The 124,879-nt window shown below is 48.7% G+C and overlaps 2 protein-coding genes across 6 annotated transcripts in view; one reads left to right on the top strand and one right to left on the bottom strand.

Moving 5' to 3' along the window:
- AFTPH (aftiphilin) overlaps positions 1-9,164 on the top strand; it is a 47,047-nt gene extending 37,883 nt beyond the window's left edge. For 2 of the 3 annotated variants that reach the window (XM_082755518.1, XM_082755517.1), the window contains 2 exons: positions 2,385-2,508; positions 7,965-9,164. In XM_082755518.1, coding sequence (XP_082611644.1) covers positions 2,385-2,508; positions 7,965-8,109 — 269 coding nt within the window. In that variant the 3' untranslated portion in view covers positions 8,110-9,164. The remainder of the gene's footprint in view (positions 1-2,384; positions 2,509-7,964) is intronic. The other variant, XR_014317072.1, reaches the window with a different exon arrangement.
- Positions 9,165-26,778: 17,614 nt separating this feature from the next.
- On the bottom strand, positions 26,779-104,179 carry SERTAD2 (SERTA domain containing 2). Of its 3 annotated transcripts, none has more exons than XM_082756534.1 (2): positions 103,839-104,179; positions 26,779-30,888 (listed from the first exon to the last, which is right to left on the bottom strand). In XM_082756534.1, exon 2 carries the CDS (start codon positions 30,882-30,884, stop codon positions 29,934-29,936), a length of 951 nt encoding a protein of 316 aa, XP_082612660.1. In that variant the 5' UTR covers positions 30,885-30,888; positions 103,839-104,179; the 3' UTR covers positions 26,779-29,933. The 3 variants fall into 3 exon arrangements, with proteins under 3 accessions (XP_082612660.1, XP_082612661.1, XP_082612659.1); XM_082756535.1 differs by lacking the exon at positions 103,839-104,179 and adding an exon at positions 80,497-80,701; XM_082756533.1 differs by lacking the exon at positions 103,839-104,179 and adding an exon at positions 45,831-46,094.
- Between the last annotated feature and the right edge of the window lie 20,700 nt (positions 104,180-124,879).

Genomic DNA, 124,879 nt, shown 5'->3' with positions numbered 1-124,879 from the left:
ATTTGAATAAAATGGAGAATATGCAACTCTTACTTAAAATGGAAAAGGGGAAAAAAATAAAAAAAAAGACCAATTGTTAAATCTTTTGGCTTAAAAATAAACCTTTTTATCAGTAGTAGAAGTTTGTTCTTTCCCTGAAGACCTTAGCTTTACTTACTGTAGGTCTATGGTTTATTCTTTTCAGTCTGATCTAATCAGTTGCCAAAATAACTTAAAAAAATTTACCCTCTATGTCATGAACAGGGAGTTACTCATTTCCAGTATGTTCCCACAGATTTGCTCTGTTTTATTTTTCACGTTGGTAGCTTAACATAAACGTAGCTGAGTAAAAGGTGTCTAACGGAACAGTAAACTGAGCAGTGACATCACGTTACAGTGAAAACGAATTCAGGACCATAAATGTGAATATCTGAACGATGTAATTCACAAGGTTGCATTTAATGCCTGCTGCAGAGTTGCACGTCAAAGAACTCCTCGTTTCATTCAGTCTTACAATTTGTACCTTAATGGGATTTCGCGGGCTTCTGCAAGTCAAAGTGTATTTCTTCGAGTCTTCTTCTCCCTGTTTGAAAGTGGATATTTTATGGACTAGTTGGGCGTTTTCCTGTTTCCAAGTTCTGTAAACATCTGACAGTACTTAAAGTCATGGTATACTGGTCTCAGTGCAGCACATGTTTTGATGTTTTGCATGAAACTGGATGAAATTTGTTTTGAAAATCCAGACTAAAACATGTAGGTTGAAAGGAGAGCTGATTAATTTCTAATAAACTCCATATTAAATGGAGCAAATCCTCCCCTCTGCCCCCACAGCTTAACCAGATTATTTTCTTAATTTTGCTTTTTGGTTGGCTTAGCTTCCTAACAATGAAGGAGTATTTAACTCTTGCAGAAATAACAAGTGGTCAAGACACTACTTGGGAAGAGCTCAAGCAAAGCAGTCACGAGGATTATTAGCCTCACCTCTTAGTGCACACAGTACTACAATTACTGGTTGGAAAAGGAAGGACAGTAGGCACAGCAATTTTTCTAATTTAGTTACCACTTGGTATTTCAGGAGTACTTCTAAAAATGCCTTGAATCCAAGCAAGTAGACTGAGTACAATCATCAACATACAAGGCTACAAATACAGTTTTTATGCTAGGTAGCTACAGGGGACTGTTGTGTCCAAGTGTTTGCAGAGGCTGTTCTGCAGTGGTGTACAAAATGTTTCTGTGTTGTCCAAACCAGCTGACATCAGCGTTATGCTTTTTTAGAATGCAGATGTCTAAAAAAACCAAGATGTTTCTGCCCAAATTCTACACTATTTTTGAAAGTTAGTTATGACTGTGGATGATGCATATACGTGCACTTCATTTTCAAACCGTGAGGCATGAAATAGCTGAAAACATACCTGAAGGAATATCACCAATTTAAAATGCTTCTGAGCACCAAAATGTGCTATGTTAGTCCTGATAGATTTTAATAATTCTGATTTCTAGGCTCTTCTTAAAAAGAAAGTGTTTGCTATCTGGAAGTTTTAGAGCCAGTATCCTTACTGAGATATGTATCCCTACTGAGATACGATGCTCGATATTAAAGAGTTAGAATTTCGCCTCTATCTAGGGAGGGCAGGGGTCAGGCAAGTTTCCATTGTTTTCAGAATGACCTCTGCTGATAAAACTTGAGATCGATTTGCAACACATGTAATGTCAGAATTCAGTATCTAACCTATGGCATCTGAAGCTTTGAAATCAAGGCTGAAACCTCCAGATACTAGATGCTTTGTAGATAAAGGAGATAGAAGAGGAAGCACAGACTGAGGATTTTGGTAGCATCATAACTGTGATTGTCTAACTTTTTTTTTTTAAAGTTATTCCACTTGTATGCACTGGAAAAGCTGTTTTTCCTCACTCCAAAATATAAATAAATAAAATAAATAATGGAACCTCTTGTGAAAAGCAAGATACTAAACTGGCTATAATGCATGCCAATGTCGTGTATAATCTCAGAGTTGGCTGCTGCCAACCATCAGCACTCTTTTAATAGAAACAGTCGAGCTGAAGCGATTGAAACAATCCACTGTAACCAAACTGACCTTTTTACAGGTATTTTGCTCTAAAAGGTAAAATCAAATTGTTTGTTTACTCTTAGACTGAGACCTTGTATGCCAGACTTGATCCAAGGTGTGTGCGCTTTGTAATGCAGCTAAAAAGCTACTGAAAAGGGTGGGGAGAGAGGACGCTGTTTTAGAAACACGGACATGTTCCGTCACGTTCTTTTCATGTATCTTGAAACTTTAAATGATTCAGATGTTTACAGAAAACAGTCTCTAGCAAGTTGGTCTGTGGCTAATTATGGCTGTGCTTGTCTCCAACCATCACTGATTATCATTTTATACTATAAGGTGTGGATCCTGAGTTGTATGAATTGACAACCTCAAAACTGGAAACTTCCAATGCAAGCAACAGAGTGACCGATGCATTTGCAAGACTCATGTCCACGGTGGAGAAGGCAAGCACGTCCACGAGGTAAATAAAGTTCATTGTGCTTTTACCCCCCTCCCTGAAAAAGGCGAGGCAAAACGAGAGGAGTGAGTGTGTGTGACATTTCAGGTCAGAAGTTCTTGAATGAGCAAAAGGTTTACATTTAAGATGCAACTGAAAGTTGCATGTTACAAGTATGAAATTCTTACCACCGTAGTTCATATTTTGAATTATCACAAAACTCTAAGGTAAGATGGGAAACGTTTTTTCAGCTGACAGAAAAAAAGTCACTTTAAAAGCAGGAACCAAATATTTGATTGAAAGATAAGACTTTCTGAAGAACAGAACTGATTTCTAAGAATGGAAGGGTGAGCTGAACCTCATAATTCAAACTGTTAGGACTTTGACAGAAGGCACTGGTAGGTCCTCTACATAATTCATAGATGTGGATATAGTTCTAACATCCATCAAAACTTCAGTGACCAAACATCAGATTCATTTTGCTATTGCAAGTTAATTTTTAAGGAGGTAAAATGTAGCTTGTTTAGGATGTCCTTTCTGCCTCATGGATCTCATGCAAGGTTCTTCTGCGTTTTTTTTCTGTAGGGACTCTATATACAGGCTTTAGTTGTCAAATGTCTTCCTTGAAATCAGACCTGTTGAATTGGGTACAGAATATTCTTTCCCTGTTTACGCTTTTATTCTTTGTGTTTATTTTCTGAACATTCATCTTAACAGTAGGATTCTGGACTGTCTTAACATGTAATTAGTGGCTGTGCCCATTAAAGAATTGCTGAGTGATTCTCACAGGGTGAAATGCTCCTATCGTTGAGGAAGTACATGCTTTGTAGATATTTATAAATGTAGTTACTTCACAGCTAATAAACAGTAAGATGTCCTCACTCTGAATGAGCTTCAGGGTTTATTTATTACTCTATAGCTAAATAAATGGATTTCCACGCATCATAGCACTTAAAACGTGCACACACACAAAAATTGCATCATATGTAGGAATTCTTAGTGTTTGAAGGTAACAGGCTTCCTTAAAATAAGTAAAAAGAGCTCTTTTAGACCATGTTCTTTCATTATGATTGTGTTAGTTTTCTTGCAGTGAAAATGTTAAAAGTGAACACAGCTTTTTAAAAAAGCTCAACACTCCATGAAATTTCAAGAGAGAACCAGTAGAGGGAACTCCACTCCTCGGTGCTGATTTTTTCTCTCTGCTTTTGGATTGCCTGTTTTTCTATCCATGGAGGATGTATACTTATGAAGATAAGCAACTGAGAAGGGAAAAAAAAAAGTTAGTTTTACTAGCTAAATAGAAAACTTAGCAACAGTTGAAATAACTTTGTCATATATTCCAAGTCTAGTTTAAAAGTAACCGCAAATTTGCAGCAGGGCATCCAAACTCCAAATGTATATTTATTATTTTCTTTATCTCCCTTTTAGATTCCTGCCTCCTTGCTTGCCAGACCTTTAAGATGTCTTAGCTTGCTTTTTCTTTACAAATGAGCAGGGTAGTCTGCTTTGCTTAAATGAATGTTGACCTTCATTTTCTGTATTGTTTTCTTGATGTGTGGGTGGGGATTTTTTTAGTTTTTTTTTTTTTTTTTTTTTTTTAAATGCTTCCACAGCACACTTGAAACTTTTATTTGCTATGTTGGAGCTGTTTAGATGTCAAAGTTCTTCGCCAGTTCTGGAGAGTATTTCTTAGTGATATGAAGAGATTCTGGATCTGTGCTATAGGAATATAGCTGCCTATAGGGAAAGGCTGGAGACCTCAGGCTTACCAGTTAAGTTCAGACATGCACACAGATCAGCTTTTTTCAGTATTAAACACATTTTGTATGCTCTTCATCAACTCTGATTTTTTTATATTAAATTTTTCATCTATTCTTATTTTGTGCTCTGTGAACTAAAAGCAGTCTGCTTTTCAGTTTTTCAAGGCAGAACCCTTCAAAGAGATAAGGTCTTGTCTCAACAGTATACTAAATACGTTCCCGTGTCTTAGCTTTTTCCTAATGAAATTGTCTTTCTTTTGCAATTTTTATTTGTCATGAACTGAAATCTTTAAAATAGGAGTGGCTGAGTACAGACAGCTCAGCAAAGACGATCTGCGTGCTGTAGCTTGGAAACAGACTTAACCATTCCTGACAAATAGGCAGGAGAAGATGTGGCCAGTGGCTTAACACCACTTTGATGGCTACTTCAGTTGTGCTAAAACTACCCCATGTCTGTCTGTAACTTGTCTGAACTCAAGAGCTTTGAGGTTAGGGTTTAGAGGGAAAGTACCATTATTCAACTGTAGGACAGCCGTGTGAACAGTCATCTCGGTTTGAAATACCTCCATCTTTTGCTTGCAGAGGAGAGGAAACTTCCCAGCTTGAATCTGAGATCTTGAAGGTAGCAGTATGGAAAGTCAGTGCTCCAGTTCAGCATTCCACTGACACTCTGCAGCCTTGCCCAATTCTGTAGAATTGGCAGAGATAAAAAGTTTATCTGCTGTCTTTCTGAAGAAAAGCAGAGCACTGATACTGTTCCAAGAACTGGCTGAAACCCTCATTTAAACTGGAAATACTCCTTGTGGGCAGCGTTGGATGGAGCAGGCTAACTCTTAATTACAGAGTCATTTTTAAAGCCCGTTTCTCTAATCACTGTTTCTATTAGAGCCTGGCCTTTTTGGTGTTATCCTCAAAAACTGTTGCAAACTTAAGAGGTCACTGAAGTCCTGAAAGGCTGAATGCTTCAGGAAGGGATTGAAATGTAAACCAGACCCCTAAGGTGTGAGCGACACATCTACAAAGCATTCCCTATTTCTTGCTAAATCTTCTTCCAGCGTCTTTCCTGCTTGTCAGTTTGGCTAAGTTCTTGCAGCTTGGTGTTAATGTGCCTTTAAAATGAAACATCGTGCCAACAGGTAGAAGGACTGGCGTAATTGCTTGGGGAAAGGTATTCCCTCTGTTCTCTGTCTTGGGAGGAAATGTAACCTAGTGTAAGAGAAGAGGTGGATGGGGGTAAAGTGTTTTGCAGAAGGTTGTTTTAAAACCTGAATGAATTTGATGCAAAACCAGTCTGCAGTGATGATGATACTTTGTCTTTTAAGTTTATAGAGAGCTAATGAGTAGTTGGTCAGAGTTACCCTGGTGATGTTTGCTACTGAAGGTGTCGATTGCTCTGTTATCCAGAAGGGGTACTGGAAATGTCTGGTTTTATTACTTTTTGGATAAGTCTACCCCTTTCTGTTGAGGAGTGGAGACATAGCCAATCTCCTCCCCTCTCTGCACTGAGATGATTTAAAGAAAAAAAAAAAAAAGTTTTGAGCTTTGGCAAGTGGTTGGATCCATAGCTGTGACTTGGTCATAGTTAAGTAACGTTTGGTATGTAAGTGTGTTGGCCTGTCCTTCATTGGTACTTTTTGCAGAGCATATGAAGCAGATAAATTACTGCAAAGGGCATCCAACCAGGAGGGGAGCATTCAGGAATCGAGCAAGATTCACATCTGACTGCGCTCGCTGGCATGCATATTCTGCAGCGATGTTGCAGACACTGGTTAGGACAGCAAGAGCGTCGCCCTGTGATAAAGGTCCTCCATATCAACACCAAATAAAGTGCAGCGCTGCCTCTGGGACCCAGCAGTGCCGTTTCTCCGCGTGACACAGTTGAGCAGAGGAGGAAGAGGCATATAAATAGCAAGGAGTGTGTGAGCTCCATCTCGGTGCCTGATTACAATTGCAGGAACTCCTTTTAATGCAGATCTCTGAGTCAGCCCTCTTCCTTTGGCTTCCTCTGTCAAATACTCCTTTGTTAGCTGTAAGTCCTTGATCACCAGGAGTTTGTACCGTAAGAGGCTTGTGGTAAGTGATTACTAATAGTGCACCAGATACTGATAACACAGTGGTGGGTGACAACCACATTTCAACAGCTCAGAGATAGTCCTTCAAGTGCACACAGTGGTGACTGTGAAGCTGTTAGAGAAGGAGGCACATATTGGCTCTCTGCTTCTTCCTTCAGCAAATCCAGCACACAGCTTTGTTTATCCTCCAGAATTTGGTAATCTGCCTAGTCAGTGGCTCATGAAATTCCACTGCAGCAGAGAAAAGAAAATATTGCTATTCTAGCAAGGGAAAGTCAGATTTAGTATCTATACTGCCTCATCTAGAGATCTTTCATCAAGTGGAGATTTCAAGTAGCAAACAAAACTGATAGCTCAGTGTCAACACAATGATCACTGATGGCAAGGATGAGTTTAACTCGAGCGTTTTTTTTTGTCCCCCTTAGCCAAGAAATTCTGAGACTGCTGCTGAAGCAACCATGTGGCTCCTTGCTTTCTCCTGGTCTCTCATTAGCTCAGGGAACAATCCTGATGTGTGCTGACAAAAAAGACGTATACTTATATGCTGCTTCGTGACTGAAGTGGTGATTGCCCTCTCATGGGTACGGTTTAAAGTTTTATAGCTAAGATAAGGTGTGGAAAGAAAATTTCTGAAATGGTGTATGGAAAAGCTGTTTGTTTCTAGCCTTTTGTCTCAGCTTTTTGCCCCATAATGGGAGAGCTTATTTAGCTAGGATTTCTGCTGTTATTGCAGGGAGTAGCAGGTGCCTTTTTGGACCTGGAATAACATTTGATGGAGTATTCGTTTCTCTAGTAATAGCCAGGACTCTTCAAGATAAAGCACCGAGGAGGCAGGAGAGGGGAACTTCTGTAGCAGTCTGAGCCAGCCTTCATTTTGCTTAGGAAATGTGAGTTTCTTGCATAACAGTGAGAACCAAGCAACGTGGGATTCAGACCTCTGTATTCATTTGTGCTCAGTAATTCTTGTGAATAATGCAAAAGGCGAAGTAAATACCCGTGGTTCCCAAACTGCTGTGTGCATCATTATGGCTACACAACCTCGTTCACTTCAAAGCGAGTTAGCTGCCAGCAGTGAACTACCTTCTGATGATGATGAGACCTTGGAGGGGAGAAAGGGGCTTGTGGATCATGATGTAGAGCAGTATGGTATATAATCCGAGTGTAGTTGTGTTGGAAATGCAGCATTAGTACCTGTATTTATTTATTAAAGGAGTAAGTTAGGAACTTCTTCACATCCTTTCAAAATATTTCCATTTTATATCGAAAGATTATACAGAACTTAGGTAGCTTAAAAAAAAAAATGTTCCTATTGTCTTAACCCTAAAATATGAGTCTGGTTGTTTCTTCAAGTGAATAGTCCCAGAATGGCACGCTGGAACTTGCTCCCCCCCATGGTAAATTAGCATCTGAATAGATTTTTTTTGCCTTATTGCAACAATATTCAGGAACGTTTTGCTGACTTCCCGTGTTAACATTTTGTTGTTAGGCAGGTAGGTATTATAACATTAGACTAGCTTCAAATAGCTTACAGAAGTGCTTGTCAGTGGGAGACGAAGTGACAGAACACTGCTTCAATCAGTGATTCTTTCAGTGATCCAAGGGATATCAGGTACTGGATTAATGCACTTTTTTCTTTTCTTCTCAACAGGAAGCCTAAAAAGGAAGAACATCTTAGTGAAGAGGCTGCCAAGGTGATTTCTAGCCTTCCTGACTTAACTTTCATGCATGCCAAGGTGTTGATGTTCCCAGCCACATTAACACCTTCGACAAGCTGCCAAGAAAAGGTAGACTAAAGTGATGTGAATTGGACGTTTTCTATTGATTTTTTTTTCCTTCCCTCTGGGGGTCATAAAAAGCAATCTTGCTTTAATTAAAAAAAAAAAAAATCAAGTTCAGATGATTTGTTGGTAAGCAGCACTAGAAAGGTATACATAGTTATGTATATTTATTTACATACTGGAGTCCTAAATTTATATTAGAGAAAAATGTAAATAATTGGGGGTAAATCTTTTTGAAGATCTATTCTTTTTGTTGTGCTGGGGTGTATACATTTATGTCTTTGTGAAATACACTGGTGGTGTCCTTCTTACAAAACTTTAAAAAGTTTAAAAAAAAAAAAAAAAAAGAATCATAGAAACACATAATGAAGACGTCAATTTTCACAATATGTGAAGTCCCCTTCAAAGGTTTTCAGATTGCATTGAGCGTCTTTTTCTTTCCTGCATATATGAAAATACTTTTTGCTGGAAAAAAAAAAAAAGTTACATTGTGGGTTTTCAGTTATTGTTTTTTAAAACCCAATAATTTTTTTTCTGTTTTAACAAGCTTAAGATGTGTTTTTTCTTTCCTTCTCCCCTCCTCCTGGTTGATTGGTTGGCTGATCAATTTTTATGTTCTTAAACTTAAATAGTATGGCTCTGTCACTATATAGCCTTTTGAAAGGTATGCTGTCAGTAACTTCTTGTTCCAGTTATGGATCACTGTCTAAACACTTGATTTTTGGGTCATTAGAAGGTCATCTGCTTTTAATCGGTTTGATTTGGAAAAGAAGGACCAAAACTATATGAATGTCTTTACAATGAAATTTATCTGTTTAAAAATTTTTATGTTTTGTTGTACCACTATTCTTATGTTTGATTTTGCACAGTGTAAAATGACATAATCATAGATTGCTATGGTTTTAGGCTGTATATACAGTAAAAACTATGGGTTGTAAATGTTTGGGGAAATTCCTATGGAAAAAAGAGAGCTATGTAGAAGAACCTCTAAAAAGGTCAATGTGCATGCCCAAGGTCTTTTGAGATTTAAGTGTGTAAATTTCCTTTTAGCTTACACAAAATAAAATAATTTAAAAGATATATATGTATATAGTCTGCCATCTTTTTATACGGGATGTATAAATTATTCATATTTCTCTTGACAGCAAAATTGATGCACTGCATTAACAGTAGCACCTCCTAATCTGTGCTGCGTATTCTCACAAGACACACCTCTCAGGGTCCTGCAGAAGGAGAAGCAGACTCCTCTTTATTGTCCCGTCTCCTTGAATCTGTTACGGTGCAGTCTTCTTGTTTGGCCTCCCATTTACAGGGCGCTGTGGCTCAAGACACGTTGATGTTTTGGTTTAGAGACTTCTTCAAAGTAACAGGCAATACTGAAGCGTAAGAAACACGAAGTCAGGTGAGGTACGAAGGGCCAGTTGGTTTTACGTATTTCTTAGCTAGAATTAAAAAATGTAAACATAGCAAGTTTCCTAACGTGTTAGCTTGCCCTGTAGCTCTTTCAGCAACTTCTCGTCAGAGGATATCCTGGACTATTCAGAGTAGAAGGTCTGCAGGTAAGGTATGCTCTGGGTGCTGATGCTCCTTGAGGGCACCTTGTGTGGGTATAGACTCTATGGAAGTAGCTAAGCCTCTGTACATACTCAGTTCTTGAAGTGTTCCCTGGTCACCACCAGTTCCTCAGTTGACATCTAGTTCTGAGAAATCTCCACTGCATTTCTCACCTTTTTTTTTTTGAATTCTTCATTGTCTGACAGCCCTTGGGGCAGAAAAGTTAATCTGAGTTTGATGATAGTGGCTGAAAAGCTGAAAACTTTGTAAGGAACAAAGTCCTTGCAAACTTTTTCCTCAGGGGGAGCCCTGTCCAAATGTCCTCAAGAGGTTAGTGCAGGATGGAGTGCCACCTGTGTGAAGGCTGGAGGAGTCTCAGTGAGTGGCGGCCACTCAGAGCTGAGAGAGCAGCTCCTCTGCCTGTGATAAAGTTAATTTGTAAAGGCTAAACCAGCTCCTTTGCCCTCCAATTAGCGATGCTGTGTACAATGCACTTGTATAAAATACACCCTTTTATAGTTGAAAAGATTTATGCAAAAGCCAGCTGCTTTACCTCATATCTTCCCCCCCCCCAAAAAAAAAAAAAAAAAAAAAAAAAACTCGCATTTGCTTCAGCAAATTTTTATTACAGCGCTGACTTCATGCTTGTTTCACCTCAAAATTTGCTTTGCTAATCTCCTGGGTTTTTAGCATCGTATTCTCTGGTGCATGCTTATTATATCGCTCAGTCCTGGTGCTCGTAGGTTAAAATCAGCCCTTTTGTTTGCGGAGCTGCCCTGCGTCCCTCGGAGCCGGAGCGGTGGTGTAGCTGCAGCACTCCGGAGCTCGAGCCATTGTTTCCAGGAGAATATGGTTAGGAGCTGACTCATGATCCCTGTCTGGCAGGGAGTGGACTGAAGTATTAAGGAGAGGTGGGGGTGGAAGTGCCAGCTGCAAGTTGATCTTTAGTCTCCTCACAATTGCCTCTAGAGGCAGCTGCCCATTTGTCTTCCCAGTCCCCGAGTGCCGTACTGGTGGCCTGCCGTAACTGGGGGAGGGGGGAAGAGGCGATCTTGGGTGTGACTGATGGACCGATCTGACGCTGCGTGAAGCCTGGCGCTGCCTAGAGTGTGTTTATGGGGGTTTTATGTTGTTTTCTGCCAAAAAAAAAATGAAAAATAAAAAGCTCCGTCCCACAGACCTTCCCCCTGCTGAGAGACATCGATCTTCCATCTCGATTCAGCCGTCCGAGATGGATGCCGCTTGCCTGAAAGAAGGTAGTGTTGATTTTTGTCTCCTAAATCCCCTTCCTTCCTTGTCAATTACGGGATGGACGGGCAGACACTTCTACCTCTCCTGTCTCGTAAAGGCAGCTTTGTTCTTACGCAGAAAGCTTCGTCTAGCGGATCCAGCGGCACGGGGGTGCCCTTTGGTGCTGCTCCCACTGAGGCACCGTGCCTTATCGGGTTGAATCTCGCCAGCACGCTTATGGGCAGGGTGGTAATTGGTCCTTCCTGCAGCTACACGGTGCTGTGCCTTGTCATCGGAGGTGTCGATGGGCACCTCATTCGCTTGAGAAACGACGGCATCGGAGAGCGAGGCGCTTCTGCGCTCGGCCGACGGCAGCAGCGAAGGACGCTTGGTTAGGATGCAACCGCCAGGGCTGGAAGGTGGCCATAAAGCAAAGTCCAAAGCTCCCACTGTGAAGCGAGCCGCGGGAGCCTGAATGACTGCTAAGAAGAGCTGAGCTCTGCTTGTCTTAGCCAAAAGACTGCGCTCTGACACTCGCCGGTTCGCCGCTGACTTATCGGGAGCGCTACCACCTGCTGCAGGTGCTAGCAGAGCCGCGCTGCCCGCAGCACTTGAAATGTTAAGCCCTCCTCAGAATACCATTAGCCTGACAGCTTCGTTTCGAGAGCCCCAGAATAAAGCTGCCAAGAAACGAACAGAGCTGCCCTCCATCGCAATTAGCGCGTGCGGACGTTAACCCTTCGTCACGTCGGGTCGTTGGGCGTGATGTTACGTGGGGGTGAGATCCCCGTGTGACTGCTGTTGTGTCGTTGTCTGCAGGACCGCTGCGGGTCGGCTGAACATCCAGTGATTTTGGCAGGATGCGAGGGAGACTTTGCTGTGTGTATAACAGGTGAATCGGCCTCGGCCCGACCGCTTCCCTCCAGGTGCAGCTCTTCTGCTCCAGTTCTGCCCCTCTGTATGTATTTCAGCAATCTTCAAACAGGATGGTTGCAAAATACTCGTGAATATAATTTATGGTAGTGTATGGCATCTAGGAATTGTGTAGCAGTTTCTAGGAGTGTCTGCTCGAAAAGCAGAGGTGTTTTTCATAATCTGGCTTCTGTGCTGAAGAGCACAGATGTTAAAGGCAGCGAGCAGCCTGGTGTGCTCCCTTAGGTGAACCAGGAGCGTGAAAGGGAAGGGGGAGAAGCGCCTCATTCAAATTCAGAGGGCTGGAGGCAGGTTGAGGAGGAGCTGGAAGAAAATATAAGGCTCGAGAGAATCACCGAGAAGGGGAAATCAGAAGGTGAAGCTCGATGCAGGCAGCTGAGACAGCTATAGGAAGAGCAGGTGGTGGAGAAAGCTGGATGCAAGCATGAGGAGCGGGGCATTTGGAGAGGAGAGAAAGCCTGGGATGGATTACAGGCACACACTGTGCCCACTGGCTGCTTTTCTCCAGAATCTGGAACTGAGCCTCGGAGGCCCAAGTCTCTGTATTACTGCTACACTGCGGAGCAAATGTGTCAAACCCACTGGGTGAGTGTGTGTTACATGCGCTGCAACAGCCTGCTGCTGCCATTAACTATTTTTTGTCGAGAGCTGGCCTGCAGACACGAGGGTTTAAATGCAGCTGCTTATGCGTGTTTTAACACTGATATAAGTCCAGATGTTAGAAGTCCTTCTTTTAGAAATTCCTCTTAAATAAGGGTGTACATTATAAATCCACACTCTAGGTATAAAAACCTCATCCTCCCAAAACTGCAGCTCGGCTGCTGTGATTTGGAGCTGCAGCCTCTGTCCTGTCACGCACCTGCAACGTGACCGTCGCTGCTGGCTTGTTGCACTGTCCTTACTGGGTCCCTGCCTCGTGCCCTGCACAGATTTATTTTCTGAATCAGCGTAGTGAAACTCTCCTCTGCAGGGCCCCTGCTTCGTGTAGCTTCAGAGGAAGGATGGCGTTGTGTGGAAACTATGGAGCAGGCACGGTGGAGTGGCGATGCTCTGGCTTGAAGAGGCTGCCCATGCCGGCTGGCTTTTGCAGGAGGTTTTTTTTTTCTTTTTCTTTTTTTTTTTTTTTCTTTCACTTGAACATTTCTGTCATTTGGTGCCCAGCATGAGTTGCCTGATTGGGCTGTGCAGAAATGCTAATTGCTCCTGGAGGCAGCTGAAGCAGTTAGCTCTGCTCGTTTTATATACATTAAGGGCTCTGCCACGTCAGGAGTTAGGTGCATGTGCTAAGTACCTGAAACCGCTGGAGCTCTTGTTTTAATCTCGTCGTCCTGTTCCCAAACTTGTCAGATGTGTTATCCCTGCTTTACAGCAGGGCTGTAGAGATCAGCTCTGTTTGATATGCCACGCTCATCTTTGTAGCTTGCCAGGGATGTCTGGGAAGCACTTGGCTGATGAAGGTGTCAGGAGTACCTCAAAGGCTCGTTGTCTGGCAGCAGGATTTGCTGTATGGTCACCAAAGAGAGGTATTTTCCTAGGTTAGGGGCTCTGAATCTTCCTCTGCAGATCCATTGATGTTGTGGGGACCCCGCTCACCTGATGTTAAGGCAAGTACCCCTAGAGGTTCCTAATACTGTACTACATGTAGGATTTGGGTTGTGTGCCTTAAATAAGGCTTGGGACTACTTGTAGAATGTGAAGGGGACAAAAAAAAAATACTTCTCTTTCAAATGGCAGCGGTGTCTGAGCCTTACTTACCTTCGAGGTCTGGACCAGCAGGGGTTTGTGAGTACACATGCGCACAGCCCCATGCTGCAAGCTTTTTGCTTGGTTTGCTCCAGGTCTAGCAAGCAAATCCCCTCAGAATACACGCAGCCTTCTTACCAGGATTGTTGTCATCGCGTGAGCCTTGCCTCCTGAACTGAAAGCACTGAAGTTATCAAATGGGGAAGGAGGAGAGCAGGGGGGGCAGTTTCAGCCCTGCTCAGCCGCCCTGCCTTTGTCTCAGCTTTTCCAGGGAAATGTGTCTCCATTGTTTCTAAATCTTTAAGCGATAAAACACTCACTGTTTGTTTCCTTCAGAGAGTGGAGAACTGCAGCGAGTGCAGCTCCTGAAGCCAGGTGTGGTTTTCAAGACAGCCTTACCCTTATAAATGGCAGGAAACGTCTCATCTGAGCTGGTCTTCAGACCGGCCTTACACGAGGGGAAAAAAGCAAGTGCTTTGGATCAGACCTTAATCTGCTGACTGGCCTTCAGGAGGATGCCTTGTAGGAGCAGGACTTGTCCAGCCTAGCTCAGGTAGCTGTGGTGCAAACCCCAAAGACCACTGTGGTGTTCAGCTCCATCCTAAAGAACTGCACCATCAGAGCTGGCTTAGCTCTGCGGAGGGGTAAGCTTTGTGGACTCGTATCTTGGTGAGAGCAGGACCCTCCACACCTCAAACACTCTTGGTGGCATTGTTGCAGCGCCTTCTTTGAGGGATTTATGTGTAACAGAGGCCAGCTCTAGTGGTAAAGAGGCAAATTGGCTTCTCCAGCACTAGTCCCAGTGATGTTTCTAATTGGTAACTGTGGTCTGTTTGTATAAATCTCAAAAAAAAAACATGTTAGGATCTGCCCTACTATTGCTCGGGGTAGCAATATCTCTTGGCCATGGTGATCTGGGGACAAGGAAGGCAGTCCTGCTGCACCAGCCACCCAAATTCATTCCAGCTTGCCTTTCCAAAGCCAGTGGGCAGAGGAGCAGGTTGATGGACAGTGGGACCTATGAAAGGCACATGCCTGGGCACTGCAGAGTTGTTCTGCCTAGAGTCTGTTCTAGTTTCTCCTCTGGCCATCACTCCGGTCTGCGGAGCTTTGATACTGCCTGAATTGTAAGTTTTGCTGTGGTTGGAGCTGGTTTTTCAGGTCCCTTTTAGCTGGAGAAAAGAAGGGTGTGAGGAGACTGCCCTGGAAAGAGCAAGTGAACGCAGACACTCCCCAGGTAGCTGGGCTGACACTTCTCTTACTCATGTATGTGCATCAGGCCAAGGAGTTGACAGAAAAGGAGTCAACAAGTTTTGCTGGATCTCTTCCGAAGGCCTTCCAGCTCTTCAGAGCAGTCTTGGAGAAGAGTGCTGGGAGATCACACGGGAGTTGAGCGGAGTGGAAGGTATCTAACAGACTCCTTCAAAACACGTAAAGGTTGGCTCAGGGGTCCGTAAGGCATTTTCTGGTTGTGTTTGGTTCTTAAACCCAACAAATATAAAAGCTTGTCTGTTTTGGAGATAGGTTGAAAGACCTATCAAACTCTCCCTCTCATCACCCTCCCCAGCCCCAAATCTCATCAAACGTTTTGTCCAAATCTCAGCAACTTGGCCTTGAAACCTGTTTGCACAAGAATTCTAGCAAGAAGGGCTTTTTTTTTTTTTTATGGCTGCGTTGCTTTACTGAGTGCTGAGACTGCGTTTTCATTAGGAGCACTAAAGCCTTTTGTCACTTCGTTAATGCCGAAGCGAGTTAAAAATCACCATGCAGCTGGCAGCGGGTGTTCTGCAGCTGTTAGGACTATTGCAGGTTACTCCGCTTGCTCTTGGACAAAGCTGCCTTGCTCTGACAATGGCAAAGTGAGCAGTTGTATGGATGCTTTGTGCTTTTAAGGGTACAATTTTCCCTCCTTTTCTGCTGTGGGTTGTTTTATGCGTGTGTTTTTTTTTGTGTGTGTGTTTTTTTTTTTTACCCTCTCTGTTGCCTTGTCCACCTATATGAAGCCTGTTCTGGCAACTTTCCTCCTCTTTTGGCCAGGGAGGAGGAAGCAGGGTGGAAAGGGAGGAACAAACAGCTGTCCTTTAGGTTTCAAATCAATGCAGCTCCTTAGCAGGCTGGCAGGGTGAGCTCAGTCATTAGGAAAGCTGCTCTTTCATTCAGGAGGCAGCCGGAGCCAATTCTCCCCGGTCCAGGACCGAAGAGGTAGGGAGTTCAGGCCTTTCCAGCTTGTAGGACCACTGCAGCTGGCACGGGCTCCTTCTCCTAGTGTTTCATTCACGCTGCCCACGGGAGGACCCTGCTGGCTCGGGAGGTTATCCTCTCGCAGGAAACCAGTGACGTTTTGCAGTGGGTATACTAGAATTCCCTCCTCTTCATGAAAGCCACCTCCACCTAAGATGGGAGTGGATGCAGGAAGGAGATCTGGATTTTCCAATGTAACCCTTCTCAGGTTAAATTTCAGAGCTGATCAGGTTCTAGGAAGACGAGCAGGATGGGTGCTAAACATCTCCTCGTGTGCTGTTGGGACCACGGCTGCCTTGAGCTGCATGGGCAGTGCTGCATGGCTCTGGTCCTGCACTGAGGGACCAATAGTTTTTTACTGTAATTTTCGTGTGGACATTGGCTTTGTTAAGCTACCGTGTCTCCCCACAGATAAAACAGATCAGAACTGGACTGAGGCATGCTTAAACTGGATCTCTCTATCACCAGGTACTACTGGGTGCCATTTAGTGTGGCTCACGCCAGCCTAATGGCACTTCCAGCACCAGGGGAAAGGGTTCAGGACTCGCTGTCAAGCTGTTTCAGAGCGGTCTGATCTCTGAAATGTGTTTCCATCTCAAAGACGTGAGTGGGGAGCATTGCAGCTGAAATCTCATTAGCAAATAATAGGCCTTGCGTGCAGAAATCTGCCTCTCTGGCATCTTATTCTGCTGCTTCTGATCAGAAAAGGTTAAAAATTTATTCTTGTTTTGCCAGTGTGAACACGATGTCGCTGCCCGGGTTTACAAGTGGCAGTGAAAGAGCAGCGGCATGCAGTGGCAAGGAGGATCCGAGCATGTCTGCAGGAGGAATTGTGCACATTTCCCAGTGTTGCTGCCAGAGGATCTCATTTTTTTGAGGGATACAGCAAGTATTGTCTGCAGCCATGGGATGTGAAGGATAAATATGTTGCTGGCAAGGCAGCAGATCTCATTTAGCTGCAGAAAGGTTGGTGAGTAGAAAAGTACTTCTCTCAGGTGTTCTGTTGTTTTCTAGTGAATTTGGGTGTCCAGTACTCATCTGTAACCAGGCACACTGGCAAGTGGTCCCTAAATCAGTGTCAGTGCTCGAATCTGAGAGCTTGCAGGGTGATGCCATCACCAGTGGCGATAGGTGAAGGCTGAAGTAACATTGTGCTCTCCTGTGCCACCCCAAATTAAATATCTCCACCTTCAAAATTCTCTGAATTTCAAAGAAATCTCTCAAAGTGCTGCTGTGCTGCAGGCAGGGATGTATTTACAGGGTGTAGGAACAGCATCAGGCTCGTGAGGAACCCAAAACAGTTCCTTAGCTCCTGTGCCCCCACTGTAAAGCAGGGGGGAAGCTGCACGGGTGAGTTGTGCCGATGCTGAGATGAGCAGGGCAGTTCTGATTGCAAGGAACTCCCAATTTCCAGCTTTCCAGAAGGTTTTTTTCTTTAAAATAAAAAAGAAAACCTGTTCTTTCTCTGCTGATTTGGTTCTGCAATTGTCACTGCAGAACGTCGTGCACGAAGATGCACCAAGAGGTTTCTCTCTCTGTTTCCTTACAGCGAGCCTAGCAGTGACTTTGGGAGCAGAAGCATTAGGGTAAAGCTGAAGTGTTGGGGGCCAGGGGGCGAAGAGGACTTTGATTTATGTACGAGTAGGGTCTGCTCAGCCTTTGGTCTGCCTCCTTCCCTAATTTTCTGTCTGCACTGCGTATTTTTGCCTCCCCGGGTACTTCTCCCGGCGCTTCTTAGCTCGTTTGCGTTTAATCTTCCCGATTTGTCTACAGCCCCGGCTGCTCTCATCTCTGCAGGTCACCGTGCAGCTTGCATGTTTGTTACTCCTTGGCTCTTTGCTGTGATCAGCATATTTGATCATGGTTGAATTTACATCAAAGAAGCACCTGACAAAGAAGCAGGCCTGATAATAGGCTCTGGTTTCTTCTCAGCAACCCAAACAGGTAGAGGCGGACAAGGGAACTCTGGCAGGATCACAAGGGAGTTCGTGCTCTACTTTCAATGCAGCGTGCTTTGCTCTCCTGCCTGACAGAGCCCCGAAGACCCCGCTGCTGCTGTAGGCTCCCCAAAACACAGCTGCCGTTGGAAGAGAGGAAAGCGAGGCAGAGGTAGGCCTTTTCTCCTGTCAAACAAACTCACATGTGGGAAATCCTGATTAACTAGAGAGTGGGGAGGAAAAGACACTGCTCTTGCTGCTGTTGTAGCTGCAAGAAGTGCAGCTCGCAGACTACAGCTGCCTTTTCCCTGCGAGGAAGGGGGTCTGAAATGCCACGGTCAAGAAAGAAACGCTGCAGCCACCGTGGGATTGTTTCCTGCTTCTTCAGGGCAGCGCCAAGAAGAGGCTGATAAATTCAAGACTGGCTTTTCTAGCTAAGCACTTCAACCTCAGTGTCTAAGTGGGGCTTTTGCATTTGCTTCTGTTGGTATAATTTATGCTTCCCAGACCCTTTTCCCTGTCTAGAGTTTGCGAGGAGCTGATTTTTTTTTTTTTTTTATAATGATCATATATAGTTATATACGATTATAGGCAGACACAAATGATAGGTACAGAGAGTGGTATCTATGATTAGCACTGCTGGGGCTCTGCGAGGTTCCAGGTGCTCGTAGCTTGGTGTCAGAGTCTGGTACGAAGGCATCTCGCATGTGCCCTGCTCAGGGTTTTGCAGCACGTGGGAGATGGGCATCTCCTGTGCTGAGACGTGCTTTGGGGCACCCGCAGAACCTCACGCCTTTGTCCTCCACCAGGAGGAAAACCAGTGCCACCACGTCACGTTTCCTGTAGGTTTCACCTCTCAGGGTTCAACAGTTGTTATTCCCAAGGCCTGGAGCTCTCCAAGAAATAACTGAGCTTTTCTTAAAGTAAAAAAGCTCCTCCATCCGAGGGGCAGGCTGCTGGTAGCTGTGGCTACCCAGACCTGGAGCTTCCCCTCAGAGCTCCCTGGGTTTCCACCCTGGATGCTCAGAGTTACAGGCTGCCACCGAGGGATTTCCAGCTCCTTTCACGCAGAGCAGCAGCAGCCTTAGACTCAGAGGCGTGGTTGGAGACAGCTCCTCTCTCCCTGGCAGCCCTGCAAGCCTCACCTGCTGGAAGCTCCTCGTTTTCCCCAACAGGCCAGAGGTGCCCTGCAGCCCCGCCACCTGCCTCTCGCCCTGCTGTGCCTCTGGAGGCTGGTAGCCAACTGCTTGGGGATGAAAGGTGCTATTTAAAAATAATAATAGAAAAAGAATTGCTAGCAGTGTTGTTTAGGGACTCCAGTATTCAGACGAACACATTCTCTCATGAAAAATGAAGGAACTGGCTCCTTAAATATTACTTTGGAGGGGATGGTTTCACAGTACAGCAGTGATTTGAGATATTCCAAGTTCCGCTGTGGTGGTGGTTTTTTTCTTCCAAGGATTTCTCTCCTCCTCTCCCATTTTATTTCCCTCAGGCTGAGGCCATGGCATCATTTTTCCTTAGCGGTCTTCGCTGTTGTCTACCTGGGGTATTTCATCTACAGAGGCCGCAGCCAGCAGGACAGCACCACACCACACGTGCAAGCTAAGTGCCAGGCACACCCCTGGGTTCAGAGCGGCAGCGAGCTGTTAAAATGATTCCCAGCAAACTGCTGCTGCCCATCCTTGTGTGTTTGTAAAATAGGGGAAAAAAACAAAACAAAACAAAACAAAACAAAACACTTATTTTTTTTTCTTACTGTTTTCAAACCTGGATTGGGTTTGCTGGTTGACATACCTGCTCTCTGCTTTCTGCCCTGTCTCCTGAGGAGTTTGGTGGGACGCCGGGGAGCGGCGAGTTAGGCAGGCTGTGCTGAAGCCTGGGTTCATTTACAAGTACAGCGGCTCGAACAACACGTGGCCTTGCTCTCCCTTCTTCCCTGGTGTGCAGAGCGATCGTATTTTGAATGAAAACACGGGGCGAGAACAAAGCTGTGGGTAAATCCAATCTATTTCCCTGGGCCCAAACGAAGAGCGCCGCTCCCCGTCCCAGCCTGTGTCCCCACTGAAGGGCTCAGAGCATCCAGCAGCCTGCGTTAAACATCCCAACAGCAGCCCAGGCAAGGCTGCAGGGGGGTGAAGCTTTCTGGAAGTGCGTGGGGATGCCTTTTCTTTGCATCCTCAGAGCCCGGGGCTTAACTCCTCACTGCCCTGCCTCTCGCACACGCCTGCCGCAGCGACTGCAATGCACCGAGTGACAAATGAGCAGGGGCTCAGAACGAAACAAATCGGGGAAACAACATGAAAATCACACCGTGGCCTAGCATTGCACCCGTGAAAGGCATCCAGAGATGAAAACCAGCACCTCTTTCACAAGGACAGTGAGAATGCGCGCGAATTGTTGGTTTACACGAGAAAAGCAGAAACACGCTGAAAAATTGGCTCACAAAGGCAGTTGCTGTATCATAATCTCCTGCTTCCCTTCGTGCCTTGCTAATAAGAAATAAGACTAATTTAACTTTTACAACGTCCCAAATCTGTGGCTATACGATTCAGAGACTTAATAAGATTCCCCTGCCAAGCCAAGAAAAGCTTAGCGGTTTCTAGCTTGCTTTCTTCTTCTGGGTTTCAGTTTCGGGACATTTGTGCAGTGGCTGTGACATTTTATTTTATTTTTATTTTTTGAAGCCGGCCTTTCATCAGAATTACTGATGTCTCTGTTTAAGTTATTATAGGTGTAAATTGGTTGGACTGGAGCTGGGTAAAATCTTTGTCTGGCGTTTTTCTAGTAAAAAAAAAAAGGCAAATTTTGGCAAAACTAAAACATTTTATGAATTGTTTTGATTTGCCAAGCTTTTCTTCTGGAGAGAAGAGACAAAAAATAGATTTTCTTTCAGCATTTTCAAAACGAGAGGCTTTGAGCTTTTTCCCTTTGAAGCAATTCTTCATTCTGAGTGATCTGAGCAAACTTTTTGTCAAGGGCTGAAGTCAAAGCGAACCATTTGTTTCAGCCAACCCTAAATGAATTATTTTTTTTTTTTTCCCCCTAACTTTTTTTCAGAATCGCCAGCGAACCGAAAAATCAGTTATTCGCCCAGCTTTCTATACCATGTACCAACAGCAACCTCGGAGCACCCCGGTGACTGTTTACGTAGCGCAGCTGCAGCTGAGGCCCCCCTTTGGATGTGGGGGAATTATTGAGCTCCTCAGGGTTGCGTGAGGTGGGAAGCCCTCAGCGAGCGCCTGGTTTTTCTCCCGTGGGTGAAGGAGGAGGCAGCGCTTTAGGAAACGTGTTTCTAACTTTCTCTTCTCGTTGCGTGGCAGGTGTTAGCTCTGCTGGCTGCCCTGCAGGACCCGTGTTTGCAGAAGGCACACGAGAAGCTCTTTGGGGACGCCGGTGCGCTAGGAAAAGGCGGCGCGTCAGGAGCTGCGTGGACGGAGCGGGTCGCAGCTCAGCTGTGTTTCGAAAGATTGGCATAACAATCAGGAATAGATAAAGTCCTCGATTTCGGGGTTAACCACAGTCAGAAACCACACTTGAAAATGTGCTTTTCCTATGGTTACTCCGGGCGATAAATTGTATATAACGTGAAGCTATTTAAACAGATTGTTTTAACCCTTTTCAGCAGGGCACATTTTCCTTGTGCAGAAAGATGCCTGCAGGGCGTTCTGGAACGACCAGGCCAGATGAACTGCTTTTACTGAAGCTGATGGGGGGAAAAAGCACAACCTTAGAGCAGTTCCTGCACAACAGAGACACCCAGTAACCAAAATTGTGCCTGGTACGGTCTGCGAGTCCTGGAGAGGAGGGAGTTGCACCAAAAGGTTGGTTGCTGCTGTTCGTCAGCTTCAGTCTTTCTGCACCTCAGGGGAAGGCCTTCAGCGTTTAGAGCAGCACAACAAGCCCCACAAAACGAGCTCAGGGTGCTAAATGCTCCTGAGGCTTTCCCTCCATACCGCTGTCCCACCTGGCGCATACCGGGGTGTGTTTCCGTGCCCAGCTGCAATGACAGAGCCTTTGCTGCATGCGAGCAGCAACCAGGATATCTCTGGGCTCACCCTGGCTGCAGAGGGACATTTCTCCTTACTGTTAGTATTTTTTTTATCCCTGCCTTTGGAGCACTGACCCTGGCTTAGGTCAAGGTGTGTAGAGTCAGAGCCACGCAGGCTCGCTACCCCCGTGGAGCAGCCCGCAGGCTGTAGACAGGTCGGTTTTTCCTCTCCAAGGACACATCAGTTCAGCAAGTCCTGCTCCCCTTGAGCTCTCCTCCTCCCCTGCCCTCTCCCTTCACCCCCGGTGCCTCCACGCCCTGCAGGGACCTGTTTTTGAGGCTCCCTCGGGTCCGTGGGTGCCAGCTCCTGCCTGGAGGCAGCAGCTGCCGGGCGGCCGTGCCGGCAGGGAGGTCGCAGCGGGAGCACGGGGTGTGGGAGGGGAGGCAGGAACAAGATCCTGGCAGCGAGCTGGGACTTGCTGCCTCTCCGAGCTCATCCCCAGGGCCACGCCAGAGAGCCGTCCCTCCTGCCTGGCACGTTTCTCTCCCTTTCTCCCCCACCCCTGCGCCTGGGATTACACAGTCCTGGGGTGGCTCTGCTCTTGGGTGTGGGACTTGAAACTGGTCGAACCAACCCCCAGCAGGTGATTCACTGGACGTGCTCTGGCCCCTGCTTTGTTCCCGCAGCGTCTGTCAGCAGCTGGTGATTTTTTTCACAGATGTGTGAGTCGTTCTGCATCGCCGCTGCCCCAGGAGCCCCCGCGAGGCCGCAGGCACTGCCCAGTCCTTTCCGCCAGTGACTGGGTGTCCTGGTGACCCCCGAGCCATCGAGTTGAGGCTTTTCACTAACCAGTTTGAGTGGCACAGGTGAATTTATTTAATTTTTTTTTTGGTTGCTTTAGTTGCAGTGTCTGGGGAGTCACCTGCAGCGCTGGCTGGGCGGAGGTGGTGTGCTGAGCCCTGCTCACGGCCTCGCAGGAGGTGGGGGCTCAGCGGAACAGGGACGGCCTCGCAGCCAGCGTTGCTCCTGCCAGAGCTGTTGCTCGCATCTGGGATGTCCAAAAGAGCAGACTGCAAACCCTGCTCATCCCTTGCCTCCCTGCCCTGGTGCTTCCCTTTTTCTTTGCAAGGTGCGGTGACGCTGTACCACGGGCTTCATCTTCGCATGGTTTGAAAGCCTCGGGGTGCAGGAGAGCAGCTCCTGGTTGTGGAGGTAACCCCAGAAGGGGTTTGAGGTCCTGGAGCAGGGGTGCTAACACCCACAACTCCCAGGATGGAAGCTCTGTGGTTGGTACCAAGCCTTGCTGCCAGAGCTGGGTTATCTCGGGGCTGCTGTGTGTTTGCTGCGAATTGCTGCTTCCATCTGTGTGCATCTTTGGGTCCAAACCCTGCTCTTGCTTTCACCCTGTGAAGGCTGAGGCCTGGCAGCTCAGCTCCCCTGACCTCCCCCAAGCCCTGGCACAGCCCCAAGCCGTGTCCTTGCAGCCTCCTTCACAGCAGTTCATGCCCTGCTTTGCCCGGGGGAAAGGAAGATGTCCTGCTGCGTGCACAGCAGAAGCAGCCTCCTCGTGTGGGCCGATGCCACCGCCCTCCCCAGCGAGCCCTGGCAGCCTCCAGCAGCCTCCTCCTGCCTCGCTCCCAGCCCCGCCGAGGGCTGTGCTTAAAAACGGCCGCCTGGGAACGGGCATTGTCCTCCAGCGAACTTCCAGGGTGTCGTGGCATTGATTATTTTTCCTCCTCTGATAAATGCAGGGCTTGGCTCCGGCACAAAATCCATCTCATCCCAGCTCACGCCGGGAAGGGAGAGGTGAAGGCAGCGGCGGCTGACGGCCAAGCTGCCGAGCGGAGAGAAGCGAGGGGAGGAGCACGGGGACGGGAGGCAGCCCGGGGAGTGTGGGGGGAGAGGAAACACCAGGGGGGAAATGGTCAGGGGAGAGCAGCCTGAGGTGGACAGAGCAGGACCGTGGTGGCAGGGGAGAATGGAAGGAAAACCTCGCAGAAAGGGGCGATCTGGAAGCTGTTCTTTCTGCCGCAATTCGTGATGCGCCTTCCCCTGGCAGCTGCTGCAGACTGGAGGTGTCTGGGGAGGAATTGGCGGGGTTTTGGGGACGTGTGAGTGCTGGGGCGAGGGAAGAAATCCTCGCTGCCTGTGCCCCTGAGCACCCGGCGTACCCCAGTGCCAGTCCCTGAGGACGGGGTTTGGAAGTGGCCGCTGTGCCCAGCCCGCTGTGGCCACAGCCTGGAGGTCGCACCGGTCTTTCCCCCTCTCCAGCCACACGGTTATTTGGAGCAGGGGGGAAAACCCGTGTTCCTGCCGGCCTGCTGCCAGTTGTCAAGGCAGTTTCTTCAAAAAGGGAGAGGAGCAGGGAAGGAGGGAGCTGCCTGGAGAGCAGGCAGATGATGTGCATGAGGACGAGGTGGCGAGGAGCCCGCAACCAGCAGCGATGGAGGCAGAGGAGCTCTCCGAAGCGCTGCCCATGGCTGAGGGTTTTTTCCCCGGTGCCTTTTCCCATCTGTGGTTTCTCTGGTGAGTACGAGCTGCGCGTGGTCCAGGCTGTGCCGCGGGGCAGCACGCGCTTCCCTCCAGGCCCGGGGTTAGAGGCAGGAGCGGTATCCCTCCTGGTGCAACCCCCAGGAGCCTGCAGGGACACGGGGACCTCCTGGTGCCGTGCTGCTGAAGGTGTTTCTGCCCCCTGTGGTGCCTACTTGGGCGAGGCTCGTGGGAGCCTGGCTACAGCTCTCCGATCTTCCAGTTATTTGGGCCCAGAGAGGGGCTCATTGCTGCCAGCAGGGATCTGCGTGGGCTCGGGGAGTTACCGAGCAGCTCCAGGCCATCGCTTTTGGAGGTTCAAACACAGCACAGGCCTATGAGGAGCCGCCGTGGTGGGTCCTCACCTGGAAACCCTGCTCCTGAGGCACAGGCACGTGGGTGAAGGGACACGAACGTGGCCAGCAGACACCGCGTGTCCCCGTGCCAAACCCCAGTCCTGCTTTCTCCTGCGGGGAGTTCTGTAGGGCAAGTGGGAAACCACTCGGTAAGGAAGGGGCAAGGGGGGCTGCACACAGCCCTGGTGTTTTGTGCCGGAGGCATCTCCTCGCTCTGCCTCGGGTGTGTTTCACCCCTTCGAGCGCGGTGCTTGCTGAGCAGGCAGAAATTCAATCCCCGGGCTGGCTTTAATTCCTACACTTCTCCTTTCTGTGCGCTTCACGTGCCCCGCGTCCCCGCAGCCATTTGTCCCCGAGCAGCAGCTGGTGCGCAGCGCGGTGGCTGCGTGCGCCCCGTGCTGCTGCTGCTGGCGGCCGCCCCGGTATCGCGAGCCAGCTCGCTGCAGCGGAGCCGCTACGCGCGGCACGTCGGGCCGGGGGAAACTCGGCTGCTTTTCTGTCTGGTTTTGGTTCTCTGTGCCGTCCAAAATGGAGCAGCGACGTTTCCCGTGGGTGGTGGAGGCCACGCGGTGCGTGCAGCGGGGCCGGCGGGGGGTGACTCACTCGCTGCGCCCTGGGGCCAGCCCCAACCCTGCTCCTGGGCTGCGCTCGCTGCCTCCTCGCCTCAAAACGCCTGAGCCAAAGCCAGGGCCAGGCCTCCCCGCCGCTGCTGCTGCTGCCCCTGGAACCAAACACCAGCACCTGCGGGGGGAAGAGGGCACCGCTGGCCAAGAAGCACTGGGTGAAGGTATTGGACGCTTCCTGCTGGGGTTTAATGCTCTGAACAAAAGTGCATTATGTGCAGTAAAAGTGTCACAACCCTGCTCCCTCGCTGCACGCTGGCACACACGGTGACTTTTGTCCAGTCCTGAAAGAGGGCACAGTGCCGGTCCCTCCTGCATCCCCATCACCTCCCCTGTCCCCCACGCCCTGCCCCGTCCGCGGAGGGAAAGAAAGAAGCCGGAACTTATTTTAATCGTTTATTGTATAATATAAAACTACAAAAGTAAGACTGCTCATTTCCATGTACATTTGTCCAATTGGTTTTGATTACAGCCCATACCTACATGTGAATACAGTAATCTGGTTTCAGATGTATATGTCTGTAATATTGCATAGAAAAGGCACAGCTCTAAGGTCTGTGGGAGGGGGAAGGGGAAATACAGCCTTTTTTCTTTTTTTTTTCTTTTTTTTTTTTCTTTTTTTGACAATAACAAGCCCTGTTCAAACAACCATGCACTGAACATGTCACACTATTTACACCTTTTCCGGAATCTTGGCCTTTACAGGCGCTAGTATGGATTACGCTCAGAACTAGATCGGAGTTGAGGTTGGGATTTTTGTCTGCAATTTGTATTTTTAAAGAGGTTCCAGAACTTGCATTAGGCTTATTTTCAGGAAAAGAAAAAGTGCTTAAAAAGAACTAATTTCTTGAAAAATGTTCAGTCTCGTTAATTAATAGAAGCACTGAAAGCAACTTGCACAGAAGCAGGATATTGAAACCTGAGGGGTGGGGAAAAAAACAAAACAACCAAATAAACCCTGTAACAACAACGCAAAGTTCACAATACGCCGGAGTCGATTAAACCGTTTGTCAGACAGGACCCATTACAATTTACTCAATTTAATTGTGATAAAAGTGTAAACTTTGGATTCATAACATTGGTTTGAAACAATCCAGGCTATAACCACGCAGCAGTGAGGGGAGGGAAAAAAAACAAAACCCACACGTTACCTCTCGCAAAGTCCAAATTTATTCTTACAGTGATTGCTTCAGCCAGTGGCTTCACGGTCTTGCTTCTCTCGGTGGCTGCAAGGAAGGTGCCGGGTTGATGCTTTTACGCTGCTCGGCCGCGGTTTCTTGCCCCGTCCCACGGGGGCTGGCTGAACTGGGACCAGTCCGCCAGGACGGGCTGGCTGGGGCGCAGCACTGCGGGCAGCTGGGCTCGGCCGCCTGCCTTCGCTGTCCTTACCTCAAGGCAAGAGGCTCGGCTGCGTCTCCTGGGGCTGGAGGGAAGGTCCCGCAGCCGCCGTCACCCAGCGGGGAGGTGCTGAACCCCTGCGAATGTCTCCGGACCAGCAGGCTGGAGGTGACTGCGCTCGCTGCTGGCTCCCCTCGCAGACCGAGAGGCTGACAGGGTAGGAGGCTGGACGAGACTCGTTTTGAACGTAAAACTGTCCCCCACCCCGACCCCTTTTGCATATTTCAAACAACCAGACCCATATTAGAAAAAGAGCGGTGGTGGGGGGAAAAAAAATGTCATGTGAACCATGCATATCCTGACTGGAACGCAATTCATTTTCTCTGAATCTGGCTCCCATACCCTTTTTCATACAGATTTACATTCCTACAAGAGAATACATTCCTACCATACATTCTGTACATGTTACAATCCAGATGTTGTTAGCTTCACAATAAAATAAATATATTTACAGAAGGAAAAAAAAAAAAAAGAATAAATAATTTATGAAAAACAAAAAAAAAAATCACTTCAAATCCAAAGCTCTTTTATTCTGCTCCCATCTTGTCACTTCATTGCACATTAATGTCGAAATCCATCCCTGGTGTAGGTCTCGGAGAAGCCCCGTGCGTGGCTGCGGTGAGGACCCCGGGGCGAGCGGCACCGCTGAGCCCTCCCCTCCGTCCCTCTGTGGCTTGCCGTGGCTGCCAACAGGACCAGAGCCTCTCCCTAGCCCCGTGTCAGCTGCTGGTGTCCCAGCAGATCGCCACCAGGCCCCTGCGGCAGGGCCTGTGCTTCAGCACCAAGGGCACACAGACATCTTCTGAGTGGAAAATGGACTCAGAGCTCACCTCGTCCCTCCTGCGGCTACACCACCTGCACCCAGCCACCTCTGTTGAAGCGTGGCTCCAGAAATGGCATTTACGTGGACTTTTGCCTAACATGCGGTAGTTGTTTGACTGCATAAATAACCCTCCCCTCCAAAAAAATAAAAAAATGAAAAGGGCAGCTCCAGCTATCGGTGTCTAACAATGGCAATGCAAGCGCTGACCAAGTTACCGTGTGAAAGCGCCTGCGGGTTTGTGCAAGCAGACCCCGCGCCGCACGGCCGATGCTTTCCCAGTTTCTCCAGTTAGAAGCGGTGCGGAGCCCGGCGGGGCTGCTTCCCTACAGGCCACCACGTGCGGGGTGGGAGGGGATCCCCAGCCCTGGGCCCTGAGCTGTGCTCAGTCTGAGGGGTTTCTGTTGGAAGGGATAACTTATTTTTTAGCCCGTGTAAGGAAATGACTGCAGCGCCATCAGCATCGCTGAGTTCGGCTTGGAAAAGAAAGCAAACCCACCCCCAGCCCTGCTGTCCCCCAGCCCCACGCTCACCCTGGCGGAGGAGCCGGGCTCCAGAAGCGTTTCATAATTGTACGCGGCGCGTTTCGTTTCAATTCGGAGTTCCTTCATTGCAAAATGCGTTTGCCTTTATACTCTGTCTGTGTGCATATCTATGTCATATCTATCTATCTATACACTAATAAATATATATGGCCTGTTTTAAAGTGCCAATTTATAAAAAGCTGCCTCCTTACAAGGCAGACAAGACCCAATTTCATCCATGACAAGAAGGGAGCAGAATTGACTGAATATTGCCAAATGACGTAAAACATAATTTAAAATTTCTTAAATAAATATAAAAGTTATTCCTAAAGAAGCCATAGGCATGTCAACAATATAGGTTGTAACCGGCGCTCAACAGCTAAAGTACCATTGAAAAACTAAAATGCCATAGCAACTTCAGCAATAGGCATGATACATTGCAAACATTTTGTTTTTAAATTAAATGTACACCACAATGAACTTAAAAAATGCTATTGGTGCAGTAATGAGAAGACTTCTCGGGTGTTATGGGGAAGGGGACCATGCATAGAAAGCTGTGTCTGTATATTCGTTGTAAAACAGGTCTATAAAGTGTAAAGCAGGTAACGCAGTTGATACAAGAAACCAACCCTATACGAGATGCCAAGTGATGTAACGCGACTGGCTCCAGTTTCGACAGCAATGGATATTAAAGCAAGTCCATCCAGTGCAGGTAAGAGATGAGCTTCACTGCAGTAATACTGAAGTTGCCTTTTTCAGCACTTAGCACAGTGAGGTGGGGCGAGGGGAGGAGAAATGCTCCAAGAAAGGGCGCGGGGACGCGGCGACGCCGGTCTTCTGCCCGCCGGTCAGGACGGTGGCCGCGGGAGGGCTGCTCCTGGCGAGCAGTGGGCGTGGGCCCCCTCGAAATTGCTCCCGGGGCTGCCACCGCGTTCGGCTCCTCCGGGCTGGAGTTCCACAACTGCTTCCTGCCGGCTGCTTCGCGTACGTGTTGGAGAAGGACATGGCTCTGAGTTTCGGGAATCACAGTAGTGCGCAGTGGGTACAGCAGGGAGCAAACACTTGTGAAACTCCCACAGGAGCAGCTCCCAGCCCTTTCTTAAAGCACTTTTTTTTTTTTGTTTTTGTTTGCTTGTTTGTTTGTTTGTTTGCATTCAGGGAAACCAACTGCAGGCTTATTTGATCCAATTTTCTCTTTGCACCATACACATATAAAACATTACAACTCTGTATAAAAGTACAAGTGGTTCTTGTACATCTGAATTATGCAGGAACTATGTGAGCAAATCCTATCAAAATAGCTATTTTTTGTGTGTATAAACAGCATTTGTTTTTAGAAAAAACAATATCATAAACTGCAGAATCTGTACAAAAATATAAAATAAATTTGGGCAGCAGTTTCTAAACAGCCATGTAAATGCAACACTTAAAGAGGAGCAGGTTAATGCCTCCAAAAGGCTGAATTGCTAAGTCAACCTATACAGGGCTAAAATGGTATTGAGATTATCTAAATAATAAATTTTTTTACCTCTTGCAATAAAACTTATAGAAAAAATAGACAAATATGCACATGCAATTTACAGCTTTCCCAAACATAATCCTTGTGCTTAGCTTTTACAATTTTTTTTTTTTGTAATAACATAACATTGTCTACAATACATATTCTTTCGTATACCAGGATATTCGGTCTTCCTTGAGGAACCACTTTAAAAAAAATACATTAGAAGTGGTCATACATGGATGAAGGCACTCCAACTCTGCTTGAAGCAAAAACTAGTGTGATCCTTTTCTTTTCAAAAAAGGCAAGCAAGGACGCATGCACAGTGCTGTGAATCGGGGGCGGGAGGGACTATGGAAATACTACCAAGTGTATATACTGGTACTTAAAATTAAAATTAAAAAAAAAAAAAAAAGAAGAAGAAGAAGAAGAGAGAGAGAGAGTTGCTATATTTCTATATTTTAAGACCCAACAAGCACCTCCATGATGTGATCCAGTTCTGTGAGGTCCATTTTGAAAGGCTGATTTGGAGTTACTGGTTGACTGCTGTATGGCGCGAGCGTTTTTAGGAGCTCATCTGCTGAGACGGGAGCCATTTTGGAGGCAGCCCCCGTGGCAGACGTGCAGGGGTCAAAATCATACATGGACGTGTCAATGTCAGCGAACAGAATGTCATCCAGGGTCAAGTCTGTGAGGAAACCTGTGGAAGTCGTGATCTCGAAGTTGCCGGGCAGCGAGTCCATGAGTTTGGATTCGGCCGCTCTGCTCTCCGCGACGCCCTCGGGCTTTTGCGCGCTGGACTCGCTGGGGTGGGCTTTGGAGTCGGCGGCGGCTGCGTCGGCTGCTACTGCTACTGCCTCTGCGGAGGTAGGTGCGGGACAAAGCTCCTCGATTTCGTCCAAGGCTGAGGAGAAGCTGTCCTTGACTGGTTGGAGAGCAGGAGGTGGTAGTTTCGTCGGACCATCGTGCTGGACAGCCGGGGAAGTGCAAAAAGTGTCGTCCTCGAGCAACGAGGCCGGGGTGAGGCAAGACTCCAGGGGCGTAGTGCTTACGAAGTCAGTGGGGAGCAGGGGCTGGGAGGCGAGATGGCTGAACGCTGGCTGGGCCTCGCGGAAGTTGTCGCTGAGAGGGTCGGTGGGCTGCGAAGCCGTCACAAACACAGGCCTCAAGCTGCCTTCTTGTTTGAGTTCTTCCTGGATTCGCCTCAACATGTTGTTAATTAAAACTGTCTTTTGCAAGCTCGGCTCGGTTAATGGCCTGTGGTTATAAAGTTTCATAAGGGAAATGTTGAAGATAGTCTGACGCTGTAAGGTGTAAGACACCTTAGAGGGACCGTCAGTAGGAGACACCACTTTGCCTTCCAACCCATCTTCATGCTCGTCAAACTTCCGCTTTCCTCCTTTCCCCAACATATATCTGCAAGGAAGCAGAAGGGACCGATGAGGCCAGCAAAGCCCAAAAACTGCTCTTTGTTCCCCCAGCCCCCTCCCTGGCCGCCCCGTCCCCTCCTCGCTTACCCCACAGCACATTTCCCTCGGGCACGTGCTGAGCGTACGGCCCCTCCTATCCGCACCGATGGACAAGCTCCAGATCCTGCGTTAAACTCCCAAATTCTGAGCTTCCTGGCCAATGCAGTGCCGTGGCTGGGAATACAAACCTAACACGCCGAGGTTCTTACAACTAATTTCCCTTTTTTATTTGAAAGCACAGGGGAAGGGGGGTGAGGCTCAGCAATCCTGTACCGACAGAAACCTTCACGGCAAAGCCTGGAGTGTCAGCGCTTCGGATGCGCGCGGCCCTGACCTGGTGGGTTTATTTAAATGATTGCATATGGACTAAACTACTGGAGCAGGAAATGCAGTTATTACACTCGTCTCATCGCAGAATTAGATGAATTACAGACAAAGAAGCCCCGCCAGGTCATTTAGCCTGATCGCCAAGATTATTCTCCGCACGACATTCTGCTGCCGCAGCGGGGGGGCTCGACTCCCGCTAGCGACGGGCCCTGGCTTTGGGGACGCTTTTGGGGACAGGGCCACCAGAGAGCCCTAAAGGCTGTCCCCAGGCGGGCACCACCTGCCTGCGGCGCCAGCAGCCTCTGCCACCTCCAGCGAGGCTTTTGGCGTGCGAGGCAGCTCCCTCGCCGCGCACAGAGGAGCTCCTGCAGCAGAGCTCTGGAGGACCCATTCGTCCCTGCTTCCCCCAAATCAGGGCGTGTTCCTCGCCCAGGACTACCTCCATGTCGAGTTTCCTTTGAGGCTCGCTGAGAACAAAAGAACGCCGCAGGGCTTTTTAAGAGCACAAAAATCAGCATAAGTGCATGTGCTTGTCTCCTGGTCAGAGAGCAGATTTTGAAAGTAACTCAGGCAATTTTACCAAATCTCCCCAGCATTGCAAGTCATCGCTGAGCTAGCAGTAAGTAGGGCACTTCAATCCTCGCTGATGTCTCTTCCAGGATGTTTCAGAGCGCTGAGAAAAGCCTGCAAAGGCTCCTCTACACAGCCCAGCCCCAGCCTCGTTTTGTCCCCGTTATTTTTGTCACCTAAAGCTCCCCCCAGACGCAAAGGAACAAAGGCTCCGCCGTGCTGCCACGGGCACGACACCTCACATTGTGCCTTGAGCAGGGCGGGCTGGAGGGCCAGAAGCCCTCTGCCCTGTGCCCCCACCTATCTTCGGGGAGCAGCCAGGGCTGGGTTTGCCAAAATACCAGTGGCTGCAGGGTCAGCAAGCGTGGTGCCCACGCCAGCACCTCCCTGGGGGCTCACAGGACAGCAGGTTCCCTCCAGCTCTCTCCCTCACGACCTGCATGGAATGAAGTTGCAAGAAATGTAAGTAGAAACCCATTTTTAACCCCAAACGTGACTTCTCCCGTATGCAGCTGGCTCCTGGCTGTCATGCAGGAGGCAAAACTCGCCTTCCTTATTTGAGTACAGCTCCTCGCACGGGATCCCCGCCTGCAAAAGGACCGCGCCAGGCAGGTCCCAGACAATCTGATGGCTGGACGCCGGTCGCAGACAGACTAAGGGCGTGCAAACGCCCTTCAGAAGCAAAGAGCCCTCGCGACGTCGTCGGGGTTTTGTAAAAGAAAAAAAGAAAAAAGAAAGAAAAAAAAAAAAAGAGTGAGGTTCAGAAGGCATTTGCTGGATGTTAAATCCCAAATCAGATTGGGTGAAGTGAGCCTTTTCTGGTTAAAAATAAGTCCCAAATCCAGATCATTTTCTAGCATATTATGCAATTAAAAAAAGAAAGGCGGGGGGGGGAGGGAGGGAGCTAAGAGGAGCCGAGGAACGGGCAGGCTGCGATCCAAGCGCCTTGGCCAGCTCCCAGCGATCCCCGCGCCTGGAATCTCGGGTGAGCAAAACCTCTGAAATTTCGCACTGCCGCTGAGGTCTGGTTTTTCTCTGCTCCCTGGTGTCGCTTCCATGGGCTACTCCAGAGCCGCGCACGTGGGTTCGGGGTGCTGGTGGGGCTTTGCTGGCTAAATGTTGACGACCGACAGGCATTTCCTTCGACTTCGAGCACCGACAGCGAGAAGGGGAGCTCGAGGCCAGCAGGAATCGAAAATCCTACCTGAGTTCAGCGCATGCTAAAGAAGCTGTGGGTTAGGAGGAGAGCGAGCAGCTTTCCGCCCCTTCCGACTCTCTCCTCCCCCTGAAAAAAGACAGACTCTGTCCTAAAGACATACCAGCGCTCCTTCCGCAGTGCTCTATTTAAAGGAGAAATTTTTAAATGGCTCGGGGACTAGGAGAGTTTTGAAGTTTGTCAGGCTCTGCGAGGAACGTAGAAAAATATTGGCCGCACAAAGCCAACCTTTCTCCCCGTGATAAAGGCAACACCGCTGGGGTGGCTGTGCTCAGCTCCCCACGCTTCGTTATTAATTATTATTGTCAGGGGATGTCGGCACGCGTTTCTAATGAACCCGATTGAGCTGGTTCCTCTCATCTGCATCCGAGATCAAGGTGCTGGTAGCTGGACATTTTCTAAGCTGGGCAGTAAGAGCTATGGGATCATCGTTAGTGAGCACAACGATAAGCTGGCTGCGTCGTTTTCCAGGAAGCACAGAAATGATTCAAGGTTTCCTGTAGGTATGACTGTCAAGCTTTCACATCTCACTCGATCTTCACGCAGCTCGGTTCAGAGCCGGGCCTTTTAAAGGACAAAACAGATCAGGAAACTCATCACAATTTCTCCTCTGAGCTTTTCAGCGCAGCTTTCAGTTTTCTTTTCCCCAGAAATGCTCGCTGAAAGCATTTAACTGTTAAAGCCACAAAGCAGGGCTGCAGCCTAAGCTGCTCCCCAAACAGGGAGCTGGAATGAACACCGCAAGACTCCCAGCTTTGCGGAGTTTTATTTTATCCCCTTCTCCTCTGACGTGCAAACGGGAACTGTAAAACCATTTTCCTCCAGTTTCCATAAATCACCTCACTCGTTCTAAGCCAGGAGGGCGGCATCTTTTAGGACCAGCTGATACAGAGGGTAAAAGCACACGTGCCTGCAGGCCTTCCTCGGCATCTCCCTAAACCAAACGTGTCGTTTCTGACCGCCACGGCTGAAGACAACGCTGCCTGCCTGTTCTGTACCCTTCACACCATCTCCCCCAAGCAGCAGCTTCACGCCTACATTAGCGAGATCAGCTTTGCACGTCTCAAGGTAGCGAACAGCACGAGGCCAAACTGCAAGCTCGAACATCTCAAAGAAGGAGGCGCCAAACTTCCAGATCTGCTGGGGCAAAGCTGAGCAGGGGATGGGATCTGCTCGCACCCTCCGAAACGGATGGGAAGCAGCCCGAGGGGTCGTGCCCACGGCGGGGTTTTCGTGTGTCTGTTTTAGCCAAGAGGTGATCCCGGCCAGACGAGGCTCTGCCGCGCTTCCAGCGGGCTGCCAGCAGCTGTCATTCTGCGTCCAAGCGCTGCAGTCGGGACGGGATGTCGCTTTGTTGTTGTTTTAATAAGGGGTGCTGCAGGGGCTTGGTATGCAAGTTAGTTTTCAGCGTTACTTAGGTATGTGGGATTAGAGAGTGGAAGAAAGGCCGTGGAAAAACTGAATTTATCCGGGCAAAGGGGGGGGTGGGGAGTTACGCAGAGATTTTCCCCGCTATTCCCCACCCGTTGGCTCCAAAGCTGGAAGACCCGGACCCAAAAGCTGAAGCATTGTTGTTGAGAAGGCTTCAGCTTGCTTTTTTGCCCATTTAGGGTGATTGCACGCGCCTCAGCGCCAGAGAAATGCTAGCATTGTTTGGGAGTTGGCTTCTCTTAATTGAAAAACAAAAGTAATATATATTTTTTTCATTTGCATGTCATTTAGCCTCCTTTTATTGGTGCTGCATGCTCTTCAGCCGGAGCTGGGGAAAAAAAAAATAAATGCAGTTGGGGCTGAGCAGAAGAGATAATCAGCCCGGAGCGGGTGGTGCTCTGGAGTCAACCATAATCGATTACACACAAAAAGCTTGTGCAATGCCTGGCTGGGTCGGAGCCTACTCAGCGACGAGTCCTTCGCTCTGCAGAGGGGAGGGAGAGGCATGTGCCTAGCGTGAGAGTGCTGCACGCATCAATTGCGCGCACGGTGCTGCACCTCGTCACTGCCGGGCTGTTTCAGGGACACAAAAGTCCCTGAAACTGGGCAGAAAGTTGAGAAGGTGCAGACTCGACTCCCAAATCCAAGTTTCCCAAATCTCAGGTACAGATGAACCTCACCGGGGCTTCTCGGAGGCTCTCCCCAGCACCTCACGCAAGCGCCGTCTCCCTGCTGGAACACGAAACGTTATTTTCCTCTCCTCCATCCCTCCTCGCTCCTCATCCTGGAGGGCTGCGTTGGCTGTATCCCGGCCCAACGGTAGTCAATGAGTGTTTTGTTACTGACTTCAGCAGGATGGGGAGTTGGCACCGATAGCTGCAGGACCAAAATAAAAAGGTCTTTTGTGCCAACTGGGTTCAGCTGGCAAGGCGAGGGCCAGGTCCTCCGAGCTACAAGATGCACGCGCCGCCGGGTCCAGCCCGAGGGACCACCTGAGCTGACAACCAGAGCAGGGGCATCCTCCTCCCGGCGCCTTTTCAGAGCTGGAAAGGAAGGGAAAGAGCGGAGGGGGACGCCAGTGGAAGGCTGGCAGCCTCTCCCAGCCTCGCTAAAGCCAGCGGAGCAAGCCCGGGTGTTGAGGTTTAAGGGCAGGGCTGGAGCGAGCCCTCGGAGAGGTGAGGGCCATGAGAAGCAGCCCTCCTCGGAGCGTTCATCTGTTGACCCCGGGGTCTTCAAATCCTGGCACGGCAGCATCCCTGGGAGGCAGAGCAGCTCGTACCACGCAGTAACGCACGGCTACGTTCAATGCGCTGCAGCTGGCTCGCAATTCGTACGCTGACAGGGCTGGGGGTTTCTTTTTTTTTCTTTTTTTTTTTGCAAGGCTGCTTCTCGGGATCTGCTGCAGATTTTACTCGTTCAAGTTTAATGCGTCCATGCTGCCTGGCAAGAGGGAGGGCTCCTGACAAGCGCTGCTGGGTAAGAATTTGGTTTTAATGGCAGAGGGCAGCAAAAAACAAAAAGCCCGATACCAGACGTGGGGCCGGGGAGCAGAACTGTGCTGGGCTTTCTGTCCTCTCCAGAACCATGCCCTCCTATTTACAAGGTTTGTTTTCCCTGACATTTGCACTTCACCTTAATGCTGGCTGCTTTTTTTTTAAAAAAAAAAAGGAGAAGGAAAAAAAAAAAGCGAGGTTTAATAAGCACTTACAAAACCCTCCTTTAGAGCTCTATCAAAAAATTGGCCTCCTGGGTAGCTCTGTGCTTCCAGAGAGCACAGGGAATTGTGTTTTTTTTTTTTTTTTTTCTGTTTACAAGCCTTCACTGCGAGGCTGTCGTCACCAGCAGCAACCGTAAGCGGCAGGTATTTCGCACGCACGTTTTTAGGGGCTGACTCTTCTCACCTCCTGCAGCGGATGGGTGCACCTCGGCTGCCGTGGAAGCTGCGGAGAGGCAGGCAGAGCTGCTCAGTGCTCAGGCTGGAAGCACCCCATGGGCAAATTCGGCGAGCGAGGCAGCTCCTGCTGTCGGCACCCACTGCTGAAGGCTGTGGCAGGTAGTACAGGGAGTGAGAGTGGTCTTTTCCAGCTCGGGCTAGCGACAAAATAAGAAGGGAAGCCACAGGGGGTGACTTTCAGAGGCTGATCTAAGGATTTAGCTCGGGTCGGTGCGAGGAAACCTCCTGGCAGAGGGGCGAGGAGAAGCTCTGGTGGGGTTTGGTGTTGGTGCCCGCAGCCTGCAGCCCCCCGTCCCTGCGGGCACGTCCGTGCGGAGCAGCAAGTAAGGTGAAGCCTCCCCTAGCAAATCAGCAAGGCAATTATAAAGGCAGTCAATAGCCTAACGCCAGCCAACGTGTTCCAGCGATATTTTGAAACTGTAATCTGATCCTACTGTTTCCATCCTCGTGCCTTGCCTGCTCTCCCTTGTTGCATACTGTACTATTTGAGGCCCAGAGGGCAAAGCAAGCTCTTGCTGTTTGTTAATGATCAGAAACTGCGTTTCGAGCGAGAGCTCTCCGCGCGCCGCCCACACGACTTTCTTGATAGTTTCTTCAACTCGCAGCCCGCCGAAGCCCCATTAGAAGGCTCTGCGAAAAACAAAAGGCAGCAAAAACAACCAGAAACACCACTTCGGCACTCCGCTTCTGTCTCCGGTTTCCAGCTCCTTTTCTACCAGGCTAAAAAAAGGCAAAGCCGCAGTCTAAGGCAATCTCCGACTCTGCAGTGTGTTAAGTCTTGCAGGAAACATATGCTGCTATTAAATTGGAAACAGTTTCTAATGCTGTCAGTTTGCTAAATGTAAGGCGCTCCCTTGGAAGAAGCGGAGCAGTTTTAATGTTTTTGACTAACTGCACACACCAAACAGAGTACGTCTGATAAAGCCGGAATGGGCTCCAATAAATATAGCTTGGGATAAATTACTGCCTCATTAAGTAATTGTTTGGGAAAAGGAGAGCAGGTTTTCTAGATTATAGCCGTGTTATTAAGGGTGTTTATAATATTAGGAATTCTATCGGGGTAGCAGACCTTAATACACGTTTAAATCAGACGAGCACTTGTTAGCTCGTTAAGCCATTAAAAACTACCCTGGCAGAACGAGGAGGTGAACGAGGCTGCACAGGTTGGGCGCGGGGAGAGCTCGCTGCGAAGGAAGGGGGCGGCCAGGCAAGAGCCCCGAGTACCAGCAGCTCCTGTCAGCGCAGAGGAGGAGAGGGCATAGCTGGAGAGCGCGCCGAGGCCAGAAAACGTTGAGTCAAACCGGGCTTTATTCGCGTACAGGAAGGCAGCCGCGTTTACTGGAACAAGAGCAGGTTTGGATTGCCCGGCAGCAGCAATTTCTCTCTGAAAAGGTCTCCGAGTGGCAATTCTCACGTGTTCGGCCTCCCCTCAGCATCCTCACGGCGGCGCCCACCCGGTGCCACAAAGACCCCAGCCTGCCCTTTTTTGGTCTCGTCCCAAACTGGAAACTTCACCAAACGCCCTCCCCACGGCTGCTAACACCATCTCACCACCAACACAGGCTTCGACGCAGACCTCGGTGGGTGACTGCTGCTAGTGGCTGCAACACTCGGGGCGGTCACGGGGCGAAGCCGCCTTCTCCTCGCGCCATATCCACGCAGACCCCTCTTTATATCCTCCCCCAGCACGGCTGCACGCACCATCTACTTAAACCAGTGCCCGTGCCACTGTGCAGGGACACCGAGGAGCCTCCTCGCCGGGCACGGGCTGTGCCGAGGCTCCCCCCGTGCTTCGAAGAGCCACCCCGATGAGCCGGGCCAAGGTTATTCTCCAATTCAGCCTCCACGTGGCGGCGTGAAGGAAGCTGCCAGGCCTGCCAAGCGTGAATCAAATTATACCGCGCTGCGTGCACGCGGCCCGGGACGGCTCTGCTGCCAGTAGCCAGAGCTCAAGGCGCAGGATCTGCGTTACGCACCTGGGCATCGGCAGCAGGAAACCGGAGCCGCAGTAAATAAAACCGGGCGCTGCGCTAGGCCAGCTCCTCGGACTTTACTACGCGATTAGCTGATGATTCAGGAGGCTCTGCTTGTTGTCACCTGAAAAACACGCGAGGGCTTCTACGCACAAGTCTCCCCGGGAGCAGCCAGGCTGCTCTGCCTGCTCTGCGCTGCTGTTTCTTTGCTGGCACCCGGGGCCTCCTCGCCCGGCAGCCGCCAGCCCTGCCAGCGGGAGCGGGGCACGAGGAGGGCTCCGCACGGGGAGGAGCAGGGCCAGCATCTCTTCCAGCAGTGGAGCAGCAGCAATTAAAGTGGCCGTGTAGCGCTTCGGGGCCCAATTGGGCCGAGAGCCGACCGCCTGCCTTTTCTTCCCACTTCAGAGCCCGCAGGCACCGGCAGAGCGAAAGCGCCGGCTGAGAGGAGGCTCCTTGCTTGGAAATTGCGTTCGAGCCGATCTGCAAGGGGCTGGTGCAGCCACAAGAAAGTGCCTGCTAAAATGCCACGCCTGCAACGCCAAGATGCTACTGGTCAGTCTCTACGGGAGGGTGACGAAACAGCAGGGCCGGCCGTACATCCTTCCTCCCCTGCGACGCCGCTCCCAACAATAGATCGGGGCAGCGCCGCGTCTCAGCGCGCAAGGCGTCTTGACAGGCACGTGCATGTCACGATCTGGCTGATATTTTTAGTGTATGCAGGGACCGAGCTCTACGGGATGTTGTGTGACTCCTATAAAGGTTAATGAGAGCGGTGTGTGCACCCAAGAGGGACCAGACCCCTTCGTGGGTAATAAGGGGGAGTTTTTCCTCGCGTCTTTATAATTACTTGGTTAGAGTCCTTGCTTGTGAGCGGATTGCAGTGCCTTTTCCCCAAAGATAGCTTGTTTTTCCCCCTCCTTGCAGACCCTTAATAAACACTTGGGGGAAAAAAAAAATACCCACACTGCTGTGGAAAGAACTGAATGGTTTGCCAAAAAGTAGGTTATTGCTCTGAAAACAGTGCTGAATAAATTATCACAGTCAAACTGAAAAGCAGCAAACTGAGGGGGGGGGAAGGGAGGGGAAGAGAAAAAACTCCAAAGAAACGTATACAGCAAAATGCAAAACACATCCCAGCAATGACAAGTCATTTTAGTTTCTGGCCTGCAGGTTTTATTTGTTAACCAGTTTCTTGCTATTGAAAGTTAAAAGAGGAGAAAAACAAAGATTGTAACAGAAGGCATTTCCCTGGCACTTTTTAAAGGAGTTACGCTGCACATGGGTTGTTTTCAACATCTTCACTTAAATAAAATGAACACAGCCCTGCAAACAAGAAAAGCCTGCGAGAAAAGCACCCGCCCGCCCTCGGGTTTCTTTTAGGGACGAGGAAAAGCTGCGGGGCATTTCTCCACCAGTGAGAACCCCCCCTAAAAAAAAAAAAGGTAGTTAAAGTTTGACATGAGAGTTTGCTGAGACGGTGTTAAGTGATGTTAGGCAACACGATGACTGCTGGCCTCTCAGCCCGCTGCACTGCAGCTCTCACATCTGTAGAAACACAGCGTGTGCTGCCCCGTCCAGCGAAGGAGCCTTCGGAGAGCTGATAAAGGGAACTTTGGCCAGCCTTGAGCTACTCTCAGCCATTACCAGCCACGAGTCGGAGAGGAAAGAGATTTAGTTTTTCCCAGCACCTGTTTGATTGCACAATAAAACTACTCCAGCGAAGCAGCCCCCTTTGAAATAGTCACCGTACGGTCCACGTAAATTTTATGTGTAGTGTTTTAAACGTTCTCAAATAAACCACTTTGACTTCTACGGGGACACCCCTTTAACAGCATATTTTAACAATTCAATACGTACTCTGAAGCATGCTCACTGCAGGTCAATTATCGTGGAACAAAAACCCGATCAGAAAGTAAGTCCCTGGGAATTAGGAGGGGAAAATACAGACGGAGAAGAGACCGGGAAACTGAAACTAAACCTCCTAAACCTCATTTTGTTTTCGGTCAGACACAAGCCATTCACCTCACCCAGGACGTTGTTACGCTAGTTTTCCCCACAATTAAACAAAAAGCAAAAACAAACAAAAAGAAAAGGGGAGGGAAAAAAAAAAAAAAAAAAAGAGCCAGCAAGCCTTCTGACAGCACATATGTACAATGTACGTTCTGCTGACAGCCCCAAGAAGCACGGCAGCAACAGGAAGCTTCCTGCTGTATGCTACATGCATACAGAAAATATGATCTCACTTCTCACTCGCGAGGCGTTTGTGTAATACTTCAGTTAGGGGAGGAAAGGGGAAGGGTTGCTTCGGTGGCCGGCTTTGCCAAACAGATGGAGAGGGAGGGGAGGAGAGCCTAGGCCGTGTGCTCCGTCACCGGAGGGTAACCTAAGCGAGTCACGGCCCCCCTGGGACAGCTGGCACCGAAGTCACCCCGGTCAAAACCCCTCCGACGGCAGCACGGCGCAATAAAGTGTAAGTCACTCCTCCTGCACGGGGCCGGGCGGCAACAAATCATGCTCCCAGAAAAGGCACAAACGGAGAGGGCTCCCTCACGGGCTCGCGTACAGAGATAAGGAAGCAGAAGGTTACCACTATGCTGTAAAAACGCCGTGGTTTGCGCACGAACGCCGGGCTCCTATCTTGATGAAGCGTGTATTTTAAAAATATGCAAATCCTATGCGTGCACGTGTACCTGCTAACCACTTCTTCCAAGGGTGAAAGGCTGCCTGTAAAAACACATGAAAAGGAAAGGGTTTGTGGAGGCACCGGAAGATGACGGCGTATTTCTGAATTAGGTTTTCAAACTTCGTTTTTGCAGCTACCTGAAGTTAAGACAAAGCTGCCTGTAGGCATCTGAAACTAGTCAGACCTGCTGTAGCAGTTGCACACAGTCTGCTTCAAATATGCCCTCCACGCTCCTTCCAACCTCCACCCCAACATATATCCGCATAGTTTGCCTCCGACCATGGGTGGTTCTTTCTATAGCGCAGCTCGCTCAGCCTCGCTGCCTGCCTGGCACGCCAGGAGCTTGTCAGAGGCTGAGGGTGCAGGCCTCGGTACCAAAAAGCTTGGAAACAGCAAAGGGAGGAGTTGGCAATTGTCACGTTTCCACCGAAGGCTCAAACAGCACGAGGGGTTCTGGGGAGGTCGAAGATCTGGGATCAAGAGAAGTGTTTTGTTTTTCATTAGAGATCATCTGAGCAAGTTTTCGGGCAAGTTTAGATCTTTCCACCAAGTCAGGGTTCCTTTGAAAAAGGAACTTCTTTCTTCTGCTACTTCCATATACCGCCCAGTTTTAAAAATAACATTAAAGAAAACAACCCACTTTTGCACTTTTCTCTTTTGTAACACACCAGAACACAACTTTATTCAAACTTGCCTGGGAGCAGAAGCTGCGAGATGAAATCAAATACGTCTTACTGGTGCGAAAGCAAGGGAAACAAGCTTTGGCTCCCAGTAATTACTCGGACTGAGATTCGTGTCATTCAATGCCACTTAAAACTCAATTCCGATGTGTTATTAATGAGAAGTTCCTCGTTAAGCCCACTGCTCATCAAAACACTGACCAGGTCATACAGACTGGGAACTTGGGGCGTTGTAGGGAAACCCTACAGTTATGTGCCGTGCAGGGCAGAGGACTGAACCCGGCCCCGTGTTTGGGCAAGTGATGGCTCAAACTTGCACACACAGGACACTGAGCATGGCTGTGACCCACAGCAACACCTTGGCCCCTCTGATGTGGCGGTGGCCACTGTCTCGCTTGCCCCAGCTGAGGCCTGGTCCCAGCGAAGCGAGGTGTGAAAGGCTCAAACTTGCTTTTTGGTGGCTTTTGGGCTCTGTAAGTCTTTTCCAGCTACCTTGCTCCTCACTATGACTTCACACCTTTCCTGAACCCTGCCTGCGCCGTACCCTCACGCTGCGCTGTGTCCCCAGAGACGGTCCCGGCTCTCCCTCAGGAACCCCTCGAAGCAACTCTTCCCCAGCCAGGAATTCCCCTCCGAGCTGGAGGAATCTCCCAACTGGTCGAGCACGGAGCCTTCACGGCTCCTCCCGGTCGCTCTGCGATGACACAGAGCATCTGACACGCTCGGCCAGGCCCACGGCGCCGCACGGTTTCTGTTCTGCACGGTGACACATCGCCTGGTCCCCGCCTGGGTAGCAGCGAGGGCACGGAGCCCGCTGCGCTCGGTGCGGCACCAAGGCGGGACGGGACGAGCAGCCTTATTTCTTCCACGCAGCCGCTGCACTCTCCCAGCCACATGTTTGCTTTGAACTTTGTTTTTGCTCGACTTCAGCGCACCCAACGGCAAAGTTAGCGCCGCGTTTACAGGGCTGCCTTTCCCCGCTTGCGTTGAACAGTCAGCATTGTTGTTTTATTTTTTTTTTTTTTTTGAGTGTTTGCACTGGTAATGCTGAACAAACCGAAAAACCTGCAGCCTCCGCTACAGCAAACACAAAAATTGACTTTGTTTATAGAAGAATTAAAGAACTAACACGTGTTGGAGGGTCCCTTTCCACTTATAGAAAGCAGGCACTTCTTCATGACAGCACAGCGTTTCTGACTGGCAGAAGCTTGGACACGAAACAAGCGGCAGAAAACGTGCAACACTGGGCCCCCGGAGAAAGTCGGCGCTGCTCTGGGATTGGCAAATTCGACTTCCTTCAAACCATTAATTAGCAAGAGCCTCATCCACGCTCCAGGCCCGTGCGCACTGCCAACCTGCTTCCATTTAAACTGGACCTTGCTCCCTCCTTGGGCACACTCGTGATCTTTGGACTCGGTAGCCGAGCGCTGCCGTTTCTGGCACTGATTTGTGCGTGTGCGCCTGCTCCGGCACTGCTGCAACTGGAGCTGCCTCCTCCTGCGCCGCTCGCACGTAGGGAGCTGGCTTGGAAGAAGGTGTATCCCTGCAATCCAGACCTTATAAAAAGTAGATTACCAGAAAACTACTTACACTTTCAGAGCGCTGCCTTCTCCCCGCCTGACAGATTACACTTTAAGATGTTACATAAAAGCAAAAATAGTCACAAGTATTTTGGATCACCTGTCTGGCGTTAGCGCTCTCGGAGATGAACTGTGCCAGGAGTATTTTACATCAGCGTGAAAAAAGTCAGAGTTCTTGAAAGGATTTTTTTTTTTTCCCCTATGAATTATTTATTGGAAAAATAAAAGCAGCTTGTGTAAATGATGGCAAAATCCTTCAAACTAGATACCGCATAAGATCTGCTGTACTTCACGGAAGCTAAAAAAAAAAAAAAAATTTGGAATATGAAATTTGAGGGTTTCCTTGATAGTAGAACATTATCTCAAACTCCTCGGTGCCTCTCAGGCAGACAGTTCAAGTGCCTGGGTTATTTATATCATTATTTCTACCAAAACACTGAGAGAAACAGTGGCATTACTTCATCTTTCCCATTAAAAAAAAAAATAGCAGGTGTACAAAGGAATACAATTACATTTCTTAATAAATCAGCACCTACAGATGTATTTAATGTTCTTAAAGACTGCTTCATCTACAGACAAAACCTGAAGTACCTACGGCTAGCAAGTTTCTTTTTGTTTGTTTTTAATCAGCTTCAGAGAGAAAGAAATCAGCTCGGCACAAAAAATCAAAGCGCTGCTTTAACATGCACAAAGTCTAGCTTCGTTCGTTAGCAGTCCAATCCAGTTCCTGCCCAAAAGGAGTGGGCGGTTTTTGCCACCAACTTAAATGGAAGTAGGATCAGTCACGGAAGGAGGAAAGCCTACAGCTGTGCTGTTAGGTGCTGCAGTGTGTGCCTGGACAATGAAGTGTCCCCTAGGACCGGCTCTCGTATACCTGCCTGGCAGCACGAAGTGACAGCATCCTGCTATCTCCACCACCACCGCTGGCCTGCTGTTAAATCACACCCCAAAGATACCACCTTAAAAAAAAAAAAAAAAAGCGTGCGTTTTAACTTCAGGCAGGAAAGGCTACTTCAGGCTCACCCTGCCTAATGCACTGCTCCATTTCTAAGGCATTTCTAAGTGTATAAAGCTACAGCAACTTCACAGCTCGTCTCCACAGTTTGCTTTACCAAGTGACAGCTTCCTGTGCGCTTCAGCAGGAACCGAGGAGCCTTCAAAAATACTCAGTACCCCGTGAGAAGCCCGCGGGACTTAGCACCGACACATCTGGATGGAGCATTTTGCGCAGGTGAATCCTTACAAACCTGCCTAAAAAGGCAGGAGCTGCCTCTTCGACTCAAACCGTGAGCCGCGCTTCAGACACACAGGCATACAAGCGATGTTAGGGGGCAGCCAAGCCCTCTCCCACCATTGTTTGAGCAATAACACGCTCCACGGCGGCCAAATCCAGCACCCACTGACGGCAGCGAGAGCCACCCTGCTGACTTCACCGGGCACCGGCTGAAAAAGCCTGCACTTCCCTGAGCCCCAGAGCTCTGGGCTGGCCTGAACGCAGGCGACAGCTCTGATGTGCCGCGCTGCCGGCCGGCGAAGGGGCGAGCGGCCCCCTGAGAGGGGGCAAAATGGGCAGATTTGGTTAATTTTACGCACGCGGCTGACCAGCAACTGCGAGTTTGCCACCGACGGTCCCCGAGGGACGGCACACGAACCTCTCTGCTGATTTCCAGCTAAAGCGTCCCAGCGTTTTCCAGCTGTGCTTGACTTAGTGCAAGCCATGACAGCGGGTAACCGCACGCCGATTTTCGTGCTCAAAGCAAGCTCCTCTCCCCAGATCCTGACACATCCTGCCGGCTCCCCACGCACCGAGGCGAGCGAGGCAGCGCACGCCCTGCACGGGGAGAGGGGGGCACTGCGAAAGAAGATTTGCTTCCCGGGGCTGGAGTCCCGCTCGAGGCGCAGCGTCTCCACCACCGCTTCCCGAAGACGAACAACCCCTGCCCGCTGAAGTTCCCCCCCCCACAGCCCCCGTTTCTCCTCCCTGGCTCAAGGAGAAGCCCCGCTAATCCCCAGCCAGCCCCGGGAGGGGTCCAGGCAGCGGGCTGGCCGTGCCCAGCCATATGTCAGCCCTGCTCCTGGGCACCCCAAATCCCCCCCAGGCCCTCGGGCTCGCCTTGCCACCACAGAAGCAACTTCAGGGGAACCCCAAAACCCTTCTCTCTTCTCAGGAAACCGGAGGGCGGCTGGGTCCTGAGGGCTCGAACGGCTCCCCCAGTGCTTGCAGTGGGGTTTCCTCCACTGGGGGGACTTTTGGGGGGCCAGTCCCGACCCAAAGCAAGCCCACCACCAGCACCTGCTCGTGCTGGGGGCACCGCGCATCGCCCAGGGGAAAGAGGAAGGGGGGAGGCAGCTTTTAAGGACAACTCCAGCCCTTTGGGGCTCACCTGCCCCCCCTCTTTCAGGCCGTGGGGCCCCCCAGCAGGGGGAATAGGGCGATTTGAGCAGCCCCCCCACCCCCCCCCCGGCCCCACTCACCACATGCAGCTCCCCCTGGGAACTCAAGCCTGGGGGGGTCGGCACCTCTCGCCCTCAGAGCAGCTCCATCTGTCGCTCCCGCGCCGGCTGGGAGGAGGAGGAGGAGGAGGAGGAGGAGGAGGAGGAGGAGGAGGAGGCAGTGTGAGGATTTAAGCCTCCGCTCCGGCCCGGCGGCTGCGCTCACGCAGCATTATACAATGGAGGAGGAGGAGGAGGAGGCGGGAGCAGCCCCGGCTCCAGCACCCGCCGCCAGCACTGACGCCAGGGGCGGCTCTGGCGAGCTCCTCGCCCTCCGGCAAAGCCCCGCCTCGGCCCGGCCTTCCTCCCCTTGCCTCCTCCTCCTCCTCCTCCTCCTCCTCCTCCTCCTCCTCCTCTCCCGGCTCGGCGGCCCCGGGCGGCAGCGGGCCCCGCTCCGGCACAAAGGCGGTCGCCAAGCGCCGACCGCAAAAATCCCAAATATCCCGGGCAGCCCCGGGGGGGGGCTGCTGCCTGTGTCCCCCCCTCCCCGTCCCCCCCTTTGCCTCAGCCGGGGGCTTTACCTGAGGGGACAGCGGTGTTCCCCCCCTCCCCGGTGTCCCCCCTGTCCCCTGAGGGAAAGCTGGGCCCTCAGTGGGGTTGCTTCCCTCAAATGTGGGTGGGTTCCCTCAAATTTGGGTGAGTTTCCCCAAATTGGAGTAGGTTTCCCCCAAATGTGTGTGGATTCCCTCAAATTTAGGTGGGTTCCCTCAAATTTGGGTGGGTTCCCTCAGATTTAGGTGGGACCCCCACACCCGTGTGGGCTGCAGCGCCTCAGGGTCCTGGCGCCATCCGGGGCGGTCGCGTCCCGGTGCGGCGCCTGTACTCGGGGCCAATAAAGCTTTAAGAGCAGCCATAAAGGTGATTATTAGTCATTAAGAGCACGACGTGTGTAGGTATTACGCTCGGAACGGCCTGTAATGATTTGTGATCCATCACGCTGACGGGCTGCTTGGAAATCCAAGTTCCCTCTCCAACCTGAAAACCAAAAAGAAGAATGGTACCTGGAAACCCTACGTCGAAAACCCACAGAGGACAGGGAAAAAAAAATAAAAATGGAGTGAACCCGCCAAAAGAGAAGGGCGATTTTACGGATTCTTGAAATTAGAACTGAAAAGCCACCCATCTAATTGGGGCTTCAAACAAAAAGACTGGAGACACCTTTCCTCCTCCGTCTGAGGAAATCCTCTGACTGCCGGGCAGAGGTGGCCCTGAGGCAGGTTTGTGAAGCCATCCCGAGCCCTTTACTGAATTTTGTCCCTGATAAGTGACTTTTGAACGGATCGCAAGGCGGCAGAAATTAAAACCTGGATCTCCCCTGGCTGGATGCTTCCTTGCAGACGGAAAATTTGGTGCTCGGGCTCAGGAAAACAAGGCTCTTCTTGGTTTAACAGCCGTCATAATAAAAATCACTCAATGAAAGGAAAAGCTTCATTTGCTTTAGGGCCTGACTGGTACCTGTCTGGTGAGCTTCAGTCCTCTCAAAAGCCAGCCAGAATATTTGGACATTTTCGACTTTGTTGGCTTTTAAAAGCCAAATCCACCAAATTTCAGAGCCCTCCTTTACACTGGTGCAGAAGGGGGACAACCCCAGTGACGTCTCTGAGTCTCCCCCAGCATATTCAAGAGCAGAATAAAGCCTTCTGTAGCCACAGCACCGCGAATCCCAACCCCTTTGCTTCCTAATTGAAGCACAGATTTTTTCTTCTCCACCCTCACATTCAAGAAGGCCACGACGCGTGTCGCCAGCAGGTCACACAACAGCTGCTGTCACCCCTCCAGCACCCAGTGGGCAACTCCTTTCATGCAGGCGCAGCAAGTTCAGAAACAGGCTGCATATTTTTATCTATTTACATTATTTTAGAGCGGTTCTGGCAGCCCAATTTCCTAGCTCCACCAGTGAAAACCTTTGCATCAGGGGGGTTGGTCCGGACTCGCAGCACGGCAGGATCTGGCCCCGTGTAATCGCGCCGGGGATGCATCCAGCCAAGCAGTGCCTGGCTTCTGGAGCTCAAAGTCCACGGCAGGCTTACAGTCCCTGCTCCTGGGTGTGTGCACGCTATCGCCAGGAGTATGGGCATAACCACAAACATTCACTAAATAAGATCTGGGCTCCACTCTGTTATCAAAGGCCCCAGTCTTGCCTTTTTATACTCGGCAGCAAAAGGCCTGAGCCTCTAGTGTATGAGTTTTGACCGCTCCTGACTTTGTTAGGTTGCTCCAATTTTACACTAGCATAAGAGAAAACTCACTGCCCCTCCTGTTTCCTACTGTAACTCCCCTGGGCCTTTCTTGGCAGGAGTTTATAGTCACGCTGTAACTCAGATTGTTCCTCTGAACACAACGAGCACAGCCTGCATCCACGCTCAGAAACACTCTCAGATGAGCACAGGTCATGACACAAATCGATACGAGCGGAGTTCCTGCCCACACTTTGCAGTGCTCAGGCCCCGCCGTGCCAGGACGAGGTTAGGCGACACAGAGCGAACGATCCCGCTGCCGATCGCGTCTCACGTTGCCTGGAGTGTGATTTAATGAGGCCCTGCAGGCCAGGCAGCTCGGCCCCACAGCCCCGGAGTGATCTGACCAGGAGGTGTCTGCGAGGCCCCAGCGCAGTTTGCCCAAACATGTTGGTAAGTGCAGGAACAGCCTGCGACCGAGCCACGAATGCTGGGCAGGGAAGGGAGTTGGCAGAGGCTTCCAGAATCCACAGGAGCAGGGGGAAAAGTCCCTGTGCTCCTGAGGAGCAGGCCATCGAGCTGCTCGCACAAGAGGATGACACGCTAAAAGAGAAGGAATTGTGTTTTTCGATAGTTACTGACCTGAAGTGGGCCACAGGCACAGCCTAAACACAGCCCTGTCTGTGTGCAAGGATGGACAAAGTTTGCCTGAGTGAGGCCAGGTCTTCCTTAGATCATTCAAAAACCCTCCTGTATCAAAAAGAAATCCATTAACAAACAGAAATCAAAGACTGGGAGGGGGGAACAGACACCAGGCTTCTCAGGGCGATTCATTAGAAATATTGCAGACTGCCAGGTAAGCTCTGGCTATCGACATCTGAGCCAGTTGGGAAACAGTGGCAACCTTTGGTGTGCTGGAACATCAGCACCCCTCAAATTTTGCCAAAAAAACACACAGTGAATTGTTTCCTCTGTTCCTAAGCACATCCTTGGCCCTTTTAGTTGCTATATGTGTTAATGCTGAGACTTCACCAGGTAAATGTAAGAACAAAACACCTTCTTCATTCTCTCCCTGGATGTCTTTGCATTAGCGCACACCGGAGCTGACAGCCAAACACGTAATGTTGCCCTGAGAGCAGACAACTTTTTGCAATGTCAGACCCTGCCAGCACCAATAACCTGGGAAAAGCTAACCCAAGGGCCTGCCTGTAGCCAAGGATGCTCATCCTACCAGAGCAGCGCTCCCCACCAAGCGACGCAGGTCTCACGGGTAAGAAGCAAGCATGCCACAAGCAAAGGCACGAATTAAATGTGATTAAATGCCACTAAGCCTCGAGACATCTCCCTTCAGGCAGCTCAGGGGTCAATACTGGCCTTCTGGAGGGGGCTGTGGGCAGGTGACGACAACAGCAGCAGCCTCGGAGCAGCAGGGAGCGACGCTCAGCAGCAGCCCCTCGACCAAAGCACTGCCGGTTTCTTCAGGCAAGGTTCAGATACAAATAAAAGCAAGCACCTCAAAATAATAAAAAAAAGAAACCAACAAACCCACAAAATTTGGGGTGCTGCATTACTGCAGCCTGCATCTGTGCATTACCAGGGAGCCGCACCTGTGAAAAGCTAGGCTGCCCTGCTTTAGATTTCATTTGGCTTTCATTTTTTCCTGCTGGTGCAACTCATCCGCTGTGACGAGGCTGCCGTGCACGTCCCAAGGCACAGAGGAATCAGCTGAAACAGAAGGAAGGAACGCTCCCCCTTCTCACTCCCATTTTAGCTTTTCTTTTCTTTTCTTTTTTTTATTTTTCTGCTTTAGTTCATGTTTTTCATCTCTAATGTTTCTGTGGCAGTAGGAGAAACGTCGTTCCCTAGAATGCATAATATGCTTAATTATCATTCTCCGTTAGTTCTCTAGGAAAAAAAAAAACTACCGGGGAAATCAGTTTAATTAATGAGTATGACCAAACGCAGCCTCAGTTCTAATGCAGTATCATATATTATATGTCCAATTGGGCAGTTGGTCTTACTTAGGTAAAATGAGCAGAGATGCAAAAACCACGGAGCTCGTGAATCAATATTCTGAGCGCAGCTAACCTCCTTCGTCTACTTATTCTGAGCCTTTCTGCAGACTTCGATGCCAACGTCTGTTCCCAAACACGCCTTTTGGCTTCGAGTGCTGCAGGATCGGGCCCACAGAATCCAGTAACGTACAGCTGTTGCTTGGCAGTGCCAAGGGTTGTGCCACACGGTAAATTTGTTAAGCAATAATTAAAAAAAAAAACCTTAACTGAGGTAGTCATACCTGGTAGAAATCCCCTGTGTGTGTCAAGGACAAAGGTGGCAAGGTTTCGTCTGAAAGTGAGACTTGGTGATCGAGATGCTTTTCAGAAGGGCTACTCTTCACATACGAAGTTATTAAGGAAATATTACGGAACAGGATTATCAGGAAAGAAAAAAAAAAAAAAAAAAAAAAACGCAGCGTGCATTAGCTGGCTTAGTCAGAGGAGGTTTTGCTGCATTCCTCATGCACTGAGATGACTCCCTCCCTCTGTAATTCCCTGTGCACTCCCAGTGCTCTGGAGACTGCTGGTGTGCATCATCCTCGCTCCGGCTGAAACACGCTGTCCTCTGACGGAAGTTCGCGCTGCCTACCGCTGCTGGGTCCACGCACAGCTTTCTGCTTTTCATAAACATCCTCGTTCCTTCCCAAATCCCATTCAGGCTGCATCACCTGCGAGATGTGCTTCGTTTCCGACCCAGGCCAGACTGTTCGCACCAAAGCTGGCTGTGCTGCACAAAGGCTCCTAACGGGGGCTCGGCTTTTCACTCATTCTTCTCAAGACACAGTGGTCTGTGCTTCACATCGAGTTAAGTTTTAAACAATCCAGGGCTGTGAAATGCTGCATTTACTTTTCTTTCCCTTTTAGTGCTCGCTCCGCAGCCTCTATCAAAAGCACAAGCCATTCTTTTCTGGAACACTTGGTTATGTTTTTTTTTTTTGAAGAGAGGCTACGCTGATATTCTGATGCTCCTCTAGTACCGGGGCCAGTGTGGTAAGAGAAAAAAATCTGCCGAGAGAACTGAAGGCTGTGTTTTACAACCGAAGAGGGAATACTTTAAATAAAGGAAAAAAAGAAAAGCAGAAACAGTGGGGAAGAATACAGAGAGATGGCCAGTCCTCAGGCCTAATTAACCACTGGTGTAAACAGATGTCACTGCAATCAAGCCAGAAGTCTCAGGCCACCCACTAGTCCCGAGCACAATCCCGACCTGATCCTGAAAACCTTAACGAGCTGCGGCTGTCGAACATGGGAGCCACACGGGCGCTTCAGAACAAAGGTTGCCACCGTCTCGCTTCCGCTGACGGACAACCTGCTCCGTCGGCAGCTCCTGCATAGGCGCGTTGGAATATGTTTAGCACTGCTCGAGCCTGCTGAAATGCCGAAGGCTTGGTAGACCACACGGGGCCACCAGCAGGGCGATGAGCGGCTCGGAGACGTTGGAGGTTCCTGCTCAGATGCGTGGCGTGAAGGAATCGTACGGCAGTATCGGGGTGTTTGAGGCTGGGGTGGCACACACAAAATGGTGTCGTGGCTACGGTGTTGGTGTAGGATTGCAATGTTATGTAGTATTTAAAACTATGTCACCGTAATATGATGTGTTCATGCTCAGATGCATTACCGGGGGGAAATAAAACTATTTCAGCCCTTATTTACATGAAAACATGAGTTAGTACGCTGACATCCAAATGAACGCGCCCACCTCTAGCTGCTTCTGCTGGCACGAGTACAACCTGTGCAGCATATGAAGCTCCTACACCATTCAGGGGGCTTGGGCGGTTCGTTTCAGACTCGTTTCTGCAGCTCCCTACAGCCACTAGATTCAGGCAGTACCTACCAAGTGAGACGAAGGGATTCTTGAGGTAATCCAAACTTGCAACAGTAAATCCTTCCTCCAGCTATCCCAGGTGCAAAACTCTCTACAGATGATGTTAATCTGAAGTCCCTTCAGGCAGACTGTTTGCTGGGGGGCTAATTTTAGGCAAGCAGCGAGTGACCTGCACAACTTCTTTAAGAAAAAAACCCCAAGCCCCAATAAAACAGAAGTTGAATCTGCAGGGCCAAATTTAGAAGAGAAAGAGAGGAGCTGACAAAAAAACCTAGCACAAGAACATCAAATGTAGCATAAACTCCCACTGCCGTTCTGTTCCACTACAAATAAACGAAGATCATATAGAACTGAACTCATTGAGGCTGTGCACTGAACGTACAAGTCTTTCCGTTTTAACCCTTCACAAAATGTGTGAATTCGTTAATTATGTGCAAAGGAAGGATTTTAAAAAAAGAGTGAATGAGCATATCGGATGCTTTTACTGCTGACGACTGCGGTAATGATTCATTTTCCCTCTCTACATTCCCTCGTGCTAAGAGTCAGCAGAAGCCCGTACTGTATGTGCAGGTAAACAGACCATGGGTGAAGCACTCATTGCTCAGCCTTACCCTAAAACCACCCCTATAACGGTGAGAGCTGTATTTTGGCTTACCGAAGAAAAAGGGAACTGTACACGTTCATTTACATTCTCCCCTAAGCTTTTTTATGCTCTCGCTTTGAAGGAAGCTGGTCGTTTACAGCGGCCATTAGACAAAGGCTAAGAGGGGCTTACACCTAATTAGTATTCCCAAACAAAGCTACATTAAAGCCTTGCAAACCCACCCAGCATTTAGGATCTACCACCAGGACAAAGCAAGAAGCTGAGGAGCCACAGTTTATCACCACGGGCCACCTTGCCCACCCTTTCACACCTCTCTCTCCCTCCCACGGTGACTTTGGGGAGGCAACGTCCTTACAATCTGCCTCTGGTTTTTGGGGGATGAGGCAGCTCTCCCGCCTGGTCACCCCCATCTGGGGGTGAGGAATATCGCCGAGGCTCTCCCTGCTTCTTCTCCCAAGCAGGGCCTTTCCCAGCACACAGGGATGGGCAGCAGGCTCCCAAACCTCTCTCCTTTACAGAGCGATTCCCTGCAGGCCCCCAGCTTTACCCCCCAGGCTCTAGCAGTTTTGTGTGCAGGAGGAAAGCTGTGCAGTGCCGTCAGGGCGCAGGCCAGCCATCGCTCCTGTCCCACAGCCTGCCCACAAGAGCGGGCGGCGGGCAGGCACTTCGCGGAAAGGGGCCAGCCTCCTTGTGAGAGCTGAGCAGAAATCGCCACCCTGGGTGAGAGACTTTGTGAGCAGCCAGCTCCAGGAGGGATGGATGTCCATCTGCTCTCATGCCCCGGGGCGTTTGCTAATCACCCACACCCAGGGGACATTCCTAGCCTGATTCCTGCTAAGACAAAGTCAGTAACCTCAGCTCCTTTCTTGCCTACCTACACTTATAATCCAGTGTTGGTAACCTTCAGGTTAAGTCTTCTCTTTGTTTTTTTTAGCCTCTTCTGCTAACTTTCCTCAGCTGGCTGTTCGGCCCATGCCACAAGAGCAAGAGAAGTTAAGCACATGTCGAAGCGCTGATAATTTGACTCAACACACGTCCACAAATACTGTTCCCATGCAGGTCAGCAGCCAGAAACCTCTTTTTGCTGGCAGCACTCTTCAAAGGAAACCCTTCCTCAGCTGAGCAGCTGGGAAAGTGCAAGTGCTGCACTCCTACCTCAGTTGTGGGGTCCAACAAAAAGAGTGGCCCCCCCCAAAAATGCATTACTCTTACCTGGGAGAAAGGAGACCGGGCATTTGCTGGGTTTGTTTGGGTTTTAAAACCAGGAGAACCTAAAACAAGGCAGGTTTGTTAACAAAACATCGTCTTCCATGAGATGTTCAGGTGAAAGACCTCAGACTCCCAGCATATTTTTGCTCGCTGTCACGGCTGATGTGGGCGAAATAAGGAGGAGAAAATGCATCGGTGGCTTTGAACCTCCTCTTTTATTTAGCAAAGACTCACCTTAAATTAATGGAAGCGGGGAGATCTTGAAATAAGCCTTAGCAAGTTTTAATCACACTTTTTCTTTTCGCGAGCTAGCCGTCATTCAGTAGCTAGGTGGTTCTAAATAAAGAACTCTAGTCAACAACAGGAAATAACTCCCACAGAAAAAAAAAAAAAAAAAAAGGGCAGAATACAAACTCTCAGCAACTCTTGTACATAGCTCACAACGGCCTTTTGTTCCTCGCACATTAAGTCTAAAATCTTTACTTTTCAGAACATGTTCTTGCTCTAAGTAATTAAAAGCTTGCTCTTGTTGCAAGTATGGATCCCTTCCTTGCCTTTCTCCCAGAAGGGTCACGTCTAAGAGTCAGAAAATCACAAGCTATTCCCGTTTCATTTAGGAAGGACGTTCTAGGAAAGCCACGCGATGACCAGGATTTTCAAAAGTTACTGATGGTGGTTTTTTCTTTTTTTCTTCTATTTTTCTTTTTATTTTTTTGGTGCAGGGGGAGGTGCAGTGCTGTGTCCTCAGCTGGAGACAGTTCACATGCCTCTTAACGTTCAGAAACCACTTTGTGTTCAGAAACTGCAGAGCACCTGGTCTGTGGGGAGGGGGATAAAGAAGAAGCCACGCAGCTCTAGCCGCTCTTTTAAAACTCAAGCCAGCGTCTAGAACCATCAGCTTTCAAATTACACAAGATGTCATGGACCAGTGCCTGCAGACACTACTGGCAGCGACCACCTGCCTCCTCCTGCACGCAGCCTTCCCAAATTCAGCAGAAGAGCCTGGCACCAGGGGCTGAGCCTGCTGTAAAACCAGAGCCACAGGCGGCAGCACGCAGGAAGCACAGGCTGAGCTTTGTGGAGGAAGCATTTTCAAGCACGACCCCAGGATTTCTGGAGTTTCTACGCTTCGGATTAACCCGCCTGGGCTTACAGCTGCCTTCACTGCACGCGTTAGGACAACAGCTTTCCCTCTGAAACCTATCCAGGATGGGTTCAGGCAGAAGGGTGACTAGGACGAAAAGCTTTTAGGAGATATTGGAAGCAGGCTGGGGACAAAAGCCTGGAAGAGAGCATAAACCTCCAGTCACCAAGAGACTGAGCCATGCCAGCACTGGATGGATGAGAAACTAAGGGAACATACACAGGAAGGGAAAAAGAAGTAAAACAACACAAGTTTGTTCTGGTTCAACTTCAGGCTCTGGAGTAGGATCTCCAGCTGCTCTCAGAGGAGCCCGCCCAGCTTGCAGTGCCCACGATGCCTACACACGCAGCTCTGTTTTCTTGTGACGCAGTACGCAGGGAAACCAGCTTTAACAATCTGTTGCTTGATGGTTTGTTTTTATAATTCCTTAAAAGTTTTCATTTGTGGTCTGGTGCTGTCAACAGCCAAGCTCTTCCATCAGGTGTCATTCGGGAACACATCGTGCTCCTCCCATGGCTTCCAGGGTACACTGAGCAAAGACGATCTCAGGCTTCACGAAGGGGGATACATTCCCACATTCCCCTCTCCATCCTCCAAATGGTTCTTGGAGAGGTGAGACTGTCCCCCTGGCAGAGGAGCACAGCTCCACGTCATGCATAGTGCTGACTGCAGGCCGGGGCCGGATCCTGCCACCTGTGTGAGTGCTCAGCAGACACACTTCAAAACCGGAAGAAACGGGAGGAGGCTGTCCACACAGACCTGGCAATATCAGACCCAAGACAGAAGCACCTGGCAACCTGATCTGTAGCCCTTTTGCTTCCTGGAGAATTAAGAGGGCTAGTGGAAGCAGGCTGCAGGGCTAAGCACAACGTACAGAAACGCACACATGAAATGTGGGAAAGAATACACCGCTTTACTGCACCTGGCTTTAAAAAAATTGTGGTATTTGGGTGGCAGGCTGGGGGATTTTAAGATGGTTGCTGTTCACTAGCTGGCATGGACAGGCTCCTGCTGAAGGTGGAAGAGCTTCTTGAGGAACATTGCTATCATTTGTGGTGTCTTCTGGAGTACGAACACATACATACCGGATTTTGGAGGCCAGTTTATTCCAGCAACTCTCCATCAAACCACCTGCCATGGCTGTGTCCCGTCAGAACCTGACTGCAAAACCAATTCCCAGGTTAGAGACGGGCCCTGTTCACATTACACAGCTGCAAGCACCGAGGTTACAGCTCCAGGCTGGCTTTTTGTAGCTGGAATGTAAGAAACGAGCTTGGTGTGCACATGGGTGTGCCACTGCGTTCGTGTGAGCGTGCACCAAAAGGCTACAGGAAGAGCAAATCAAATTTGCTTCCTAATGCAAAATGAATACACAGGCTGAAGCGACTCCACATTCAAATCTCACCCAAAATAAGTCTTGGTGGTTGCATTATAAACTCCTCGAAAGTGGGTTCAAACCTGAACTTGCAATTACAGCCTTGTCTGGTTTAGAAAAGACTTCAGATGTCACTGCTGAGAGGGCCAGCCTCCTCTTGAACCTTCAGAAAGGAAGAAAAACCGACGTGGCAAAGTATCCTACAGAAGCTGCCCCCTTCTTTCCCCGCTCTCACCCATTAGATTAAATACTACAACTGCTTCAGTGGGACCAGCACGCTTTAAAAGATGCAGTCTCTTTCTCTCTGTCTTTTTCCCTCTCTCACTGAATGATATTTCTGCCCACATGCACTGACACATACAGTGTCTAACAAGGCTGTGATTCATTTTCAGTTCTAGTCATGCTCACAAGTGATGTAGCACACTCGCTGTGCCTTCGGGATCTGCGTAATTTAGCTTCATTTTCTCTGCCCCCACCCTGCATTAAGTGAAGTTCCAACAAAGCCAAGTCATCTCCCACCAACTCGCCCTCCCACCTGCTTGGGGGATGCATGCAGCAGGAACCTGAACAATAATAATAATAATAATTAAAATAAAACAAAAAGAGAGAAGGGGATGAGAGCTGGAGAGATACCATGAATTGTTAGAAAGCTTTCTAACACCAGCAAGGAGTGAATAACAGCCACCACGGGCTGCATACTACCTGACCACCCAAGGAGCTGGATCAGTCCTGAATCATCTCACCCAACCTGTTGAAAGCAGCCGTGCGTCTTGCATCGTGAGCATCACGCACGCTCATGCTGCAGGAATGATTGCCGTGCTAAATTGCAGCCGGCGATTCGTAAAGGCCAACGCCACCACAGCAGCCTCGTGGTGACCACTCGCTCACCCCGTGTCCTGCAGCAGAAGCGTTGGGGGCGTCCCTGCCACGTCCCAGCTCCGAAGCTCTCGCGTCCAGCGGCCGCCGTCCCTCAGAGCTGCACGCGGTGGGTTGGGGCTACAACCGACAAGCTGCTTCCCAGCTAAACTCCACGTATGTGAGGCACGAGGCCAAACGTGAACAAAGTGAAAGACGGGCTTGTTGTTTGATAGATCTCAGTATCTCACTGGCGTTCCAAATTCATCTCAGATGCCGCAGTGCATTACACGAGCAGTTCTCTGGTTACTTCCCAGAGCCAAGATGCTTTAACGTGCGAGTTAGAAAGCGCTCACACCCCCATCACGCTGACTTTTCTAGCTCTCCCCCACCTTCAACCTGGAAGTCTGTTTTGATGGAACAGAAATCTTGATTTTCGAGCGAAAAACAAGTCAACTGAGTTTCTTCAGCAGAAGTCCCCAGACAGAAGTGAGTCACTGCAGACTCCTTCAAGCAGATCTTGGTGATCTGCATGACTTCCCTAATCCCTCACCAATGGCACCAGGAAAGAAGAATTAGCAGCAGAAGCTAGAAGGCACTTCAGCATCAGAGACACGATTACCGAGAGGGTCGCTGTCACCGCAGAGGCGCAGTGAGCTGAGGGGACACGTTCAGCCCTTCTCCGTTTAGGTGAAAGATGTGTGTGAGGCTCCCCACCCGCTAGGCAGACTCACCTTGCTGCCCCCCTCTCACGACCCACAAGAGCAAGCGGGAGCAGGGATTCAGTTCCTGCCTGCTGTAGGGGCCCATCGCCCCCTCCTTCACCAAATGCTCGTTGGGTTGGTCCTGTATAGGATGGGAGAGGAAGGGGATCAGCTCAGGGGGCTCCAGGAGCCCCGAGACAGGAGGAGGAGGGCAGGGCAGCCCTGGGGGTGGCCACTTGCTGCGAGTAACGGCCGGGCAAAGCGAGCAGCGGGCTGTCATTTCGGCAGGCAGGCCACTGCCTCATTTGGCAAATTGAAGAAATGAAGCACGGGGAAACTACTGGATGGCTAGGAGAAGCTTATTGTGGAAATGAAAGTCAAACCCATGTGTTTTGATTTCCCGAGCGCTCAAGACAAGTCCGGCCTCCTCCATCCACGAGTCACACTGTAAACGTCCTCAGGGCAGGGCCTGCACCTCTCATTTGCTTTACGTCTGTGGCTTTCAATCTTTCCTGGTTTGCAGATCCCTTCGTGCTCTCTAACAGGGCCGTGCATTTCAATCTGCTGACAACAGGCTTGCTTTCCCCGGCTTTCCAGCACATCTTACACGTAGCCCGTGGATCCGAGCGAGCCGACAAGCACGGTCTGCTCCTCGTGGGCCTTGCTGTGGGTCCCCGCGGGTCCCCCTCTTCCCAACCGAGCCTGCACACTGCAAGAGTCGGATCAGGCACTTGCAAAGTAGCCCCAACTCGGTCTAGGTGCCCTAATTCGAGACGAAAGCGCAGAGCTTCCCTGTCATTTCAGCGTTTCCCGTCTCAAGGTATGGGAGCTGTTGATCTCCCACATGAAAATGCATGATGCTGTCAGCCCAGCCTAAGGGCTGTTATTTAATTTACTTGAGGAGGTAAGTGAAAGCCCCTTCATGCAAATGCTTACAATGTGATCTGGAAAACAGCAGGCGTAATTAGATAAAATGGCAGCAAAGCCCACCAGGGAAATAATGTTAATTCATGAGGATTTTCCTCTCCACCTCCCTCTCAGCAAAATTCGAAGCCGGGGTGGGTGGGGGGGATCAGATGGGGATGCACCTCACCGACGCATCTGGTGGCGAAGCGGAAAAGCAGGACGGCGAGAGAGGGGGTCACCTAAAAGCTGCCTCACCGGGGCACCTCCGCGGCAGGATTAGCAGTCCACACTCCTAAGCGAGGAAGCACTGAAAGCAGAAATCGTTTCGTCACTGTCATAAGCTGTTCCTCGTAGAGATGCAATAAGCAGCAGCTCTCAACTTCGCACCGTCTCCTGGCCGTGGCCTAACCAGGCAACGCAGCAGACTCGGCACATGACAAAGCCCTCGGCGCGTGCCCCCGCCTCCAGTAACAATAAAAAAAAAAAAAAAAAAAAATCAGAGCTCTTTCGCAATGCTCCAGAGCAGGTCTGGCATTTCCAACCCACTCAAATTCCTCCCCTCAAAAACATCCAGGAATGGGTTTTGGCCAAACTCTGTCGATGGCATCGCTGGCGAAGGAGAGTGCCGGGGCGCTGTGGGGGCGCTCCCGTAGGGCTGCGGTGCCCTCGTGGCGGGCTCGGGGAGCTGTGGCTCTGCCCCCCAGCTCCTGACGGCCTCTCCCTCCCAGCCAGGAGCCAGCCAGGGAAGTCACCTCCTGCTTGCCGACCTGCCGCTACCAAAATGGATCCCAATTAGCCGACTCCCTCCCAGCTCTTAGGAAAGAGAGGCATTTTTTGTTGTTGAGTAATTACGCCTCACGAAATGGCTCACATCCCTGGTTGATTAGGTCACAACACACTGTGAACAAACTGATGTAACAGAGATATCTTTAACCTGCTAAATTAAGGCATACTTTCTCAATATAGAAAGCTTAATTGAAGCCATGCATGGGGTACTCACTGAAGGCATCTAGACACAGACTTGGAACGCTCGCGAGCAAACAGCGGTGCAGAGCGAAAGGCAAAACCTGCGTGCATCCAACTGGCACGTTAACTGGGAAAAAAATGTTTTGTTTGCTTGCCGTGAGGACAGCACGGGACTCCAAGCGATTGCAGCAGTGCGGTACCAGCAGTTGAACGCGTAACGGCGATATTCAGGTGGCACGGCAGGAAGGGAAGAAGAGGTTTCCTGTTTCCTTGTTGCTTTATGTGCTTTCCCCTGCCTAACAGAGGGAGCACCTCCTCCTCTCCTCAGGGGTATGCTTGTTGCAGCACCAGGAGCACACCAAGCTGTTTTATGCCAGGGGTCCCCAAACGCAGCCCCCGAGCACCTCTTACCCCAGGCAGCTTGCACAGCACTTCAACTAAGCGTGACCCCATTTTCTCTCCCTTCACAAAACCCCAAACTTTAGCCTGCCCCCCCAGAACAAACCTCCAGCTGCCCGGGGAACAGCAGCTCGCCACTATCTCTATCGAGCTGCCCATCCTAGCACACCGGTTTACTTAAACCCAAGCCAAATTCCCCAGGCCTGTAAATACCAGTGACTTCCTGATTTGGGGACGTGCCCTTCGATGAAAAAGGAAGCCGTTTGCTTTACAGACCATGGCCCTGAGCCCTCAAAATGCTGCGCCTGTGCGTAGCGGGAGCACGCGAGCGCTTCAATCCAAGGTAAGCATTCGTCGAAGCGAGGCCAATGCTTCCTGTTGCAGTTAAAAACACATTACACGGCTCCGATGGAAAAATAGGACTGCAACACCAAATCTACCCTTCTCTCCCCATTTCGGGGGGCGGGGAAGCACACGCAATGTAAATACACGCGGCGAGGGCCTGGAGAGAGCGAGTGCCATTACCAGCTTTATACCACGGTGGCTTTTTAAATCGGGAAGCCGTCTGGGTGTCATTTAATCTCCTAGATTAAAATCACTTAGCGAATATTGTATTGTTTCCCTGTTCTCCCCGTCGTTTCGGCGTGCGGGGCCTCGCCGGTGCTCTGCTGCTGGCTAACTCGCCGCTAATGAAACCTCGCGCGGGAGCAGCTGCCGGAATCTGTGTCAAACTGCATCTGGCACCCATCTATCTTCCAGCCATCTAAATTCACCTCTGAAATCATACAAAAGCAGCCGCAGAGCTCCCTGCAGCCACTCCGACACACCAGTCTTTGTCTCATCAAGCCTGTTAAGCAATTTAAAGCAATTTATTTTTTTTAATTCGCCTCGTGTTTTCCAGTGGCAGCTTTTTCAAAAGAAGCGAAGAAGTTGAGAAAAAAATAGGGGGGGGGGGGAGAAAAAAAAGTGTCTTTTTTTTTCTTTTCTTTCCTTTTTTTTTTTTTTTTTTTAAAGCCTGTCAAGCTCACAGTAGACTATCATTAAACCAGTTTTGGCTGAAACGGTATGTTTAGGGGTTTTCCAATGGAGACACTCTGGTGCCTGCAACATTCAGACAGGGAGGGGAGGCTGCTATACAATTGTTGAATTGTTGTCATGGCTATTAAATATGCTGTAGCACAAATACCCAACAGGGCTGAAGGTTTGCAGTGTATTGGCTCTGGAGAGGTATCAAAAATACTGGTATTAACTAGCAGATAACTGAGTTATACAAACACTGAATAAAAGATTAAGTCAAAAGTTGTAAAAGGTTTTATTAACTCCACTCCAATCCCTTCCCCCCTCGCTCCCTACTTGGGGCTTAAAGTGCCCTGTAAATTTAAAATATTTGACATTTACTGGAGTGTTAATTTGACCGAGTCTCCTCTAACGTTTGGGGCAGAGCTGCCTCTTCTCTGCATTTTCTGCAGAGGGCAGGAGTTTTGCTCCACCATCTCGTTAGGCTGACGAGCGGCTGCTGGAGAGCGAGTGGCACAGTAAAGCCACGACTTGCTGACTAAAACAGGTTAATGAAAAACAGGCTGGTGACTGAAATTGAAACTTCTCATTTCTCTCAAGAAAAGGGTGTCCTGTCAAGGCAGAGCTGAGCGTGGCTGTTTAGCAGCTTTCAGAGAAGCGCTGCTCAACGCAGCGGCACCGCAAGCTTCGCCAGGCGAGAGGAAGGGACCCGGCCCCAGCGTGGGCACAGCCCCGGCACGCACAGGGCCCGGCCAGGAGAGAGGAGATCCGCTCCTGGAGGATGTCTGCAAGAAGCTGGGGTGCTCAGAGCGTGGGCTCAGCGCTGCCCATCCACCCAGGGCATGCAGGATGATAGGGGAGGGTGCCAGGCATGGCACGAGGGCACTGCTGGGTGCAAGCGGGAGGTGGTTCCCAGATGAACCTCGAGCGCTGCAGGAGCCGGAGAAACAGGCTGTGGCACCCCGGCTCCTTACAGGGCCTTTTCCCCACGCAGGCTCTCAAGGCTGTAGGGCCCTCGTTGCTTGCCTCAGCCCAAAACAGACTGAATGTATTTTACATTTCCATGACAATTTGTTCTCGGCACTTCTTGGGAAGAAGAAAGCACAACGCGCGTGTCCTACTGCAGTCCGCACGCTCAGACACCTCTGTCTCAGCTCTTAACCCCGCTGCGTCCATCCCCTTTGCAGCGCACGTTTCAGCAGCCAGCCCTGTTTTTCCACGCTCCGTGCTAACCCCATTTAAAAAAAATAATCATAATGGAAGCATGCTGCTCTCCTGCAAGCTTCCCAAAGCAACCACGTAGGTGAGAGATCCCAGTCTCACAAAGGCTACAGGTCTGGCCGCTGGTGTTGCTGCCCTTCTACCCGCTAAGTGGAAGAGATGTGTTTATGGCCACGTTATGGGGATCTCCACAACGAAATAAGCAGGGCAGAGAGGCTGAGGGAACGTCCCAGGTGGGCCCTTTCAGCCCACGGGTGAGCCCTGCAACGAGACGGAGAGCAGGGAGGGCAGCCCTGGCAGCGTGGCCGCGAGGAGCAGCAACCTAGATCAACAACTCATTTTTCACAGGCCAGCGGGCCGACCTCTGGGCAGCATCGGAACGAGTCAGCATAAAGGTGACAAAGCTCCGCACACCACTATAAATCACCCAAACCAGCCAGCAGAAAAACCTGCAGCTGATGGAGAGAGCTTATAACTTAATTTTTTTCCTCCCCACCCTTTTTTTTTTCCCTTTATGAGGAGTTTTCCCTGTCCTCTGTAAGGCAGGGATGATGCACAGGCGATGCCTGTTGTCCAGGGAGCGGGTGCAGGTGGTGGTGTGAGACCTATTTCTGGCCTGCACGGGTTTGGTTTGCGAGGAACGTGCAATCTGGCGATAGAGGGAGGAGGAGTGAATCATTATAAGAAAGTCAGGAATTAATCCGAGTTACTGGCTCCGTGTTTTCAGAGGGAAATAAGAGGCCAAAACAACAGCACGGTGGCTCTGCTTCGGGGTCCGAGGGTGCCTCGAGCAGGTAGAAGAATGTAAATTGGGAATTTGTGAAGCTGGAGGAAGGAAAAGGAGACCCAAATGCAACAGAGGGCCAAAGATCAGTAAGTCACAAAGAAAGGAGTACAAATTCAAAATGTATAGCCTAAGTTCGTCACGGGATTAAATATGGCAAAGCCCAAATAAAAGAAGACACCTCCCCACTTAGAAATGCACCACACTGGGGTACACAGCCACCTTGCTACTGCACCCTCAGCTCAGTCTGAAGGCGATTTGGGATGGAGATGTCCCGCTAGCCCTTCCCCTGCCACAATGCATCGCCCCTGGGTGCGGGGAGGAGGAGGCGCGAGCTCCTGGCACAGCCTCGGGCCCTTGCCACCGACCTGTAGTGGAAATACAGAGAAAGCATCCCCGCAGTGGGAAATGGAAAGCTTTGCAGCTTACAGAGCCAACGCTCTCCAAATCTGGTTTCCTTAACAGCGCGGGAGAAATACTTGAAAGACAAATCGGAATTTCCCCTCCTCCCCTGCCTTCCAAGAACCCATTCATTCCTCTAACAAAAAATCTGCTTCCCCACCTGGCCCTTAGCAGCCTGTACCTGCTGAGCGCTGCTGCCAGGTGTCTCAGGTTTAGTGCACGTGGAGCTGTCCTGTAAGTGGGGCAAACAGATCGGCTGCTCGTTTGCCAGGTGGAGTATTTCTTTAATTATTCCTCCTGCACATGATACACGCAACAAAACGAGCTCCGTAGCAACAGGGTAAATTTTCCCAGCTGACTCTCCCTCTTGCAGGATTTTCTTTGGCATGGGCTGACACAGCCTTGGGTTTCTTGTCATTTGATGATTTTGCCATATTTTAGAGTAACTCCTCCATCCCGAAAGGAGGCCAGCGCTGTCCTAGCACATACAAACGGTACTTCAAAATTTACACCACTGCCCTCAAGTCAAAATCCAGGGGGCATTCCACAGAGGTGTAAAGGACAGGGAAGCAGAAGTTGTTGATTTGCACGAGACGTAGCACCCCTTTCATTAAAGGCAACTCTCAGCTGATTTCATGTGCTTCCTTGAGATCTTTGGGGTCTTCTGTTGCTCCCCACCTGCTGATCTCTCCAGCCATAGGGACATCTCTGCAGATCCCCGAGGACACGCTGTTCTGGCGCTCCGGTCTGCACACAGAAGCCCTGCAGAGCTGCAGCTGGTTTGTGCTATATGACATGTACACGCTGCCTATCCAGAGAGAAATATTAAAAAAAATAACCAAAATATCCCAGTCCCTCTGTTAATCGTGGAAATCCCAGTCTGAATTTCCAGGAGCTCCTGGAAAAGCCTCCATACCTGCATCCCTTGCAGTATGAGTTGAGGGGAATTATTGTATAGATAATTAAAGGAAGCTTTTCTTTTTCCTCCCCTTGATGGGGAAAACTGAATGGAGCTGGTTCTGTATCAAGCGTTGTGTTTGTTTCACCACTTTTAGCACAGCGTAATAGTTTTCAAAACAGGGCAGCCCAGAATTCCCTTCCCCAGCTATCTATAAATCAGGGCTGGAGAGAGAAGAAACAGTCCCGGAGCGTGGTATGCATCAGTCCGAGCAGCTGCTCAAGCACGTCCTGCAGGTAAACAGCCACACAGCCCCGATTCACAAAGCAAAAGGGCCATCTACAAACCCAGCCCGGAGGAAAGGTTCCAGCTCTGCCAAGCAGCCACGCTCATGTGTTTACACGGGGAAGGAGGGGAGAAGGCTCCCACGCCCTGCAGACACTGCCCAAGACAAGCAGGACAGAATGGAGGGGGAAAGAAGGGCTGGAGAGTGGGCAAATAGGGGGTGAGATACAAACGTACACGCACAGGGCACACCGCTGCAGGAAGGTTGGAGTCTGGTAAGTGAAGGCTGGGGACGTTGGCTAAACCAGAAGCAGGAGGTGATCCAGTGTGGACAAGAGGCTTCTACAGAGGGAAATCAAAGGGAGAGAAGGAAGTTGGGAAGCTTGCGTGGAGCAGGTAACAGTGGGATTTAGCAGCCATAAGGAACGGCAAAGGGGGTGGGTAAGGAGAGGGGAGCTAAAAACAGCCGAGTTGCAAGCTGTGTTTCAGGGCACTAATTCAGCAGCGAAACAGGCCGCCATGGATGTGAACAATGGGCTATTCAGTAGGGGTTTCGTTCCCTGCTGCCCAGCAAACCATTGTCTAGAAGTTTTAAATACTCCGCACACACGCACGCACTGCAAGACAGACGTGCAGCATCAGATAGCCCCAACAACTCGCTCACATCGCTGCCCTCATGCAGCCCCCGTGCTTGGTGGGCCCTTCGGCCCAGCTGTCAACGCGTGCAGGAAAATAAATGATCAGGACCCCACCGCGGCAGTTTGGTCAGGGTCTGGAAGTGCAAACCACTCTACAAACATCCCAACGATGCACATAATGCTTGGGAGGCTTCAAATGCACCTCTGCTCTTGACTGCTCCTGCCCATCCCTCCCTCGTGTTTTGAAGCACGAGGTGGCTGCTCCGTGCGTGCTGCCCGATGGCCACGCCGCCACTGGTGATCTTTGTGGGACCGGAGGCGTTCAGCCTGTCCCACCTGCCCTCACGCCATCTCCAGCACTGCTCATCGGTCTCCTCAGCGCCGTTTTTCCCTTTCCTGAGGCTCTGGGGCCGAGGGAGAGCAGGAGCTGGCTGCAGAGCCTGCCCTGCTGGGGCTGCCGAGGGCCAGGAGCCAGGCTGCGGGTGAGGGAAAGACGCGGCTCTGCTTCGGCGGCTGGCGGCTGCGCACGGCGGCTGACACTCGAGAAGCTGGGATCAGGCTTTCAGCTCCTCAGCCAAGCGCTGCTGGTGCAGAAATCAAGAGGGAGCACGGAGGAAATCCGATGGTGCTATTCCCTTTTGGCTCCTACGAGGCAAACCTCGTGCATCCAGGGTCGGCGTGAGCGGCAGCAGCTAGACTGAGGTTCACGCAGAGCTTTGCTGCCCTCGATGCAGTGCGGTAGGTAGGTGAGCTCTGCTCTGAGGCTTTTTTGGATGTCTCCCCCCAAGTGTCCTTTCTACCTCGCAACAGGAGCTTTCCACACCGACAGAAGATGTGCTTGTGTCTCACACCGTGCATCTGGCACAGCAGCTGAACCGGCGGCTCAGAGTTTGGAGCTACGTTTTCAACTGCAGAAGGTGCAGATGCACGTTGCTTTTGACACCTCGTGGGGTAAGGAGAGGCACAGAGAGCTGGACGGCTTGTTTGATGTCCACACTTGCTCATATCTCTGTCCATATCTCCTCCTCATGTCCTCAAAGGTGAGCTGGCTCTTTGGGCTGCCCTAGTGTGAGCATTCCCACCTCCGATCCACAGCTCCTTGAAGTGAAGGGCCTTGTGCTTCCCAGGAAAGGGCCAACAACCGTGGGGGGCATTTGTAGGGCAAGATGGAAGAATAGGGAGGTCACTCAGGCTTCTCTCTTCTCCACCTACCTGAAGCCACCTGTATAAAGGACCTTTAGCAGCCTGTCCTTCCTGTATTCACAGGCAAAGGCTCAAAAAGGGCCTGTGTGGTCTGCGGTCCTGCGGAGCACAGGCTGCACAACCTCACCCGGTGCCTCGTGCCTGGCAGGATGTGACCTGTCTTTCAGGAACACAGCCAGCCTGGCGGGCTGCAGGAAAAAGCTGCCGACAAGAAGCTGTCTCACAGCCTTTCTTCCTCTTGCCCAGGCCCAAAGTTGCCCAAGCACGGTGCCTCGGCTCGGTGTTACATCGTGTCACTCCCACCACGAATTACAGACAGAGGAAGAACCTGGACTCCCTTTGAGGTTTTCCCTCGGCTTCTTCAAACCGACTCCTTGTGCTGAAGGTCTGCGGAGAGGAGGGAGGGAAGAGATAACAAGGCTTTTCTTATCCCTAGTCTTGGGCATATGGATAACAACAAAGCACCTAATTCTGTTTTGTCTGTTATCCAGAAGCGCTGCATGTTTCGTTGAGCCCTGGAAGCACACAAGCAACACAGCCCACACAGGGGAAAAAAAAACAAAAAACAAAAAACTGGCCTAGAAAAGAGACAGGAGGAGGGGAAGATCTCAACAGTTTTAATTTAATTTGGGTCTTTAATATTGCATGGATGCTCTTTGTTCGTGTTACGTAGTGCACAAGCAGCACACACAACAAATCACTGTCTGCTACGCTGGGAGAAATATAAACGGATAAGCCAAAAAATATGCAGATGCATTTATGTTCCCCCCACTTCTCCCTGGGTGCTTTTATGTATTTGGTTCACATTTAGGGTTCATGTAGTTCATGGTATCTCAATATAGCAATCATGCACTGATGACTCCTACGGTTTAGGGACACCTTCATGACTGCCACATGAGCTGCAGGAAGCCAAAAGCTCGTGTATAACGCTAAAATTCCCCTTTTTGGCTCTCTGAAAAGCCCCTGAGTTGGGTAGAAGGAGGCCTTTGGGGCTGTAGGAGATGAGCCCCAGAGCTTCTGCAGCTCTCAGCATTTTCCTCTTAACCCAAGTTTCCAACGTGAAAGGAGATGATTTCTGCCTCTTGCCATGATGAAGGCAGCCACCCGAATGTGAACTGAAGGGCAGAAAAAGCGAGGAAGCGCAGAGAGAGAGAGAGGGAGTCGTAAGTCACACGTGGTCTCCGCCATCTGGGTAACAGTCACACTTAAATAAGGAAATCAAATGTCAGTCCACTACTGCCCTTTCCAAAACGGATCTCTACCGAGTCCCAAGCATACCCAGCTCCGGAGGCAGAGCGCCCGCTCGCAGGAACGGGCAACCAGCAGGAAATGCACACGGGGAAATAACCGGAGCCTGCTCCCCTGCTCTCTCCAAGTCCTCTCCAGTTGGTATTTTGCACGGAGCTGTACAAGAGGGAGCAGGAGAGGAAGGGGGCGGTGGGAGGAGAGAAGGGGGAAATGCGGCATTTCCCATCAGCTCGAGGGGAGGAAAGGCATGGGGGGAAGTGGCGGAGGAGCCGGCCGCAGACCTCTTCCACCCAGGCAAGTGCAGCTCAGGAACAAGCAATGCACGGAGAGCAGGGGAAGAAACAACAGCAGGTAGGGGAAAGACGAAGAGAACACAGGAGACAGGAAAGGAGGGGTGGTTGAAGCCCATGGGATGAAGCTCCTTGGGAAAGCTCCGTGTTTTGGTGGCACAGACTGTGAAGGAAACAGCCAGATGCACGTTCCAGGTTAACAACCAAAAAGAAAGCAAAATGGTTGAAGAGTGCATCTAAATACAGAAGGGAACAGGCCCTGTCTAAGGAGGAACCGTGGTCTGGAAAATACCAGCAAAAAAATGGATGATGGGAGGGGTGGGGGAAGAATGAGAAGGGACAAAACAGACTGCAGGAGTAGGATACAGGGTTTGGGCCTGCTTTTGCACATTAAAGTCCTCATTCATGTTCACGTCTAACCTCATGACGAGTCAAATCTCAATTTCAGCAGAAACATCCCAGTTTGAGTTAGCGACCCAGCAAAGGATATTCTGCCACCACCTCCAGCCAGCCTTCTCTCCGAACCAAGGACGCACCAAATATCTGAAGTTGACTCCGTCTGAAAGCTAAAACAGTACCAGTAATAGTAACAATTCCTGCCTGAGTCACGTCTTCATTTTAGGCTACACACATTACCCATTCAAAGGATTTCATTTGGAAATTGTTATTGTTGAAGCTTTTTTTCTTTCTTTTTTTTTTTTTTTTTTTTTTTTAGGAGCTCAGGTGAGTAGGAACAACATTTCCTGCTCTATGGATGAGAAGCTTTTTAGAGCATTACAGGGTTTTTCCTTCCTCCTCTTCCCAGCCCTCACACACCTCTGTTGGTGAGAGCTTTCCTTGCAGTTGCTGTGCTTCCCGAGGATGGCACCGGAGAAAAGAAGAACGATTTCCTTGCATCATTTTAATGCTGACTTGGGGGCTGACGAGGAAGGTTGCATGGGTGCAGTGCGCGAGCAGATGAAGCTGCAACCAAATGTCTTCACTCTTTCTCTTGTAACTTGATACCTGGCTTTAGCGATCCCTCCAGCTCTTGAATTAGGAATGGAAAATATGAGAGCTCTGTTTCGCAGCAAAGGTTTAGACACACGCACACAGAAAAAAAAAAAAAAGAAAAAAAAAAAAGACAGCTCTGGGCTACTTGCAAATGGTATTTGCTTTATGCTGGACTTTAACACCTGACAGGAACAGCACACGCAGGCTCTGTGTACGCACACATTCCCACTCCTGTGCTACGCAGCGCTGCTCAGGCTTGTCAGAGCTGGGAGCTGGAAGCCTGGACCTGAAGCGGGCCCAAAGCCTGGATTTTAAAGCCATTCCCTTGATTTTGGACCTCGCAGCTCTGGCTGCTGCGGGTACAAATAGTGACATTGAAAAGGAAACAGCTTCCACCAGCTGCAGGAGGAGTGAGACCTTAGAAATGCCAATAGCTGCTTTCTGCAGACCTGCGGGTCATTGCAAGAGTAAGACAGGATGCTGGCCTGAAGCCTTCATAGAAACATCGTCCCTAATCATCGCACGTATCTTCCAAGTCCCTCGAAAAATATTTTTCAAGCATTCCCCTTGCTATTTATCCCCTTACATGCTCTCTGCCGCACAGCAAGCAAACTCTGGATCCCCAAACTGCAGACAAACACTCGTGGCAGTTGGCAGCGGGACCGGTGGGCCCAGGCTGCGGCGCGTTCGCGTGCTCGCAAGGCAGAACCTCCTCGCCCAGCGATGCCTCAGCCATTTCAGTGACACAATTACAGCGTTTGCCAAGTCGCTTGCATCATGTAACACGCTGCGAGGCTTTTCACGGCAGCACGGCTCGCAAGCTTCCCTTCGGGGGCCCGTTCCCAAAAGCCCCGCTGCAGCCTCCTGCCACCCGTGCGTTTCCTCACCTCTGCGCGAGCAGCAGCGGGGATCTGCGCCTCTTGTGCTCCTCGTGGAAGGGGATTGCCCGGCCGAGCTTGGTGTAACACCGAGCAAGGTAACTGTCACCTCTCAGAGCGTCGCCCAGCTCGTTTACACGCAAAGGTTTTGATGCAAGACAAGGAATCAGTGAAAAGAAATCTGCTCCAGTCTGAGGGATACGAGTTTGTGGTGGCACCGAGTGAGAGAGGCCCATTTTTAGCTAAGGCAGGATTTAATCCTGTCCTTCGAGCCAGCCAGCGATACTGACAGGTACCGTCAAAGACACAGGTGGAAACCAAGCTTAACTTTGATTTTTCCACTAGAGCATAAGAGCACTCATTTTATTTTATTTTATTTTATTTTAGAGACCAGCTACAAGATTTCCAAAGCAACGTGCTGTCGCTGTGAGGTGGCACGTACCAACAAAGGCATCCCTTCTTCAGGACGGTAAGAACCGAGCAGTGTGCAGTGCAAACTAAGCAGCGTAAAAACACACTGAATTAAGCATTGCTCTGTACGAGGCTGCTGGTTCCTGAGCTGAGGTTTGTAGAGATCTGGTGAGCTGCAGGATATTGGCTCTCCATCTTGCTTCCAGCTGCTTCTACAGATGTCCGGGCTCCTCATTGCCAAGAAGAGCTAGGAGGCTAGTGAAAGCAGCTGGAAGAGAAGGAGGTGGAGGAGGAGTCAGGCTCGCTGGCTCTGGGAAGGGCACGAAGAGGAGGAGAGGGAAGCAGGCACTGCCCACGTGTGCTCCACAACTTTGGCTGAAGGTGCTGACCACTACGAAAAAGCATTGTGTACCAGCACAGGGAACAGGGCACGGGACGGTTTAAGGGTTGTCCCCTCCACCCCCATTTTTTATTTTTATTTTTTGATTGAAGGGACTTAGGGGAGCAAATCAGGACACTGAGCAGCATCTCTGCAAGAAGCCGGGAGTGCAGGGGGCCGAGACTCAAAGAACCAACAAGGAGGGGGCGAGAGGAAGAGAGAAAAATAAGGTGATCAGATATTAGCGGTGTATGCAAGAGCAAGAGAATCGGCGAGCAGATGGGAGGAGGGAAGAAGAAATGATTAATAGAGAGTGCGAGGCCCTTCCCCCTCCCTCAAGCAGGACTAATCACGTGGAAGACAGCTAAAATGTTACTTCCTAATATTGCTTTGCTGCGGTAGCTGCCACATGACAAGGAGAAGGAGCCTGTCCCCAAGACAAAAGTCTCCCTAGGGTGTGGGGACACCCCCCCTGCAGCAAGGCGGCCGCCACCTTTTGACTGTCGGCGCTGCAGGGCCGGCTGTCGGGACACATCTGTCATATCCCGACAGCTCGGATCTGTGTGCTCTTGCCCCCGAGCCTAAAGCAGCCTTCCTGCTTGCAGCCCGCTCGCCTCCCGCGGAAAACCGACTGGCCTTCTTGCGCAAGCCGAGCCTGAACGCCCAACTTCCCCGAATCGGCAGCCAAAAATCTGCTCACCTGATGTCAGAGCATACCTCTGACGGAGCATTTGCGGAGCCACACCTGGATACTAATCCCCCGCCTTCTCAGCACGAAGGCACGGCGCTTTGCTACCAGGCACGTTGACCAAAGGCCCGGGGCAGCTCTGCGGCTGCCTCTCCTTGCCCTCCTCTGCTGCCTCGGGAAGCACGGGGTCCCCTTGTGCTGCACGCTTCTTGGGCGGGCTGCTGTGAATTGGGGGAGAAAGAAGGGATGTGACCACGGAAAGAAACAGATCAGCTGTAAAGGTAGGGGCTCCTGGGGATTTCTGGTGGAAATTTGCCACCGGGACTGCCCCGCGCTCAGCTCCCAGGGGACAACCAAGGTGGAGCCCTGCTCCTGAAAACGTGCTCCACAGCCTCCGTCCGATGGTTCGCAGGGGTGATCACGTCCATCCATCTCCTCAGGTTTCTCTTCTTAGGATTAAACACCGCCACTACCTTCATTTTCTCCTCACAGGCCACGTCTGCCAAATCACCCATTGCTATTTTCCCCCAGGGTTTTTTCCCTCAACTGTGCGAGTTTTGCTGGTCTGGAAGGCTGTGAGCAGAAGACTGGCTCAGGGCTCCTCTAGCTGAGAGCTCCCCACGCTGCGCCCTCCTGCTCACAAAGCCCAGCCTGCCTTCTTCCCAACTGTCCGAGCCCGGTGACTCACGTTCAGCCTGGAATCCACCCCTCCCACATCTGTATAATTTGCAAGTGCAATTAGCACGCGGAGCAGAAAAAGCCCCAGTGTCCCTGCTGGGGAGGACAGGCAGGAACTAAAGCTGCGGACAGAGCGGTGCCGGGGTGCTCGTGACACTGCCCCACGGCAGCCAGAGCCTGGAATTTCCCCTGGAAGTAACCGGCAGCTACAAGAAAGGCCGGAGGGTGAGGGTGGCGAGGGTATCGTACAAAGGGGCTCTGCTCACGATGGAGCGCAGCGCTCCGCCACGACATGGAATAAAAATAATTCAAGTGCTGGGAGGGAGATAACCACATCTGATAAAAAAAAAAAAAAAAAAGTGCAAAAAAGACGCAAACACAAAGGAGCATTTGCCTGATCACGATCGTGGAGCATCCAGAAGAACCCATGGTGGCGTCTCCTGCCTCTCTTCTGCAGGATCCCACGTCCTCAGAGCTTTCAGCTTCTTTCCAGGGAGCATCTCTCCTTCGGCAGCGAGCAGCAAAGCTGGCTAACCCCACAGCAGACACCTTTTCCATCAGACCCTTCCCCTCCAGAAATTGCCAACTGCGCTGTGATGGCAGCTACCCCCAGACAGGTACAAGGCGAGCAAAGTTACGCTGTGGCTGAAGGCGAGGAGGCAGAGGTAGCCGGCGTTTTGCCTACATTTCCCTCAGACAACTGAGCTGGAAGGCCCTGAAGGCATTTCACGTACAAGTTCCCCCCCCCCCCCTCGGCCTCCTTTCCCCCGTGAAGGAGCAGCAAACATGCCCTGGGCTGCAGCAGTGCCTGGTCACCATCCATAGCTCGTGGGCAATATGGCAGAAGGGCTCTTTGATCCCAAGCAGGGTTTCAGGGCAGCAAATTGTAGGTGTCCTACAGGGCGATGTTTATTAAACCTGTCCCACATGGTACTGGGCTATAAATTCCATCAGTTGCCCACTGTTTAAATAAATTAGTTTTCTTAGGAGGAGGAGCACGCTGGGACTGGTTATAAACACATTTGACTAAAATCCATCCGATCCCTCCCCCAGTTAGGCAGCTGGAAGGACTTTGCCTTTCTGCTGGGGAAAAAACAACGCTCAAAATTTGCTCTTTTCCCTTATTCCCAGCGTCCATGCTTAAGAGCAAAGCAAAAACCCGAAACCCAGCCTGTGCCTACCCCCATGGCTTGTATCAGCAGGCATATGGCACAAGCTCAAGTGCCAGAAAAGGAAGGAGATCTGAAGGTCACTGGCTTGTTGGGACCTCCAGCAGCAACGTAGCTGCTCACAACACCAGTGGAGACCTCAACCTTTTCTTTAGGAGTAAGAAAGCTCAGCAGAGGGCACGGTATATGCCAACAAGATTGCCACGAGATTAGCATATTCACCAGCACCACAAACCCAGTCCTGGATAGTTTCAGCCCCGCAATAACCAGCTCCTACAGCTGAGGTCAGATGGCGTCAAACTGAACGCTGTCCGTGGCAGCTGAGGATGATGATGGTTGTCTAACAGCGAGTGGACCACCTCAAGCTACAAGAATGTGGTTTATCTACTCCCTTATACCAGATTATTTATTTTAAAAAGTTACTGCAGGAGATTGTGGAAGATAAACTAAGATTTTCGCTTCTATTTAGTGAGGAGTAGCCTCACCAAATTAAGTTGGCACGGTATGGGAAGGGAAAAAAAAAAAAGTTTGATGCTCTTCATCATCGTATTAGGATTTCTCTTCTAAGTATGGCAAAGCTTTGTAGTTTTCCTAGCTCCGTACACCATATAAATCCCCCAATCAGCAAGATTTACTGCGTTCGGAAGTACTGGGTGGAGTGCTCCAGCAGAACTGGACCACTGCTAGAGAAGGATTTAAAATAAAAGTGATGTCAGGAAATGGGTGGGGGCAGGGAAGGGGAGAATAGCAAATGACATAGCCCACGACCAGGAAACTCACTTGGCAAGACGTGTGGAAAACCGGAGGTCTACAGGAGCGAAGCCCCATAAAGCAGTGCTCGGGCTGCTCCCCACGTTAAGCTGTTCCCGTTATCGGAGCTCAAAGAAAAGAGGACAGTTGCCAGCTCTGGAGAAATGGGAGCGGTGCCAGCTGACGACAACTGCGATAGGCAGCCGCTCGGGCCTGGGTGAGGCCTGCTAGCGTGTGATGTGAGCTGGGAACAGGGGAGGGAAACACCAACTGCAAAAAGCACCCACTGGCTGGGTAAGGAAGGTAAGGGAAGAAAGCGGCAGCATCCTGCGTCTGTGGTCTAAAACCTCCCCAGAAAAGGGGCAACAGCAGAGTCACCCCCCTGGGTCTGGTTAATGGAGCCTGGGGCTCCCAGGTAACCCCGATGGCCGCGTTAGGGTGCCCCTGGATGTGTGTGCTGCTGCAACTTGCAGGGGAGTGTGGTTTTCTGGTTCCTAGGCTGAGGAGTTACCTAGTGACGAGCCACCTCGAACGCAGGAGCTCCCAAGATGGGAACAAGATCGCAGCAGCCGCAGGATGGTAACGCTGTCACTGCTGTCCTCTCCCCGAGCTGGGAGATTTGCTGGGTCCTGCTGTGCATGTGTCCATGTGTGGACGCACAGCTCTGTGCCGCACACCACAGAAGCTAAAGAGTTATGTCGGAGGGATTGGAAAAGGAAATATTAACATCAGGAACTCAACAGAGCAAAGGGGATCACAAATACACTACAGCAAAGGGAATGTTTGAGGGCTGGGCTCAGAGCCCAGCCCTCCTGAGTCCTGCCACCCCATCCTGAACATCCCCTGCTCTCCTCCCCCTTTTTCCAGCCCGGGGATTAGGAGTTCCCCCAGGCAGACACCTGTTTTGGAGGATTTTTTGGAAAATTATTCTGCAAAGCACCTACACTCCTGGATAGTTTGAGCAGTAACCAAAAAAAATCCCCCTCCAAAGAAACCATGAAACCTAAATAAAAAAACACCACGAGCCAGCTTCGAAAGCCAAAAAATGTATTAACATAGCATATTAATGACAAATTTGGGACGGCAGAGAAAAGCTACAAGTATGCACAACATGGGAGAGAGTTAAAGTGAAGACATCTGCCAAGAGGATAATTCAAAGGGATGGAAGTCTCTGAAGTCATCGATAGCCTCACAACAGTCCGTAGCAGTAAAACATCAGGTACCAAAGCAATAAAAAATTAGGTGTTTCATTTAAGAGCGCCTCAGCCTGGAAAGATATTTCTGTTGGCACCGACTGCTTTCTGATGAGCAAGCAGGAATGCAAGACACACAAACGGCTCTGCACCACAGAAACTCAAAGCTGCAAGTTAGCAGATCTAAGAGCTCAACCAGGTTAGAAGCAAGAGAATCACGGGCAGAGGGTTTAACTACTAGGTCTGGCTTTTCACCAAAAAAAAAGCACGGAGACTACGCATCCCTTGGAGCACCCTGCTCCGCGTGCCAAAATGTTGCACTTCACATGTGCAGTCCCCTTGAAAAATGAGCATTTTTCATTCCTTCATTTTACTGCTAAGTAATTGTTCACAGAGAAGGCAGGGTCGAGCCTCCGTGCCTTATTCTCCTGCACTAAAAACACTTTGCTGCTTCTTTGCTCTGCTATACTCATGCTGAGAACTGAAAACTTCACTTTCTGTGCATGTTTTTCCTCGTAGTCTCTCACACACGTGCCCATCTCAGCAGCAAGGGCCCACGTAACACTTAGCTGTGGGTACTTTTGATAAGGCCGAGAAGTCTCCGCTTGCAGGGCGGCCGAGCTCGGCAGCCGTCCAGCGTGCTCGCTCGTGGTAGATAGAGCTTTTGGCAATCCGATGTCAGGACGGCCGATGATTTAACACCACTTCTCTGACTTTCCAAGAGACAGAAAACACTGGGATACGCTGCGTGAGAACACAGCTACCACTGGGATGGTGTTCTTTAAGGCTGTTTAATTAGGCCATGAGTCACACATGATACAACAGCGCGCAATGCAGTTTGGGGAGAAGCAGGCTCTAGCCGCGACTGTGAGATAGTGGGGTTTGGTCCCTTGGCCTAGAGGAATCTCTTTTTCCCACTGATCAAAAGGAGTTAAAATTAGAGGAGCAAAATCAATCAATTGTGGCTGTCTGAGCGGTGCTTGGAAAGCTCCTGCTGGCACTGTAACATAGCATTCCCTGCGTACACCCTCTCTGCCATGCGAAACCAGTAGAGTCACTACCCGAAACTAGAATCACCAGTTTGTTTTAATTTTGTGTGTCTAGTTATTGGCAATTCTCTCTTTAGGTGTCTGTGCTCCTGCTTAATTACCCCAAGTCTCTGCCTCTGGGCAGTGGCAACTCGTATAGTCACACACCTGTATCTCTGGCTAAGCGAAGGAAAGCACCTTCTGTCCCCTTCACACAGAGTCCAAACCCTTTAAAAAAGGTCTGCAGGTGACACTGACCCCATTGCAGCCAGCCACAGCTGACTTTCCAGGGCCTGAGCTTCACACAAACTGTCCAGTCCACTTCCCAAAACACCATCATCTCACTGGGGGTAATGAGCATGTTTTAATGGCCAGCAGCTTCAAGAGCAGCACTCACTTTGATAGCATTGAAAATACAATTTTTTTTTTATTATTTTTTTTTTGCTTTGCTTCAATTTGATATGTCTGCAGATCTGAAAACAAAGCTCCTCCAATTTTGTTTTGTTTAGTTTTGAAATCTCACAAGGATACTGAATTTAGCGGCATTTATACCCAACTTCTATTCCAGGCTTGTGTAAATCACTGCCCAACTTTACCCAATTTGCCCCAGGAGAAGTTAAGGAAAATTTATGAAAAAGAAAACCTGAAGTCAAAAAGATCTTGTCCAGTTTCTGGAACAGAATGTGTTCTCCAGTACTTTTTTTTTTTTTTTTTTTTTTTAATATACAATGACACAAAAACACTGCTGTAAGAAGAACATGCACTTCAAGTGGGAACTAATGTCACTAAAAATATTTCGGTGCTCATGTATACCTGCACACAAAGGACCACATTATACCTTGAATTACACCCAAAAACCAGCATTATCTGATGATAACTAAGGGAAAAAAAAATGAGCTGTTACGTAAAGTTAAATAAACTGCAAAAAGCTGCAACGTTAACGCACTGTCGGAGTGGTAGGTGAAGGGACCAGACTGAAACTACACACCAAAGCCCAAGCTGAAATAACCAAAATCCAAAGAACTCCTCTCCCCCTCAGAGCCAATGCATTCTCCCAGTTTCTCTTTGGTGAGTTTGTGGATATTTTTCTCCCTGCTAGCTTTTTGGTGCATCGTTCACCAGCAGTCTTGCTAGCAGCATTAACATCACCATGGCAAGAACAAATTCAGAGACCGAGCCCCTTGCATCCCGCCAGAATGAGGTCACTTCAGCTTAAGGTTGAATGACACTGTCAGAAAACCACCAGGGTATTCTGCCCGTGATTGTGCCCATCCTGAATACGGAGACTGCTTTGGGAACCGGTTAATTACAGGAGGGGTGGTTGGCCTTTTTTTTTTCCCTTATCATGGTTAGTTTTCCAGACATCTGTTAAATATGCTTCACTGATAATAGATGAAAAGAGAAATGCATGAGTGTTTTGGCTTCAGCGCTCATTAGGCGCACAGAGCAGTACGAGCCTTCCTGCTCATTGATAGGATCAGTGTCAGACCTTGCCCTTTCGTGCCTCTAGCCATACCACCTTTAGCTGTGATCTCGGCAGCTCCTGCGAGCCAAGCAGGGTCAGGTTGGGTCAACAGGCAAAGGAGAGGCCCCCGAGGAAAAATCCAAGTGCTGCAGATACCAGAAGTGGTAGTGATGTGGCAGCGCTGCTCTTCTCTCTCAGGGCTTGCCTACCCGCAGGGACGCTGCTGTATGGTCAGCCAGCTGCCGATGTGCAGCCCCGTATCTCGCAGCCTAACAGCTCCCCGCGGAGATAGCGAAGCAGAGATACCCTTATGCGAGGCAGATAAGGCCCCTTTCAAGCCAGATATCGCGCTACCCATCGAGGAGAGGTTAAGGCAGAGCACCTCAGACACACTGCCTTGCACAGCCCACACCTCGGCTCGCTGCCCTGTAAGCAAGCCTGGAGCCAGTAAGGTTGATCCAAGGATCGAGCAGGTTTTCGTACCCCAGGAAGAAAAGCAGGCTCTTTGCAGAGAAGTGAAACATCTCAATCAGCCAGCTGTAAAAACCCTGATCAGCTTCCATTTGGGTTACCTTAAATTCTTCAGTTTGCCACTGTACCCCGCAGATTCTCCCCCTTCCTGTCCCACTATCCTGCTGCCAAGCAGTTGCTGCGTTCCACCCAGCGCCGGGCTGCCTACCAGGAGAGAGGAACAGTTCCTGCATGCAAGTGCATATTGTTTGCAAAGTGCATTCGGATCTTTTGTGATTAACCCTTAGGAGCGTGACCTGCCGAGTTAGTTTTTGTTAGCGTTATGAGTGCAATTCACAGTGTGATAGGATACTTCAGCATTTATTTGTGAGCAAGCTCTAAAACCCTTTGGAAAAGGTTAACAGGAACATGACTGGCTTTGCATGCCTACAGAGTATATATGGTAAGTGTAGCTCCTTGCACCACCGTAACTTGGCCCTGACTGGAGATGGCATCGACTCCAAGGGATGTTGTTTGCAAGAACTTTGTAATCGTTGCAAGAGACCATAGAGAGAAAGCTGTAAGAGTCAGATGAGGAAAATCCCCAGAACTCTCAAATATCTACTCTTCAGAGCCGAAATGATTTCATAGTCACACAGCTTTAATAATGGGACTTCCTCAGGGACACGGTATTAAACATTCAGAAGCAGCATTTGAGGAGAAACTGTATTAGCGACTTGATTTCTGAACTTTTCACTTTCAGCTACCTAGAGGTATTCAGAGCTGCTCCTAAAAATGACACAAAGCGACTGCGTTTGGCATTCTGCTGGGGGCAGGGAGGGACACACTCAGCTTCTCTTTCATTAATATTTCCTGCAGATAAAGTTCAGATTTCCATTTTATCAATTTATCAATTGACATTTTTAATTTCTCAGTCCACTGAGTTGTTTTTAAGAACAGTGCCTGCAATAAGAGCGCTATATGAAAACCAAAAGAATTTACCGAAGTCCCAAAACACTCTAGTTTCACTTTCCACTGATCTTGCAATGAGCAGTCCATCAGAAACTCAGCCTGATAAAAACCTTATATGAAAAATGGAGGGGACAGGAAGAGAAAGCAAAAGCAAACCACGAAAGTCCTTTTCTGCTGTGGCTGCCTGCAGCCTCCAGAACCATCCCTGCACACACTGTGTATTTAGAAGGAAGAAACAACTGGATTATTGTATAAGGCTGGTTTGAGTGAAGTACAGGGTAGTACAATTTCAGGCTGCCTCTTGATGTTAATAGAAGAAAAACTCCAGATAAATTGCCACAAGAGTCTTTAAAATTTCTCACATCAGGAAATTGCACATAAAATAACCAGGAACTCCTCCTACCTCCTCCCCAAAAAAACCTGAATCCGCAGCACAGCGTTGCCTTACTGCTTTTTTTTCCTCAGTACATCATAGGCACTGTACAACCTGAGAGCAAGCAGCAAGATCACTCCTACAATTTTACTTAAGTAAATTTTTACCTAGGTGCACGTCAGTTTTTCCTGTCGACTTCACGTGTGTGACATGACAAAGCCTCTGCATCTCCGTTTTTTCTTTTATTTGATGAAAAAAGTAAAGAGCAAACCAGCCTTAGGAGACAGCTGAGAAACCTATGCCTTACTTCAATAAGGCAAAACAAAACGCTTTTTGTCTCTTCCATCCAAAGGGAAGCCTACCAATTCTGGAGCAAACAAGTGCAAAATAAAGCAGGGTTTGCATAAGCCTGTACATACTGCTCATTTTTTGGTGTGATTTTACAGATGCCATGTCCCTATTAAAATACATACAGCTATGCTTTCTCTCCCAGTTACTGCCACCATCAAGGAAACCTGTCAGAGCAAAGGAAAAGAAAATCTTGTGGCTCACAAAATGTTGTCGAAATGCAGAAAGGAGTTAGAGAACGGATTGTGAAAGAGAAGCGCTCTGTAACATCTGTCATTTATAGTAACTTTCTAAGCTAAAGCTAATAGAAAATGTTTTCAGATCCACATGTTGATTTGCTTATCCCCCCTGGCTGTTTTGTTTAAAGTAACATTCATTATTCAAAAAGAGAAAACAAATACAAACTAACAGAAAAAAAACCCTACTGCTAGTGAGAGCCAGGGCCTAAGACAGCACGAAGAGATAAGGAGACCCTAACAGTCGTGTGGAGCCCGTGCTGACGCCACTATCGCAGCCCGCAGCTCTGCTGAGAGCTTTGGTTGGCGAAGCCGCACCGGGTGCTTGGCACGGGGCGCCAGCGGCTCCTGGCTCCTCCACGCAGCCCTGCCAGAGACCAGTGCTGCTGGAGGAAGCGAGGCTGGGCCAGCAGATGTTACTAACACTTACTCCTGTCACCAGCAGAAAGGCCGAGAAAAATCTTGAAGAGGCAGCAACTTGTTTTCTTCGTCAAGAATTGGGAGATGGGGCTGGGGGAAGGGAGCGGGATGGCACCCCTCGGAACTGCTGCTCATTCAAAGCCGTCTTTGTTGGCGTGCCACTGCCTGCGAGTTACTGCTACCAAAAAGAGAAATAAAATCAGCATAATTAAAGGAGGTTTCCAGCCATTTTAATTCAACACGCTATTGTGTTACTGAGAAAATTAAGTCAATTTTTAGTGGTAGAAGCAGGCAGTTCAGTTGCAAGACGGTTTTTGTTCGCTTTTAAGCGTTCTGTTTTATGCAGGGTGAAAAAAAAAATCAACGAGGTATTTGTAAGGGTAAAACCAGGGGGCCTCGACAGGTAGCAGCTTTACCCTCAGTTGAACAGAGGGCTGAGTACTTTTTATTAGATTGTCAAAATAGCTCAGAACCCCCTGTTTTGCTCTGTGTAGGACGTGTGTAGATAAGTCTGCTTCTTCCTGCTCATGAGTTTCCCCCACTCTCTGGTTTGCTGGATTTCTTCCTCCCTATTGGGCTTCCAAGGCATTGCCAACTATGGGAAATCAGTAAGTTCCCGGTGCTTAATGTTACCCTTAACGTGAAACAAGGAGAAACAAGGTGGAACAAAGAAACAAAGAGAGGCTTTCCAGGCTGAGAAAAAGGCCACGGGGGACTCTGGAATGAGCCCTCTGTTGGGTGAGACACGAGACAGGGAGCAGACACGCAGGTATCATGTGCTCCAGAATGCTGAGCCCACTGGGGACAAATCATAAAAACAAGAAAGGAGCAGGCTATGGTGGCTCTGAAACAGAGAGGAGCGCTGTGGCTCCCTTCCTTTTTGATCGTGCTGGTTTCCTTCAGCTGGAATCCCACCTTCATGCCAAGAGCCGTGAGCACCCAGCCAAGTGTGAAACCAGACCTGCGAAGCGTGCTTGGGTTTTTAAGTTTAAATGGAGCTGATGCGAGTTGCAGAGTTGTTATTCTGCTCCTTCCCTCCGCAGGAGCACCTCAGCGCAAACAAAAAGTCCCTAGCAGCTACGGGGGACTGTCCTCCACCTCATTAAACTCGCTGATGTTCCTGCTGTAGCAGACACCAAACAGGTCAGGGAGCAGCTCCTGCTTTCTAAAGCAGCACAGCTCCTGGGGTAACAGCGGGTAAGACATCTCCCTTCAGCTCTCAGCCTTGCCCAGAGCTGTTTGTGCAGCCTGCTCCCATCTCGCCTTGCTACCAAGCACGGGGAGAGGCCATTCTTATGATGATGCTTTGCTATTCAGGAAAGCGGTAACCATTTTAGAAGCACCCAAGGGCGCAAAGGCAGGAGCACGCAGCAGTGTCACTTACCCAGACTTCACTGGGCTTCATGCAGAAGGGGGAAAAGCGGCTTTTCCGTGGGTACTCCCAGAGCCAAGTGATTAACTAAGAACTGCAGCTTCACTCTTGTTTGGTTGGCTGTTTTTAAAGCCCTTTGTTCCACGGAAATCTTGAAAAATACCACCCAGCAAGGATCTAAAAAGCAATCAGAGTGCAAACAGAACCATCCAGCAGCATTTCATCACAAGTCTTGCAACATTACCTTGAAGGGACTGACCATAAGACTTTAAGACTTTTCTAAATCTTTGAGGGAGAATAATTAAGATGTACAGCGAAATCATGCCAAAATTACACCCTGATAACAGAGCAGCCTATTTATGAACCTTTTTAGAACTCTCTATAAAACCAAAAAGCAAATTCAAGATTTTTTTTTCTCCCCACAACTGGTTATGTTTCCATATTATTGGACCTCTGGCCACATTAAAGCAAAACTGAAGACATCACTTGACACAAAGTGACCTGTATCCTTCACAGCCATCCAGTGAGCTTTGTTACATGCAGAAAAGAACAGGGGAGCGCTGGCTATCCGAAGCAAAGCACTGGCAGCAAATGCAAATGTTACACACTTGGAGGTAGGAGCAAAACACACAGGCCTTTCCCACCAGCTCATCTCCCTGCTTTGGGCAGTAGCAGAAGCTGGTTGGATGAGAGATGGTAAAGGATGGCAAAATAAATAAATAAATAAATAAACAGACAACAAAACAAAACAGAGTTTTTCTCCTGCGTGTCTCCTCCCACTTGTGGCATAACAGATCTCCAGCGGGGCTGCAGCGGAGAGATTAACCGTCTTCGCTAGTTGCTGCTGCAGTTTTTGGAAGGGGAAGTTCCGCCGGGGCTTGTGGCAAGCCCCACACAACAGAGTGCTGCTGGAGCAACCCAGGAGGAGCTCCTCGCTCAGCTAAGCCTGCCCTAAGCACTGCAGCCCTACAAGTCATGATTTCACCCTCCACAGGCACAAGCCTGGCCCCAGAAAGGAAACACGCTGTAGGGAAGGCGCTAGCAGCCTGCCACAGGAGCTAGCAAAGGGCGATAAACAGACCTAGGGCAGCCTGCTCCAAGCACTGTACGCAGGTAACGCTGCCCACCCCCGGTGGGGACAATCCAAGCAGCCTTTCTCCTGCAAGGTCACATCCGCACGGGGCTGCAGCCGTGATGCTGGAGTTGCCACTGGCCCTCGAGCCTAAGAAGTGTGGCTATTTAGCCCGAGATTTCAGAAAGTTTTGCTTCAGCCAATTCCTCTTGATCAAATTCTTAACCTGAGCAGGCAACCCCTGCGCTACCGCAAGCTCTCAAGCACGAAGTATCCGAAGGCTTGGATCCTGGTGTCCTCTAGACCAGCCCTGGGCTTTCCTCGTAAATCACAAACGGTCAGGCCCTGCCACACGCCAGCCCCTCTGGGGAGCAGGATGTCAAGCAGCCACGCCAGCCTCCAAGGACTGTCAGGACTTCCCGGGTTTTGAAAGAGCAGCAGCTATTCATTCACCCTTTCCTTCCCCGCTGCGAGATCAGCAGCCCCAGCCGGACCGCTCTTTTTTGAACAAGATGTGCAGATCTCTTCCACTCTTCCTTTTGATCTCTTTGAATCCTCTGAGAAGTGTGGGCTCACACAGATGCTTGCTTTCCTGCCCGCTTTCAAAGAAGTTGCAATCTGCAAGACTTGTGCATTGCCATCGGATTTGCTCACAAGCAGGACAAACCCCATGCTGGAGTAGGGCCAATTTTTCTTTCTCTCTCTCGTTCTCGTCCCTCCCTACTTTGACAGATTTTGTTATTAACCTAGGCTGGATATACCCTAAAAGCAGACGTAAAAGTTTGGACATTAGAAAATGTTAATATTGGCAGTTATTCACATTCTCGTCCAGGATTTCACAAACTCTGCAAATCCCTGGTGACGGGACCTAGATGGAATATGAACTTTTTGCTATCTCTGCAGCAGTACAAGAAACAAAGCAGAAACTGATGCACTGTTCTTCATAGACTTGAAATATTTGCTTAGAAGCGTTCTTGAGTCCAGAACAGCCCATCAACTAGCTTTTCTGGTTGGGTTATCAGCTGTGTTACTTTAATATTCCGATTTTTTGTCACACAACACAACGATTTTCATGTTTGTTTTGTCCTGTTACCAGAGCAAACCATTCATTTTTAACTGTTGGTTTTGGCATAGGAGCACTCTAAGTTCATAATGGAAATGTGTTTTCAGTGGTAGTGCTGAACAATAGAGAAGTCTCTTTCAACTGTTGGGTTATGAGGAGAACCATCTGTTATTAAATTTAAGTCACAGTGGCTCTGTTTCAGAAACGCAATGGAGGCTCCGCTAACTTTGCAGTCAACACATCTGTAGCATTACAGGAAAACAGCCACTTTGCTAAAGACGTTATCTGAAACCAGCACCACAAAGCGGTGTCTTCATTCCAGCCTTATTTAATAACAAAGAAGGACTCAACACCTTTAAAGTAAACCTTTTCTGGGTGTTGCGGTCAAGATCTGGGGCCTCAACGATTTTTGTGCTTATATCCTAGCAAAAGGAACAGAAATGTACGGAACCTCGCAAAAAGCTCAGTATCACCAGGCCCAGTTCTTTGAACTATATCTACACCACATAAAGCAAACATCGGGAATTAAAATCATAATGAAAGCGCTTTATTCAACACAATAGGAAAGTCAAATTTCATCATCTGCTTGATTGACTGTTACACGGCACTTTAATTGTTCTCCAACTTCCAATACAGCGCGAATGTGAACGCGACTGAGCACTCGGGATTTCAGGAGCTGGAAATAACAATGGGGAGAAGGACTGCAGCTGCCAAGATGGGAATCAGAATACCCTTCGGTGCAAGCCTTAAAAATCACCTCTCCACCTCGGGGAAGTTATCAGAAATTGCTCTATTATTTCTGTCATTAAGCAGCCATTCCTCCCCCCACCTTCGCGCCGCTTCCTCTCAAGTGCGGCCAGAGATTATCAAACCCAGCGATAGCCTTTCAACAGCTTGGCCAGTTGAAAAATCTCTCAAGTTATACTGCTATCACCGCTGCGCGAGCTGACGTCAGGCTGTTGTTTGCTGGAGATGGGTCGGTGCCAACTTCCACTGAGCTGAAGACAGCAGTGTCCGGCCTCTTTTGGCTGCGCACAAGCAAGAACAAACTCCTTGTGTGTGTTTGCATGCATGTGCACATGCTGGGGGGAGAGAGTGCACGTGTGTCTATTTGCAGGCACTCACAGACATGGGGGGGGAAGCTACTTTTGTTTTCCAGTCTGATACCAGAAGTAAAACAGCAACAGAAAAAGCAATAGTCTTCTGAGAAACAGCGAAGGAGAGAAAAGCAAACGCTGCCTGGTTTGTTCTGAGAGCTATCAGTGTATGGAGAAAATAGTCAAAATATAACCAAGTGAAAGAAGGCTCAGGATACTCACAAAATCTGAACAAAAAACTTACAGAATTAAAAAAGATGCTTGTCAAGAAAAGAACTGAGGTGAAAACTGGAGTACTTCACAATAGATGAAATAGGCACGTTTTACTAGGACCGTTTATGTTTTCAGAGTAACTGCATTGCCTTCCTCTGCTAGAACTCAGAAAGCCCCAACTCCGGGTTAAGTAAAATTACATAATTAAAGTTCGCTAAACAAAAAGACGCTAAAATACATTAGAGATGCATGAAAGAAAAATAATCCTGTGAAGTTTGACGTTTTCCATAATGCTTGTTCATTTATGTCAGCCCCCGCAAGGGACCAAACTACTTGTGAATAAGTGGTGTAGAGGGGAAGGGCCAGAAGATGCAGGCCAACGCCAAGTTCTATTTTCAAGCACAACTTTCATCCATTACAATCATCTCAATAGCTGCAAGGATCTGTTTGAAGCGAAGAGTTCCACTAGCAGCTCTGCTGGGAAAAAGCCTCCACTGTCTGTGAACACTAGATGCAATTATTTGCACCTCAAGGGAAGTTTCCAGCGTTGACGTCCAAGCACAGACCACTGTAACCTGAGTGAAAGAAGTCCCTGGCCCCACTAGATGACTTCTCCCCCCAGCACCCAACTACACACTCCTCTGCCTTCTTGCTTCCCACAAGCGTATCACAAAAGCATCCTCAGATGCACATCAGCTCGTTCTCCTGACAATTTTAACCGTCTTACCCCATCTCCTCACGGAACTCCTCTTTCACATCTAAAGAGCTTCTCAAAAGTTTCTATTGAGCCATCTATCCGAAGAGGTTTCACAGACCATTAATACTGCTCTGTAGGTTAACCACAGACAATATAAACAATTGTTTTCCTCCTTGTTTAGGGAAGTACCAAGTTTGAGATCCCCCCCTCAACATCAGCAGCACAGTGCATGCAGAAAATATGTAAAACTGGGGGAACTTGGTTTGAACTGGCAAAATGGGTGAACTTTTCTTCTCCTCAGGTCCAATGTTCTATGCTTAAGTTTATGAAGACACCTAAAAAAGCTTGCAAGTGGTATTAAATTGATACTCTGTCAGACCAAATACATGCTGCCTTCCTAATCTGAGATGAATTTTGAGGGCTGGTGATAATATTCACTGTGCGGGTTTGGGAACCTGTACTCTGAACCAATGTGTTGTCTCCTTACGGTACTGTTTGCTCCTCTCAGTCAATTTCTCCTCCGTGCTGGCTCAAAGATACCAGACAGGTCACGACCACCTAAAACAAAACTGAGAACTGGCATTTTGAAGTCTAGACGTGATTTCCTCTTTTGGAAGTCTTCTCATCTCTGTACCTTCCTCATGTAACCACACTGTGGTAAATAGTTCTCAAGGTGGCCTCATTTAGACCTTCTGCATGCAGACAATAGTTCAAAATAGCATTTATATCTTTAAAGCAGGAACCATACGCTAATAACTTGGTTGATAGCTGCATTGAATCAGCGACGCTTATTTTTAACGCTTTCACCTTTTGCTTCATGTCTTGGGGACGAAGGGGGCACAGCAGAGATGATACATTGGTGCACAAGGACCTGCATCAGCATCTCCTATGACTTCTGTAACCCCCTCTCCCTTGGAGGGCCTCCTGGTATTCTGTGAAAACCCCGCTCTGTACATGGTATATCTGTAAAACTGCATTAGCAGAGGATTTCCAGTCAGGCTCGTGAGAATTCGGTCCACTAAAGCTAAGGTGAATAGCATCAAACTTCACATTGGCGTGCCAACGGCGACTTTGCCACATGGACAGGTGAATCTGAGGGGGAGTGTTTGTTTTTATAAGGCTGACACCAATCCTTTTGAGCACCTATGTGGCAATTCAGTGTGTTGCAGAGCCTTAACGGGTGGCTTTAAACAAAGCGACCCCTAAGGAGCACGGTTCTGTGGTCACCTTGGTTTATGTTCTCCAGCTGCAGCTTTTTGAACCTCTGCATGTTCTGCACTTTGCAATTTGTTCTGATGACAGGCTTTCAGAATGTATGACCACAGATTATCTACATTTTATTTATACATATGCATATATCCATAACACAAATATATACCCTATGCATGGTAATATTCCTTGGGCTGGCTGCCTTCATTTTACACTGAGCTGGCCTCTGTATATATTGCAAATAAGTTTAGCCTCTGTCTGCATTCCGACGACACAGTTTGACCTTTGTTTTGCTGCGCTCTTCAGCTCTTTTACTGCTTTTTCATTAGGGAATCATTTTCACTCACCCTGCACTTACACACTGCTCGGTGGAATAAACAGCTCTATTTCTCACTCTGAATGACTTTCAGTTTTATCTGTCTGTTAGAGATGCCGGGAAGTTTTTGGTCTGGAGAATTATGTCAGTGGTGCACTCAGCACTGCTCTGGGTAAGGGAGCTGAACACAGTCGTGACTGCACCCCCACGAGAGAGGTGAATTTCTAGTTGCTAAAGCTGCTAGTGGGGGACTGGAGCTCCCTTCTGCTCTGCAGGTGAATCCAGCCCATGTAACGTTCGGAGTGTGGGTTCAAGAAGGCCAGAACAAAATTTCAACTCCAACAGCCCTTTAAAATTCCAGCTTCTCTAAAACTAGAATTTGTTTTCAATCTTAATCTTTAACCTAAAAGAGTTGAAACAATCTAAAAAAGAAAAACTTTGGTTTTAGGATTACCTGAAGTCTTATTTTCTTCATGTTAACAAGAGATATTTTTCTTGTTTCAGTTCAAGCCAACCCACATTTCTGGTTCAGCCACAAAATCAAAAGCAACGCAGATAATCACGGCTCTAATCACTTATATCATTACTGCCCAGTTTGCTAACTATTCAAAAATAAAAACCCCATGACTGAGTTTTACACAACTGCGTAATGCTGTATCAAATGGCCTCAGCTGATCTCTAGTACCTTCTAAGGGAGGAATACCCTTTTCCCCTCACGTGAGCATGCACAGCATCCAAACTCTCTGGGAGGTACAGTGCTCTCCCTTTCTCCCGCTGGAGCCCACAGTAAATCTTTGTCACCAAGTTTGCCAGACGCAGAACTGACACAGGATTTCAGCCTCTCCAGTCCCCTGGTGCAGCATCGCTCAGGCCAGGAAGATGTGCAGTGCTGCAGCCAGCGTCTTCTCTGCCAGGCTCTGTTCCACACTGAACAACTCGAGCGGCTCCATTTGCTCCGTTTGTTTTTTCCTGGTCTAAGATATGGCTTACTCCCAACTCCAGGCACTGAACAGTCAATCACTTTGATGCACGAGTGTTTCCTGCCTCGTCACCTGATGCTATTCCCTCCTCTTTGTGCAGACAAAACTAAAAAGAAAGCCAGCAGCAAACAAAAAGCCTGCCCCGGTACTGTGTGTGGACGTTATAGTAGATCAGAGCCAGCTATTGCAAGAGTTTCAATCATAAGATCAAGTCAGTTCAGTTACAGGTTTTCAGCATCGTCTGTTTTTTCTTTTTCCAATGAAACCAACTTGCATTTTTCCTCTTTTCTTTTTTTGTCAGAGGCAGGCAACCTTTGGCGTAAGAGGAGAAATCCAGCCCCTGATCCCCAGAGTCTCAGGAGACGTGGATCACTGATCTTCGTGTCAGAGGGCCTAGGGGCTGCCAGAGATACAATTTCCCTCCTTGGGCTTCTTCACAAGTTCTTGAGACTCAGAGGTTTCCTTTTATTTTGTCTGGCAGAACACACTTGACAATGGCTTCTGGCAATACCAGTGAAACAAAAACCCTTTTGGTGGGTGAGCATACCAGCTGTATCCACCGATACAGTCAGCAGACAAAAGCATGGAGCCCTTAGTGGTGGGTGAGAACATAACACAAAGGCTTTACTACTGCCCTGAGCAGAGAGAGAAAAAAATTGATAGTGAAGTAAACCAGAGGAAGAGGCAGGCCTCAGACCTCAGCTATGGCCCTCTGAATTCAACCAAATCCAAGGAAAGACAAGGGTCTACTCTGATGTCAAGGAAATCTCCTTTGAATGTCCTGAGACACGAGGGAAAGACCACTGCCCTGCTGCACTCTGCAGCCTGCACGCAGCTTCAGTGTTGTTTCAGGTCAAGAAAGCTGATTTTCTTTGGCACAGTTAGCAACACAAGCCAGAAAACGACTCCCACTGCCAACTTCTCTTTCCACAGGCATCAAAACACCAGTGACTCCGCGGACTTGTTGACTGTTTAGCCAGAGGCCCGTCAGGGCTTCCTGGAACAGGGAGGACACGAAGGGGCTTTGCACCTTCAGTGGTTCTTGGTTAAGTCAGAAACACACGTCACGAGCTCACTGCGGTGGAGTTACACAATCAAATTAAACGCTTTGCTAAGTACCCAGTCTCCTCCTTATTGTGCCCCCTTCTCAAACACACAGTATAAGAAACCCTGATGCAACCTGTCCCATAGATCCCCCGCTAATCCAGGTGTGCAGCTCTCCATTAAAAAGAAGGCTTTTATTCATGCTGCTCCCTGCTATCTGTAGGGACAAGATGCTCAAGACCTCGAGCCAGAGAAGAGCACAGCTCGGACTCCAGAGGGCCAGCCCACTTTGTGCTCTCTGGTCACCTCAGAAGGGGACATGGAGAGCGTGGCTGTCAGCAGCAGTGTGCTTGGCATGTACGTGATGCCGGCCCCATACACAGCTTCTGCTGTCTGTGCTTGTAAAGGTGCCAGGGCTGGATACAGTTAAATACCCCACGGCGAGGGAAAAGCCCCAGTGATTTTCGAGCCACAGCTGCTACACCATTTGTATGGTGCAGAAAAGCCTTACTGGGTAGAGAAGCACAGAAAGCTGGCAAAGGATTGCAAGTTTTCCTTCATCGTCCCTTTTCTAAGCAGTAGCAGATGATTTTGCTGCGGAGTCTCAGGTGTCCCAGACAATAGCAGTGGAGCCAGTCACTGTTTTGGTGGTAAAGACGACGCTGGCTTTCTGGGGAGACACAGAGACAAGTCAAGCCAGTTCCAGAACGTCATTTGCCCTGCTGGCTCATCCTGCCCAAATCACAAGCTGGAAGAACTGGAAAGGTAAGTAGTCCAAATTAATGGGAGCATCAAGCGAACTGGTTTACGTATTGGTTTAACTGGAAAAAGGAGCAGAATTCCAGCTTTGGGCACTGGCTTTGCAGGCATTCCCTCAGTTTACCTTCTACCTGAGAAAGCCCTGTGCTGGCCTGGCTCATTGCTGGCCTTTCCTTCGGACACATCCCAGTCCCTCGCAGCCTCTTGCTTGCATGCCATCCATGACCACAACTCCTATTAACAAGATAGCAACACTCATATCCTACCAGCTCATTCCTCCAACTCCATATAATTAGGAAGAAAAAAAAAAAAAAGCAACAAATAAATCAGAAACACCACAGAGCAGGAAGCTGTCTTTTTCCTCACACTGCTCCTCCTGTGTTATTGCTTCTACATCTTACCCATAGCACAGCATTTGCCCACTGAGCTGGTGTTTTTCTCGTGGAGGTAGAAAAAGCAGCTTTTTTTTTTTTTTTTTAAAGGAGTCCTACAAGTGGTAGAAAATAACCAATTTAGGTGTAATGACTAAAAAAATCCCCCGTTATGTATTTATAGTTCATTTCCACTATAGAACAGATTTCTCCAGATGCTCAATTGCATTTTATCCTAAAGAGCAAACAAGGGCTCCTGCAGACTAGACCTTTCCAGCAGAGCTGCTGCAGATGGGCAGATCGTGGTGTCCTGCTAACTATCCCCGAGACCACAGCAGTACAGTGATTATACTTGCTAAAAGCAATAAGTTAGAGTAAACGCCACAAAGGGAGGAAAAGCAGTGTCAGCCTTGAGCATCATTCCTCTTAAAACTCTCCATATATTGCAGGGTGGACCCAAATTCAGGGGACAGGGAAACCTGAGCGCAGGGGCTTTGTTGCAGAGCTCTCTGAAAGCGAGTGCCCGATACCCCTGGAACTGGCCATCCCCACACCTAGCCCATAGGATCAGCCACCTCAGCAAGCAGCTGCTTCTGCGTGCACTTTAACAACCTGAGTGAGAGTAAACGAGTCACACCCCCTCACACAGTTTAAAAAATTATGACATGACATAACTGCAAGTCATTTCCATTAAAAGCAGAAAAAGAGCTAATGCCTGCCACACACAGCTCCCTTGTCCACTGGTGACTTAATGACAGCTCCTGTGTCTTGGAAAGCTGCTCAATAATAAGGCTTTAGTTTCCCCCTCCAGGACCAGAAATCAGGTACCATCACTTATCTGCATAAAAGGCACACAGAGGAAAATATCCCACAGCTATGTGGCTCATGCAGCAATCAAAGCCTTGGACACCCTCTGCACACAGAAATTTGTTCTTATTATGATATACTCCAGTTGGCCAGGATGCTAGAAACCTCCACTCGAGATTTCTGGCTTTTCCAATTAAGCTTATAGACAAAAAGTCTTTTTTCCTTTAACGACATTGCCATTTCTCGCAACGCTATGATGAGTCCTTATCTCACTGCAGTGCCCCACGATAAGTCATTATTCACTGAACTTCACTTTTTGATGTATGAGGAACAGCAACATACACTTAAATAGCTCTATTTAAACCGGCCCTATAGTTAAAACAAATCATTCCAAGAGTGGCACTGCATTACAGTTGGCCCTCCTCAGAAGCTTAGGATATAATATTCTTCAGTGTTCACACAGCTTAATATCTTCAAACAGAAATTACTCAGGCTGATGTATCTCTCATTATTATTAAGTCAAAAGTTCTTCCAAACGGGGAGAGGATGATTGATAGTCAGAGATTAGCAGGGCCAACGCAGCGAGGGATCAGACTCTTCGTGGCCATAAGCAAGCCCCGAAGGGCTCCGTTCCCGCACAGCTGAGCGCCTTGGGAACACCGCAAAGCGCCCTCAGAGCTTGGGCACCTCCCTCATCCAGCACCCACTGCGTGCGCTGCTGACAGGTGGCACAGCATTGTCCAGTCCTTCCAGGATGCAAGCTCTCAAACTTTAGAGGATAACACAAAAGAAACCACAAAAAAAAAACTAGCTTCCAAAATCAGATGTTTATGGCATGCTGGTATCACAGGAGAGGAGGAGCCAGAGTCACACACCCTAAATTGCATCCAAGGCCCCGTATCTTTTTTTTTCCCTTCCAGCTGACTCCTGGCCTTCAAGCACAGAGCCTTAGGAGGAATTCAGGCCACGAGAATCTGCTCTTCAGCCTTTCAGCAAGTGGCAATACCCACAGCTGACTCAGGCTAAAACTCCGAGCACACCCAGAAGAAAAAAAAAAGAAATATACACCTGCTCAGAATATACAAACACACAGCAAACCCAATTCTTCTGCCTTGGGGGTCCCCAGATTCTGGGTCTGGGCTTGTCCCAGAGTCAAATCCACATACATGAGCATGCTGCAGTCAGACACCGCACGTGAAGTGTGCGGCAGGAGCAGCCTTCACCTTCTGACTCTGCTCTGAGGATCTGGAAACCAGTTCTCAAAGAGGCACAGTATTATTCCCCCTCAATCCCTCTTACTGAAGTACTGCTTACCAAAGCCAAGCTACTGAAATGTTTCCAAGAGCCCAGAGAGTGTTATTTCCTTTCCATAGCTGTTGTGTATGAGGAAAGATAGTAAGCAGATAGTATCTCAGACACAGGTAAGAAAGGCAGCAGAATTAATGTATCCAAATCTTTTTCACACGCAAGCACACACCCTGAAATAAGCCAGAAATGCTAATTGTGTTTATTACACCGGAGTATAAACAGCAATCATGAAGCTAAAGAAAGTAACAAAGCATCTCTGCCTGAAGGGTCTTCTGCAGGCTATAATGTATCGGGGAAGATAAAACAGAAGCTGGGGACCTGGCAAGAGGAAAGCTCTCCACAGCCACCAGGTCTAGAAGAGCACAGCATGCAGGAGTGTCCCACTCTTGAGGGCAGAGTGGCTTTCCAGGGTGCTGTTTCACAGCCCAGCTCCAGAGCGTCCTCCCAAAAGCATTTTGGGAGGAAGCAGACATTATCTGAGAACTTCAGTCCCCGCTGAGTTGTCACAACAGCTCTGATGGAAGCGGGCACAGCAGTCCTCAGCTCAGAGCAGGAACTCTGCCACAGAACGCCTGCAGGTCCCAGCAGCCATCTCCCTTCTCCCCCACACCCAAAATATGGTGGGGAAGAGGCCAGTACCCCTCTGAGCTCAGTGCATCACTGTCCAGAGTCAGCTAAGAGACACTAGGAACACCCACCCAAAGGAGGTGCCTCCACCCACACGCTGAGATAGGAACCCACCTCACCAGAAGAGAAGCTGCTCACTTCACATCCAAGGCAGTGACCACAGGTCTGCACCCTCCACGCAGCACACCAGGACTCAGCTCCCTCAGGTGAGGCAGAGCGGTGACTTCCTCCCTGCCATCCCCACCCCATCCCAATGGGGTGGAAGTTTCAGCAAGAGCAGTGCCCTAAACCCCCCTGACCATCCCGTGCGAGATGCCTATCAGCTCCCGCAGCAGAGGTCTGCCTACCTCACAGAGGAGAATCAGATTTGTTACGCAGAAAGGAGGAGCAGGTACTGGTTAAAAAGCAGAGCGGGGAAGGGAAGCAGGGGCTCTCCCTGTTCACACAGCTCCTGGGGAGGAACAGGCACAGGTCCCAGCTCCGAGAACAAGTGGTCCAAACGCCAGCTCATTAAATGCACCCGAGGTCCCAGGGGCAGGCAGCATATCCTGGACTCTCCTCTATCTCATCTCCAACCATCCTTCAAAAGGAGGAAGCAGTGAATACATATCCAGTCCCCTGGGCACACATTTTGGTGCGTTGCAGGAGTGCCTCAAGGAGCTTCAGCAAGAAAACATCCAGCTTTTACACGGCGGTTTGAGCTGCATCTTGAAGCTGGTCACTGCTGTAAGCTAAGGTCATTGCCAGTCAGGCTCAGCAAAAGCAAAAGATAACAAGAGCTTTGTTAGAGCAAAGGGCTGAGGTTAAGGGGATCTCTTTTCTCCCGCTCGTTCTGACACCATGTCATACACCTATCTAAAGAAAGGTGGGCAATAAAATTATTTCTTGACACCACAGGAACACTGGAAACTAAGTTAACCGAGTCAGGGCCTTTGTCTTCTTGTAATTCAAGTGGAAAAAAGAACATGTACGATGTGGTCAGATTACATGAACAAAGTCTGTAACTTTTTTAATACAAGAACACATTTTTTTTTTTTTTTTTAACCCAGATGCACTCCATACTACTAAACTTCACCTTGCCCTGCACCAGGCATAGAGGGTAGGAAGCAAAACAAGCTCTTCTGCCACATTTATGTTACGCCGACCATGCTAAATGCCTTGCTGCTCACCTTCCCGCACCTGGGGACGTTCCCCAAGTACCTCACTGCTCCCCAACACTCCATGTCACACTAAAGAAAACCAATCCATCACTTTTACTCCCACTTCCCAGTCCTTGTGCTGCTAAGGAGGCGCCACAAACAAAAGCAAGCGACATGCAACTGCTCTGTGACATGTCCCAGGGACTGGCTCTGCATGGCGGCGCCTGAAGAACAAGCACATTGCAAAGGCATTATGTTTCCAGTGGCAAGATGGATGGGAAGGGTGCCAGCCACTAGCTGTAACCCTTTTGTCATGCCAATTGCTGGCTGCTATGAGGATGTATGTTAGATACCTCCTTAGAAAAAGAGCTCTGCATCTCATCCTTCCAGATGGAGGAGGAATGATTCATACGCACATAAGCCATGCTAGAATGACGACTGAAGAGAAAACATTTTCTTTTTGTTTTCTGTTTTGCGTTACAGACATGTTCGGGGGGCCTTAATGGACAACACCTCCAGCCCCAAGGAATGCAGGCACAAAATCCCAATGCTGCTTCCCTCTGGCTTGTCACGCCTCACGCTGCACACGCACCTCACGCCTCAGACCCTTTCTCATTTTCCCAGCATTTCTGCGTGCAGAACACGACAGGAGAACTCCGCTTACATGGCCGCCACACTGCGCATCGACAAACACAGGGGAAAGCATCCAAGAGATGGATCAGGTGTCAGGAGTTCTGAACTGATCAGGGACTGACTTGTAATGCAGAAGCAAAGCAAAGGATCTCTTTTCTTTCCAGACACGCCAGGGACCAAATGCACACATTTACTAGGCCTAGGTGGCTGATAAACGCAGACTAGGCTGAAAGCTCAGCGGTCTGAGCGCTTGTTTGTGTGGTGCCCCTTTCTTTCCTGGAGTCCCCTGTATTCCACTCCTCATTTCATTTGCACAACACCTTAACCACACACTCATGCTCCTCTCAAAGGTCCTCCTGTGAATCTTGTTCTGTTTCTCAGCAGCAGTCTGTAAATCCCTACCTATACACCTTCCTCTGGCCTGGCTCTGCTTTGTCAAGTCCCTTGGAGCAGAGATTATCCATCAGCATCTGGAAAGTACCTGGAATATCCCGAGTCCTGCTGCAAGTAAATAAACAGCAAGGCATAAGCACACCATACATTAAGCCGAGCACACAGCAGTCATCTCTGACAACATAAGTGAGGGTGGTAGTTGCTTCCAACAGACAGAGGTAGAAAATCTGAGCTTCAGGGGTACATCCATAAACCACGAAAAAAAAAAAGAAAAAATCAGATTCGGCCTCCCTGCCTCCACTTCCCTCCTTCCCCTCTCACATTATCCCTTTCTGAAATCCATGCCCCCTTTTTATTATAAATTATTCTAATCAGTTTTGTGGCATGGCAGAAATCCAGCACAACCATCAGAAATCCACACGCACTCGCAGAGCGTATAGCCTTCTTCATTTCACAGGGGCCTTTGATGACAGACTGGTGCAGAGGCTGGGAGGATCTGGCAACCTTTCTGAACAGCTCTCCTGTGGCGCTGACCCTTTCCTAAAGATACACTACTTCACCTACACTACTTCTTTGTAAAAGAAGAATTGTTCCCTAATCTCTCATTAAAGTCGGGGGGAAGAAAAAAAGTGTTCAAACAGGATTTTTTTTTTCCTCTGCTGTTGCAGCTTGAAGAAATTTGACAAAGGGGCTAGAGAGAACACGTGTAGTCCAGTGCAAACCTTCTCCCTTTTCCTGAATGGGGAGATGCAAAACAGACTGGGTAATTGCTCCAGGACCTTTAGAGTACAAGCGGTGAAAAAAGGAGAAAAAGGAAATGAAACAAAATGAAGAAAACAGATAAGTGTTCTTAACTTTTCTTGTGTGAAGAACACAGGCTACTTTGATAGCCCCTGAAAGAAGCCCTACACGCTTTGTTCATTCGTGCTGCAACAGCTCTAGAAGGAAACGGGAACTGCGGCTTTCCCATAAAACAAACGGGGAGGTCTGAACCCTAAACTGGGGCTGGAGAAGATAAATAAAACCAGAAAAAAGCAACAAGTAATTCAAACTCAGAATGCTACCATCTTGTTAAATAATGTGTTAAGAGCTCATCTGCAAGTCTGTCTCGGCCAATGAGGGACATAACTCAGAAGGATGCACTAATATGCACTAGCATGCAATTAGTCACTGCTCTAAGCACTTTAGCTTTGGATTTCTTGGATTACAAGATTTCAAATGCTGTTGTTTTATAAGAGTGATATGATAGCTGTCTAAGCACCACGATCAAATTATACTGTCAGGACATTTGGGCAATGGATCATCATAGCAAAGGAAATGAATTATCACAGCTTTTATTCTGAACAAGGGAAGACTCGTTTTGAACGTGGCAGGGGGAAGAGTAGAAGACTATCCCCACAGAGTGGTTTTCTCCTTTTTTAACTTTGCAAGGTGGGAAAGCCATAAAGATGTGCAAATCTGGAAAAAAAAAAAAAAAACTGCCTTTCCCTAGAATTTGTACTGAAATATCTGTAGATAGGTAATGAATTCAAAATATTCTAAAATCAAAGGACAGTTTAGGCAGCCTCCTAGTTCTGGCTGAATGCTGGAAGGATGCGTTATTACTGGGTCCTTTCCCATCACACATCTGGCTGCTATCTCTTCCATCACGTCTCTTGATATCAGATAACAACCACTACCACCACCAGGCCTAGAAGCTTCAGCCCTGATTAGAAACTTTACTGTCAAGGATGTTCCCTCTCACAGGAAGGAGGGCCTTCCAAAACCTCCAAGTCAGCAGCTTTGGCAGAGGACTAGTGCAATCCTTTAAAAAGATTGAAGAGTTTAAAGGTTCTTTTGAGAAGGCTTCACCTTTTACCTTTACACCATCATGAAAAACCTACCCCACTTTATAACCTAGTTCTCACATTGCATCACAAACCAAATATTACCTTTAACTTCACAAGTCTTGTTTGTTTGTTTGTTCTAGGAGTACTTTGCTACCTCCAACACATACATTTTTTTGGTGCATGATACTCAAGAGGCCATGATTCTGACCTCAATTCCTTTGGCAAGCATCAAATATTCCAGCATGAGGTGAGAGAAAACCCACTGATGCTTAATAACATCCCTGACGTGCAGTCTGAGAGGTCTGTAGTATCCATAACTTATTAAAGATGAGAAGAGACTACAGCAGAGAAGACTGCCAACTAAATATAAGCAGAACGACCAAAAGATAAATACAACTGAGCTCCACGAAGCATAGAATCAAAAAACCTGCTTTGGTACAGCACAGGACACATGGCTGCAGTTGATGACACCTGGGTATTATTCCTGGCTCTCGTCCTGATTCCTTCTGGCTGACTGCACCAACTCGTGTCACACCTTCAGCAGGCTCTCCCTTCGCCTTTTCCTTTCTGGCCACGGGTCAGCAGTGGCGAATCTTTTCCTTGCCAAGGGCAGAGGACACGAAACATTACTGGTGTCCCACACTTCAACACACACCTTAACGCTGCGTGACAGCGGTGCAACAACTCTCCACACCAAAAATCAAGAAGCGTGGGATGCAAAACATGAGAACCAGTCCCCCAGATTTCACATTCCCACCGTAAGCTTTTTAAAGGAGGAACTGTTGCTATTTATTTGTAATCTGCATAGAGCGGTGTTATTCAGAGCTGCTGATGTGGTTCTATAAGCAAACAGCAATACCGTGCAAAAAGAATGACAACTGGAAAAAATGGCTAGAAAGAAGCAGAGAGAATCAAAAACAATGGAAAAGTAATTTGACAGGACACAGAAGGAAAGCAGTTGAAGAAAAGATACTTAAAATGAAACCAGAAAAGCTAACCAAAAGTGAAAAAGCCATCAACATGAATATCTGACTTTAAATCAACAAAAAACACTGCGTGCATTTTTTATGAGAATGTTGAATTTGGATAACCAAGCAACCCATGTTTTATTTTTCCCTCAGAGCAAATATATGAATATAGAAATTTAAATTTTAAAGAGGATGAATTGGAGTCCTCAACACACTTGTTCTCAGAACTAATGCTTTAACTGCATTAGCAACAGCTTAGGAAAAGACAAAGTGACTGCAATTCCGTCTCTATCTAGAAGCTACTTTTGGAGTTACTGTTACTACTGCAGTTTTGGAGTTATAAAAAGCTGTATCCTTGGTATTGCTTGGATCCCTAGTTTACATGGTAGGAGCTAAGAAGGTATGATTCAAGTTCTGCCAAGATCCATCCCCATTTTTCCATTTCTGTGTTCTAAAGCTGTCCTTAAGCGGGCCCCCATAGCGATGTCACGGGCAGGAAGTACCACAGGTCACAACCCAGGCAAACATTTTAGGGAATCGGGAATTTACTGTGTTACTCCAGCTCCCTCAGCCCTCCTGTGCCTTCACCTGCTCACAGTCACCAGGTAGCAGAGTGTCATTTCCAAGCCATAGCTGAGCACTACAAGCCCTGTGCTGGCCCTCGCTGGCTCCATTTGGCTAGAGATCAGCAGAAAGAGTAAAGCACAGGGAGACTATAAACATAATTTTGCCAGTTTGTCAGTAAAAAAAAAAAAATTAAAAAAAAAAAAGGTTCAGGCTGGCAAAGAGATAAGGGGAAGGCTGTCTATTTTATCTGTATGGCTGGACCCGCAAGTTTGCATTCACTGGAACCACACCCCCATCAGAATTCCCTCTGAAATGTCAATACAGAGCATAGTGTTAATTTTTCAAGTTGCTGACCTTTACTGTTGCCTGCCTCATAAATCTGGCATTTGAACTGTTTCTGTTCATACGAGGACATGCTTTGCACGCCTCAGAATGCCTTAACTCTGTACATATGCTACTCACATGTCACAAAACAGATTCTCACTGCTGTGTTCCCAAAGAAGCTGCTGAGTTGGACCTTCTTAGGTCCACGAAGCCCACAGTTACCATCAGTCATGCTATCCACCGCTAAGGCAGCCAGCTTTCCCAGGTTCCCCCAAAGCCCACAGTGTATCTTACTACAAATAAACCATTTCAGACTATTTTAAAGGTCACAGCATACAGATATTTTTTAATAAAATCATTTGATTATGAACTTACATTTAATTTTCACCAGGAAGAAAAAAACGAGCCACAAAGCCCTTGGACTAGGGCTGCTCCTCCATTTACCGTTCCTCCCAATTAAAGCATTTTATATAGATCATCAGAACTTAATGCATCATACATGTTACCCAGTGCTCGACATAAGGCTGTCGATCTGTCACTTCTCTCTCTGTAAGTGCTTAGTGTGATGAATGATCTGGTTACTTGTCTTTCTAGAATAAAAGCAGGAGAAGCTTTGAGACAAAGAAATAAAGGCCAATGCATATTACAGATCTTACAGTGATTAATATCAGCCCTCCTGACTCACATCTCTGAAAACATTTAAGGTCACTATTTCTCTTTTATTTTCACCGTGGATTACAGTGTATCTCCCCAGAACCCTCCCAACACCTGAGCTAACTTGCAGCAGAAACAGAAAGGTAAGGAACACATAGCATTTTGGCTACAACGTCACAACAGCATGTCAGAAGAAAGATAAGTGACCTTCACTCGTGCTTCTGCTGACAAACACACTTGAAGGCACCTGCAGGCCGGGATGTCAGTGTGATTTCTACGTGACAATCTAATAAATCAAGATTTAAAGAAGTTAAAAAATATACGTATATCTGCTACTTATTGTCTGAACCAGAAAAACTGCCTTTCCAAATCAGCTAATGGTTTGGCAAGCCTACACGAAAGGCAGACAAACAAACAGCATCTTTTCCTTTTAGCGTGGAATCTGCAATAAGAAAAAGAAATCAGCATTTTATTGATTTCCATAATACCATCTCTACAGCTTAACAAACTCACTCAGCTGCTAATGCTAATTCACTGATGCTATGGAGCCTTCCCATATAATTATAAACCCTCCACTTTGCTGAGCCCCAGGGCACTGTTTCTAACTTTCCAGAGGACCACTGCACCAAAAGTAGAAACAGAAAAAAAAGCCACCCTCTTTCATTACCCAAAGCAAACTGCAAACCAAATTTTTGCTTATTTAAATGGGAAATTAGAGAGACTTAATTTTTAAGACAGGGAATAATCTGCCAGTCTGCATATATTTTCAGGCTTGATATCGTGACGACAAGTTCTCATTTAAACTCTTCTCCCCACCCCTCATTCTTTTTTCTTCCTGAGAGCAGACAACAATACAACATATAAATATTGGAACAATTATGATTTCTAGGGAGAGATTTTACAGTTCTTCTCAGCTCTGAAGTGTTTCAAAGGGGTGATTCAGATTCAGACAAAGACTCTTGTGAATGTCATTATAATTAACATAGAAAAAATTATTTTTAAAACATTACCATTGCTACAGGGAATAGTTTATTACTGGATATAATTCAAAGTTTTTTTTTTTTTAAAAAAAAAAAAAAGGTTTTCCTTTACAAAAAACTCAAACCCTTTCTAAATTAAAAGAAATAAGGGAAGATATCTACTCCAAGCCTAAGATCCAAAATGTCCTAAATAATTAATGAAGTAAACTCTGCCATTTTTCTCTGTTTCTTGAACAAATTCAGCAGTTCATAACCAAGCAGACAGCTCCAGGATATTTCGGTGAGAGTTTTGCTCAATGAGGGACTGCAGAATTTGGCCCAATTAATCCAGCACCATCTCTGTGGAAAGAATGTGGTGGGACTCTGCGGTGTAAACACCCTCTCAAATGGCTGTACCTAGGTCCCCTCTCTTGCTCCCCCTGGTCAGCCTGCCTTGATATTTCAGACCCAACCGTAACGCATTCACCACCTCTCTCAAGATTCAATGTGACGTTTCAGCTAAAGCAGCTTCATCCTGCCATCATTTCCCATGTGCGCATTAATTTGGAACCGGCTGATCAATTTCCTCTGAGAACGGTGAAACGTGTGGATTTTTGTTTAACAAACAAACAAGTTGACAGTATCAATACGGAGTTGGAGAGCCTCTAAAAACAATCTAGTTTGCATAATTAATGTTAATTACAATAACATCTCAATCAGTGACACAAAAGCTTAGCAATGAACACAGTCACACAAGGAAATGAAAACATGAAACAAACACGAAAGAATTGTCTCTTGTTCTGAAGGAGTATCAACAGATCTTTCAAGAGATATTTATAAATAAGAGCGTAAAGGCAGAAGAGAGCCCTGCTTTGTTAGAACTATTTTCTTTACAGGCGGGTTAGCACGGCGCTTTCTTCTGAGATTGTAACAAGACAGTGGATCTGAGCTGTGGACACTCCAGATAATACTATCCCCACTATCTCTCTACAACATCACATACAAGCCACCACCAACTGCTTTAAAGAAAAACAACTGAGGGCCTGATCCTGCCGCCAATGATTTCAAGAGCTAACATTTAAACAACAGAACATGAATTTGGGTGATTTTTTTTTGTCTCAAGAAAAACCACAGACAAACACCACAGCTTGAACACTGCATGTAGGTATGGATTCCCCCAGGCACAGAGGAATTTCAGGACAAGATAACGACTTCTGCAACAATCTTTTTTCCACTTTCCATAGCAACAAGGGAAAGCTAAACACGCAGAAAACGTAAAACTTGCTCGTTTCACCAGCAGCAACAGAGATCTTCAATGGTTATTTTTGGTATGGTCACTTAACAGAGCAGCTTCACCTAAAGTCCTCCAAAATTTTCTTCCCAATCCAAGAAAAAGTCAGCTAATGCATTCTTATTTCAGGGGGAGAAAAAAAAAAAAAAAGCTGTAAAACCAGCTGCTGTTCTCACTCAGCCAGGCTGGTGCCGTGGTGCACACGCAGTCACACAAGCATCATCAGAGGGAGGACTCGTGCGGCAAAGTACCACTCCTGTGAGTAAGGGTGGCAGAACTGGGTCTGGGGAGAGAGGAAGTCAGAGCTCATCACGTCACCGTTCTCGGAGGCTCTCTGAAAACACGGGGTTCTTCATTACTTTTCACATCTATGCAAATCCACTCCACTGAAGTTAATGAAGTCACACTGGTGCTAAACTAGTACCAGAGGAGAGGCAGGCCTGCTTCACGCTGACTGAAGAGAGCGCAGCTCAAAGACCCCACGTAAAGGGGAAAGCGACAAATATTTAGGAAGGTTTGGGATATACTGGGCAAGTTACTCCCACGGATACTGCTAAGGGCTGATTCTGTATTTAGGGTACTTACCACCTCAGAGTGGATTCTTGTTTGTTTGCTCCCCTCCCCTCTTTATAGATACAAGCCAAGATTTGTTAAAGACTTCATTTTCTCTAGAAATTTACTGACCTGTCACTTCAGTACTTACTGACTGAGGCCATACTTTACTTCACCTTACAAGAGTGTTTGCATTAAAAAAAAAAAACAACTTCATGTGGAGGACTCTGAGAACCATGCTGGCCTTTTAACAGAAGTTCAGTACACGTCTCCTTAATTTTCATGTTTCTGAGAGAGACGATTTGGGAGTGCTGTGAGATCCGGTAAGCCTCCAAGTCAGCAATCAGTTTCCGTATGATATGAGTTACAAAATACAAGCAGCCAACACGAACAGCTAAGCCCGGCAGAGCGCTACAGCTTCGGAAGCTCTGCGTGTGGAAAGAGCGCTCTGTTTGCTGGGGTTTTCCATGTATCTGTTTTATTTTAGCTACCCTGCCTGCACGCCACACCAGAACGTACGCCACATTCGCATTTCTAAAAATACCTCGGGAAAAATCAATGGCAGTGAAATAGAGACATGACAACTCCACGGCGAGCTCCCCCAGCTCGCCTCAGCCCCAGCCGCCAGCAGGGCTCTCCCCCTGCTCAGCACCAGGGCAGGGAGCCACCTCACGCTCCCTTCCCCACACCCAAACACCTGGGCTCGGCGGGGCGAGAAGATTGGGGCTATTTGGGGTAAAAAAAAAAGGGCTGTTTGGGGTCACCACAGGGCAGCGGGGCTGGGTCTGAGCCCCCTCCTTGACCCCCAGCAACTTTGAGGCGCTCCTCACACCTCAGCGCTCCCCTCACGGAGCCCAAACGCGTCGCGGGCAGCACGGCGCGATTTTTACCCTTTTTTTTTTTTCCTCATATTCTTTTACTTTCGCGACCAAACCAGCCCGAAGCACCCCCACGCACCCCCAAAAATAAGTAAATAAATAAAAACTTCCACACAGCTCTCGCTGCGCACCCCCCTCAAAACACCTCCAGGCTCTGGGGGGGGCTCCCCCTGAGGCTCCCCCCGACCCCCCCGACCCCTTCCCGGCCCTGAGGCGAGCCCGGCACTCACCCGCTCCGGGGGGCTCCGCGGCGAGGACCGTTGGGGACCGTTGGGGACCGTTGGAGACCGTTGGGGAAGGGGCGCGCTGAGGGGAAACGGGCGGCACAACGGGGCGGGGGGCGCCCGCACGGCACGGGGAGGGCGAGAGGGGTTGAGAGAGGTGCGTATTTGGGGAGAAATGAGGGTTTTTAAAGCAAATAAACGGGGTTCAAAGGAGCGAGGGCTCTGAGGCAGCGCTGCTCTATCCCATGCCGCTGCGGGGGCTCGGCAGGCGGCGGGCGAGCTGCGGGGGGACGGGGGGCCGCGGGGGGGGATGTGACAGGGTGACAGGCGCGGCCCGCCGGCCGGGTACCGGAGCTAGGGGGGGAGGAGGAGGAGGAGGAGGTGGAGGAAGAGGAGGAGGAGGCGGCGGCAGCCCAGGCAGCGCCGCCCGCCCGCCCGCACACGGCATTTAACGGCGCTGCCGGGCCGCGCCGTGACTCACACACGGGAGTTAGTCACAGGGCGGGCCCGCCCGGCACCGCCCCGCCCCGCCCCCGCCGCCCCCGCCGGCCAATGGGGAGCGGATATTGGGTGGATTGACGCGGGGGCTGGCCAATGGGAAGCGAGGCTCGCCCCCCCTCTGCCTCCAGCGCCGCTCGGCCCAATGAGTCTTCTGAGGACACTGCCGCGAAGTGCCGGGGAGGGCCGGGGGGACCCCCCGCGGGGGCGGGCGCTGCGGCTTGGCCTGCCGCCTCCGCCAATCAGCGTCGCGGGAAGGCTTGACGGACGGACGGCGCGAGCCAATCGAGGGGGCTCGCCGGGAGAGCTGGTCACGCAGGGCGGGGGCGGGAGCGTGACTGGAGGCGGCGGGCGGGCGGGCTCCGGGCGGGGTCACCTCAGCCGGCGGCGTGCGGGCGGGCGCCGGGCGGGCGGGAATTACCTCAGCGAGGCGGGGCTGGGCTGAGCGGGCAGCCGGGGCTTTTTGGGGGTCCGAGGGGTGTCCCGCTGCTTGAACCCGCTTTTTTATCCATCTTTTTTGGTCAGGTTTTGAGAGAACAAAGCGTTTTGCGGCGTTCCGTCAAATTTCGAAGGGGAAAAATCGAAATAAAAACGCTAAAAGTGATCGCCCTGACGGGCTGCGCTGCGGGGAGGAGCCGGCAGATCAGAGCCGTACCAGCCCTGTGACAGAAAAGCGCAGTGCTGCCTTCCCGAGGGATGAATATCGCAGGAATTCACCCAGGGCGAGCACTGCCTGCGAGCAGTGCCCTGCAAGGGCTGCAGCCCTGCCGGGGGCTTGGTCTCGCTGAGGGAAACTAATACCCAAATTGTCCTCCCCCCTTCACACAAACTCTGAAACTCACTATTTTTATTATTATTTTCAGTAAAACAGCTGGTCGCATCATTGCGTTACCTCACAGAAGTCTGTCAGAATCAGGGGCCACGCCGGAGTTCTCCCCGGCTGCAAAAATCCACGCTTTGTTTCCTTTCAAAACTTATTCCCTGGACACGCTGCTCTATTTACAGCCTTTTTTTTTCTAATTTTAGCTAAATGAAGAGCTGAAAAACTGTAACCTGCGATAATTTCTTCTTGTTTTCCACTTTAGATGTAGTAGGTTATTCCTGGTTGCTTTTATTGAGGGCCGGGAAGCCGGAGGGAAGATTTCACAGCCCCCAGCTGAAGCAGCAATGCTGAATCCCACACAAAATAAATAAATAAATAAATAAACAAACAAACAAACACGGGGCAGGGTTGTCTCGGCATCTGGGATGAATGACACTCAAGAGCATAAAAAGGAAAGAAAACCAGGAGCAGTAAGGTGGGGTCTCACACCTTCCCGAGCATTTAGCGATGGTACACAGCTCAGCAAAGTTCAAGAAATTAGCTATTACTACGGATATATTTTAATTTTACCCACGAATGCTATGAGACACTTCTGTTTTTTGCACCTCAGTTTTCTCCCAACACCATCTTCATTGTGCCGATGGTCCGAGGATTTCTTACACGCAGAGCTGCTTGGGCTGTAGCACTGCTCGGCTCATCAGCTGTATGAAGCCATAAATCTTTGACTTCTGTTTGAGATAAAATTAGGACAGGAATGTTGTTCAATAACTACCCCAACTTCTCTGTTTCATCAGTCTGCTTTGAAAGCATCTGAAGGTTTCTCCAGCCCCCACCCTGGCTTGCACCTTAATAAAACTTTTTTGTTGACTAATATTTCCATTCCTGTTGGAATCTGCTGAGCTGTGCTATTGTAAATGCTCTTGCTTTAATTGTGTTTGGATTAGAATAAACCAAATCCACCATATTGTTGTTATTTTGTGTTTTGTTTTACACATGCTGCACTTTGCTCTTCTTCTCTCCATTCGCTTTAAAATTTATAAACACAAACGTATTTTGCTTTACCTGTTTACATTGAAACCCAAGGCACTTACCTTGAACTAACGGATTAATTGCAGCTAATTGTTGGGAGTAGTGAAGGATTTTCGCAAGTGATCCCCGTATTTGTATTGGTAGCAAAAGCAGAGGATTGAAGACCTGTCTTATATTTTTTTTTCTTGCAATAGTAGTAAGAGGTTGGAATATTTGCAAGGTTCTGCAGTCTTCAGCAGTGCTTACATCCTGATTCATGCTTAGTGACTTCTGAACACAGCACAAAACATGGCTTTGCATCAGATTCTGTGCAATTCAGCAAATAAAATGATGAACAGAGTATTTAGCATTCACTGGTACACGCACACACACACATATATATGCACTCATACCCTCTTCAAAGAACTGAAAGGGGTGGGAGTTTCAGGGTGGATGGTCTTTTCGCAGCTGCGTGTTCTTGAGAGGTAATATTCCAGCAGAATTTAGACAGAAACCAGCTCGTGAATTTGGGCACGATTGCTTCTAGAGGGTGAAAGTCTACAAGCAATCATCCTGCTCTGCTGCTACAACCTACTAGGGGGGTTTTGCGAGCGTGCTTCCAGAGAAAGCAGCCAAGGTAATATTTCACATCGTCGCGGTGCTGCAGCTTTCCCGGCGTAGCACAGTTTTTTCTTCAGGGCCAGTGTTGGCAAGGAAGCAATTATATGAAGATCTCAGCTTTTACGTTAAAAATCTCAACCTCACCGTTGAAGAAGAGAAAAGTTTGAGAACACGGCCTGCTGCTGAAGGTGGTTTCTGTTTGAGGCAGTTTAGTTTGATTTTGTTAGTGCGGTGTGTAGGTTCAGAGCAGGCTTGCTTCAGCTGGGTCAAGCTACTCCTGAGTTGAACCAAGTTAGCTGTTCAAATTACACCATTTCCATCAAGCTGCTTCAAACCCACTTGCGATTAGACTACTGCAGCGCAGCTTAGGCAAGGATCAGCTCAGCAGGGATGATTCTTGACCCTGGCCTGGAAAGTCAGTGGCTCACCCTCCGTAATTTGTACGTGGAGCAAAAGTGTGGAGGAAGGTAGCGTGTCTGAGTTTTGGCTCCAGCTCCCCTTAAGGTTTCCACAGCTGCTTCTACAGAAGTCATTAGAGTGAAAGAAACAAACCACGAACCCGAAAGGAGGAGTGGAAATGCTGCAGGGACTACTGCAGGTCTGCTCCGGGTGCATGAGTAGGTCCCGCACGGCTCTGCCACCCTTGCAAACCAGGAGTAATCCCCCCTGCAGCCCTTGATGTTGAGGTTTCAAAGCCCAAACCAGGGGTGAGAGGGGCCAGATCCCTCCCTGCTTGCATCCAGGCATATCTTGAGCGTGGTGCTGTGGCTCACTCAGACCCTTGCACTCCTTTCTGGTGGCCACCGTAGACTCGAGAGCATTTGGTCAACAGTTTCGCACAAAGACCTCAATGCCTGGCGCTTTTGCTGCACCGCAGCTGTTTACAAAATAAGTTTGTTTACTTACTCTTGACCTCAGGGAATACCTTCAAAAACCTGCAAATATTCCCTCACAAATGAATAAAAGCAGCGAATTTCCTTCAGCTGTGTTTGCTTTTTGAAAACATTCCAGTCTATTAGATTAGCGGCTAGAAATGTTTATGGAAAGAATTTTTCAGCCCATTTTAGAGGGTATTCGTGGAAGGCAACATTTTATCTCGAAAACACAGTCATCTCACCGGGTGTTAATTTATGTTCATTGACTCAGGGGATGTCAAACAGCATTATATGACTTGATTTGTTCAGGTCATGTATCTCTCCTGTCTCTCCGGTCTCGTCTTTTTTTTTTTTTTTTTTTTTTTTTCTGCCATGCTGTTTCCTATTCCTCTGCTATGCCAGGGATGGAAAATTTAACATTTTATTTGTTCACTTCACACCTTCTTCATTTCCCTCTGAACAGAGAGCTCCTTTCTTGAGCAGCAGTGAAAGTAAACCGCTATCACAAAGCAAACCTGGGGCCCTGGAATATAAAACCGCTCCCTGCGATATTTAAATTCCTTTGAAAACCATCCTCTGCCATATGTCTATAAACACTGTCCAGCTGCAACAAGATTGCGGATTCTTGGCGACCATCTGAATTCAGCGAGGAAATAACAATACTGTGCACCGAGACAGTGGCAACTGCCGCCTTAAACATCTCGCTTTGCATTTCAAATACTCTTTTTTTTTTTCCCTGTTTTCTCTGATGTAGGTGTCAGGTAGAGCTGGGAACAAAGGTATAGTAGTGGAAAGTACTTGCTTTTCTTGAGAGAGGTGTCTCTTTCTGAACAGTTGGATGAAAATCATCAGTTGTGTTGCAGGACGTGCAGTGTAATCGTGCGTTTTGAAAGGCTGAGGTTTGAGCTCAACGTCATTACCGCTGGCACATGAACAGGCTGATACTCACACTCAGCATCACGTTCCTGAGCAATGCGTTTAGGAAATGACCAAGAGAGGAGTGCCAGAGCTCTCTTTGCAAGAAGCAGACCCTCCTTTACCCAGAGGAAAAGAACCTGGAAGTTTTTATCCCTAAACAACACCATATACACGTGTGTTTGGAAGCTGCACCTACGCCTGACGCCCTGCCCAGCACTGCCAAACGCCAGCGTCTTGAGTGATCTGAAAATTCAGCTGTCTTCGTGAGTAAAAGCACCTCTCCAACAGCGTCATTGCCTGGTTTGCAAATGTTTCTGATCTAATGCTTTCAGCTGACATCCAACTGCAGCACGTCTGGGGCAGAGGCCACATGCTGGTGTTTGTTTATTTGTTTTTTCCTTGCTTAGGAGTGGAGCAGCAAAGCTGGGACAGCGGCATAAATGCGATAAAAACCAAGGATCTCAGCTCACCTCCTCCATCGGGTGCCAAACATTAGATACTTACAGCAGAGGTGCTTTCGTGTGGTCTGTGAGGACAAGCTGGAGTTTCGGGAAACACCCGGTGAGAAAATTTCGTGCACAGAAATTCAGGGAGAGTGTAAGCTGCATGTGGACAAGCACGCTAAATTCGAGAGCAAATCGTATCCTATGCGATGTTGGTTCAGCTCGAGCTGCAGGTCGCTCCAAAGCAGGATTTTAATGCATGAAAACGAGCAGGCATTTATTGTGAGCTGCAACCACCAATTCCTTAAGCGCTGGAGTTGGCAGAAAGCAGGGTAGAAATGAAAGGAACAATTTTAGACATATGGCAATCTGGCAAAGCGCTCCAAAATTTTAATTACGCTACGGAAAGGTCAAGGCTGGATCTGTGCTGGTGGAGGGATAATTTGCTTTTAGAGTTTGTGAAAGTGCCTCCAAAACTAAGGAACCGAAAACTGAGGAATAAAACTAACTTCTCCCGTGCAGGTGGTTGGTTCTGATCTGCTTTGAAAACAGCCTTCTGGAAGCATCCCAGAATTTTACCAGTTTATCCCAAATTTCAGGGGTGAACGCACAGTTCTCGGGGCAGGGCTGGGACATCTCCAGGTCGAGACGAACCAATTTCTTTCCATAACCCTGTTTTCAGAGGAATGAGCTTGTTGAGGAAGTAGTATTCCCTCATTCGGAGGCCAGAAATTAAGCAACATCCCTAAATTCAGACACAGCTCTTGAAATAGCTGTTTCCTTTTTCAATATCTGCGTGCTCGCCGACAGAGCTGGAAGCCCCGCAGCCCACGGGGAGCGTACGTACTCTGGCAGTGGGCGACAACCCCAGAGGCTACAGCCTGGATCGATAAGGCAGGCACAAAAACAGGGTGGTGAAATGATTTACTTAAAGATAAGACTTATCTCTCTGCACCCCAAAAAACGCTAGCCCCTCAATTGGAGCTGCAAGGAGCACGGCCTCACGGGCAGGGCAATGGTTAATTCGACAAGAAAGCAGAAGAGAGCATCTCGCTACGGATTTAATTCACCCGCTTAGCCTTGCCTTACCTCCATTGTAAACCCGAGGGCCTGCATTCATACAGGAGTGCTCCTGCTAGAAATGACGCTGGCAATAAATATTGTGAAAATCGGCATTGTTTTGTTAAAAAAAAAAAAAAGAGAGAGAGAGAGAGAGAGTGGATGTGCACCTCCAGTGACCTCGATTTTTCACTTCGCTGGAGTGATTATAAATGGCTTTGCTTCTCCATCAGCTCTGTCACGGACAGGACTCCTTCTTTTTGCCTCGCTGCCCAGATACAGGTGTGCCGAATTTTTTATTCCTGCCTCCAAATGCCGCCTGCGTGCCAAGAGGGAGAGCACAAGACATGGATGGAAGACAAATTGTCGGAACTACCCATGCCGAAAGGGCGTGCAGGATGGGTGCAGGGGCAGTGCTGGACTCTTCCCATCCGTGGCTCAGCTCAGCCCTCGTGGATCTCATGGAGCTGGGGATGTGTGTGCAGACAGAGCGATGGATCACGAGGAGCACAGCCCCCGGAGGCTGCCCCTGCGGTTGTGAGGGTATCCAAAGGTGTAAAGGACGGCTAAAATGAGGGACGTAGCTCGGGCTGGGTATTGAAGGGGATGTGATGAGGAGAGCTTGGCAGGAATTAAGGAAAAATTGGCCCTGCCCGATAGCAAGGTCCCCTTCTCTGTGCTGCGTGGTGTTTATCCAGCCGTGACGAGGAATAGGCGTGCCCGTGCCAGGAGCTGGGAAGCGAAACTGCACAAAGATGGGGGGAAAAAAGATAAAAAGAAGAAAAAAAATAAAATAAAAAGGAGAGAGAGAGAAAGAAATCCAAGCTAAAAGGAAAAAAAAAAAAAAAAAAAAAAAGCTGGAGGAAAGAGCACCAGGCCAGAAAGCCAGTGTGCTGAAATTAATTAGTTCGGACTGGATCTGCCGGGCGCTTGCAGTAGCGGAGGGGCCGCAGTCCTCGCCGTGCTCGGGAATGTCACACTCGGGCACAGCGGCTGCTTTCCAGCCTTTCCTTCGCTCCCCCCCGCACGCTGAGCCGAAGCCAAGGAGGGAGAGGGAGGGAGGGAGGGAGGAAAAAGCGAGGCCGAGAGCTTTCTGCGGTCGGCGGGGGCCTATAAATAGCCGCTGAAGTCTTCTAATGCCGATGGGGTGCGTCATGCCGGCCCTCCCCGCTCTCGCTCCGCTCGCCGGCCCCGAGCTCGGAGAAGGGGGGGTAAAAATCCCGAGGATGCTGCTGGCCTCGTGCAGGCGTTGCAAAGGGCCTTCCAGGTCCCGTCGCCCTTGCAGGGGGCAAAAGGCAGAGGTGGAGAGGTGCCAGAGGGGATTTTGAGACGGTGTTTTCCATCCTTGTCCCCGCCGCAAGCTACTGGGGATGGCCCCCTTGTTTCTTCTGTGATCCCCCAGGTGCAGCCCCCAGGTGCAGCAAGCTGTGCTGGGGCTCTTCTTGCAAAGAACCCATGTCTAAGACCATATAATGCACAGGGAGGCCTTTTTTACTAAACAAAATGAGATTCCAGTCATTTTTCCTTTTTTTTTTTTTTTTTTTTTTTTTTTTTTTTTTTAATTGCAACACTGAGGTATTTTTGAGCATCTTGACTCTGCTTTATTTCTCTATTTTTGCTCCAATCCCTTATTCTTTTAGGATTTGCTTACATCAATCCATCAGGAAGAAGCAGAGGAATGTGCTGATGAGCATCTTGTCCACATCAACTTCTCTGAAACTGGACCTGCTAAAGGCAAAGCTGCCAGGCTGGCACATGGGATATGCTTCTTCTCAAAGGAACGCAGTGAGTTCTCCCAGATTTGGGGCTCTCCTTGGAGAGCATGTGGGGAGCAGCACGTGGTGGTCTCTGCCACATCAGGGCAGTTCAAAGTGTCTGAAGCAGTGAAAAATTGCCAAAGAGAGGGTGCAGGATCATCTCCCCCTAGGAACAACCCCATCCTGAGCTGAGCTTCAAAGGTATCCAAGCACCACTGACGTCCTGGTCACTGATGTCCTGGTGTCCAAAGCAAAGCTTAAGCTTCAAAACTTTGGGGTTTGTTGCTATTTTGAAAGGATGGGTGCAGAAAGAACCCCAGCCTAAGGTCCAGTGAATGAAATTCCTGCCGTGAAATGTCTGGCCAGGCTCTCTGTTCAGAGGTGGAGAATTTGCCCTGCTCCCGACGGGTCCTGTATCGAGGAGGAAATGCCAATGGATGTGTCAGAGGGGCTTTTTGGTTTGGTGCCGTCTCAAGCAGCACTGGATATAGGCACAATTGTAGAGACCTTCAGCTCTTCATGTTTTTAGCACCCACATTGTTAGTACGTTGTTAGCACAAATAAAACATGCGGCTCAAGCAAAATAGGTTCAAAATGTCTTTTTTTTTCCCCTAACGGTGATGTCTGTCCCGGCAGTAGGCTTGATACACACTGGAGCCTACCTTTCCGAGCTGAAACCGTGAGGATTACTCACGTCTTTAAAAATAAGCCCACGTCGAAATTCCCTTGTTGGATTAAGACCTAAGCCCTGCAATTGTCACTTTTCCCGACGGAGGAAAGTACCAGTGGCTTAACTAAATATACCGTCCCCAGCGCCACGGGCAGCTCCTGGATTGTTTCTCTTTCCTCTTTTACTGGAAATCCTCAATGTTTCTGTAAGTTTATTTTACTATTTGGTTGGTTTGCTTTTTTTTTGTTCACCAGTCCATCGCCCCTTTTCCTGAGCGCTGTGTGATCTTTCGTCCTGCCCTTGCCGTTTCTTCCCCATCCTTCTCTGCCCATTTGCCACAAGCAGATGGCCACCCGTTGCTTCAACTTTGGGGAGAAACTGCCAAACATGACAAAACAATATGTATTTCTGTTTGCAGTGGCAAAAATAAAGCCAGGTTTAGCCTGGATTTGTGTCTCTTCTGTGTCTGATGATGTGCAAGAGCTGCTCAAAGTTTTTTTCCATCACAATTGGTAGGGATTCTCCAGCAGGAGCTGTGCTGACATGGAGCCGTGTCCAGGTGGTGCTCCCAGTCTTTGGGATGAGTCTGATCTTAAAAGAGCATTCGTGGCTTTGTCACACGTGAAGAAAACTCTGAGACTGAGGAAAAAGCAAGGACTTGATGTGTTTAACCATACGCAAGGAGGATGCTGAGTGCTCTTAGGTTGGGATTGTCTCTATACAGACGATGCACGGACCAGATTTAGGCAGGAAAATTGCTCTTCTGCCCAGCTCTTGTCCTTGTTGGGTCTATCCTGGCTAAAATTGGAACTCCTCTGTGCTTCCAAAAAATTAGCCACGAATTGGATGGCTCCTTACAGTGTCCAAGAAGCCATGCACAAACTCTTCACTTGAATCCCTCCCAAGAGAGCAGGCGCTGGGGCTCGGACCCCAGCCCAGGGAAGAGCACACAGCCTCCTCTTCCCTCTGACCCAACGGTGCTTCAACAGCCTCGAGGGGTGGCAAATTAACAAGCTCTGTGCTCAGACACTACAAACCAAGCCGGAGCACTGCTGCTCATAGCACAGTGTAAGACACCACCGCCCGTGTTTACAATAAATACTCCTCTCTCACCGAGAGAAAATCATTTTCATTCTCAGAGCTGCTTTTTTTTTTCTTCTGGCCTTCCCAGCCGCTGCAGTGATCAGCTCCTCAAAGAGGTCTTAATTTGAGGAGTTTCCTAATGCATACCTTAGCACAAAGCGTGCAAGATTAAGCTTTTCAGGAGTCTCCGGGTACAAAAGAACTGTATTTCACAATGAGGAGGAGAAGTGCCATTAAAAATATCAAAGCTGTATGATACCCACTTTGTAGTTACATTCCAAAGGACACTTTTATTCAAATTCCCTCTTTTCAGGAGCTTCCGTTTCTGAAATTTCTCACTGTTGTTAAGTAGCCCAAAGGGAATTTTTGTGTGTGTGTGTGTGTGCGCAGGGCGAGTTTGGCATAATTCATTCAGGATATTGCAGTAATGGGGTTATTCTAAGCATGAAACAAGATAATTTTCACGCCTTGTGGAAGCCGTGTTCAAGTTCGCCTCATTTTGGATCGTTTCCCTCTTGATGGGCTCCTCCTGACCGGTGTGGTGGGAACTTTGGTTTTTCCACGCTGGTGGGGGCTGGCCTGGGGATTGATGGATTTTGGGAGTGGCCCAGGCACCGGGGCAGCACATCCCACCTGCTGGCTCCTCATCTTCTCCCCAAAAAGAGGAGGCAAGCAGCCAGTGCTCCCACAGGGGGCACGTGAACACTGCATCCCGTACTGCTAGCATTAGCCCCTATCAAGCACAAGGTAGATATTTCAGGTGTATTTAGGGGCTGGGAAGTGCAAAAAGACACATAAAACCCCAACTGACAGCATGGGACCCAGATGCTGACCTGGCTTAGGTGCTTGTGGATCTTACCAACCCACCACAACCTCCTCCAGCTGCACTGCTGTTTCTTCAGGGATGAGACAGCTTTGGGAACGTGACCCATGAGCACATGAAGGTGTAAGAGTGGTATGCATGATTCGGATGATTTTTAATGCATATAAATGCTGCCACTATCGCATCTAAGCCCCGCATTCCCCCGCCCCACCAGCACACCTGATTCTGTTATCAGAGGCACACAACACGCACGTGGTGAGTAAGACTTGGTGATTTCCAGAGCCTGCATGGGGAAGGTGGAGGTGAGGCCTCAATGGGCTGTTTTAATCAGGATCACGGGTTGAACAGCACACTGCTGCAAAAAAAAAAAAGGCCCACAGGAGAAGGGAGGAATCGGTTTCCATCGTGACACCACAAATCCAGGTGCTGGATTTGCACCCGGAACCCAGTTCATGCTGCTGGTTAGCAGGATCTTGTTAGCCCCGCTTCTGGGGAGGAAAGCAAGGATTTATGCCTGACATATCTTGAAGATAAGCTAAGAAGGCGGCTGTAATCTCTATGACAGCCAAAAGATTTGTGTGAGATGCGAATTAATCAATAAAACCACTTTTGGTGGTGGAACAGAGGACGCATTTCCCCGCCACACGAATGCCCGCACGTGAGAAAGAAGCATGCCCTGCCGCTGGAGCGTGCAAAATAAAATACCAGCAACATCCACCTAAATTTTAACGCTGAACTGTGAAACAACGGCGACCAGAAGAAAGGCTTTTGTTTCCCTGTCCTTTTTCTTGAACCGAACAGTGCCTAACTGTTTAACTTGTGGTTAAGGATTATTTATGTAGGGCTCTTGTGTAGGTAAAGCGCCATGTCCTTGGCCCTCTGCCCACGTAGCACAGTGCAGGATCTCCAGTTACAAATTGCAGCTGTATAACATAACAGGAAACGTGGGGCTTTAAGTTATTCCACTGGAAAGATTAATTATTTGGAAAATAGTTATGCAGCAGCTTTGTGTATTTTTGGAGCAAAGGTGACCAGCACCATCTTAAATTTAAAGAAGTAAAAACCACTTGCAGGGAATAAAAAGGGACCCTTTAGAAACTGGAAGTGTCATGGGACAATTTGTTAATTTTGTTTTAATAATGTTCGAATTGTCTGCTCTCACCGAAGGAGCCAGGGAAGAGTGGTGGTCAGTCCCAGAAGGGAGATGGTGGGAGAGGAGTGGGAGCATTTGGGAGCTGCTGGATTCAGCTGCACCTTGACCTTCCAGTCCAAAATCCCATCCACCTGCTTGAGAGGAAGGTGCAGAGAGTCCTACCGAGGGCTGAGGCAGATCCCAGGAGAATGAGGCCTGTTTGCATGTTCAGGACTGTGTCCAGTGTGACATTTATTTGTGTTTCTGAGTTGCTGGTAGAGGCAGGAGCAGATTTGGGTTTGGCAGCCTGGTGCGATGGGACATCCCCTTGGCACTGGCACAAGGTGAGGAGCAAGCTTGGAGGCACCAGCTCAGCAGTGTGGTCTCCTTCAAAAGCGTGCTGCAGACAGCATGAAGACACTAGAGCCCAGGGAACCCATTTCCTCCAAGAAAACACTCCTGGAAAAAAAAAAAAAAGAAAGCAAATGCAGTGTCCGGAGGGGATGTTTTCCACCTCAGGTTGGAAGATGGGGTGACAAATGGCGCCTCCTGCTACACGTCCACGAGCTCTGCCCTGCCCACCTTGCTGTAGGCTTCTTTTTACAGCCTGGTTCAGGGGATTTTAATTTGCCCCTCTGCATGGAAGTGATCGCTCTGATTAAAGGGAACTACTAAAACAGCAAACTGGCTGCTGCAGCGTGTGGGCATGGGCGAAGGCCAAACTCTCTGATCAGCTCTGCACATGCTTCCGAGTGACTTCAGAGAGGTCCGCGGCCAAAGCGAAATGTCTCACTGATTAGGATTCCTTCAAGCATCCAAATGTGCTTAAATACTGGAGTCCTCCAGAGGGATGTGGTTTGGATAAAGAAGATGTAGCTATTTTTAGGCAGCACAATGCACCTCTCAGTAAAGTTTTTCCACTCTGACACGTAACCCGCGGCCATTTCGTGAGAGCAGCTATTCCACACCTGGCTTTGCACTAACCCAGTCTCCTGGGGCTTTTGCCTATGGCTGTGACGGGGACGTGGTGGTCACTCTCTGTTTGCTGAGCTAGAGATGCCAAAAAGAAAGACCCAAATGAGAAACACCCATGCATGAACATGTCAGTGGGTTTGGGGAGACCCCTGAAGGGTTTTGTACCCCTAAATCTACCTAAGCTTTCCTGTACTCCTACCAATGTCTTCTGCGCAGTTGAAACCTACCCTAAAGAGATAATTGAGGTCATGAAGTTCCCTCAGAGTGTATATTTAGCCAAGTAGAAACTCCTGCCTGGGTACAGCTGCAGGGCGGTTTGGAAAACAGCCAGGAAGGACCCTCTAACATCACACCTTGGCCCAGATAAGATGTGCAGAAAGACCCCCAAAGTATTATTAGAACATATTTGGGAGAAACACGTGAAGAACATGACTTCTGGGTTCTTTCCCTCTGCAGGCAAGAGGAGTGGGCAGGACGTGCCCCATGGGAAAGACAAAGTGGGTCCCAGTAAAGCAAGTCCAGCATCCATCAAAGCTCAGGGAAAGCCTGGTTTCAAGGCAGTCTGGTTTTCCTGATCCATTCTGGGGAAACATCAGTGCCAAAAAATACCTGCAGGGTGATTTGTTAATCCCAGAGGGATTCACAGAAGAAATCTGGGGTCCAAGTGGTGGTGGTGGCTGGAGAACGTCTTCCTTCTTCCTCTCAGGGCTTGAGTTTGTCATGGGTTCATGGGTAGGTTATTAAGGACTAGGTCTTTACTCCGTCTCTGTGTCATTTTTTAATGTGAGAGTGATCAACTGTATTAATAGCAATTATTAATATGGGGAAACTACAAAAATGCTTCATTTCACCCCAAGCGGACCCTGTTTCAGCAGGCTGTGAACAAATAATTGGGGAGGCCAGCAGTTGGCTGCCATACAGGGAACTTGAACAGAGAGCATCGCTATTCAAGCAGACTCGTCGACATTCGAGGTGTAAATTTCTCATAATTGATGGAGTTAAATGAAGGACAGTCCAGGTCCTGGCAAAGAACAACATCAGATCAAGGGGGGGCTAAAGAAAGTTTCTTATAAAATCAAGAATGCCTCTGACGTAGGTAACAAGCCAAACAGAGAGAGCAGTCTCTCGACTTTCCAAGTTTTTTATTTCTGCCTCATTTGCTGCTACCTCAGACTAACCAAAACTCCATGTTTGTCTAATATAAAACAACTATTTTCGCAAAATTCTTCAAGCCACAGCAGTTTAGTCCTACCACAATAATTCACCACTCTACTACAGCAAATGTTTATATATGAAAAAACTTACTAGGTATTAAAAAAATGGAGGAAATTATTTAATTTAAAGCCTCTATATTTTAGTGCATTTGATAGAATACAGAAGGCATGATTTTCATCAGCCAAAAAATATTGTTAGTGGAAGCCTGCTTTCTTCTCTGCATTGCACTTTTTGTGGCCATTGGCATTCATACAGATCCCCATGCATCTCACCGAGCCGGGTTGAATTTTATACAGAATCACAGAATCACAGAATTTCTAGGTTGGAAGAGACCTCAAGATCATCGAGTCCAACCTCTGACCTAACGCTAACAGTCCCCACTAAACCATATCCCTAAGCTCTACATCTAAATTTCTACATCTACATTTATACCCGTGGTACTTTCCCGAAGCAGATCTCCATAAAGTCTGGGTGAAGCATCCCTGGTGTCATTACAGGAGTGATTTACAAGTTAGTGAATGTCATGTCACTAAGCTGGCCAAAGAGGGCCGTGGTCATTCAAGGCTTCATCTAGACTCATCAGAAAGAGAGACCCTGCAGAGGACGACCCTGCCTAGCTTTAACTCCTGTTGGGATGAGTTTTTCTTCCTTCTTCTGGGCCATTGACTGCAGGGAGACCCCAGGATGACAAAGTTCCTAATTTACGTTCAAGTAACTGCTTAAGTCTGGGTGGGACAAACCCAAGGCAGAGGTGAAGCACGGAGAAAAAGTCTGCAAATCTTGTTGCAGCAGAGAACATAAACCCTTTGTAAGGATGGAGGCTGCAGAAGGCTCCTTAGGTCTGGGGACAGCAAAAAAAATCATCTGAAAAAACAAGGAGAGCACAGATAAGGTGAGAAGCTTTGAAGGAACCAGGTGTTTGGGGCAAAGCAACAAATCCTCTACATTTAAAAGTCACCTGAAGACAGAAGGTGCCTGGAGGGGCAAGGTCTTGCTGCCAGCTCAAATGTAACCTCATCATAGAGCCAAAAGTGACTCTGGCGCTGTTGTTCAGCACAGTGGTCTTTTGGGTTTGCCAGAGAGCCAGATGTGCCCTGCCATGGGGAAATTATCTTCTGCACCTTGGCATCTGGTTTCTGTAGCTGCCAGTGAAAGAATGGCACGGGCATGTTGCATGGAGGGGCAGGTGGCACGTTGTGATGGCTTTTTCAAGTGATTACTAAGAAAAAAAGTATTGCGACAATTTTTGGCTGAAGCATTACAGATAAATGCTGTGAACAAGCTCTGTGAATGTGGCTCTGGGAATCGCTGAAATTAGCATTTATCGCTTGGTATTTCAGAGGATTTCAGGAATGAAGGATTATTTGGCAATAAAACCCTTTTGCTGGTGCTCTGTGCCTCGACAGGCAGCTCCCCAAATGAGCAGCCAGGCAGGCAGGCTATGAGTTATCGCGTGCCCACTCACACCTACTTGTGCTCGGAGGGGAGGACACCAGGCTCCTGCTGACCCTCCTGAGAGGCTGAGTATTTGGGAAATTAATGTAAGTGCAAGCAAACGGCTTGAAATCTAAGACAAAAAATACAGCAATTCCTTATGCTTCATTCCAGGAATGAAAAGAAAATGCTTTGGAGGCTTTTGCAAATCCAGCCTCTCCATTATCTGCTGAGATCAGATTATGACCTTCGTGACATCTTCTCCTCGAGGAGGGCATTTTCCTGGTGAGAAAAGCAGTTTGTCGAGTGAGCACAGGAGCAGTGGTTCCAGAAGCAATTCCTCTGTTTGTGGGTGAGGGTTATCCATTGGGGATCCTCGTGGGGCAGAGGGCAGAGCATCCTGGAGGCTCCCAGCCTGGGCCCCACTGGCCTCCAGCCTTTCCCCAGTGGCTGCTGCACCAGCATCTCACACAGCATCTCACACTATTGATCCCTCCTTGATCTCTATGGGACTAAATAAAAGTCATGGGAAGATCTTAAGAAGAGAAGTCTGGAAAATTCGGGAACGCTTCATAAAACCCTGGCTTCTGTGACACCCATCTGCTCAGAGCACACATTAGCGGGTTGTTTCTTCTAAATTAAAAGCTGTGATAAACTCAGCTGCTCTCGGATCTGTCACCATCTTTCTCCTGCAGAATTAATTTGCTGAGATGAAAGGGGCTATTCCCAACTCTCAGATAACCGCTGCCCCAAGGCAGGGTGCTGCAGCCCACCCTGGGCTTTTTACAGAAAACCAGTTTGGGCAAATGAAGGGCAATGCTGAAAGCGGGCGGCAAGGAGGTGGCCACACAAAGGATCAGTAAAGGTTCATCCTGCGAACTGGGAGCTACTGGTATTAGGGTTTATAACTAGGAGGCACTTTTCAGCTCGTTGGCATTACCTGCTGCAGAGACAGCCCCAAAAGGGGCTGCAAGCGAGGCTGGGCAGGAAAGGTGAAACAATGCCCTAGATAACAGTCCTGGGGAAAACAAAGGAGCAGATGTTTATTGGGGAGTAGCTTCTGGCCGGCTCCAGCCAGGCGGAGAACAGTTTACTCTTCTCAAGGCCGAATCTGAGATCAAAAGGAAGATCTCAAACATCAGGGGACCCCAAGGCCACGCAAAGGCTCGGGGAGGAGGGGGCTGAGTGGCTATGGACACTTTTTTTCTGGAAAAAAAATCTCAGGAGGAGCTGCTCGCCTTGATGGTGTGAGAGCCTGGCAAGCTTTTTCCTTGCAGAAGGTAAATACGTGCAGGAGACAGCAGCTCAGAGATGTGACCCCACGGACAAACCCTGCGTCTGCATCTTTATGAAGAGCAAATGCCTAGGGAAAGAGTGGAGATGTGCGTGTTTGGCGAATTCGCTCACAAAAAGGACAGATTATTGGGTGGGATAAGCTGGCAGGTAAGGTGGAAGCAACCTGGGTGCATTGATGCCACACGTAATTGTCCAGCAAATTGGTTTTTCTCTAATACCTAAATGCTAACACCCATCTGTATGCAATACCGTATTCTCTCTCTTTGGAGAAGGAAAGGTGTCCTCACCTCTGCTGCCTCTGCTGGACCTCCCTCACCTTTTATTTTGCCCTGATGAGCTCTGTTGGGCCACACTTTGCCCTAGAAGAGAATCTGCTCAGAGAAGCCTTGACTTGGTCCATCTGAGCACACATGGAGACCAGCAATAGGCTGACTTGCACGATCTTGGAGGTCTTTTCCAACCTTAATTATTCAATGGTTCTATGATTTAGCAGCAGGCAACGCTTCCAAGAGATGCTCACACCTCCCCTCCCTAAATAGGAAGCTCCTGAAAAGAAAACAATGAATTGCCAGGGGAATAATAATAATAATAATAATAATAAAACATTTCAGAAAGTCTTTTTTTTTTTTTTGGGCTAAGGAGCTTGGACTGGTGTCAGGCAAGATTTAAAAAATTGACTTATAACTTGGGGTGTGCTGCCATGTAGTGCCATAATCAAGACTCCTTGCAGTGGCTTGGCTTCTGGACACAATGGGGTGTTTCCCCTCTATGAATTTGTTCTCCTTTATGGTGCCTTAGGCCTCGTGAAAGAAGATGGCTTTTGGACAACTGATGTGCTTGCTCAATCAAGATAAGGTGATGAAGTGTGCAGTAAAGGACAAAATGACAGAAAACAAGGAGCCCTGGTTTTGTGCCAAAGTCTCCTGAAGCTCCCAGGGGATGGCTTTGAATTTTGGCCCCATGGGAGCTGAAAGTGGTTAGTACACCATATCCCCTCCTCTTTAAACCACAGGTGCTTCAGGACAGAAGGGCTTTTACATACCTTTTACATGGGGAGAGGCTTTGAGGTGGGAATGGCAGCCCTTTATTTTTCTGAGCATCCCAGAAATGGATCAAGGCTGTAAGGAATGTTAATATATTTTATTGGACGAGATGCTAGAGCTGGAAACAGCTTGTCAGCTGTTGGGCACACGAACACTTCCAGGATAAAAGCAAAGACCATAAAAGCTTTAAAAAAACTGCTCAGAAACAGTTCATTCATGCCAGCAACACCTTAAATAAACCATCAAATGTAGCCAGAAAAAAAAAAAAACCTAGAAATATCCCTATAAAGCAATGAATTTCATTAAGTGTGGATCAGCTTTGGGCAAAGTCTAGCTGGTTTGCTTGAAAGGCAAAATTCTTCCCTACAAAAACTTCCTGGACAGTGTACTCAATCCTTTTCTGTCTTCTTCTATCAAAACTTGAACATTTAATAAAAAGCTTGATTGATAATTAGCCAGGCTTGACCCAGGCAAACTGCTGGCCTAGGCAGTTTTTCTTTGATTCAGATTTCTAAAGTTTTCCTAAAATAGCACTATAGGGAAATCCCTGTGGAGGGCAGCGTCTTCTGGTTGCTGGGAGAACCTGAGCAGCTCAGGCCGAGTGAAGAAGACCTCATGGCAGGAGAAATAGGAATATCAGAGATTGTGAATGAACCCAAACTGGGGAACTCCAGCCTCATCCTATTTTGTGTTTGATCCCATTCAGTGTCCAGGATCGGGCAGTTCAAAATTCAGATTTCTGAGAGTTTTGGCTAAAAATACAAGACAAAAGCCACGACAAAATAGGGTATTTCTCATTCTCTGTATTTTTTCTTCCTTCTTGCTTTCCTACCTCCCTTCTCTAATGATATGAGCCATAAGGAAAATGAGAAGGTTTGGGGTGAACCTGCACAGCTGAAGTTCTTTAATCACTTATTACCCAGGGATTCCCTGCCTGCTTTGTCTACCTAGAAGGCATTTAAAAAAAAAATTATTTTAGATATTTCTGCTCAAATGAGAGGCTGGATATTGCTTTGACATTCCTTATTCATATTGCGAATTTGCCTAACATCATGTTGGGCCAAGCTGGGGAGTTTCTTGTTGCGTGCCCTGTCACAGCACTTCTCCACCCGAAGGAAAAGGAGAATGTTACAAGCAAAGTCCATGGGGCGTGCTTCTTCTATTGCTATGCAAAAGACATTTCAAGTGAGGTTGACATCAAAGCGGTGCCGTCAGCACCGAGCATAATGAGCGCCAATGAAGGACTGCCACAATTCATACATCAGGGTAGACACAGAGGCTGCAGAACAACGTTTCCCTCTCTTTGGTCTCCTTATTGTGGTGAGGTTCTTGTCAAAGACACAAAAACCCAGCCCCTTGGAATATCAGACATTTGTTTCAGTCATGGTGGCTGCCAGAAGATAATAGCCGTCAGTGTAAAATTACAAATCATTCTGCATAATGCTGTGCTGATTACCGTGAAAGCAATGGCAGTATTTGAATTTTACTCCTTTTTTTTTTTTTTTTCCCCCCTTGCCTGTCTTTGTTGCCATGCTGAGCTGAAGAGCCCGATGTGGCAGCCTTGCTCAGGCAGCTTTCTGCAGGCAGCTTTGTTCGACCGGCCCGATGTTGCTCTCAAATTGCTCTTCTAGCGCTCAGCAGAAATGTTCTGCAAGTACTTTGGGGCAGGTGGGTGATCCTACTGCACCTCGTCCTTACAGAAAGCCTCTGTGGGCTCCTCCTTGAGCCTCCTTCATCAGCTCTCCTTCCAGGTGGGAAGTGATTCCCTCCTTCCTTACAAGTCTGAGGACGTCTGGTATTTACCCTGCGTGTTTCTTTGCTGTTGTGCCCACATTTCCTGCAAAACATGAGCTACGTTAGGATGAGCTTGGGTTAAACCATGACAACGGTGTGGTGATGAGACTGCACTAGAATGTGCTGGAAATATGGATCAGGGGGATTAGTAATGAGGGGTGCCCAGGAAGGGTTTTTTTTGTGGTGAGCAACTACCCAAAGGGAATCCTCTGCCGACAGAGAGGAATGTTTTCAGCCATAAAAAGGATCCCTATTTGCACGCGTGTTTTTAAATATTTGGTGCCTCCCACGCAGGACCCTGCTCTGTGTACGGCTGAATCTACCTTCAGCTCACAGTCTCCAAAGCCCAAGAATTCGCTGCAAATCAAACTTCCCATGTTTTACCCCATGGCGATGCTGTTTCCCCTCTTCCTGGCATCACAAACATTGCCAGCGGTGCCGTTTCAGAGAGCAGAGCAGAGCCCTTCGTCTTCTTCTCAACACCCTCGGCTTTACTTAGGACAAGACACGCTCAGCTGCCATTTTCGGGTGATTCACGAGCCAGAAAAAGATCCTGGATGCTTCAGAGAAGGGATGCACGAAGCCCTCAGTCACTGTGAGTCACTTCTCTGCCAAATGCTAATTTTGCATCAGAAGCACGTTTCACTTGCATTTTGAGAGAAGGTTTTTTTTTCTTTTTTCTTTTTTTTTTTTTTCCTCCTTTCTGTCATTTGAGGACAAACCCTGCCCAGGAGATGCTGAGCACCCACAAGTCACGGAACACTTGCGGATGCCAGAGTCTCTCATGTGGGATTTGGGACCAGATCTTCCTGGGGTGCACATCAGTGCAGACATCCTCATTTCAGGGAAGCAACTCAATCGAGTTTGTCATTGGTACAGTGGTCTAAGCAGGGTGTTCAGAAAGGTGAACAGGCACATAGACGGCTGCAAGGAGGAGGATTTCTTGTGGGGAGGGTGATGGAAAGCACACCTTTCTTTCCTTCTTTGGTCTATTTGCTGCCCTCTATCATTGTATTTAAAAATACCTTTTTTTTTTTTTTTTTTTTTTTTTTTCCCAATGGCAGCAATGAGGGAGGCTGGTAGATTTTGTGGCATTTTCAGGACTTTTCTTCTTCGTTGATCTGTATATTTGATCTTGATTTTTAGTCACGTTCTTCCCCTTTTCTGTTCTTTAATTGCATCAGGATAAGCTGTGTGTTTATTAGCTGTCATGGTTAATACCTGTCACAGCTAATAGCTGTCATAGTTAATACCTGCCGATGATCTGGAGTTAAGAGGAAATAGAGCAGTCGGTACCATGTAAGCTTCATTTTTCCTTGCAGAGAAATCTTGGTAGGACTTGTCGGAGCCACATATGTTGTCATGTTTAAAAGATCAAATGCTGGCCCTCGGTGGCTGAAGACTCAATATTATGCAGTGAGGATGAAGACATCCCTCCTCTGTGATGGGGTCAGCGAGGATGCAGGAGTTGTAAGCCCCTGTTCCCCAGCAGACAGGGAACATGTGGGAGTTTCAGGTCTTTCTTCCTTTTCCATCTCGTCAAAGATCAGAGGTTTCTACCTAATCAAGGGTAAGAGTGG

This window comes from Aythya marila (assembly GCF_965140915.1).
Source record: "Aythya marila genome assembly, chromosome: 3".
Classification (NCBI taxonomy): Eukaryota; Metazoa; Chordata; class Aves; order Anseriformes; family Anatidae; genus Aythya; species Aythya marila.
The sequence above is the reverse complement of the archived record's forward strand: the minus strand, read 5'-3'. Positions and strand labels throughout refer to the sequence as shown.

What these genes read in the sequence shown, in the direction of transcription:
- SERTAD2 (XM_082756534.1), bottom strand. Translation starts at nt 30,884, where the DNA reads ATGTTGGGGAAAGGAGGAAAGCGGAAGTTTGACGAGCATGAAGATGGG.